General features: G+C 33.2%; 1 protein-coding gene across 1 annotated transcript; it reads right to left on the bottom strand.

Moving 5' to 3' along the window:
• Positions 1 to 37,047: 37,047 nt before the first annotated feature.
• LOC126888696 (nucleoplasmin-like protein ANO39) lies at positions 37,048 to 101,050 on the bottom strand. The gene is made up of 2 exons (XM_050657066.1): positions 100,574 to 101,050; positions 37,048 to 37,266 (listed from the first exon to the last, which is right to left on the bottom strand). The coding sequence occupies exons 1-2, from the start codon at positions 101,048 to 101,050 to the stop codon at positions 37,048 to 37,050; spliced, it is 696 nt and encodes a 231-aa protein (XP_050513023.1).
• Between the last annotated feature and the right edge of the window lie 43,129 nt (positions 101,051 to 144,179).

Raw genomic sequence — 144,179 nt, 5'->3', positions numbered from 1 at the left:
TTGTGGTAGATATATTTTATCATGTTAGTGTAGCGATGGTCTATTGGGCATTCTGTCAATGCTTTAACATTTTCTGCTGGTTTATGGTATCGAACACTTTCTCGTAGTCCACGAATATCAGTGCCAATGGTTTGCTGTATTCCGCCGACTTCTCTATCAAATTTTTTATTACCAGTAAGTTGTCGTTAGTGCTATATCCGGATCTAAACCCAGCTTGTTCTCTAGGCTGATAGAAGTCTAACCTAGCATCCAGTCTTTTTTTGATAATTTTTGTGAAAATTTATATATGTGTGATAGCAGACTGATAGGACGGTAGTTTTTAGATCTGTTATGTCACCTTTCCTGTGCAATAAAACAGTGACTGCATTGCTCCATTGAGAAGTAGTTTTTCCTTGGTAAATGCATTCGGTGAAAAGTTTGGCCAAAACCTGGATAATTTTATTTCCACCTTATTTGATTGACTCGATCACTACTCCGTCATCGCCAGGGGATTTATTATTTTTCATTTCTGAAAGTGTCTTTTTAACTTCGTATGGTGTTATTTCTGGCATTGGTGCTCTCATACATTTCGCGATTTCGACAACCTTAAGGATTTCGGCTCTATCCGTAGCAATGTCGTTGTCTTTGTTTCTTATTCTGTACATATTTTTGTTGCCAATGTTATTCGTATTTCGCCGCAAAGCTTTTAAACTTTTGTTTTCTTGAATTATTTGAGTTATTTTCCTTGTATTGTTTTCTCTTATGTTTTTTCGGATTGATCGGTGGATATCTTTATTTAGTTTCTTCAGTGTTTTGTAGTTGGAGTCGTATTTTTTCGCTAGTTGTCTTCTTTTACTTATTAACTCTTTGGTATTTTGGATATTGCACCCTTTGTATTTGGACCCTCGATATTGCAGTAATATTTATCAAAAAATGCATAAACATATCAAAATCAGTATATTAAGGGACAGTTTTTGTTATTAAGGGGGTTTTTGGGATCACTGATCACAAATACGTAATCAGAACCGACCCCTGAACACTTGAGCCCAGGGTTACTGCTAAGGGATGTCATATATAATTTCGAGGGTTCTCGGCACTAAATTGATGCAAACAGATTACTCGGGGGGTTTTGGGATCGCTGAACTGTTACGGGTTAAAAGTCGTTAAGCAACTAGCAACACTTTTTAATAATCAGATTGTCATAATTTTTGTTTTATTCTCCCAAGTACTGGCCTAAACAATTATAAAAATCAAGCTTCTATATTGTCTTAAATATTAGCTGCTATCAAGCCATTTTTAAGTCCGAAATCATAATAAAGGCAATTAGGCATGAGGTAGGCTTTAGGTATAAATTGTTACCTGTCTAGTAAGTGTCATCTCTTTGTCTTTACCTGTCTAGTGTCATATTTTGTTCACTTTTGATTTATACTTCATGAGGACAAGAAGTATTGTCTTATGAAACTGTGTAAGGATTTTAAATCAAAAGTCATCCTGAGAATTAACCAAGAAATATTAAACTTTCTGAAGTTTTAGAATATCTTGCTTGTCAAGGATTTATAATTCTTGGATATTTAGGTCCTCACGACCTTTCTCTCTTTTGGCCACACGCTATCCTTCAGGTAAGCTTTGTCTTTTAACACCCGATTCAGTGTCTAAAGGGAAACCTTTAGTAGTTTTGTTTTTAATAAAATCTATACCTTTTGAACTTGCATGCTGATGTGACTATTTATTTCAGGCCAATTTTTCTTTTTCCCCTATTTATTGTATGTTGTGGGATTTTTTTGAGACACCTTGTCGAGGGCCGATATATACGTGGAGAAACTATTATGTGTCCGTGGAACACATCAGTGACCTTTTTGACGATGCTTCTCGAGAAAATGCTCCAAATACTACCTGTGACAACCAATTAGACAGAGGTCCCAGTATACTGAAGTCAGAAGTCATAAAAGCAATACAACATAAATACAATACAAAAAGCCAAAAACAATAAAGCACCTGGACCAGATCAAATCCCTGTTGAGCTACTTAAACTTAGGATGAGGAAAACATTACCTACTTGACTACTTTCTTTAACAAAATTTACAACGAAGGAAAAATACCAGATGATTGGTTGGAGTCACTGTTTATAACATTACCAAAGAAAAGCAGGCCCACCAAATGCAGCGATTTTAGACTAATCAGTTTGATGAGTCACACATTTAAGATACTTTTACGTATTATACAAAACCGAGTATTCCTTCTGTGGGAAACTAGAATGGGTAATAAGCAATTTGGATTTAGAAATGGTCTAGGAACTAGAGAAGCAATATTTTGTATGCGCGTTCTATTACAAAAAAGTTGTGAATTCCGAAAGAACGTTTATGTTTGTTTCATCGACTTCGAGAAGGCATTCGACCGAGTACAACATGATACAATTTTCGATTGCCTGCAGGCAGCAGGACTTGACCACTACGATATAAGACTGCTGAAATACTTATATTACAATCAAGTAGCCTCTATCCAAATTGGAGACAGTCGTACTGAAAAACTGCCGATAAAACGTGGAGTACGACAAGGTTGTGTTTTATCACCCACCCTTTTTAATCTGTACTCTGAAGAAATCTTTAGGGAGGCTTTGGATGACAGACAAGAGGGAATAAGGCTAGGTGGAGAAGTAATAAACAATATTAGATACGCTGACGATACAGCCATTCTTGCTGAAAATTTACAAGATCTTCAGACACTACTAAATCTAGTCAGTGAAGCAAGCTATCGGAGAGGCCTTAAAATCAACATTTCAAAAACAAAGTGGATGGCAGTTGGAAAGATTAATATAGATCAAGGTCAGCTTTCTCTTGATGGAGAGGAGTTAGAACGGGTAAATCATTTCAAGTACCTTGGCAGCTGGTTAAATGAACATTGTGACTCTGATGAAGAGATAATAACTAGGATCGAAATATCACGGAAGGCTTTTATGACCTGGAAACCAGTTTCATGTAATAGAAACCTGTCGATGATTATTCGAAAGAAGGTGCTGAAATGTTATGTGTGGTCTATCCTATTGTATGGTTGTGAGACATGGACGTTAAAAACCACAATGCTAAACAAAATAGAAGCATTCGAATTGTGGTGCTATCGACGAATCCTAAAGATATCGTGGGTTTCGCACACTTCCAATGAAGATGTTCTTCAAATGATGAATTCGGAACGTCTGCTCATAAGCATCATAAAGAGGAGAAAAACAGAATACTTCGGCCATATAATTAGAGGACCTAAATACCATCTGCTTCGCCTTATAATACAAGGAAAAGTGGAGGGAAAGAGATGGATTGGTCGAAAGAAACTTTCATGGCTGCGTAATATTAGACAATGGTGTGGCTGCACAGTAGAAGAATTATTTCGCGCAGCAGCCGATAAAGAGAGATTTCAGGAAATTGTAAACATGATGACGGCCAACGTCTGAATACAGACACGGCACCTAAAGAAGAAGAAGAGGAAACAAATAAAGGAAATTAGAGAGTTGTGTGTTTTTTTTTCGTACGACAAATGAAACATCGACAAAAATATAAGATAGGATCAGATCAATTTTTATCCTAAAAAAAACGTTGTTTTACCAGTCTAAGCCACCACCGCCACATACAGATACAGTAGTTAGATAACTTGTTTTTCTTTTGGTTTTTGTAAATAGTAACATATTATTACATAGTTTTAATACTGGTGTACGCTAAAAAGAATATTCTTCGAGTCAAGCATAAACTTTAAAGCTTTAAAGCTTTTTATCTCTTTCTTTTGTTTTTTTATATTTTTAATTAAGATTGAATAATTACAGATATATATATATATATATATATATACATCCCGCTATCATTATGTCATCTTTTCATGTTGCAGTCATTTGGCATCACCAAGAAATACTATCATTTTCGAATTTTAATTCGTGTATGTTTGTTGAGCGCATTTTTTGACGCCCTGTATCGTTCTCAGTTTTCTAAAATTTTAATTTTAAAAATTTAAATTATATACAAAAATTTTTACACTTCATAACCATTTTGACTTCCACCACATAAAAATGTGTATTTCCCATCATTTTGCCGCTTTTCGACGTTGCCACGAGTTAAAAATACCGATCTTTTGAGGACAGGTAGAAAAGGTCTATTGTAAACTTAGAGGATGGAATATTTTGGTAAAATATTCCATCCTCTCAGATTATAAACTACATAAAAGGTAGGTTCTTTACCTGTTCAGCTGGATTACCAAGCAAGGGTCTAAATATTTTACGAGTTGAATTGTGTTTATTTGATTTCATCTGTTAAATTAAAATTTCTCATACCGACTTAAAATATTTGTTTGAAAAATTCATTTTATATTTTCGTTTAATTTACTTAGGGTTTTTGGTCAGAATTTTGAAGAAACGCTTGGTTTGACATAAAATTTGGGACACGTACCTATAGCTAATATGTTAAAGAAAAAAAGTGATATTGTGCCGATATGTGCTTTTGATCTGGAGGTGAGTTTCGTCGGTTATAGGGTATGAAAACAAATACGTTCAAATAAGTCCGGAATTGGATAAACTGACTAATTCTAAGCAACTTCTATTTTATAGCGTTTTTCACTAAGTCAATACTTTTAGAGATATTTGCGAGTGAATATGTTCATTTTTCAACAAAAAAAAAACGTTTTTATACGGTTTTTCGCAAATAACTCAAAAAGTAGGTACTTTATTGAAAAAAAATTAGCAAATAGTAAATATAACTTATAAAAAAGTGAAAAAATGGTATATGTGTCAGGTCTGTAGACCCAGTAGAAGCAGAGTTATTGCTAAGCTTTGTTTTAAAACCAAGAGGAGTAGGTAAACTAAATGGCAGATTCACACCCAAGAAAGTCACTAGAAATATCATCAGATAAATCTTCTTTTTTGGTTGATCATATCGGCCTTTGACGGTAATCTTGACTAAAAATCTAAAAATAAAAGGAAGAACGCAGAAAATACAAAAATTGCTGATAAAATAAATAAACTAACCTATGAAATGCCAATAGTGTCAAAATTTGATATGAGTAAAATTGCCTGAGGTTGTACCAATTACAAACAAGGTGTACGGCGCGGGAAATTTGAATGACTCCTCTTGTTTAAAAACAGACTATAGTGAAAAATAAGCTCTTATATCTCAAATTCCAAATCGAATATTTTAACGTGAAATAAAAAAAATGAAACACTTTTCTGGGAAAACTTTTTTTTTTTTTTTATTTAATGTTGTAATATTTACAATCTGTCCTCAACTGAGAACAATAGGTAAATTATCTGACAAAAATTGAAAATTTTGACCTGTAGAGGGAGATCCAGTGATCACCCTCTTTACATAAATTAAATTAAAACAAATTAAAATAAGTTTAGTTATCACAGATTATTCGAATCTTCTTGCTAGATCCACTACTTTGAATCTCTTCAGGCCCCTTGGTACGTGCCAAACTATGTGATAGAGCAAGACCTCAATGTGCCATCCATAAAAACAGTAATAACGGAATATTACAAAAAATATTCCAAGAGACTAGAATCTCATCCAAATGAGTTAGCCAGCAACCTTACTGATGACCACAATGATGTACGACGCCTGAAGAGATTCAAAGTAGTGGATCTAGCAAGAAGATTCGAATAATCTGTGATAACTAAACTTATTTTAATTTGTTTTAATTTAATTTATGGGAAAACTTATTACAACTTTCTTAAAGTGTTTAAGAAAACGTTTATTTTTATTTTTTTTTTAAGTTTCCAGCAGCAAGAGTAAGCAGGTTACGCTCAAAATACAGTTGTTCCTTTTTTTTGGTTAAAAATATTCTAAAAACTCCCTCTAATTAACAGCCCAAATGGAATTAATCGTTACCACTTCACAAGTAACTTTATGTATTGTTTGTGTTTGTAAGTTTCATCAGTTCAAAGTGCTTATTTGTGGAAAAATTTGGTTTTAAAGTAAATTTTTTTAAATCTTTAATTTTGAAAAAAAGACTTTTGTCAAAATAACTTAAAAATTATTAGTGATACCAAATATCTTAAAGAGTAAAAAATGTAGGTGTTGCTTTTTTAAATATTTGGAATTTTTTGATTTTCTGGAAGACAAAAATTGGTTAAGATATGGCTGTTCAAAATTTGCATATACATACTCGTGACTAGTGATTCGTTCGAGGCCTTTCAACAAAACCCCTTTCAAAAATAAGCATTTTGAACCAATGCAACTTACAGATCATATACAGGGTTTCCCCGAAAATAGTGCGTTCCTTAAAGGTATAGATAGAAAGCACAATGTAGAGCAAAAAAGTCTTATAACATTTTATTCTAAATTCAGCCGTTTGACCAAAAAACGAAAATACATTTTTATATGCAAATTGATACTCAATTAGTAAATAAACAAGGGGTCCCATTAGATTAAATTTCACAGTCACAGGTTCTTCTACGCCATGTTGCCAGGTCATATAAATTTATGAAAATAAAAATTTACTCTTATGGAGAACAACGTAATTTTTGTTGAAACGGTTAACTTTAGGAAAAAATGTTACAACACCTTTTTGTTCTAAATTGTGTATTATATCCACACCTTAAAGGAACGCACTATTTTCGGAGACACCCTGTATAAACAATACATTTATCTAAAGTAACGTGTGAAGCGGTAACAATTAATTTTCATGACTTTCTTTTGCCAAAAAAAAGGGAACGATTTTATTTTCAGCGTAACTTGCTTACTTTTCACGCTAGAAACTGTTTTAAAAACACCAAAAAAAATTTTTTTTAAACACTTTAAAAGAGTTATGATGAGTGTTTCCCGAAAAGTGCTTTATTTTTTTGGTTATTTTACGTTGAAATATTCGATTTGGTATTTGACGAATAAGAACCTATTTTTCATTAGCTGCAACCCTGCTTCTACTGGGTCTACAGACCTTATACTGACACCTCTTTTTCATAAGCTATATTATTGCTAGGAATATTTTCTTCGATAAAATATGTACATACTTACTTTTTGAGTTATTTGCGAAAATCCGTCCAAAACGTGTTTTTCTATGAAAAATAAACATATTCACTCGCACATACCTCGAAAAGTATTGACCTAAAACTTTTATAGAACAAAATTTGCTTAGAATTAGAATTAGTCAGTTTATCCACTTCCGGACTTATTTTGCACGTATGTTTTTTCACCTCCAAGAAGGGGTGAAAGTCACATCCAGGACAAGAGAACATATCGGCATAATCTCACTTTTTTCTTTGGCATTTTAGCTACGTGTGTGCCAAATTTTATGTCAATCCAAGCGGTTCTTTAAAATCTGGAGGTTTTGCGATATTTTATCGTGAGTGAATGGAATAATAATTATTACAACGGCAATTATTGCCGTTGTCACTTTTAGATAAGAAGTCATTAGCACAATGATATAGTCAGGTTAACTGAATTGTATAATTATTGTTTTTATCATTAAATGTGAAAACCTAGAATTATCCATGTCTGTCCGTCAATAAACACAACTCGTCTATTAGTAGGACAGAAAGAATGACAAATAAGGTGTCAAATGAAAGCCTATAACCAAAATATGATATTACATGTGAGAAGTTTGACCTCGGACTGCCTGTTCCAGAGTTGCAACCGAAAGTACTGTTTTAAATTCGTCGAAATAGTACAAACTATTGGTCAACACGACTAAGAAAGACCAGAACAAATACATACTTCCGGTTTCATGCCTGTCTGTTCGTCCATATCTGTAGGTGAACAAAATTCATCCGTCATATCAGCTGACAAAAAGTTACACGAAGGGTTCAAATATCGACTGCCGGTTCAACTTCCGGTCACTTTTTGTGAAAAATTAGAACTTACGATGTCCAATTGCTTGTTACAATTTTTTTTATAAGTGTTCTACTCTATCTATTCTGACTTTTCATTAACTTACTTGATCACATATAATTTAATACAGTTTTGATGTCAGGGTCTTCAAAATTTATGTGGTGAGTTCCGGTATGTGATGAATGAAAAACGACTCCATAAGCAGAAGAAAAAAGTGTTCTCAAGACCTAAGACAATACATCGACTCACAAGAGCGTTGTGACAGTAGCAAAAATTCGAGTTGGGGTTCTAATTACTTTCTCATGCGGCTTACTCTCCTGACTTGGCCCCCTCCGATTATTAAGTGTTCCCAAATCTGAAGAAATGATGGGCGAGTCACAAAGTTTCACAAAAAAGCGAATATTTCGCGAAATGAACGTCAGATCGAAAAACTAAAAAATGCGTGTTCAATATTTTTCAAAAGTCTATCGAATGATACCAAAAACGAACCCCCACGGAAAGGGGTGAGGAGTAAATTAAAAATTTTAAATACGAACCCTGCGATATTTCGCGAAATGAACATCAGAGTGCCAGTGTGTGCTTTTTTTCTGGGTATGAGTACCACCCCCTTCTCGAGTGTGAAAAAATATAGGTCCAAATAAGTCCGTAAGTGGATAAACTAATTAAATTCCTTGTAACTTTTGTTTTTAGATGGTTTTTCGCAAATAAATCAAAAAGTAAGTATTTGATCGAAAAACTATTCCTAGCAAATATAAAGCTTATAAAACAGTAAAAAAAATGATGTATGTATGAAGTCTGGACACACAATAAAAACAGAGTTGGAGCTAATCAAAAGTTGGTTCTTGTTCGTCAAATTCCAAATCGACTAGTTCAACGTAAAATGTCCAAAAAATAACGCACTTTTCGGGGAAAACCCGCCACAAATTTTTTAAAGTGTTTAAAAAAAGTTTTATTTTTGTTATATAAAAAGTATCTATTCTATCACCATCAGCATCAAAAGTAGACCGGGCAGTATCGTCGCCCCCGCTAGCGAAATTATTCCGATTCGATTTTTTTGCACAAACTTACTCAAAAAGAGGTCCTTATAACATATCCAAAGGGTGCCGGGCGGTGCATTGGTCGAAAAATTGTTTAAAAATTTTTTTGGAAACAAATTCACAAAAACAATTTTTTCATTTCGAACAATTTTTTTTAGATAACTTGTGTCATTCTGGGCAAAAAAGGTGTCTTGCCATTTTTGTTTAAAATTGATTGTTGTCGAGTTATATGCGATTAAAAATTTGAAAAATGCGAAAATGGCCATTTTTAAGTCTTAATAACTCGATTAAAAGTTATTATTATGAAATTAAAAAGTGAGCAGATCAAGTTTCAAACCCTTGCTTCAAGGTCCTTAAGAGATTTTTGTCATTATTTTATTACAAAGCTGTTATTTTTAATTATTAATAATTAGCGCTATAGTCCCGGATTTATCGTCGCCCCTGTTAGTGAAATTATTCCGATTCGATTTTTTTGCACAAACTTACTCAAAAAGAGGTCCTTATAACATTCACAAGGTGCCGTGGTCGAAAAATTGTTTAAACAATTTTTTAAACAAATCCACAAAAATAATTTTTTCACTTTGAACAATTTTTTTTTAGATAATTTTGGACATTCTGAACAAAAAAGGTCTCTTGTCAATTTTCTCTAAAATTGATTGTTGTCGAGTTATACGCGATTTAAAACCTGAAAAATGCGAAAATGGCCATATAACTCGACAAAAATCAATTTTAGAGAAAACTCTCAAGATACCTTTTTTGCTCAGAATAACCCAACTTATCTAAAAAATCGTTCGTAATGAAAAAATTATTTTTGTGAATTTGTTTAAAAAATTGTTTAAGGTGATACAGTAGCGATCAACAGGTAGCCAAAACGCGTTCCAAGATTGCGGCTGTAATTTTGAATATTTTTTCAAGATATTTGCCACACGTATCCGTAATATAATAAAGAATGGCGGTACAGAGCCCAATTTGAAAAATATATTAGGTAATATTTGAAAATTATTCTGTAATTAAATACAATATTAAAAAAACGAGCCTGTACCGCCATTAAGAAGAACAAAAAAATACACTTTCTTCAAATAAACTTTTTTATCCGATGCCTAGATTTTGTGTCATTTTGGAACTACTAAAATGTTTTATTTCATTAGTCCAAAACAAAATTTAAATTTTTTAATTCGACAAAATATTTCCACGCACAGGCTGTGGTCTGTATTAATTCGAGAACCAAGAGAGACAGCTCATTAACCGCCTTTCATTTTTTCTTAGAAAATAAACGATCTCTACACAAAGTACTTATAGGATAATACGCCGCCGTTATGAAATGATTGTAGGATGTTAAAATGACGAAGGATGTTTTACCCGGAAATCCGAATTTTATATACTTTTGTTATATTTAATACCCTAATAGCACACGACGTCCTTTGGACGTCCAAAATAGGTCAATTTTTGGTCCTAACGTCCATGGACCATAAACGGACGTCCTTTGGACGTCCGACGCTGGACGTACTTCGGGTGTACTAAATATGTACGTCCTTTGGACGTCCGGCGTTGGACGTCCGGCGTTGGACGTCCTTCAGGTGGACTAAATATGTACGTCCTTTGGACGTCCGGCGTTGGACGTCCTTCGGGTGGACTAAATATGTACGTCCTTCGGACGTCCGGTGTTGGACGTCCTTCGGGTGGAATAAATATGAACGTCCTTTGGACGTCCGTACTCGGACGAAATACGGACCTTTTCCAATCGTCCATATTGGACATATTCTACCAATAAGGGGATTAAACAGCAAAATTATTTAATAAAATATTAACTTAATTATGTTAATAAAATAGTTTAAATGGAAAAGATTATAAATCATATTTAATTCAAAACTGTATATGTAGTTTAATATCTAATACATGTTTTTGTTTTTATGTAAAGTGTGAAAATCTGATCGGTAAATTATTCGTTATGTCCACTCTACATCAACAATAAATTGAACAAGAAATTGACTAAGTTATTCAAGGCCAAATTTGACGAGTACAAAATGTATGATTTGTAAAAGAAAATGAAGGAATTTGATGAAATAGAACAATTGGATATGTTTTATTTTGTCAAATTTCTTTATTTTCTGTTTATTCACGGCAAAATTGGAAGTAGAATTGTGTTTTGTATAAGCCAAATTTGACCTTGAATAACTTGTCGTCAATTTCTTGTTCAATTATTGTTGATGTAAAGTGGACTTTATAATGTTTTATTATTCCCGTTACCAAGATGATAGAAGTTTGGTGGTTAATTCTAATAAGCAAAAATATAATTTTTATCAATGTATCCTTACTACAGATGAATATTGAGAGCATCTTTTTGAAGTTGAGCGTACGTGTGCCCAAAATAGGTCCAGTTTTAGTCCTAATGCGGATGGACTATAAATGAACGTCCTTCGGACGTCCGACGTTGAACGTACTTACGTGTTGAATAAATATGAACGTCCTTTGGACGTCCATTGGACGTCCGTGCTCGGACGTCCGTTGGACATTGACATCGATCCGTGAGCGTCATCTGCAAAGAAGAAAATCACAAGCCAGGACAACCAATCCAAATAGTGAGTGTTTCAAACTTTTGTGTTGTGTTGTCAAAAGTTTATTTAATTATTTATGTTTTTCCTTACATACTTACATATTTTTTCAAGCTTTTTGGTATATTTTTCATATTTTTTACTATATTTCGATAAAAAAAATTCTTCGCAGTTTTATCCTAATCAACATCATCATCATTCTATCCAAAAAGGCAAATCGCCAAAATCGCAATTTTATCATAATATGATATGTATATTTGCATTTTACCACATTTTTTCGATGTTTTGAAACATTTTTGTATATCTTTTGTGTATCTATCTATATTTTGTATATCACCCCTCCTCGGGGTGAAACTCACCCCCCAAATTCACATACTAATTTGTAAGTACACATACTTTGTAAGTATGGAATAAAGGTTGCTTAATATTAATCAGTTTATCGAAGTCCGGACTTATTTTGAACGTTTTTCACCCCAGGGAAAGAGTAAAACTCACCCCAGGGCAATAGCACACATTGGCACAATATCACTTTTTTTCTTTGGCATGTTAGCTATGCGTATGCCAAATTTCATGTCAATCCTTTAAAATTTACAGCAAAAACCATCAAAGAATGTAGTAATACTTGTTTTCATGAAGTCGGTGATAGAGTTTGACAAATCTTTATGGTTGTTAAATATCTTTTAATTTGTGTATTCGATTTTTAAAGGTAGGTACTATATACGTCCATTTGGCACAATAAAAAATAACCTTCGACCGGTACATATTGCTTGTATCGATGCTCGGTGCATTGTTCAGTCATAAATTTTACCTGTCCCTATAGCGTCGGCCGTCGGTCGGGTCCTATTGTAAATTATTATAATAATAGTCCGTCTCGGTATTTTATTATTTCTGTCATAAGTATCTCTGTGGAAATGCAAATGCTGCTTGTAACATCCCAAAAACCAGCTCTACTATTAATTGTACTCGTATAAATAAGTGTATAATATGTACCTACCTACTTATTTATTGTATTCATTTATAGACCTGGATCCCGCGTAATAAAAAAAGTTGATTAACAGCAAGCTGAAAATTTGTTAATAGCTTCACGGTGTCTAGTCGGACAAACTTTGATGTACGGGAATACTGGAACCGGGGAAGTTTTAATTGTGGAACAGGTTAAAAACTTGGAACATCAGACTACCGAAAACGTTCCATGTATTTTGTCGGACAGAACTTCCAATTGATTTGTTACCATTTCATTAAACTCTTATGCAAAAATCAGACTGCGTACCAGTCTACTTTTATTCTCTTAATATTTTTACTTAAAAAAAGTGTACTACAATCATCTCGCTAAACTTAATATAACTGTTTTCGAGATAAACCCATTTTAAATCTGCGATATAACATAATTTTTTGCATAATATTGTAGTTAAATCCGAAAAATCAACTTAAAACCATAATAATAATTGTGCCAATTCTCATTTATGTCATTTATATTTTTGGAGATTTTTATGGTTTATAAGTTATTTTTCGAGTTTAGCGAGACGAATGTAGTATATATTTTTTAAGTAATAATATTAAGAGAATAAAAGTTTTGATTCGAAAAGTATATGTAATGTAGAGTTCCCTCAGCGATGTGATATAATATTATTACAGTATAGCTCCCCGTGCATGACAAGCTTATGGAGGTAGCCCATATAGCCTAGGCTATAATATTATTAAAAAAATCACTTAGATGGGACAATGGCTTTAGGAAATTCGAGACATCAAAAATGGCCCATTTTTAAGGTGGTGCGTTAATTTCTTGGAGAAATGTAATTATAATTTAATGTAAATAATCTAATATCCAATAATTGTAAATTAATATAAGATGTAATATAAGTTCCTTAAAAAATATATTTTTTATTTCCCACAATACATTCTCCACAGGTATAAATATCGTCTCTAGACGTCCACCGAACGTCCTCCCAGGACGTTAGATGGATGATCGGCAGCAATACATTGGACCAAACTGGGACGTCCTATGAAGGCCCAATTGACGTCCACCGAACGTCCCTTCGGACGTTAGGTGGACCTCCATTGGGCGTTTGGCAACGTGGAATTTGGACCAAAATTGGACGTCCTGTTAAGGTCCAATTCACGTCCCCTAAGACGTCCGATTAAGATCCAATTTACTCCGATTAAGGTCCAATTTACGTCCAATTAAGGTCCCATTTACGTCCGATTAAGGTCCAATTTACGTCCGATTAAAGTCCAATTTACGTCCGATTAAGGTTCAATTTACGTCCGATTAAGATCCAATTTACTCCGATTAAGGTCCAATTTACGTCCAATTAAAGTCCAATTTACGTCCGATTAAGGTTCAATTTACGTCCGATTAAGGTCCAATTTACGTCCGATTAAGGTTCAATTTACGTCCAATTAAGGTCCAATTTACGTCCGATTAAGGTCCAATTTACGTCCGATTAAAGTCCAATTTACGTCCGATTAAGGTTCAATTTACGTCCGATTAAGGTCCAATTTACGTCCGATTAAGGTTCAATTTACGTCCGATTAAGGTCCAATTTACGTCCGATTAAGGTCCAATTTACGTCCGATTAAGATCCAATATATGTCCCCTCGGACATTAGATGGACGTCCAATGGACGTTCGGTAGCGCGACATTTGGACCAAAATAGGACGTATAAAGGACGTTCCTCGGACGAAAACGGACGTCCAATGGACGTCCCTAAAGTCCGTGAAGGACGTCCATTGGACGTCCTTGTGCTATTAGGGTAGGTTCCTACCTATAATTCTGGTGATTTTTTAAATCCTCTATTGTTAAGAGAATTTACACCTTTAGCCAAAGTTTTACGATTTTCTAACGGAAATTAACAAGTTATTTTAAATACGCACCAATTATCGATGTTGAAAGGAGTTTTTCAAGTTATAAAAATATTTTGTCTGATCAAAGAATATGTTTCCTCGTAAAGAATTTGGAAAAACACATTGTAGTGAATTATAATCGAAGATATATTTATAGTGATATTGTTGTTTTATTTTAAATAGGTAACTATTGGTAGCAGTTTTTGTAAAAACTGTGAATAAATTGCATATATAAAAAATGATTTTATTTGAAAAATAATAAATAAGATTACTAAATAAGACAGAAAATTTGTGGTTTCCCGAAATGCGCATTTTTTGAATTTTTGTGCATATCTTGCGCATATTTCGTAATTTTTTACCGCATATATATGCGAATATTTCATCAACATTGATCGCATATAAATCCGCTCCCTAGTCATTGTATTCTGTTGGCTGATTCCAATGATTTTGAGCCGCCGTACGACACGTTGGGACCAATGGGAGTGAAGATACGTAACTAATACCTATCAAGAGGTTTACTCAAACTTCTTTTCTGTACTTATACCTACCACTCGGTATAAGTACAAAAAAGAAGTTTGTGTAAACCTTTGCACAACTGTGTAAATACTAAAGAAAAATCTAAAATATTAAAAAAAATAGTGGAATCCGTTAATCTGTTCTCGAAAAAATTAGCTATGAAAATGAGCATAATTTTCTATATCCCTAACTTTTGACGAGCAGTTTAGCTTAAATGGGGAAAAGCGGTAAGCTTAGACCAAACACCAGTAGGAGGCATTCAATTAATTGAGGAAAGAAATTAAATGGATAACAATATTCATTTCAGTTATAGAAAAGGCATTGCCCGCTAGAATGGTTGAAATCACAAGTAACAATTAATAGTCCTACAAAAAAGACAGGCGCTTGAAAGTGATAAGACTATTGAACAATAAGCCTGCGAACTGCCTTTTAAACACATTCTTAAAAATAATCCATAACACAATTAAAAAAAGGTTTGTTAAGAAATTCTTTTATAGACTTTAGAAATTCAACAACTTTTCCTGATTATGTTTAAAAAACGTACGGAATGCACTAAATGAAAAAAAGAAGAAAAAGATTTATCATACCGTTATACTCTAATATATTCTTACGTTGAATATTTGATGCTTCCCTGTAGAGTATAAAACGGACAGTTGTGTTTTTCCCGTGAGCTGCCTTGTTTAGTCTTCTTTGTCGTTCTATTCGTTAAATCCTATCCTCTCAAGTCACAGCGTCAGAAAGCAGTGGGTATATGCAGTGAACGGGAGGCCTATGTCGAGCAGTGAACGTTGGGGCCCTTTCGCGTTTATCATATGTAGAGAAGTCGCTTGTCAAAACCTGGACGTATGTAATCGTATTCTATTTGTTAAATACTCTCACCTAATATGTCATACCATGTGTGTTAATCCATTTTATTTCTACAATTTTAAAGTGTTATTACATGCCGTCATTTTCATTTGTCTACACCATCTTATTCTGCCAGTTAAATCCCATCATTTCAGACGCTGTACGTCACGATTGAACCAATAGAACCGTAGATACAAGACTAAGGCCCTTTTGACATGATGCTGTAATTGATTTTCATACGTCATTGTATTATATTAGTCAAATCCAGTTATTTTAGGTGCTGTACGCCACGATTGGACCAATAGGAGCGAAGATACGTAAATAAGGCCCTTTTGACATATTGCTGTATTTGATTTTTCTGTGTCATTGTATTCTGTTCATTAAACCCTACCATTTGAGCTGCTGTACGTCACAATTGGACCAATAGGACTAGATATACAGAACTAGGGCCCTTTTGACTTGTTGCTGTATTTGATTTTTCTGTGTCATTGTATTTTATTTGTCAAGTCCTATTATTTGAGATGCCGTACGTCACGATTGGTCTTATAGGACCGAAGATACGCGACTAAGGCCCTTTTGACATGAGGTTGTATTTGATTTTTCTCTCATTGTATTCTGTTTGTCAAATCCTATCATTTGAGGTGCTATACATCACGATTGGACCAACAGGACCGAAGATACATAACTAAGGCCCTTTTGACATATTGCTTGTTTGATTTTTCTGTGTCATTGTCTTCTATGATGTCTAAGGCATATCTCTGATATGCCCTATTTTTAAATTGGACTTCGTAAGTCCTAGGTTTTCACCCACAAGCTTTTATTTGACACCTCATTTGTCATTCTACCCGGTATAATGGCGGAGGAGTTATATTGGCGGTCGTACGGACCGACAGAAAGAGTACCCAGCTCAAATATCTCACCTTTAGTACCATCCTTGGATTATAAGCTTTCATTTGACACCTCATTTATTATTATAGCTGGTATAATGATAGAGGAGTTACATTCGCGGTCGGACGGACCCACCGACAGACCGCCTAGGTCAAATATCTCACCTTTAGTACCATCCTTGTATTACCAGCTTACATTTGACACCTTATTTGTCATTCTACCTGGTATAATGACGGAGAAGTTATATTCGCGGTCGTACGGACCGACAGAAAGATTGTCTAGACCAAATATCTCACTTTTAGTACCATCCTTGGATTATAAGCTTTCATTTGACACCTTATTTATCATTCTACTTGGTATAAAGACGCAGAAGTTATAGTCGCGGTCGTACGGACCGGCGGAAAGACAGCTTAGGTCAAATCGCTCACCTGTAGTACCATCATTGGATTATCAGCTTTCATTTGACACCTCATTTGTCATTCTACTTGGTATAAAGACGCAGAAGTTATAGTCGCGGTCGTACGGACCGGCGGAAAGACAGCCTAGGTCAAATCGCTCACCTGTAGTACTATCATTGGATTATCAGCTTTCATTTGACACCTCATTTGTCATTCTACCTGGTATAACGACGGAGGGGTTATATGCGCGGTCGTACGGACCGACGGAAAGACAGCCTGGGTCAAATATCTCACCTTTAGTACCATCCTTGGAATATAAGCTTGCATTTGACACCTCATTTGTCATTCTACCTGGTATAATGACGGAGAAGTTATATTCGCGGTCGTACGGACCGACAGAAAGATTGCCTAGGCCAAATATCTCACCTTTAGTACCATCCTTGGATTATAAGCTTTCATTTGACACCTCATTTATCATTCTACCTGGTATAATGATTGAGGAGTTATACTCGCGGTCGGACGGACCGACGGACAGACCATGTAGGTCAAATATCTCACCTTTAGTACCATCCTTGGAATATCAGCCTTCATTTGACACCTCATTTCTCATTCTACATGGTATAATGACGGAGGAGTTATATTCCCGGTCGTACGGACCGTCGTAAAGACAGCCTAGGTCAAATATCTCACCTTTAGTACCATCCTTGGAATATAAGCTTTCATTTGACACCTCATTTGTCATTCTACCTGGTATAATGATGGAGGAGTTATATTGGCGGTCGGAGGGACCGGCGCACAGATCGCCTAAGTTAAATATATCACCTTTAGTACCATCCTTGTATTATAAGCTTTCTTTTGACACCTCATTTGTCATTCTACCTGGTATAATGACGGAGGAGTTATATTCGCGGTCGGAGGGACCGACGGAAAGACAGCCTAGGTCAAATATCTTACCTTTAGTACCATCCTAGGATTATCAGCTTTCATTTGACACCTCATTTGTCATTCTACCTGGTATAATGACGGATAAGTTATATTCGCGGTCGGAGGGACCGAGTCACAGACCGCCTAAGTCAAATATCTCACCTTTAGTACCATCCTTGTATTATAAGCTTTCTTTTGACACCTCATTTGTCATTCTACCTGGTATAATGACGGAGGAGTTATATTTGCGGTCGGAGGGACCGACGGAAAGACAGCCTAGGTCAAATATCTCACCGTTAGTACCATCCTTGGATTATATGCTTTCATTTGACACCTCATTTGTCATTCTACCTGGTATAATGATGGAGGAGTTATATTCGCGGTCGTAAAGACCGACGGACAGACCGCCAAGGTCAAATATCTCACCTTTAGTACCATCCTTGGATTATCAGCTTTCATTTGATACCTCATTTGTCATTCTAGCTGGTATATTGACGGAAGAGTTGTGGTTACAGACAGACGGACAGACGGACGTGGATAATACAAAGTTTTCACATTTTTTCAAAATTGGGTGAAAACAATAAAACATGATGCCAGACTGATTTCTTTATGAAAATAATATATACATTCTCAAATTGTCTATTTTTCGTTGTGAATAATATTGTATTCAACAGTGATGCCAAATTTCTGATGCCAAAATGATTGATAATGAAAGTGGGATATACGTTTTCATGTATATAACGGCAGCGACAAAACGGTAAAACACTGAACTAAATGTATATAATATTTTCACTGTACGATCATTTTGGACTCAAACATTTTATGGAATAAACTTATATAACTTAGTAAGAGGTAAACAAGGAAAGCTGATATATTAAAGTAACATCAAGGAATCAAATCTCTAACTACCGAGCTGATTAGACTTCTGGTAGCAAGTACAGGAATAAAGTTATTAAGGTAGTGTAAAGTGGCATCGATATACAGATGCCACTTTGCAAGACGATGCCAAATCGATGGTAAATGCATAATGTATCGATGCCAAATTGATAGTAGGATGTATATATATATATATATATATATATATATTTACTCCCAGCGTATGAAGTGAGCCACATATCAAAAGAAACTGCGGTTGAAGTGAGGTCCTGTACAAAGTGAGGTCCAGTATACGGACCTCACTTAGTCAATCAATGTAAGACTTTTTCGTAGACATGTACTGATAGCAAACACTGTTTTTTTACAAAAAAAAGTGGGACCTCACTTTGTATGGTCCACATCAATTTTTAGTTCAGAGATTTTCCGCATAGAGGCGCTGACTTTGGCGTATATTTTCTAACCATGTATATTCTATGCCCTGTTGAATAACTTACGATACACATAGTGAGGACCATACAACTGGCAACATCTGTTCAACCAATCTTTAAAACAGTGGATCGTCAATCGTCGCATAAATTCAAACAGTACAAAAATCTTTAATACTTTAATCCTTTTTGAGAGCCTAGGCGCAAAATTTCGGTCGAGTTCTTTTTAAACGCATTTATTTTTTTCGAATCCTGAGATAACTAATAGGTATTTTAAAAAAATTTAAACGCAAAATAGAAGACTACATTATTCCCGAGGGCAGAAAGTCCCTTATAATGAACAAAAAGTTTCTTTTGAATGATATATTTAAAATTAAAAATCAGACTATTTTTTTTCACCCCTGTGACTTATTGAAATAAATATTTATAGAAGTTCTCAAGGACTTTCGACCATGGATAATACAGTAATATTTCTTTCTGCGTTTAAATTTTTTAAAAATACTTAAGGTTTTCTCAGTATTCGAAAAAAATGAACGCATTTAAAAATAATTCGAGCGAAATTTTTGCGCATATGCTCTCAGAAAGGCTTAAAATACTATAAATTTTTGTAATCAGTATTTCAATAGTTATTTATGATATAACTGTTAAAAGTACACGTTTAAGGCACGCATGTGAAAGTTTGCAGAATGAGCGACAGCGAGTTCTGCAATTCACATGAGTGCCTTAAAAATGCACTTTTTAACAGGCATATCATGCAATATTTTTTCTACAAACGTAATTACAGGAGAATATCTACAAAAACTTTTACTTGAACTTGACTGACATTCCATTTTTATATTTTTTTGACATTATATCAAGATTGCCTATACGATCAATACGAATTGCAGTGCCATAAAAATTTTAAAGCACTAGTGCCTTAAAGCAGCGCCGGATAAAGGGGCGGGCGAGCCGGGCGACCGCCCGGGGCGCCAGAATTTGGGGGCGCCAAATTTTGAGAGACGCTGATATATAAATATAATATTTACCCCCCTCCGTGGCTCAGTGGTAAGAGCGCCTGCCTGTGGATCGAAAAAATCCGAAAGGTTGTGGGTTCGAATCTCACCAGGGTCGGAAATTTTTCATTTATTATAAATTAATAAATGAATATAGTTTCTGTCCTCGTGGGATCGGTTCTCACCGGAGGGACCGCAGACGTTCGGATACAATTAGCGTCTCTTTGCAAAGACAATGACGGCGACATTGCAAAGTAACAAGGCGCTTACTCAACACACACTACTTACACATGACACTAGGTACCCAACTGTTCAAAATTACCGTACCGACCATGCCAATGGCCATTAGTTTTCGAGGCATTAGCTAAACAAAAAAAAATATAACATTTTTTACATTCATTATTTTTTTGGACTTTATAGATTATCTTTATGCTAAGATTACTCCTAAGACAATTAATATTAAATAATTGTAACAATAAGAAAACTATTTCTAGCTCACAAAAATTCTCTAATAAAAATAATGCAACCTAAAAATTGTTATGGCTTTTAAAGGTCATTTGTCAGGTAATACCTATCACTTTTATGGTATTACAATGTTATACATACATACTTAAAATACACGAAGATCAGATTTACGAAGTATCAACAAATTTATGAATAGTCAGTGATATTATTATACTGCTGCTTGTCATTATAGCCTCAATGGTTAAATAGTTTTGTCTTCCTGTTCTGTAAACTTTGCTTTATCAACATTGTCGTGTGTTCGTGGGTGTGTAATTTGAAATAAAAAAAAAACAAACCAGGTATATCTATATGAATTAGAATTGACAAGTTCTTTTTCATAATATGAATATATAGAAATTTATTTCGAATACTTTGTACGCGTTAAGATGTTTCACTTTTTGCATAAAAACGGCACGAACGACGTATGAAAAAAAGGAATAATAGATTTTTGTATATATCATAAATTGAACGAGTAATTCCAAAATGATTTGTTATTTGAAATATCTCAGTGGCGTACTATGTTTTTCTTTAAAAAAATTCACACCATTTCAACAGTAGATATAAAATTATTAATTTTATTTCAAAAAATGCGCAATAATTACCTCTTAAAACACATCAAATTTCATTTGCATATCTGAACCGGTTTTAGAACAATAAAGAAATCGTCAGTTTGTAAGAAAAATGTCAACACCCCATATCTCGGAAACGAAGTATTTGCTGACATACGCTTATAGAGCAAACTGTCATTATTTTTTCATATAGAATTACCCTTTAAAGTTTGTCGCATTTATTTAGAAACATCCTGTTTTTTCTTGACCACCCTTAATTTCCATAGTTTTTCCTGTATTATTTCACTTGACCGTTATTTTCAGTTCTTTCTGTTTTTCCAGTCCTGCAGGTTTCTTTTCTAATATTGCTTCGTCCATTTTCCTGCATCCTGCAGGATCTCTAAAAGATTTTCGGGGTCTGTCTCTCTTCCTTCTTATATACTCGATAGGTTATAATGTTAATATAATGTTATATGTTACATACATTTATATTGCAATTCAGTTTGCTCAATTTTCCTCCCGAAAAATTCCCCAACCAATTCAACCTATAAAAATTTTCCCATGTGCTTTCAAATTACCCTAAAAATGAGCGAAAGTACCCCAATCTGGCATCTCTGATTCGTCGCTCGTTGTAGACGGCGTCGGTGTATATTGCGTTGTCAATTGGGATATTCCCCAAACTCCCAAAAGTGATGATCCTACCGATCTACCGACATGTCCCTAGGATCTATCGAGTTTAAAAAAATATCCAAATTACATATTTTACTTAAGAGGAAACAGTAGCGATCAACAGGTAGCGAAAACGCGTTCCAAGATTGCGGCTGTAATTTTGAATATTTTTTCGAGATATGTGGCACACGTATTCGTAATATAATAAAGAATGGCGGTACAGAGCCCAATTTAAAAAATATATTAATAATGGAAATTACTCTGTAATTAAATACAATAGATATTAAAAAACGAGCCTGTACCGCCACTAAGAAGAACAAAAAAATACACTTTCTTCAAATAAACTTTTTTATCCGATGCCTAGATTTTGTGTCATTTTGGAACTACTAAAATTTTTTATTTCATTAGTAGTTCCAAAATGACACAAAATCTAGGCATCTGATAAAAAAGTTTATTTGAAGAAAGTGTATTTTTTTGTTCTTCTTAATGGCGGTACAGACTCGTTTTTTTAATATTGTATTTATTTACAGAGTAATTTCCACATATTAATATATTTTTCAAATTGGGCTCTGTACCGCCATTCTTTATTATATTATAAATACGTGTGCCAAATATCTCGAAAAAATATTCAAAATTACAGCCTCAATCTTGGAACGCGTTTTGGCTACCTGTTGATCGCTGCTGTATCACCTTAAAAATAAATTCGATAAACCAATTCATCATTTATTGCCATCAAAAAATTTCAGTAGGTAGTATTTTTTAACACGTTTGTATGATACCTTTCATTTCCTAAGAATTATGTAACGTATTATTTAAAAATTACATAATGGAGATTCCTAATCGTATTTCGGTATTCACATTTCATACAAGAGTCTCAAAGTACTCAAGTATAAACAATTTTTAGATGATTTTGGGAATATCGATTTCAAGCAGATCACATACCTTTTTATGTAAATATTCATGTGTTTCATAAAAGCTGATGTGACACTTTCGTCCAGTTCTTTATTAGTAAATAAAAGTTGAATTATGGTTGTTTGGGTTAATAATTACTTCGCATATTATTTATAATACATATAGTAGGGGAGCAAAGTATGCTAAATGTGCAGTCACTCGAGCGCTTTGGGGACCTATTGGGTTGTGATTATTAGGTTCTAAAACCAAAAAAGTTAAGTAAAATTTTCCATTTTAGTGGGGACTTTCCATATTTTAATTTAATTTTCCATTTCCAACACCCGTTTTCTCCGATTATAGCGCCACCTATCCGTAATTAGAAAAAACGTTTCGAATAAAAGTTGCTTATTTTTACGCAAAGAATCCAAATCTGAAATAAAAAAAGGAGTTCCTATTTAAGATTTTAAAGTAACCCCCCCCCACCTCCGTGGGGGTCGTGTTTGGTACCATTCGATAGATTTCAGAAAAAATATTCAGAAATTGTGGTGTATTACCTATAAGCAGTTACCGTTAAGCCGGGTCCAGACTATGTAACAAAACATGTTCAATAACAAAGTTTTGTAACTTGTTACAGAATTTTAAATAAACAAGTTTTAAAACACAGTGTTGTATAACATTTTTCTGGTTATATAGCATGTTTTATGTTATCCAACAGATGTCGGTAAACATCAAAGAAAGTTATAAAACCGCACCGCGACTGATCTACACCTAAAAACATGTTATTGAAACATTTCTCTGGCATAGTACCTATGCGAGCAGCAACCGTTGGAGTCATATCGCCTTGTTCATTCTGGAGTGATTGTGCTAGATTTTTCTTTGCTCTGTTCACGTAGGGTTATTTACGCGATGAAATTGTCGAAAGAACTGAGGAACTGACTACTCATTTAATTGAGCTATTTCGTAAGTAACGAGTATTATGGGATTGCTATGGGATGAGCTACATTTATTGATTTAAAAAACAAATAAAAAACACGATGAATAGACTGAAATAGAAGTGAAAATAGATACAGAAACTGTAGTTAAAACTAATGCACGTACGCCTATAACTCAAGCCAACAAAAGAAAAGCAGTACGCGGAACCTTAACAGCAAATCGGTGCAAATCAACTCTAAATTTGACATAAATACTATTCTCTACAGAGCAGAGTGTTCAGACATAAAGCCTGTAACATTCACTTCATTCGCTACACAGATGCAGACTGCTTCATCAGCTACTCAAACAGGCACTCAATCATACAATATATCTGAACCTTTCTATTCCGTCCACTACACCTACATCCGCTACTTCTCCAGCTACACCAATTCAAACAGACAGTGACACTCAATCATGAACAGGTGAAGACGATAATACTGAGGAATTAAATTTTACACAAATGTTATACTTCCTCTCTGAAACAATGAGTAAAAAGTTTAAAAAATATACTTTGCTAATAATATAACTGTTAATCTTTCTCTTATTGGAATTGCATCTCGAAATGTCTTTCCTGCCTACTTTATGGCCGATGTCATTTATAAGAAATTCAAAATCAGAACTTTCTATTCTTAAGAAGTTTTTAAAACTGCCATCACATTTAATGTCTCCTGTCGATGGGTCTATGTTATCTCTTTCCAGATCAGCTAAAAGAGCTGTACCACTACCTATATTTTGCTCGAGCTGCTAATGAAGGACACATCCAAAATATTAATTTAACACGCCGGTGTCGCCTCCACAATATTACACAAGCTGCTGTTGCTATGAAGAGATCCTCCATACTTATATGACGCAATTCTATATACTACCTAACCTACCAGCTATCCATCTAAAATGCTGCAAAATTTATGCGCATGTTGTTGTTTTGTTTTTTGTTATATAGTCTGGATACTCATGCTATATTATACCAAGTTACATAACAAAGTTGTACAACAAATTTGTTGTACAACTTTGTTATTAGCATGTTTTGTTACATAGTCTAGACCCGGCTTTAGAAGTTCCCCGTTTCAGGAAAAAATATTGTCTTAAGAGCGATAGCCTAGTGACCTAGTGGGTAGACCTCGGATCTCGGATTCGTAAAGCAGAGGTTTCGATTTCAAATCCGGGGTGTGGATCTCCGATTTTTTTATTTATTGTTACTGCATTCATGTCTGTAGACAATGTTTCAATCTATTATGAGCACAATAAAAAAATACAGTAATAAAATAATAAATAAATATTTCAAAAAAAAAACAAGAAAAAAAATACAATCACTGGAAGCGAAACTGAACAATACGGAAGAAATATAACCACTGGATTCGGAACTGGATATGGAACTGGATAATATTAGAAAACTGATATTATAATATGTAAGCAGTACGAGCCTAGTAGGCCCATGGCTTGATGTACTATTCTTTTCCACTCCCTTTTGTCAGTCGCTTTTGTTTCCCAGTTCCTTAAGTTAATTCTTCTCATATCTTCTCTAACTCCATTACTCCATCGTGACCTCGGTCCTCCTCTTCGTCTTTTCCCTGCCAATGCACTAGATAGTACCATTCTGGGAATTCTGGGAAACCATAAGCTTAATGTCACATACCTTGAAAATTCTATTGAAAATTATCCACGCCAGAATACACTCTAAACTGGAGCTGGATATTAGTGACACTCAATATGGGTTCCGCAATGGTATGGGTACCAGAGAGGCATTATTCTCCTTCAACGTGCTGACACAGAGATGTTTGGATGTTAACCATCCTCTTTACGTCTGTTTTATAGACTACAATAAGGCGTTTGATAAAGTAAAACATGATCGACTCATGGAAATCTTAAAAAATAAAAACCTAGATGAAAGAGATTTAAGACTAATAACACACCTCTATTACAATCAGCGAGCAATAGTAAGAATTGAAAAAGAAACATCTGAAGAAATGGAAATAAAGAGAGGAGTCAGGCAAGGCTGCATACTATCACCTCTATTATTTAACGCTTATTCTGAAGAGGTAATGCGAGAAACTCTGGAAGATGAAACAGTCGGCATAAGAGTAAATGGAGTCTTAGTTAACAACATCAGATATGCAGATGATACAGTAATAATAGCCGATAGTTTACAAGACCTGCAAAGACTCATGAGTAAAATAGTAAAGTGTAGTAGGGAGTACGGACTCTCTCTCAATATCAAAAAGACGAAGTTTATGAAAATTAGTAAAAACAACCATAATACTAACGAAATCTTGATAGTAGAGGGCCAGCAGATCGAAAGAGTAAAAAAGTACACTTACCTAGGAACACTTATAACAGAAAATAATGACTACACTGCAGAAATAAAAGTCAGAATCGAAAAAGCACGTTCTAATTTTATAAAAATGAAAAAGGTCCTATGTAGCAAAGATTTAACATTAGCTCTTAAAGTACGCCTAACAAAATGTTACGTCTACAGTGTTCTATACTATGGAGTGGAATCATGGACGTTAAATGTAGAGACAATGAGACGACTTAACGCCTTTGAAATGTGGACCTATAGAAAAATTATGAGGGTTTCCTGGGTAGATAGAGTTACAAACAATGAAGTACTGAGAAGAATAGGTAAAGAAAAGGAAGTTGAACTTACAATTAAAGAAAAGAAGCTACAGTATCTCGGACATGTGATGCGGGGCGAGAAGTATGGCATCCTACGACTCATAATGCAGGGAAAGATAGATGGCAGAAGAAGCATCGGAAGAAGACGAATTTCATGGTTGAAGAACCTGAGAGAGTGGTTTGGATGCAGCTCGAAACAACTATTTAGAGCTACTGCCTCAAAAATTAAAATAGCTATGATGATTGCCAACCTCCGTAGCGGAGATGGCACCTGAAGAAGAAGGGAATTCTAGATGGAATCATCCTCTGCACATATCTAAGTCTTTGCGCCTTAATTACTGCTAGTATGTTAGAATCTTGATAGAGCTCAGTTAGTTCCTTATTTGTTCTTCTTACCCATTGTCCATTTAAGTTTTTCCCACCGAAGATTTTGCGCAGTATTTTCCTCTCCCAAACTAATAACAACTCTTGATGTTTTTTTGTTGTGACCCATGTTTCAGAAGCATACGTTACTATCGGCCTTATTACGGTCTTGTAAGTTCTTAGTTTTGCTCTTCGTGATATATGTTTACTTCTTAACAACCCATTAAAAGCAAATATAGCGCGGTTGACCGACATAATTCTCTTTTGTATTTCTTCTTCACAGTTAGGATCTCTTGTGAAGACAGTTCCTAAGTACTCAAATCTCTAAACTTCTTCGAATTTATACTGTGTTCCCTTCGCTGTTGTCATTGTTATGTATTGCCCCCGAACGAATTGCTTATTTGTTCATTCCATATACTTTGTTTTTGCTTCATTTATATACAATCCTTTGGTTGCTGCCCTCTCCTCGAGTCTCATGACTGTTTCTATAAGTTCTATTTTGCTCCTAGCCAAGATTACCAAATAGTCTGCGAATGCCAAGCACTGATGTTTTTTGTGGTAGATCAGACCTGTTCTATTAATGTTTGCTTCCTGTATAACCTTTTCTAGTAATATGCTAAACATTATAGACCAGTGGTTCCCAACCTTTTGTGTCTGGCGACCCACCTTCTGATGTTTTTTCATATTCGCGACCCGTCCCTCATCCATGATTATATATATGTACGTTATTCAGCTACTGTAAGATCTACGCCACGACCCACCTGAAATCCGCCCGCGACCCACCGGTTGGGAAACGCTGTTATAGACGATAATGGATCACCCTGCCGCAGTCATTGTTTGACCTCAAAGCTTTCTGTTATAGTATTGTCACAGTATAAAGAGGGACAGTAGAACCACTCTCCGAAAAATTGGAAGTAAAATCTGTAGTCGCGCATGGCGACCGCGCAATGTTCTTAGTCGCTTTTGCCCCACTCTCGCATTGCTAGTCGCATTGAAACGTACGGATTTTAACAGGGAAAACCCGCATCCACCACTGGTGAATTACCAATTGCGTACTGCCGGTATTACTTCTTGAGATCAAAGCGCCGACAGAGGAGTGGTTTTACTGTGGAACCTCTATATACTGTGGTATTGTTTATCTTGACTTTATCATACTGATATATCATACTGATATTGTTTAAAAACACTAATAATATTGATATAAAATATTAATCAATTTTATTTATTGTTATAAGAATCAAAGGTAAATATGATTAGGCGAATGAAGCCTTAGGTTTCGCAGTCAATATCCCAACCACACACACATGTTGCAATCTATTTCAATACGGTTTATAGTACACTTAGTATTAAAATAGTGGGATATATTTTTTTAGTTGAGGACACTTGGTCACATTGCATTGTTTCAGGATAAGGTGAAATATCTTCAATAAATGGAAAAAAAGCATGTATGTTATATATTATAATACTTTCTATACTCTTAATATGTAGTCTCGTATAAATTTGTAGTGACATGATTTTAAGTATAAGAACAAGAAGCTTGCAACAATTTTCAGAGAAAATAGAAAACTAAAACTATTTTAAAATGATTATTCGAAATAAAACATATGATCATATTCACTGTATTTGCCATCTAGTGGAATAACTCTAAAATTAAGTCAGTAAAAAAGGTACATTAAGTTTAATTAAATTAAGTAAATCATCTTGTATACTAAAATTAAGGTTGGAAAATTGTCGTTTCAAAATGAAAATCGACAGGGGCAACAGTACCTATACTAAAATACACTCTGTATAGATAATTATGTCAATGTTAATAATACTGGATAGAGAATTGAATATCCTTTCAAATGAGCTAGCACACTAGCTCAGAACTACAAGTGACTGAAACAACGAAACAATAATAATTCTTACTGTGTTATACAGAAAAAGGCAGTAGAAACGATTAATCTCATATTTATCGACAACACTGTATGGTCCTCACTTGATGAGCTGTAAGGAAATATACACGTAAAGTTGTCCTCACTTTGTGCGCATAACGAAAAAGTATATACAGTCTCACTTTAATAGCTGCGTATAATGGCCTCACTTGGGTGGCAATATACTTGAACAATACGGGGCACATATACGTAATCTTTTTTGTGTATACTCGTCATTTTTTAATTGCTATTTACTTGTCAAGGTCACTATGAAGAGTTGAAACGATTATGTCTACGTTTTCTACCGGTCCTCACTAAGTGCGCGTAATGTCAGGACCTCACTTTGATATCTGTGCATAAATATATATATATATATATATATATATATATATATATATATATATATATATATATATATATATATATATATATATATATATATATATATGCGTACATTCTGGGTTCGGCAGAGAGCGCTGCCTAACGCTAAGATGTAAATACCAAATAAATAAAAATTTAAATAAATGGTAAAAAACAGCACACATCGTTTCTATCCTGGTTACGAGGTGGTGTTCAATAGGATGATACAGCGCTGTTTCGGACTCTCGTCACTCATCAGCCATCCGAGGAGAACACGAACTCGTAACCAGAATAGACTCGACGTGTCAGGGTAAATTCACAATTTCAGTGAGGCAGTACAAGAGCGCCATCTACTCTGATGGCAGTGCCGCAGGTCATCTCAAAAAGAGAAGATTCCTGCTATCTCTTGTACCGTATAGAACGATGCGTACATTCTGGGTTCGGCAGAGAGCGCTGCCTAACGCTAAGATGTAAATACCAAATAAATAAAAATTTAAATAAATGGTAAAAAACAGCACACATCGTTTCTATCCTGGTTACGAGGTGGTGTTCAATAGGATGATACAGCGCTGTTTCGGACTCTCGTCACTCATCAGCCATCCGAGGAGAACACGAACTCGTAACCAGAATAGACTCGACGTGTCAGGGTAAATTCACAATTTCAGTGAGGCAGTACAAGAGCGCCATCTACTCTGATGGCAGTGCCGCAGGTCATCTCAAAAAGAGAAGATTCCTGCTATCTCTTGTACCGTATAGAACGATGCGTACATTCTGGGTTCGGCAGAGAGCGCTGCCTAACGCTAAGATGTAAATACCAAATAAATAAAAATTTAAATAAATGGTAAAAAACAGCACACATCGTTTCTATCCTGGTTACGAGGTGGTGTTCAATAGGATGATACAGCGCTGTTTCGGACTCTCGTCACTCATCAGCCATCCGAGGAGAACACGAACTCGTAACCAGAATAGACTCGACGTGTCAGGGTAAATTCACAATTTCAGTGAGGCAGTACAAGAGCGCCATCTACTTTTTGAGATGACCTGCGGCACTGCCATCAGAGTAGATGGCGCTCTTGTACTGCCTCACTGAAATTGTGAATTTACCCTGACACGTCGAGTCTATTCTGGTTACGAGTTCGTGTTCTCCTCGGATGGCTGATGAGTGACGAGAGTCCGAAACAGCGCTGTATCATCCTATTGAACACCACCTCGTAACCAGGATAGAAACGATGTGTGCTGTTTTTTACCATTTATTTAAATTTTTATTTATTTGGTATTTACATCTTAGCGTTAGGCAGCGCTCTCTGCCGAACCCAGAATGTACGCATCGTTCTATACGGTACAAGAGATAGCAGGAATCTTCTCTTTTTGAGATGACCTGCGGCACTGCCATCAGAGTAGATGGCGCTCTTGTACTGCCTCACTGAAATTGTGAATTTACCCTGACACGTCGAGTCTATTCTGGTTACGAGTTCGTGTTCTCCTCGGATGGCTGATGAGTGACGAGAGTCCGAAACAGCGCTGTATCATCCTATTGAACACCACCTCGTAACCAGGATAGAAACGATGTGTGCTGTTTTTTACCATTTATTTAAATTTTTATTTATTTGGTATTTACATCTTAGCGTTAGGCAGCGCTCTCTGCCGAACCCAGAATGTACGCATCGTTCTATACGGTACAAGAGATAGCAGGAATCTTCTCTTTTTGAGATGACCTGCGGCACTGCCATCAGAGTAGATGGCGCTCTTGTACTGCCTCACTGAAATTGTGAATTTACCCTGACACGTCGAGTCTATTCTGGTTACGAGTTCGTGTTCTCCTCGGATGGCTGATGAGTGACGAGAGTCCGAAACAGCGCTGTATCATCCTATTGAACACCACCTCGTAACCAGGATAGAAACGATGTGTGCTGTTTTTTACCATTTATTTAAATTTTTATTTATTTGGTATTTACATCTTAGCGTTAGGCAGCGCTCTCTGCCGAACCCAGAATGTACGCATCGTTCTATACGGTACAAGAGATAGCAGGAATCTTCTCTTTTTGAGATGACCTGCGGCACTGCCATCAGAGTAGATGGCGCTCTTGTACTGCCTCACTGAAATTGTGAATTTACCCTGACACGTCGAGTCTATTCTGGTTACGAGTTCGTGTTCTCCTCGGATGGCTGATGAGTGACGAGAGTCCGAAACAGCGCTGTATCATCCTATTGAACACCACCTCGTAACCAGGATAGAAACGATGTGTGCTGTTTTTTAACATTTATTTAAATTTTTATTTATTTGGTATTTACATCTTAGCGTTAGGCAGCGCTCTCTGCCGAACCCAGAATGTACGCATCGTTCTATACGGTACAAGAGATAGCAGGAATCTTCTCTTTTTGAGATGACCTGCGGCACTGCCATCAGAGTAGATGGCGCTCTTGTACTGCCTCACTGAAATTGTGAATTTACCCTGACACGTCGAGTCTATTCTGGTTACGAGTTCGTGTTCTCCTCGGATGGCTGATGAGTGACGAGAGTCCGAAACAGCGCTGTATCATCCTATTGAACACCACCTCGTAACCAGGATAGAAACGATGTGTGCTGTTTTTTAACATTTATTTAAATTTTTATTTATTTGGTATTTACATCTTAGCGTTAGGCAGCGCTCTCTGCCGAACCCAGAATGTACGCATCGTTCTATACGGTACAAGAGATAGCAGGAATCTTCTCTTTTTGAGATGACCTGCGGCACTGCCATCAGAGTAGATGGCGCTCTTGTACTGCCTCACTGAAATTGTGAATTTACCCTGACACGTCGAGTCTATTCTGGTTACGAGTTCGTGTTCTCCTCGGATGGCTGATGAGTGACGAGAGTCCGAAACAGCGCTGTATCATCCTATTGAACACCACCTCGTAACCAGGATAGAAACGATGTGTGCTGTTTTTTACCATTTATTTAAATTTTTATTTATTTGGTATTTACATATATATATATATATATATATATATATATATATATATATATATATATATATATATATATATATATATATATATTTGAAAAACAAAAAAACAAAAGATGTAAATCTTTGAAACACACTCAGTGATCAAAAGATCTAAGTTATTGGTTTACCGACCAATCCTAACTAAATCAAACAAATGAAATAGAGAATGTGGAAAAATCCTCTTACGAACAATTCACACATCCACCATTTCAGGGTGGGAAAAATTTTTTGAATAGAATCAAAGATCCAAACACCTGTTCTTAGAAATGTGTTTCGCCCTCTTCAACCTCCTTGGGCTCATCAGTAAAGATGAGAGGTTGAATATCTTCAGACACATTCCATCAAAAAACAACATTCGAGACCCAGACATAGCAGGAGCGTATATCTACGCCGCATAATCTGACCATGACAGTCTCACGTTTTAATTCCCTAATTACTATAAGTAAAATATATGTTTGAAAAACAAAAAAACAAAAGATGTAAATCTTTGAAACACACTCAGTGATCAAAAGATCTAAGTTATTGGTTTACCGACCAATCGTAACTAAATCAAACAAATGAAATAGAGAATGTGGAAAAATCCCCTTACGAATAATTCACACATCCAACATTTCAGGGTGGGAAAAATTTTTTGAATAGAATCAAAGATCCAAACACCTGTTATTAGAAATGTGTTTCGCCCTCTTCAACCTCCTTGGGCTCATCAGTAAAGATGAGAGGTTGAATATCTTTAGACACATTCCATCAAAAAACAACATTCGAGACCCAGACATAGCAGGAGCGTATATCTACGCCGCATAATCTGACCATGACAGTCTCACGTTTTAATTCCCTAATTACTATAAGTAAAATATATGTTTGAAAAACAAAAAAACAAAAGATGTAAATCTTTGAAACACACTCAGTGATCAAAAGATTTAAGTTATTGGTTTACCGACCAATCGTAACTAAATCAAAAAAATGAAATAGAGAATGTGGAAAAATCCCCTTACGAACAATTCACACATCCACCATTTCAGGGTGGGAAAATTTTTTTGAATAGAATCAAAGATCCAAACACCTGTATTTAGAAATGTGTTTCGCCCTCTTCAACCTCCTTGGGCTCATCAGTAAAGATGAGAGGTTGAATATCTTTAGACACATTCCATCAAAAAACAACATTCGAGACCCAGACATAGCAGGAGCGTATATCTACGCCGCATAATCTGACCATGACAGTCTCACGTTTTAATTCCCTAATTACTATAAGTAAAATATATGTTTGAAAAACAAAAGTTTTTTTTTTGTTTTTCAAACATATATTTTACTTATAGTAATTAGGGAATTAAAACGTGAGACTGTCATGGTCAGATTATGCGGCGTAGATATACGCTCCTGCTATGTCTGGGTCTCGAATGTTTTTTTTGATGGAATGTGTCTAAAGATATTCAACCTCTCATCTTTACTGATGAACCCAAGGAGGTTGAAGAGGACGAAACACATTTCTAAGAACAGGTGTTTGGATCTTTGATTCTATTCAAAAAATTTTTCCCACCCTGAAATGGTGGATGTGTGAATTGTTCGTAAGGGGATTTTTTCACATTCTCTATTTCATTTGTTTGATTTAGTTACGATCGGTCGGTAAACCAATAACTTAGATCTTTTGATCACTGAGTGTGTTTCAAAGATTTACATCTTTTGTTTTTTTGTTTTTCAAACATATATTTTACTTATAGTAATTAGGGAATTAAAACGTGAGACTGTCATGGTCAGATTATGCGGCGTAGATATACGCTCCTGCTATGTCTGGGTCTCGAATGTTGTTTTTTGATGGAATGTGTCTAAAGATATTCAACCTCTCATCTTTACTGATGAGCCCAAGGAGGTTGAAGAGGGCGAAACACATTTCTAAGAACAGGTGTTTGGATCTTTGATTCTATTCAAAAAAAATTTCCCACCCTGAAATGGTGGATGTGTGAATTGTTCGTAAGGGGATTTTTCCACATTCTCTATTTCATTTGTTTGTTATATATATATATATATATATATATATATATATATATATATATATATATATATTGATTTTATAGTTTTGTAAATAAAATTAAATATTTTGTTTTCTTCGATTTTGCTTTCTTATTATATCTTTTTCTTTAAGTTAGGAAATTAAAGTATTTATTTAACTTCGCAAAAAAGTAATATAGAGTATAAAATCTGGTAACATCGGCGAAGAGTAACAGAACACGAATACGTCATCAGAATCGACCCCCGGAGCACATAGTGCCCTGGATGACTAATATGTTGGTCATCTTCTGGAATTTCGAGTCTTTCCGAAAATAAATTGATCCAAATAGATTACTCGGGAGTTTTTGAGGTTGCATAATTACGTATACGCCATCAGAAATGACCCCCGAAAACCGAAAACCCTCAAAATTCCAGAAGATGAGGTGCATATTAGTGACGCTGGACACTAGGTGCTCTGAGGGTCAGTTCTGATATCATATTCGTGTTAGGCAACCCCAAAAACCACCGAGTAAACTGTTTGCATCAATTTAGTGCCGAACACCCTCGAAATTCTAGATGACGATGATGTGACCAAGCAGTAACCCTGGGCTCCAGGTGATTCGGGCCTCACCTATGATCACCTATTCGTGTTCAGTGACTTCCAAAACCCCCTGAATAACAAAATCTGGACCTTAATATGCTGATTTTGACATGTTTATGCATTTTGGATGCATATCATGCACTTTAAAACACAACTACGCATTTCCACCAATTTTTGTATTGTAAACTTTTTTTAGACCGAATTATGGACCAAATCACATCTTAAAGCTTAGAAAAAGAGCCGTCAATACATATATCAACCATATATTTTATTCCAAGGGTGTGGGTTTTACGGCCCATCTCATTTGGGGTTTGTTTTTCGTTCTCGTCCCAAAAACTCCCAAATATTTCGAATATTTAAATCCGATCTCTGTGGCTTCTGATAGTATTGACCATTACCTTTCCAACAAATGTCTAATATTGAAAATCCGGATATACCTTTCAAAAGTTACTGAGCTCAGAAATTTTGCTAAATTTCTATTTAAAAAGAGGAAAATGTTTGTGGGTGTGTATGTGTGTATATGTGTGGAAAAATTACACCGATCTGAATTTTTTTCCGTTTCAAGAGGGAGTCAGGACCAATTTAGAACCGGTGTCATTTGTGACGTTTGACCACCCATAAGACAGCTATAGCATTGGGTAGGTACAACAGGGCATATTATTTGGGTAAGTGTATCTCAGGTTCAAAGAGAGATAGGAAAACCGTAAATACACAAAATCGCTAGCGATGGAGTCTAGCTTTCAAATGGTGCCTAATGGTCAGGATAGTACATATACATGGCTCAGTATCGTCGAAAAACTGAAAAATTGAACTTTGAAAATTTTAGTTCTTCGACGATTACTCAAAATTTCCATCTACGAGTTGCACTAGTAACTGAGAGTTTATAGGAGAACTCGTCCAATGATGTATTCCTCATATCTGTAAAAATACGAATTTTTAAGTTAAATATGCCTCATAAGTATGATCAAATCCATTTCCGATGGTAGAAACGGCTTTTTAAGCTCACTAAATCCTATAACACCTTCAGATATCATATTTAACCTTAGGTGCATCAAACACTACTTCTAAATACCTGTCAAACTCATGTTTAGTGATCAAAATCGGTTAAACCGTTTAGAAGTTATCGAGCTCCAAAATATAATCCCTTTAACCATTATCACCGAAATGGTCTATAAGGTTATAGTGGTTATGACACTGAACTTGATCGGGCAATCGAGTTCATTTTCCAGCCATACCAATATTTTTTTTCAATCTATCCTTAGGGGAGAGTGTTCTACCTTTGGGCAAATTTCATGTCGTTTGGCTCAAAATGTTTAAAAATTGATTTATAGCGACCATTGAGGCATACGGAAGTAGATACAACCTTTATCTATAAATCACAAAGTATACGTCCTCGGATTCGTTTCAGTTACCTTTAAAAAAAAATTTAAATTTTTTTGACGGGGCGTCCAAAGGTACTACACTGTCTTGTACCTTTGTCCACATTATCTCGCACCTGTGGTCAGAGAACAAATTACATTCGATTAAGAAGAAACAACACAAACGAACGGAATCTTATTTATTACATGAATTATAAGATGACAAACATGATTACTTTACATTGTATATATCAAATTTAACATTAAAGGACATCATATTTTGTTGGCGTTGTGATGTTCCAACCAAATCTGGTGAAGGCAGTTTTTTTAGTATGTCGTCTTCGGAGACACAAGAGACTTCCTCCTCTGAATAGACAAATTTATTGTTTCCAATAACTGTTTTAAAATATTTGACCATGTATTCGTCATCTAAAACCTCAACTGTCTTGGCAACATAGTGTGAAATATTCTTTTTACTCCAAGGCTCCATAGCTGTGGGTGCCTCTCACCAACTACGACGGCGAAATAGCTGCTATACACGAAGCTGCAAAAAATCTTAAAAATTTCCAACACCCCCAAAAAGTTGCCTTCTTCATCGACTGCCAAGCCGAAATCCTCGCTCTGTCGACAAATCGATATACCGACTGTGTCAAAACAATATCTTGCCGCGTTCAACTATCGAACTTGCTGGAAAAAGGGTGGCTGATTACTCTACAATGGATCCCTAGTCATGTCGGTGTTGAAGGGAATGAAGCGGCGGATGAACTTGCAAAAGAAGGCACTATTCTCCCACAGCCCCCTAGCTTCCAATCGTACACATCAGCAAAATCCACCATTAGAAGAGGAATCAAATCGAAGATAAAAGAGCAGCAAATACAAGCCGGTGCTGGAAAATCTTGGGTCCACCTAATAGAGTCACCAATCCCTCGCAACTTGCCGAGAACCATTAGTGTAGCCGTGTCCAGAACAACTACGGGACATGACTACCTGGCTTCCCATCTACATCGCATCGGAGTACGCGAAAATGACAACTGTCCACTATGTAATCAGCCCCAGATGGATGCTGCTCACCTCCCAGTGTGCCCAGCCCTGATAACAGACCCACCCGAGGAGGATGAAGATCGCCTACGAGAAACGGCTCGTCTATACTGGTCAGCGTGCCACCAAATGGCTAACATGCCAAGGGTGGGCGTTGGCTAGTAAGTAAGTAATTAAGTCTTTTTACTGGCCAATTTTACGAGAACAAAATCACCTTCTTTTAACTTAGAAGAGCTCAGTATTTCTTCACTTTCCTGTTGCCCTAATGAATCATCTTCATTTTCGTTTGCCAAAAAAGTTTCTAAATCTTCATCACTTGAATCCTTTGTTATATTTTCAATCTCTTCATCAGATTCATCTGAACTATCGCAGAGAACCTTCCTTTTGACTGACTTTGGTTTTTTTACTTTACTTTGCAATAATTAATCTTTCTCTGGGGTGCCTGTCAAAATTCTTGTTTTACCACGCTTTCGTCACTTTTGAAGCTTTCGTCTTTCGAGCTGCGGCTTTGGGAAATGGGCGCACTACAAACGGGCTTTTGAAGTCAGTGTTAGAAAAAATCTAGAGTATATTCGATGGACACAAAGAATAATTACATTGAAAAAATAAATATTTGATTGGCTGAGATATGAACTTGAATTGTCCTATCACAAGTTTAGTGTGGTAACCATCCGCCTATTTGGGCGATAATGCGGCAAAGGCATTTATAACTCTCAACGTGTAATCGAGATTTAATTTAGACATTTAATTTATAACAACCTTTGAAAACTCTTGATATAAGGATAAAATAAAAATCGCTAAACGCGCCGTAAAAATGAGTGGCACACACAATATTCCAGCTACAAAAGAGCTGATAAAAATATTAAGTGGCTCCAAAATGTATTTTCATGTTGATAGAAAATAAAATTCTAGTTTTATTTTGTAAGAGTACCTTTGATAAAGTTTGCAGTTTAAGGCTCTTTTGTGGCGCGTTTTACTTCAAATATAACAAATACTATGGAAAAATCTTTCAAAATAAAACTATAATTTTATTTTCCATGAAAATGAAAATATATTTTTGTGCCACATAATATTCATATTAACTCTTTTGTAGCTGGAATATTTTGTGCGCAACTTATTTTTACGGCGCGCCGTTTAGCGGTTTTCATTTTTGTAATAATTTATAAGGCAATATTTATCTGTCACTATATAGCACTAAATTAATGTTATTAGCAAGTAAAGCATACTTCCTTTATTGAATATGCAACTAAGAGATGAAGCGACACACTGTATGTTAATAAACAGGGAATACGGTTTCAATATTGGATTACTGACCGGATATCACATTTGACGTCCCCAAATAATAATAATTTATAATTGCTGTCAACGTATGGATTTATGTGTGCACTATTTAGTCAAGCTTATTATTCATAATGCACTTAAATTAGAGGATAAATGCACTTGAATATTAAAAATGGTTCTATTTACCTTTAAATTAAATTTAGAAAATAATACCGGAACTTGAACCTATTATAATAGTTTTTTAAGTCAAAACTTTCAGATATTTGGCATTTTTATTACAGTTATTGCCATCAACATATTTTTTTTATTAAATATTGATGCAAAATCTGGATTCAGATGTACACTTTTCTATTAATCTCATTTTTTATTTTGTTGTAGATCAATATGCATATCTTGGAACAATGATTAACTCAACAAATAATTAGATACTTCTAGGAGATTAAAATTAGGATAGAAAAGGCTAGAGCGAATTTTAACAAAATGGGAAAAGTGATCTGTATAAGAGATCTTAAGTTAGAGCTAAGAGTAAAGTTGACTAGGTGCTACGTTTTGTCGACTTTGTTTTACGGAATGGAAGCTTGGACTTTGAATGCTGCATCAATGAAAAAACTGGAATCATTCGAGTTGTGGGTGTATAGAAGAATTCTGAAAATATCATGGACAGAAGATGTCACAAACAAAGAGGTTCTGAGAAAGATGAATAAAGAAATGGAAGTCTTAAATATGTACATAATGTACAAGTAAAACCGGAAAATTGGAATATCTCGGACATATTATGCAGGACAACTCATTATGCAGGGAAAGATTCAAGGAAGAAGAAGAATTCATAGGTAGACGTAGAATATCGTTGCTGAGAGAATGGTACGGATGTACATCAAATGAACTGTTCAGAGCAGCCGTCTCCAAAGTCCGAATAGCTATGATGATTGCCGACCTCCGTCGCGGAGATGGCACTTAATGAAGAAGCTTTTGTTATAGATTTGTAAAATAGATTATAGAAAATGTTATAAAAAATGTATAATAGCTGTGTTTATTTGAAAGAAACTATGGATTGGAGTAATTTTCCAAAAAAAGGTATACATGAAAGACAAATAATGGAAATTTTGATTATAGTTGGTTGGGGAGACTAATTCCGCAGTCAACAAAAAGTGTACGTATTTATTTGATAGCAAATAATCTAGAAAATGTTATTAAAATTGGTTGGGCTTCACAGGTATAATAATTGGCATAAACAGAGACTCTACTCTGGTTTTTCTTGATCATGTCTATTCTTATAAAAGGTTAAAGATACAGTAAACGTATGATACTGTTAATCTGTAAAATTTGGTTTTTTGATAAAAATGATTAAATATCAAACCAAATTCATTGATTAGAAGGTTGGTTACGATTATTTATTTAAAATATTAATTAAATTATTAATTATTAATAATTAATAATTTATTTAAATTATTAGAATATTATAAATTTCATTTAAAATTTCTAATTTGAATACCTATGTTATTTCATTATTAATTTCTTTTGAACTCAATTTTTAATTTCTTTTGAAAATGACTCAATTTTAAACAATAGTTGGGATTGAATAACTGTAGATTGTCTGAAATACGCAGGCTATCCAAAAACTACGTTAAGTTTGAGAATAGAAACAAGTATAGGAGCAAAGAATGCTAAATTTGCAGTCACTCGAGCGTTATGGGGACCTATTGGGTTGTGATTATTAGGTCCTAAAACCAAAAAAAAGTTAAGTAAAATTTTCCATTTTAGTGGGGACTTTCCACTTTTTAATTAAATTTTCTATTTACAACAATCGTTTTTTCTGATTATATAGCGCCATTTACTACATAATTCGAAAAAATGTCTCGAATAAAAGTTGCTTATTTTTACGTAAAGAATCCAAATCTGCAATAAAAATTTGGGGGTCCTATTTAAGATTTTAAAGTAACCCCCCACTCCACCTCCGTGGTGGGTCGTATTTGGTACCATTCGATAGATTTTTCAAAAATATTTTGAAAGTGTATTTTGCAGTTTTTCGATCTGATGTTCATTTTGCGAAATATCGCGGGGTTTGCATTTAAAATTTTAAATTTACTCCCCACCCCTCTTCGTGGGGGTCATGTTTAGTACTATTCGATAGATTTTTGAAAAATATTAAAGGCGTATTTTTTAGTTTTTTGATTTGACGTTCACTTCGCGACATATTCTCTTTTTTCTTGTGAAACTTTGGGGGTCACCCGTTTCCTTACGCCCCGCTCAAATCATCAGATTTTTGAAATATACACTCTTTTGCATGTACTTAACTTACCTTATCCTAATCTGAGAATTTCGAGTATTTTTAAGGATACATTATTTTTTCGGGCCCCCCTTAATAAACTTCCCTGTGTTAAGAGCCAATATATGGTAGAAGTACATTTGCAAGGTACCAGGTTTCTCCCCATATAATAATCTGACGCACTCGAGTAACTGCAAAAATCCCCGCTTGGGCTCCTCTACCACAAGTACAAGAAAACGATTTTATTATATACATTTGAAGGAGACGCTCAGATACTATTTTTCTACATAATCTCCCAACAAATTCAGGCACTTGTCATAGCGGTGAACTAGTTTTGAAATACCATTGTCATAAAATCCTGCCGCCTGAGACTTCAACCAGGTGTTAAACGCCGTCCCGTAGCTCCGCATCGTCATCAAAGAGCTGCGTTGCCAACCAGGTTTCATTGCTCATAACAGGTGGTAGTCGCTAGGTGCAAGTTCCGGACTATACTGCGGATGAGGAAATACCTCCCACTTGAATAGGGATGTTCACTAATTTTTAAATATAATTAAATTCAATAGATTACAAGGTATATAAAAACGTAACAATAATAAAACTGTTTAAAAATGTATATTTTTTAAGATAAATGAGTTCATAATGTTGATTTTCTTGGAGGCTAGAAAAACGGTACCCTGCAGCGAGGCTACGGTCTGTGACGTCAGCAGTCGTAACGTCTTTGATCGAGGACTAGTTTTGTATACTTATTTACTCAGTGTATTTGAATGTGCGCAGTTTTTTAAGTATTTAATTATTAAAAATAAAGCCAAATAAGTGGTGTTTTGTTCCTGGGTGTGTAAATACATCAAAAAACAGTTCTGACAAGATTTTTATTACCGTTCCAGCCAATTTAAAACAGAAAAAGAAATAATTGATGGATTCGAAACGTTTTTCAGTGTTTTATTGTGAGAAAAAGAAATGATTTGTTGCAGCTAGAACTTAAAATAACTAACTTAAAGAACTAACTTAATAAAATCAACAATATAGAAGTTTTCCAGAGACTTTCGGCCCTTGGTAATAATGTAATTGTTCTTTCTGCATTTACATTTTTCAAAAATACTTATCAGTTTTCTCAGTATTCGAAAAAAATTCCAGAAGTTTCGAGAAGTTTTCCAGAGACTTTCGGCCCTTGGTAATAATGTAATTGTTCTTTCTGCATTTACATTTTTCAAAAATACTTATCAGTTTTCTCAGTATTCGAAAAAAATGAATGAATTTAAATAGCATTGGACCAAGATTTTGCACCTACCCCCTTAAAGAGTAAATGAAAAAGTTTCGGGACCTCAAATTTGTATTCCTTAAATTGGGATATTCCTAAAAACGGGATTCTAATAATACATACGGTAAAAGTAAACCTTGAAATAACTACATGTGGATGTAGGTATGACTTTATATTATATTAAAATCATTAATAATTTAGTGAAAAGATTGGTTGAAATGAAAATGTATAATACCCAAGTTCAAAAATTTTTTTACCTTGGAACAGTTGTCAACTCGAAATACGAAACAACCGAAATAAGATCTAGAGTTGAAAAGGACATAGCAACATTTAACAACATGCATGAGAAATATTTTCACCCATTGCGACATAATATCTCTCCCACTAAAAATGCGGCTGCTAAAATGTTATTATTTCCGGTCTTGCTATATGGCGCAGAGGCCTGGACAATAATGGAAACATTAATGAAAAAGCTAGAGGCATTCGAGATGTGGGTGTACCCACGTATCCTCAAAATATCCTGGGCGACCCACACCAACGTACAGGTATTGCGTCGAATGGGAAAACAAAAAGAAATCTCTTTTACAATTAAGAAACGAAATCTTAAATAATTCGGTCATATCATGAGGCATGATAAATATCGTATACTCCAACTGATAACGCAAGGTAAAATAGAGAGCAAACGCGAACCCGGAAGAAAAGACACTCATGACTTAAAAACTTACGCCAATGATTTGGACAAAAATCGATTGAGTTATTCAGAAACGCCTCAAATGAAATTAAAATTGCCACGATGATAGCCAACGTCCCCAACGGACAAGGCACATGAAGAAGAATAAAAATATTTTTAATACACCTAACCAAGGTAAAGTAATAACCAGCCAATGTATGTATACAATATGCATGCGTACAATGCATGCATACAACTTTCTCTCTTTTTTTTTGTGGAGTATTAAGCATTTATTTTTTTAGCTTAAAGAAGACATGGAAAATTATATGGAATATACACTCAGTAAAGCTGTGGTAGATTTATTTTTTTACAAGATGACAATAAATCATACACCATTGTTACATCTACACTACAGTCGGTAGTTTATACGAATCGGCTTTCTGAAAACCTTCTTCCATTTTATTTGTTTATTTTTGTAAAACCCAAAATATGTCCTCACAAACAGTCTATCCACTTTAAACTAAACAAACTCACTATAAAACTCCACTTTAACCCTGATAAAACAAGAAGAGAACAAAATAAAATGACTTGAAACGTCAAACAGGTAAACAGTAACACTATGAGAATGGCGCGCGCTTGGGGTATGCAACTAGTGACGTCAGGCCAATAGAGAAGCGTTCTTGAAATTTAAAATAATGCTACATTTCTAATAAAGATTTTTTATAGAAAGGCTTTTTCAAATTTGCTGAAATTTTGGACAATTATTCCTAGGGTGTTTCTTAATCGTTTTACATGTTTGAAATGACTTTTTAATTTTTTGTGAACATCCCTATTGAAGAGACAAGTTCATCAGCCACGAAGCTTTGCCGTCCACTTCGTTCTTCATCATGCACATTGGTTTGGCTATTTTTGAATTTAATACAACATTGACGCACTCCACCTTCAGTGATCATATTGTTCCCATAGACAGCACAAACTAAGCGATAAATTTCAATTGGTTTATTGATTTTAGCCAACAAGAACCATATTTTCACACCTAACAATTGGGGAAGTTTTCGATCGCGGTACACATTTCAAACAGCTGTTGTACGAGAGAAGAGACAGTGGCTTCGCACTAGCACGACTGGACAGCTACTTAACGGAGGAACGCTACGATGCTAAGGTAGCCGCGCTAGCCCCGCCCCTAGCGGCTACAGATCAAAACGTAACGAAATTTCTGAATAGCTCTCGTATTTGCAATACTGATAAGTTATTTTGTACCATGAATATTTTAAAGACGTTAACTGTTTAATCGAAGGTTGGTATTTGTATTTAGGATTTAAACAATTCTTTAATTAATTAGATCAGAGGTATGGTAAATTTTGTTGTTTTTATTCAAAATATATTTTCACCTGCTAAGGTTTCAAGTGGGGGCATTATTTATTCAAGTATAGTTCGTTTGGAGTAAGATTCTTATGTATTTTTTTAGTTAGGTTCGACATGTTTCTGTGTTATTTGGTAATTTACATTTTTATGAAGAGGGTTTGAATTAAGTAGGCTAGAAGATTCAAAGTGTTCTGTTATATTTGTTAGGGATAACAAGATTAGCCAGCTGGGTAAATTTATTTTGGATTTTTGTAAGTAAGAGGTAGACGGTAGTGAGAAATTTAATCTATTTATAGAGGTGTTTGCATTTTTCGGGGTTAATATTAATATGTTGTTACTGAAAATAGTGTGTGGGTTTTATTTTATTTACGAAAAAATATTTGAAATAGGTATAATGTAGTTATTATACAGGGTGTTTCATTAACAATTGTCCATATCGTAACTGGAGAAACCTTAGCACAAAATACGAAGACTTAATCCAAAACACTTAAATAAAATATTCCTCATTACCGAGATACAGAGTGTTTTATTACAAATATTCTAAAATGATTTTAGCCCATTGTTCAAGCACCTTTTAATATTTTTTGTTCAAACTTGACACACAGTTTGCACATGTTAGGATACTTTAACTAGTCTTAAAATATAGTTTTCCGCTGTTACCAGAGGCGTGCTGTAGGGATATATACTTCATTTTCGCCCCTTTTTTCCACCTCACAATCTACTCCGCTGTTTTTGTGTCATCCTTTTGTCTCATCGCGATAAAAGTAGTTGTCAAGTTATTTACGTTTAAAGATAATGGATTCCATAAGACTATGTACTTTAAACTACATTCAATAAGATTATGTGTTTAAAATACATAATCTTGTTGAATCCATTACATTAAAACGCAAAACCCTGTATACAGTTTGTACCGGGTGTCCCATAAGCAAAGGCGGCTTTATCTATTGTGCTGCACACGGGCGCCGGGATATTGGGGACGTCGAGCGCCATAGAGCGGGTCCTTTAGTTTGTTTCAACATAAAATATGCTTTAAAACGGTTGATAAAAAATTACATTCGCACTTAAGCTCATTTTATAGATTTCCGCCCGCCCGGCTGTCCGTCCAACAGACGGGCGGCAATCTTTTGATTCGTTTAAAGACATACTGACAATGATTCCGAAATCGTTGTGGAACCTATATAGGTCAAATTGCTTGGGACTTGTCGGGCATTTTCAAAGGCGTTTGTACACGTGTCGCGGGGTAATTTTGCGAAATAAGCTTTGACGGAATGGATTAAGTATTATATAAGTTAACATGTACTACTATTTACTCGTGTACTCAAACCTGTCAAATTTCCTCAACCAATTTTCAACCTTAACCTTACCTCATCGATAAAAAAGTTCATTTTTAATTAAATAATATTAACAGATTTGGGTAGGTTGTTCTGACGCCGTGAATACCTATTGGCTCCCGACAGCATTTAATTTTGCATTATTTGCATCTGGATTTTTGTTTACATTATAAGCGTATTATAATACCCTATGTACTATGATTTGTTTTTAAACCAGGAGGATTAAACTAAAAAGACAGATTCACACCCAAGAAAGTCACTAAAAAAATCACCAAATACCTACATCTTCTTTTTTTGTTGATCATATCGGCCTTCGACGGTAATTCATACATATTATAACGTGTGATCCAAAATTATTTTCACCATAGGTGGCTCTGAACGACAGAGATAGCTACACAGTGCATGTCTATTATTAATTCAGATATACTTTCCAGTTTACGTCAACTTTGACAGATACTTGTCAGTGTACGTACGTCAACTTAAAAACACTATAATTGAACATAAACAGTAGCAGAGGAAGCAAAATTTTAACGTTATATGAATTAAACTGTCTTGAGATTGGGTATCTTTTCAACGTGTTTTCAATCTTTATTCTTTGTTTGGAAAAGTGATCATAACAACACTGAATAAAGCCGCAGTTTTCCGTGACGTCACACTACGGCGGTCTTTCAGAATAAAATAAGACATACGTATTTTTTTGCATGGATAGCTTTGATCCTAATAATTATGGATCGCTCGTTATTTTACTAATACGTCGCTAAAGAGTTCTAAAAACAATTGTTTTTTATATAAAAGTAGACTAAAAATCTAAAAATAAGGAATAACGCAGAAAACACAAAAAATCGGAGATATAACTTAATTAACCTATGAAATGCCAGTAGTGTAAAAATTTCATAAATGTCATTAGTGTCAAAATTTCAAACAGTGGAGTAAACTTGCCTGAGATTGGATTAATTACAAACAAAAATTACGGCACGGTAAATTTGAATTCCTGATATGACGTGTGTTTTGGATCGTTATCCTGATACAACCGGTAATTGTTATTGATACCTAATTTTTGAGCACTAGCGGCGAGATGCTGCCTTAGTACTTATATCCAAATACATGTATTGGTTCATATTCCCTTCAATAAAATGCATGTTACCTACTCCTGCAGACGACATACACCCCCACATCATTACTCCACATCCATCGTGCTTTACCGTAGCTTTCATATTTTTTAATTTTAGTTCTTCATTCGGCCTTCTCCACACTGATATTTTTCCATCGGATCCAAACAAGTTTATTTTGGTTTTATCGGCAAATATTACTGAATTTCAAAAGTTCTAATTTTTATTAACATGCTCCCTGGCGAACACCAATCTAATACGCCTATTTCTTTGACTAATAAAAGGTTTATTTCTAGCAGTTTGGCCGTGCAGATTATTTTTTTGTAATATTCGTCTAATTGTTTCGGGGTTACATCTTTTTCCAAACTGCCTTTCCACCTCATCTCGCAATTATTTGCTATTTCTCTGAGAATCCATCTTTCCTCGCGGCCGGTAAAAATTTTATTAGGCGCCAGCCTTGATTTTTTTTAACTCTATTTTCATTTCGATAACGTTCAATAATGTGTTTAACTGTGATGAACATTTATTTACCATTTTGGATATGTTTCTTTGGCTATATCCATTTCTATGGTGAGTAATAATTAAATTTTTTTCATTAATCGTATAGGGGAGTGCATTTAGATTTTCACTTCGGAAAAAATCAAACAAGATAAAACTTTTTGTAATTTCATTAAGAAATGTTTAATAAACAACATATCAAAAAGTTCTACTCGAGAAGTGGGTGCTTCATTTTTTATTAAACAAATGAACAGCGAAGTTAGATGTTTTTTGAAATAACTCCGAAAATATAATTTTTGGAAAAAAACTGACTTGACCATTGAAAAATTCAGAAAATATTACAAAAAAAACCTTATATAAAGATTTTTCTAAAATTAAATCTCTAGCTTCTGTAATTTTTTATTTATAACGCTAAAGTTACCCTTCTCACACACATTGGCGCAATGTAAACTAGCGTTGGAAGAAGTGCACGGTTGAGTTTTTTAAATGTAATTCTTTAACTAATGGATCAAAAGAAATTTTACAAATTGGACATGAAAGAAGATAAAATAAGCTATCTTATGGTTGTAATAAAAAGAAATAAAATGTATGGACATAAGTACGGTGTGGGCGGAAAGTGAGACTTACATGAATTTTGTTTAAAAATGATTAAAAAATGTGTAACTAATACAATTTTACTTACAAAGCTCTCAAATTTGCACAACTTACCTCTCAATTATCTTACTAAACGATGTTTCATTCAAAAAAAAATCTCAAAAATTTAATTCAATTCAAAAACTTCGTAGTTCTACAAAATTCCCACCATTTTAAGACGGTATTACTCAAGTTTGAATAAATCTAATACAACTTTTTTAATATTTTTTTAAATCCTAGGATGTAATCTTTAAAAAACACTGAATTATTTTAGATTAAAAATGAAATAAACAATTTCTTTTTGAGAAAACTAAGAAAGATAACAAAAATGTAATACAAAAACCGAAAATTACCAGCTGAAAAAGTGTATATACAGAGTGATCAAAACTTTTTTCTGTAAAACTTACCTAAAATTAATTTAATAATAAGCTTCAAAAATAATAAATGTTCAACAAAAAATTTTTTTTTAGCTCATACAGTATGTCTGCGTAACTTGGAACTTATTGATAACTTTTTTAATATCAGTTTTACGAAAAAAAGTTATTCTTTATAAAATACTCTGCATCATATATAACAAAAGATGCAACCATCAAATATCCAATTTTGTTAATTTTGTACGAGGTATGTCAAAAAATATGAATTTCACTCAAGAGTAAAGTACCTTTATATTTCACAATATCGAAAATTTTTATAAAGAAAAGTTGTTTGGAATTAAAAACTATGTTCCAATATGTAATTATATCCTTCTAATCGAAAATTTGTTTTTTTTTTAATATTGTTTCAAATTAATTATACCAAACATCTTTAAATTTTCACTTATTATTTATATAACTGATTTATTATTAATTTTATGAAGAAAGTTATTCGTCATAAATAACTGTGCATGGTCTAACACTTAATATGCAAATATAAAATATGATATTTTATCAATATTATACTAGCTGTTATGTAAAAAAATTGCATAAAAGTGTAATTGCATATTGACACATCGTTTTTAATTCTGAACAACTTTCCATAATAACAATTTTCAGTATTATGAAAAATATAGGTATTTTACTCCTAACTGAAATTTTTATTTATTGACATATCTTGTACAAAATTGATAAAAATTGATATTTTATGATTGCATTTAAAGTTTTAGAATATGCAGAGCTTTTTACTAAGAATAACTTTTTATTTATGATTCCAGTGCAACAATTTTTTGAATATTGAAGAGATAGATTTTGAATAATTGGTTCTTTCTTTCTAATACATTATAATTTTTAATATTTTTGTGAAAATTATTTGTTATCTTTTTTTTTAAGAATGAAATTCCCTATTTGTTTGATTGGATTCTACTTGTTTTTCATTTAAATATCCGCCATTTTGGATCCGCCATTTTGAAATTTAAATTTTTAATCTTTAATTCAGATTCAACAACCTGTTAAAAATAAAGACAATAAATGTTTTAGAAAAATGTTCTTTTTTATGTTCTTTTTAGAAAATCCGCATTTTGGATCCGCCATTTTATAGTTTATAATGTTAACATTTAAGTTAGGTTTATCAAAGCTCTCAAAAATAAATATATGTAGAAATAAATACATTTTGTAAAGAAATTATGATTTTACAACTATTTTTTAAGTTATCCGCCATTTTGGATCTGCCATTTTATAATTTATATTATCAAAATTTGATTCAGGTTCAGCAACCTCTCAAAAATATCCACATATATGTAAACAAACACGTTTTATAAAAAAAAATCGGATTTTACAACTGCTTTTTAAGGAATTTTAGGAAAAAATCCGTCATTTTGAATCCGCCATTTTGAATTTGCAAATTGTAATGTCAGATTCGGGTTCAGCATAATCAAAACTAAAATAAAAATATTGTTTATCAAAATAAAATGTTGAATTCACCCATATTCTTAACATTATTTATACAAAACAATTGTTATTGTTTAAACAATTAATAAACAATTAGCGGCGAAATTTGTGAGTAGAACTTTTTACTTTAACATATTTATAAACTAACAGATAAAAGTTTTAGAAAAATATAACCTTGTTTGATTTTTTCCGAAACATTGTATCTTCTCGTTCTAATTGCACTCCCCTAGTAGTTCGGCGGCCCATTTTTAAATAATTTTGTTATTTGACAATTAAATACTTTGAAATGTCAAATGTCAAATTAAACAGAAATACCTGCTCTATGAATTTAATCTAACGCCTACTTCGCAAATTTCAAATTGATTAGTTGTGTAATGTGTAATGCTTTATCGTATGGCTGCATCATTTTAGCTGTGACATTAAAATCTTACATAAAATAATGAAATATTTTTTGTTATTTACGTATGGTATATTTGAAACCCAAAATATAACCTATGCTATTTTATAAGACTAATAGTTATTTAATTTTAGTATATAATTTTTTTCTAATAAATATTGAGCTACTGACACAAGCTAGTTTTATTGAATAGGAACTGCATCATTTAAGCTGTGAGTCACTGTATTTAGACTACCTTATAGTAAATATCCTATCAAACCTTGGGCGGTTACATAGAATGTGTTAAGCCATCTTGTCATCATCTTGACAGTATCTGGAATTAGCATTTTAAGTCTTCATCACAGGAGACTCACGATGATTCTTAGATCATTTCTATTTATATCTAGTTATTCCCTGGACCTCTTCCTTAAGGTTTCATGTATAAAAACCTTCGAATGTTTGAGAGCTATCTGTTCGTAGGTACCAATAGTTACGTTTTATCCGCTTGACCCAGTCCGATATTGCTGTTTGATATTTGCTGTGCTTTTTCTTATGATAATGACAGGTTCTGGACCTATGAATGTTTTTTGCCACCCGTGGCAAGTAGGTCACCCTTTTCCTTTTTTTTATATCAGTATGTCCATGCACTGAGAGTAAATTTATTTTGTTATCAGATTCTGAAGCCAATTCCAAACCAACTTAGAGTCTATTCCGTTGTCTTCAATGCAGCCTGGCTATCAGACCTAATTTTTATACAGCTGTCCCTGCAGTTCTTCTTTATTAGTTCCTGCAGCTTCTCTGTTGAAGATTTATCTAATTTTAGTAAATTGTATTTGTTATTGTTATTTTTTGACTGTATGTAAGCTTTGTCCATAAGGTTGTAAAATTTTCAGTGACAATAAAACATATTTTTATTCTATTCTATTCTATTCTATTCTGTTCTACTCTATTCTATTCTATTCTATTCTGTTCTATTCTATTCTATTCTATTCTATTCTATTCTATTCTTTTCTATTCTATTCTATTCTATTCTATTCTATTCTATTCTATTCTATTCTATTCTATTCTATTCTATTCTATTCTATTCTATTCTATTCTATTCTATTCTATTCTATTCTATTCTATTCTATTCTATTCTATTCTATTCTATTCTATTCTATTCTATTCTATTCTATTCTATTCTATTCTATTCTATTCTATTCTATTCTATTCTATTCTATTCTATTCTATTCTATTCTATTCTATTCTATTCTATTCTATTCTATTCTATTCTATTCTATTCTATTCTATTCTATTCTATTCTATTCTATTCTATTCTATTCTATTCTATTGTATTCTATTCTGTTCTATTCTATTCTATTCTATTCTATTCTATTCTATTCTATTCTATTCTATTCTATTCTATTCTATTCTATTCTATTCTATTCTATTCTATTCTATTCTATTCTATTCTATTCTATTCTATTCTATTCTATTCTATTCTATTCTATTCTATTCTATTCTATTCTATTCTATTCTATTCTATTCTATTCTATTCTATTTTATTCTGTAGCCAACATAACTTTAAAACGTACATTGTTTTAAAAGAAGACAACTTAGAGTGTAAGTAGGTATTTAAAGTTACAACTCCATTTGGAAGTGTTATGTAGATCAATTACATCCATTTGGTATTCGATTTTATTTTACTATGAGATATTTCCTGTTCTGAAGAAAATTTGTAGGCACTTATAACTTAAATCACTATTAAGGACACATTTTAAGATAAAACCAGTGAAATCTAACAAAATAGAGAAATCGTAACTAATTTCTCATATTCCGTAAAATAGATATGTTTGATTGCCTATCTTAGCTTTCGATATTGCAGTCGATTTCTCCTTAGGATTGACGGATCCCATCTAATTTTAAATTATAACCCTTGGCTGCAGCACATTTTGCCTATTAGTATGTATTTTCACAACTGGGTCAAAGTAGCCAGTATAAGATAGTTCGTTAAAATTCTTCTAGAACCGGACATACTTATATATAGGAATAGCAGAAGTCAGTTAACCAATTTGCATATAAAACAAAAAGAAAAATAAAGAATTTGTGTGTATTTTGTAGGCACGTATTTACAACATCCATAATCGTAAGGTTAGGAAGATGTTGTTTCGCGGGGTAGTCATTCAGACACCCATCTCGCACAAATGCTAGCTATAATGTACTCTTAATAATGATATATTAATGCCTCTCTTTTAGCCCTCTTAGGGTTTTTATATCAATCTTTATTTTGGACTGTGAAAGTAAGCGTCACGTGAGTATCGTTAATTACTTGCGAGGTTTACCTAAACAAACTCCATCAATCAACCTTCGCTTTGTTTGTGATTATAGCAACAACATCTTCTGTATTGACCTAATTACGCTAAAATTATATACATATTTTGGATACATATTATATTATAGAGTAATGCACAAGACCTATTCTTCTTCTTCTTCTTTACGTGCCATCTCCGCGACGAAGGTTGGCAATCATCATTGCTATTCTAACTTTTGACACTACAGCCCGAAAGAGTTCAGTTGAGTTGCATCCAAACCATTCTCTGAGATTTCTCAGCCAGGACATTTTTCTTCTACCTATGCTGCGCCTTCCTTGAATCTTTCCATGCATAATTAATTTTAGGAGTTCATATCTGTCACCACGTGCTATATGACCCAAGTATTGAAGTTTTCTTATTTTGATGGAATACAGTATCTCCCAGCTGTTCTGTATTCTTCTTAGTACTTCCTCATTGGTTATTCTGTCTGTCCAGGAGATTCTCAGCATTTTTCGATATGTCCACATTTCAAATGCTTCCAATCTATTGAGACATTGTTTATTCAGAGTCCATGTCTCCACACCATACAAAAGAATAGAAAATACATAACATTTTAGTACTCGCTTTCTAAGATTTAGGCTAAGGTCTCTACTACATAATATTTGTTTAATGTTAGTGAATGCACTTCTAGCCCCTTTCTATTCTAATTCTGATTTTTTTGGTATATTCGTTTGTTTCACTAATGTATATATATTTTCAAAAAACCTTTTAACCACATATTGGTGTAAGGCAAAAAATAAGGCCACTAATGTTGGTCCCTAAAAAGTTATAATTCTGAACTCGTTCTATCGTCTTATTATTTACGTGTAGATTGATGTTTCTAATATTTTTCTTTTACAAAAAGACAAGACCTACAATTGAATCCCTGAATCTTTACCCGTGCGTCATCATTTAAAGAATACGAAATAAGATGATAAGTTGGAAATTAAAATTTACCAAACTCAACAGTAAGTCACTTACTGTCACTTGCTGTTGCGTTTAGTAAACTTCTATTCCCGACGTATACTGTCGGAAAGTCACTTACTGTCACTTGCTGTTGCGTTTAGTAAATTTCAATTTCCGACTTATAATCGACTTATTTCGTATGCTTTAAATGATGACGCACGGGTAAAGATTCAGGGACTCAACTATATGTATGAGTTAAAAGAAATGACCAGAGACAGAGATCTTTGGAGACGGACAATACACAACATCACGTCGACCACTACACTCCTTTCGGGGGCCAGGATTGAAAAGAGAGAGAGACAGAGAGAGAGTCTTGCTGAGACGTTCTAGTATTGTGGACCTTCGAATCTTCTCCACTCAAGAAACTTTTAAAATTCTTCTATATATAGCAACTCATTTCGAAAGCATCAAGACGATTTAGATCAATTCTATTCACAGTCCATGACTCGACACCATAAAGTAAGACCGAAAACACGTAGCAGCGAAGTAAGATTTGCATCCTCAATGCAAATTTTAGGTCTCTGTTAAACAATAGCTTGGACATCCTTCTAAATTTTGTACAAGAATGATCCATTTTTCATCATTAAACAATGATCCCGTTACATAAAACATGTTTTCTTGATCTTTTGTTTTCTTCTAAACTTTGATATACGATTTGTTCCGGCCATTACCGAATTCCGTTTTGATTTACGTGTATTCTAATTTTATTTAATCAGATTAGATCCTGTTACACCGAAGATTCTGAACGAAAAAACGAGGTAATTCACCCACCGTGGCATCTCTTCTCGATTATCACCCACTTGTGAATAAAACCATACAGTAATAAAAATTCCGTCCGTCAACATCTCATCTTTGGAAATTAAATTGGATGAAGCTGCGCATCGAAAGTTATGAGTCCTAAATTGGATGATATGCCTTCCAGGAACGAATTCGATCAATCTTCGGCAAATAATGTTGATATAGGACAAATGAAAAATTATCCGGGGTGGGATCGGATTTCGGTTGGATGTCTTAATTCTATTAGGATTCGCCCTCTAGCGATTACGTTATTTATCTCCGGTACATTTGCGAATATAAGTGCTTTAATAATAAAGTAATTTCGACTTACGTTCGACTGAATTAATTATTAAATTCCATTAAAACAAAATATATTCAATGTAATCCAATCCAATTATACTAAGATTGTCAAGATTATCAATATTGTTTTTCAAAATCCTAAATCTGCCAAAAAACAAAACAAAGGAAGTTAAAAACAAAGGCCGATAAAAGCTATTAATAATCTGTATATTGCGTGTGCTTGGAAATAATGATCTGTTAATATGTTCTTGATAAATCCTTTATCGTTCCTAAATAAGAAATTTTGCAGAATAAACAAAATAAAATAAATCATAAATATCAAGAAGATCTAAAACTTAGAAAGATATATAAAAGTAGACTTACAATCAGCTTATTATTACCTAGGATGATCGGTTTCGTATGCTACAATTTGATATGCATTTTCAAGTCTCCAGTACTTTAAAACTATTTGGCGTATCCTTATCATTCTTAGCAGAAAGTGTAGGTACGGTACACCCTACTAATTAAGATAAATAAACGTTTCTTCTACTACCAGAGGCGTACGACAAGGGATAGTGGCTGGTTGACCCTTCCCAAATTTTACGCCACTGTCGAAATTGCTATTTTAGTGTACTTTTTTGGTTTCCCAATACTTTTTATGTAAATAATATACTCTTCATTCGTAACGATACAATGATTAATTTTTGGAGATGTTTGAAATTAAAAATGAAGCGACACAATACATTAATCAAAATAACCGTGTCGTTTCATTTTTATCTTCAAAGATCTCGAAAACTAATGACTTTATCGTTACGAATGAAGATTATATTATTTTTATAGAAAACATTTAGGAATCCAAAAATTAAACTAAATAGCAATTCCGCCAGTGGCGTAGAATTTGGAAAGGGTCAACCATTCATTTTTCCCCGTCGTACGCCTCTGGTAACAGCCAGAAACGTTTGTTAAACATAATTTAGTAGTTTGTCCAGTACCTATACTTCCTGCCAAGTATGAAAAGGATACGTCGAATAGTTTTTAAATGCTGACAAAAAATAGTTTTTAAATTTTTAGATAAAACTAAAAAGAGTAACTCAGTAAGGAACCACATTTTATTTAAGTGTTTTAGGTTAAATCTTCGTATTTTGTGCTAAGGTTTCTCTAGTTACTATATGGACAATTATTAATGAAACACCCAGTATACAGGGTGTCCCGAAAAGATTGGTCATAAATTATCCCACACATTTTGGGGTCAAAAATAGTTCGATTGAACCTAACTTGCCTTAGTACAAATGTGATCATAAAAAAAGTTACAGTTCTTTGAAGTTATAAAATGAAAATCGATTTTTTTCAATATAGCGAAATCTATTATAGAGTATAATAGTCCAATCAACAGCCATTTTCTCGTGGAATTTTGAAAACCAAGGTCGATTTCTTTGAAAATTTTGATTTAGGTAGTAATTATAAACTTTGTCAAATCTACCCTATGCCGAACTGCGCTTTCGCCCTGGGGGTGAAAACAACCCCATCTAGGATATGACATTTTTTAAATCAAAATAACTATGGAAATCGAGAGAGTGTTTAATCATTCTGAGTAACTTTTGTTCTATAATTTTTTTTTAAAATGTTGACACCTTCCAAGTTATTTGCTAATGAAACTATGCATTTTTCATTGAAAAAAACTAACGTTTTATAACCGTTTTTCATGAATAACTTAAAAAAATTCTTCTTCTTCTTCTTCCTTCTTGTATGTAGGCTTTAAAGCCTGTTTCTTCTTCAATATTATCCTCCTAAATTGTTTAGGTTATCGCACCACCTTTTTCTTGGTCTGCCAATACTTCTTCATCCATTAAAAAAATTAATTTTATTAAAAAATCATTGAGACCAAAATTGTGTGTAATAAAAAACAGAGATATTCACGTCTGAAAGATCTATGTAAACCTAATAACGACTGAGTTATTTGCTCTGACAAAATAACTGACTGACTTATGACAAAAATAAAGTCCCTCTCTGCTTGTCTCTTTTTGAAATGTAAAAATTAAACCCTCATCGTTACAATCATAATAGTAATTAATAGCTTCCCACTTAAATTTTTTTTAGGTATAGTTGATACGATCCATGTGATTTGACAGGTTTGGAATGCTTAGTTTAGAAAAAATAGTTGATTAAATCGAAAATGATATTTTTACAATTTAAAAAAGTGCATTTTTCTTAAATGTATGTAAAAGTATAAAAATGTTTCAAAAATTAATTGTAGAATTTCTTTTATTGAAAATTTTGATTTTTTTCTGTTTTTGTATCATGAATACTTTTAGGTTTATTTAAGAAAAATGCACTTTCCTTTTAAATTATAATAATGTCATTTTCGATTTATTCAACTCTTTTTTATAAACTCAGCATTCCAAACTGGTCGAATTACATGGATCGTATCAATTATAACTAAATCAAGATAATTTCTAATGGGAGCGACTTTATTTTCGTCATAAGTCAGTCAGTTCTTGTGAAAAAGACTTTTGTCAGAGCTTATTTGAAAATTTTTTTAATGAGCTTTAAAATATGTCTTTTAAGTTTTCCCAAAAGATTGCACCACATTCGAGTTATTTGAAATTTAAGGTTCTCTTCTCCATTTCTAGATTCTTCGAAAATAACCATACTTTAAAGAGCAATAAGTCAGTCGTTATTGACTTTACCTAGGTCTTTCCCAGGCGAATCTCTTTGTTTTTTTATTAGCCACAATTTTATATCTAATAATTTTTTATATAAAATTAAATTTTTTTAAGTTATTCATGAAAAACTGTTATAAAACGTGGGTTTTTCAATGAAAAATGCATAGTTTCAATCGCAAATAACTTGGAAAGTGTCAATTTTGCAAAAAAAATTATGGAACAAAATTTACTCAGAATTGGTAACTCTATCGATTTCCATAGTTATATTGATTAAAAAGTTTCCATCCCCTAGATGGGGTTGTTTTCATCCCGCAGTTCAGCATAGGGTAGATTTTGAAGAAAAGTACATACCTCGGGCGGCTATATTTTGTCTAAGTAAGTACCACATTTTTGTTTTAAGACATCTAAGTACATAGCATTTGTCAACGGTGTATTAAATTAATGGGGGCCTATTAGTTGTGAGCCTATTACTCGTGAATCGTACCTATGTAGATTTTCGTCTGTCCAAATGTGTGAATTACGCAAGTTATATATTTCATCCCTGTAAACTGTGTATCAGTGTAAAAACAGTGTATATAATTTTTCAAACGTGAAAGTGATGATTCCATCTTAATAAATTTATATTACCCAACAATAAATAATGAAATTTTTTTCGGACGTTTGAAATTGAAAAATTTGACAACGATTTGACATTAAAAACTCCCATTATAGCAAGCCAATAAAAAGACAACTAAGAAGAACCCCCATGAAACTAGTTCAGCCGAAGTCCATGAGAGGTCGTCATTGTGACTTAACATCGCGAATTCTACTACTGAAAATTAATGTGGCATTTTGCAATAATTAATATACCTAATTTATAAATAATTTACACTACCTCTAAAACACATGAAAAACCATCAAAATACTATAAAAAAACACAAATAAATAATAACGATAGCCAACGAAAAATCAAATTATGTATCCAAACAATGAAAATATTAAATAATAATAAATAATGAGGATGCAGTCATGGCAAATTATGGCAACATTATTTCTTGTTTAATTCAAATATACATACATAATGCAGGCTATTTTAAATGTTAATTTTATTTTTCATTTACTCAAAAATAAAGCTAATTGATACTGTACGATTTTCTTTCGAGAACAGTAAAATAGAATACTGGAATTTCAGTAAAACAACAGTAAGTTTTAGTATTATTCAAAACAACTTGTAACTTCTGAAATTCTCGAATTTGCTAAAAGGGTTGTAAAATCAGAAAAGAAAATGCTAGAGCAAGTTTTAACAAAATGAGAAAAGTGCTGTGCACAAAAGATTTAAGGTTGGAGCTAAGTGTTAGGTTGGGTAGGTGTTATTCCAGACCAGAAGGCCGCCAATATTGCAGATGTGCTAATCAAAGACTGTATCAGCCGATTTGCAGCGCCTCTGGAGATCTATAGTGATCAAGGAAGGAACTTTGAGAGCGATCTATTTCAGGGAATTTGTGATAGACTAGGCATGAAGAAGACAAGAACCACGGTCTATCACCCGCAATCGGATGGAATGGTGGAGCGTATGAATAAGACAGTCGGCAAGTATTTGACAAAGATGGTGTCCAATAATCAGCGAGACTGGGACCAGTAGTTACCTTCCGTTCTTCGCAATGGCTTATAGATCTCCTGTTAATGAATCAATGGGCCAAACACCAGCAAAAAAAAGTCCTATTTGGACGCGAGATGCATCTACCCTGTGATTTAGGGTTTGGATGTCGACCTGGAGAATGGCTGGTGAGGATTATGTGAATGAATTGCGAAGAAGAATGGATGATATACACGAGTTGGTCCGTTCCCATCTTCAGAACGCTAGCGACCAAATGAAAAAACGATACGATACCCAAGCCGAGAAGGGATGTTTCAAGGAGAACGACAAAGTCTGGCTTTATAATCCAAAGAAGCGAACAGGTTGTTCTCCCAAGTTGCAGTAGTTCTGGGAAGGCCCGTACCTCATTGTCAAGAAAATTAATGACGTTATCTACAGAATAAGCAATATTCCTAGGAGAAAGCCGATGATAGTCCACCATAACCGGTTGGCGCCATACGAGGGAGACCACGACGTAGATGAAGAAGTGGAAGTAAACCAAGTACGAAAAGTACCTGACCTCACATTTGAGGAGTTCGTGGGGGCCTATGGAGGTACCGGTAAAGCGAGACATGGTGTTACCACTGAAGAAAGTGGGCCAGTTCTCCCCGGCCAGTATCAGAGATGCACAAGAATTGGCATCCGTCTTTAGAAGGAAGTTTGGTCGAGTTGCAGAACTTCAATGCTAACTGCCAGCTCGTGGCAAAGTATTTAGCTATGCCAAAGTTAGAATGCCGCCAATTAGACTGGAGAGGGTTCCGAAATATGGTAGAAGAAATTTTCGAAGGCACCGAGATGCAGGTCTTAGTCTGTTGCAATCCGCATAGTTACTGGTGCGGAGCGAAGACCGTCCCCTGCCCCTTTTATACAACTGGGAGTTGTAAAAGAGGGTCCAGTTGCAGATACCAGCATCCAGTTCGAGTCCCGACAAGGTCCCAGGAGGAACCACCTTTTAAGGAGGAGACAGTGTGACATAATTAGCCCACCGACGGTTTTCAGCTCCTGGCCTAACAAACCCGAATTTGTAAACCAAGTAACCTTTTTTTTATGATTTATGATGTTCTATTGCTTCTCGACTTTTGGAGTCTCTTTAAAATTCTTTAAACTTGTAATTATTATTCGAGATGTTGTTATTTATTTCTAGAACATTATAATAATGTATAAATAGGGATTTTTGGAATTAGCAGTTCATTTGTGAATTTGAAAACGTCGGTGTAGTTGTGTCATAAGTTCGCTTGCGGTATTTTAAATTGTGTACGGATGTCGGGATAAGTTAAATTGTAAATAAATAATTACTTTGTAGTGTTTGTTTTAAATAATAAATTATATTATTTTAAGTGTTTTAAAGTGTAAATAAAATATTACAAATTAAGTCTCTCTTTATTTAAAAATAATAATAAAGTCAAGTCTTGTAACAGTCTTTGTGTCTAGCAGTGTGGCCTGCGAAGTTAGGCTATACAATAGAATTGCTAAACTAAATTAGTTACTTATATTAAGCTATTTTATTGTAGCATAGCTCTGAAGATCATTGGGTAAGCCGAAAGCGCTCAGCTTGAAATAAATAGTTTTACAAACTTTTACACGTTCTAAATTTACTTTCTTTTTCCCATTCATTCATTAATTGTTTTTAAGATTTGTTTTTCCTTCTTTGAAAATTGACAGCTTGAAAGGAGTTCTGTCTAATAAATTGTAACAGTAATAACCCCATCATGTGTCCATAACTATTCCATACTTTATTGTATAAGCGAATTGCCGTAAGCAGTGAAAACTTTTTACACACTGAAATCAACGCTTCTAAAGTCTTCTATAAGTTTCCGCAAATTTTCCTCTCATGTAATATAATATATTTGACCCAGTTCCACGAAACATACACCGATAGGTAAACCCAGCCACAGGCGGTGAAAAGATGATAGGAAACCAGAGATACGGAAAGATATGTCGAACTTACAAGGAGAAAGAAAATTCTGCGGGAAGAAAACTTGTTTCAGAAAGCAAATATAAAAATCAGCAGTGGGCGATTTGGGAAGAAAACGGCTTTTTATCTTGTATGTTTGGGTAAACTTCGTAAGAAACTCAAATATTTTATATATTAAATGCAAAATCGTTTCGACAATTTAGGGAAAATCTTGACGACAGTGACTTACTTTTAGGAGGGATAAGACAAAAAATGGGAAGAAAAAAGTAAAAAAGTAATAATTAAAATGACAAATACAAAACTAAAAGATGAGTAGTTAGAGTTGTGATCAAATATTCTGGATATTACGACTTTTTAGTTCATGATTGGCCATTTCTAAATATATCAATAATAACTAACGTTACTCCACTAATCACCCTGCCGTGGTTGATGTGGATTGTATGTTTCTCAATAAGAAAAGTTTTAAAGTTTTTAAATAATAAAAGTGATATAAGAATGTGGTTATGTTTATGAGGAACAGTAAAGGTATTTAGAGATTAAAGACAATAAGATGAATAAAGGCATCTCTGGAGAATTGGATAGTAATATCCACTCTGAGGAAAGCAGCCATCAAAGCAAGAGCAAATGGATTCTCTCTACAAGGAGGAGTTCTGTCAGCTCTACTTTGGCAACCTTGGTAGATGACCTTTTTAAAATTTTACTGTCCACAATACCTTTACTGTTTAGGATACGCTGACGATATTGTCATGGGACAAATTGGCCTAGGTTGTATCTGGGAGTCAATGGTCGAAAAACACAAATAATCAACTTCTCAAGAAAGACAGCATAACAAGGCCTATAACCGCCAGTGCTGAGAGGAACGGAAAAAATAAAATAACTATCGTTATATTTTGATCATTCCTCAGGTCTTTTCCTCAGGCCTTGGCTCCATATTTTGTCTTTTAGACCTGAGGAAAAGAACAGTTATCACTGATGTCGTTAAAAACATAGCCAATCTGAAATGGAATTAGACAGGCCACGTAGCGAGACTAAATAACTCAAGATGGACCAGAAAACTAATTAAATTAAGATGAACTGGCCAAACAAGGCTCATCAATGCTATTGATCACAGTTAAAAGAAATAAATATCTGTGACTAACGCACCTGCTTCCAAGCCAGATTTCTTTCTCACACATATACAATGCCATTCTTTGGACCGGAGCCCTTCTCTGGCATTGCAAAGGCAGTAAAAAGAATGGCTACAAGGAAGTGGGTAGTTTACAAATCTCTGAAATGGCGGAGGAATTCACCAGGATAAAGACAGGTAAAATAGTCTATTACAAAACATTCGCCAAAAGTACCCCGCACAAAACTTATGGAAATTAGGTCCCAGTGGATTTAGTTCATACTTTTGAAAAATATCCTTTGAAGCATTGTGATGAAAAGTTCTCAGGGGCACAACTTGATCGTATGGAGGATTTTTAAGATATAAAGGCACAAACACGGAAAATTATAAGATTTACTGGGTATTGAAATTCCCTGAGTTACTGGTTATCTGGCAACATGTAGAAGTGTGGATCGAAGAAAAGTACTAGTAGTCTAGAATTTTTTCCTGGCTATCCAATGGCGACCTTTACTTTGACCTTGACCTTCGACGGACGTAATCTTCTAGAGTTTCCCATTAAATTGATATAAACAGATTATCCATGGGTTTTTGGAATCGCTAAACACGAATATGCCATCAGAATTGGCCTCCGGAGCACCTGGTGGCAAGGGCCGATGGTTTTCTGCATTTAATTGATGCAAATGAATTACTGGGGGGTTTTTTGAGGTCGCTAAACACGAATATGCCACCAGAACTGACTCCGGAGCACCTGGTTTTCAAGGTCAATGAAAAGGGCTCCTGGAGTTTCGAGGGTCTTCGGTACTATATTAATGCAAACGGATTAGTTATAGGTTTTTGGGGTTCCTGAACACGAATACGTGATCAGCACAGACACAGGAGCACCTGGTGCCTGACAGGTTATCTTCTGGAGTTTCGGAGGAATTAAATGGATTACTCTTAGGTTTTTGGGGTCGCTAAACATGTACACATTATCAGATCCGACCCACGAATCACATTGTGTCTACGGCACGTCATCTTATGGAGTTTCGAGGGTTTTCGGCATTAAATTGATAAAAACGGATTATGCATGACCTTTTGGGGTCGCTGAACGCCAATACGACATGAGATCCCACCCACGGAGCACCTGGTGCCTAATGTTATTCATCTTCTCGAGTTTAGGGAGTTTTTGGCATTAAATTAATTCGATTGGATTGCTCATGGCTTTTTGGAGTTGGTGAACACGAATACGCCATCAGAACAGACACCAGAGCACTTATCGTCTAAAGCACGTCATCTTCTGGAATTTCGAGAGTTTTCGGTACTAAACATTTCGTACTCCGATATATCTACTGATCGGACAAAGGCAACTCCAAAAACCTATGAGTAATCCGTTTGCATCAATGTAGTACCGAAAACCCTCGAAACTCCAGGAGCCCCTTTTATTGACCTTGGAGACCAGGTGCTCCGGGAGTCGGTTCTGGTGGCATATTCGTGTTTAGGGACCTCAAAATTCCTCCAGTAATTCATTTGCATCAATTAAATGCCGAAGACCATCGAAACTCTAGAAGATGATGTCCCTTGCAGTGCCCCTTGCAGTGGCCACCACGTCCTTCGGAGGTCAATTCTGATGACATATTCATGTTTAGCGATCCGAAAAACTCATGAGTAATCTGTTTATATCAATTTAATGCTGAAAACCCTCGAAACTCTAGAAGATGACGTTCGTTGGACGTCAAAGTAAAGGTCGCCATTGGATAGCCAGGAAAAATCCTAGACTACTAGTACTTTTGTTTAATCCAAACTTCTAAATGTTGCCAGAAAACCAGTAACTTAGGGAATTGGACTACCCTAAAAGGGTATACACTGAACCAGTGAAAATCCTCCATACGATCGAGATGTGTCCATAAGAACTTTTTATCAGGATGCTTCAAAGAGTATTTTCCCAAAGTATGAACTAAATCCACTGGATCCTAATTTCCATAAGGTTTGTGCATAATAAGCAAAGACAAGAAAAAACAGTCAAAGCCATAGTAGGTCTACTAACAGGGCACTGTAAGCTGAATAGGCAGTTGAAGCTGATGGAATTTCCAGATGATGACCTATGAAGATTCTGTCACATAGAAGAAGATACAACAGAGCAGATTTTGTTAGTATGACAGCCTGGAGAATGTGCGGTTCTTTGCATTAAATGAAGAGAAACCACCGGTAAAGAAATACATGGAAGGTCAGTCTAGATATTGTAATCGAGTACTAGAAGACCACAGTAGATCTGCAAAGGTCGCAGTAGATAACCAAAAGTGACCCTATTGAATCTATCTATGTAGTTAGAGATTAAATTTTTTGTTGTTAAGAAATTGATCTACCTTTTTTTGTTTTGGCTCGTACTTCAACAGTATCGGAGAATAAAAAATATTATTAAATTTTTTTATCATCCAATGTCATCACTCTCTCGATGAGAAACAATAAGAAATATAAGTTAACCAGGGAGAAGCTGTCCATTGATTAGATTAGATTCAGGAAATATAAAGTAATAAAACTAACATCTATAACAACTAGTTTTACCAGAATAGACAAAAATTTATCACAGAAAAATAATGGTAGGGGTGCTAAATCTGCAGTCACTCGAACGTTATGGGGACCCATTGTGTTGTGAAGAGTAGGTCCTAAAACCAAAAAAAGTAGTAAAGTTTTCCATTTTAGTGGGGAATTTCTGTTTTTAATTTAATTTTCCATTTCCAACAATCGTTTTATTTTAGATTATAGCGCCATCTATTCATAATTCGAAAAAGTGTCTCGAATAAAAGTTACTTATTTTTACGTAAGGAATTCAAATCTGCAATAAAAATGAGGGCTCCCATTTAAGATTTTAAAGTAACCCCCCACTCCACCTCTGTAGGGGGTCCTGTTTGGTGCCATTCGATAGATTTTTCAAAAATATTGAATATGTGTATTTTTCAGTTTTTCGATCTGATGTTCATTTCGGGAAATATCGCGGGATTCGTATTTAAAATTTTAAATTTAGCCCCACCCCTCTCCGTGAAAAGTCGTGTTTGGTATCATTCGATAGATTTTTGAAAAATATTGAGCACGTATTTTTTGGTTTTTCGATCTGTCATTCATTTCGCGAAATATTTGCTTTTTTTCTTGTGAAACGTTGGGACTGACCCATTTCCTTACGGCCCGCTCAAATCGTCAGATTTTTTAAATATACACTCTTTTGCATGTACTTAACTTACCTTATCTTATTCTGACGATTTCGAGCTTTTCTAAGGATAGATTTTTTTTTCGGCCCCCTTAACGAACTCCCCTGCATTAAGAGCCAATATATGGTAGAGGTACATTTTCAGATGATGATTATGATAGAGTTCAACATGATAGGTTGTTTGAATATCTAGAAATGATTGGAATAGATGATAAAGATCTGAGACTTTTACAACATCTATATTGGAATCAAGAAGCTTCTATTCTGGTAGACGGCAAAGAAACAGACAAAATTTGCATTCAAAGAGGTGTCAGACAGGGTTGTGTGTTATCCCCAACTTTGTTTAACGTATACTCAGAAATAATTTTTATTGAAGCCTTGGAAGGACAATGTGGAGTTCGAATCGGGGGAGAAACTATTAACAACATCAGATATGCAGATGACATCGCGATCATGGCTGAAAATATCGAAGATCTTCAATTCCTTATTGATCGAGTCACTAGAGAATGCTGCAATAACGGACTTAACATAAATGCAACAAAGACAAAGTTACTTGTGGTTAGTAAACAAGACGTCGGTCCTATGCAACTAATTGTCAGTGATGAATCAATAACAAAAGTTAACCATTTTAAATACCTAGGATGTTGGATAAACGAGACACTAAATCCGGATGAAGAAATTAAAACTCGTATAGAAATTGCAAGAGGAGCATTTATGAAACTTAGGTCTATTCTGAGCAACTCTCAGCTGAATTTACAACTAAGAATCAAGTTCCTAAAATATTATGTGTATCCTGTATTACTATATGGATGTGAAACCTGGATCATGAAGGTTAACATGATGAACAAATTAGAAGCCTTTGAGATGTGGTCGTATCGTAGAATGCTCAGAATATCTTGGGTTCAACGCATTTCAAACAGAGAAGTCTTAAACAGAGTAGGTCAAGGCGAAGGTGACTTAATGAAGATGATCAAAAAGAGAAAACTTGAATATCTGGGGCATATAATGAGAGGTAGCAGATACAGGATGCTGCAGTTAATACTCAATGGAAAGATCGACGGAAAAAGAGGAATTGGTCGAAAGAAATATTCATAGCTCCGAAACCTTCGTCAATGGACTGGCTTATCAGCAGATTAATTGTTACATGCCGCACAAGATCGAGAACGATATCGGCAAATTGTTATGGAAGCTACCCACGCCTAAAAATTTGGGCACGGTACTTAAAGAAGAAGATATGGTAGAGGTACATTTTCAGGGTACAAGGTTTCTCCCCATGTAATAATCTGACGCGCTCGAGTAAATGCAAAATTCCCTGCTTGGGCTCCCCTACCATAAATACCAACAATAAAACAAATAAATGGAATAATACCCGTTATAAGACTCAAAGCTTTTCGTCAAATCCTTAATCCATCAATCTCCTCAACAGTAGTAAAAACAAAGTCATTAATTAATTCTGAAAACCATAGTTAACACTGAATAAACAGAACGATCAAGATGATGGAATCCCGAGATAGATTTCTATTCAGTTTTCTATTCATAGTTCACACACATTTCGACACTTTTAATTAACGAATTTAATTAATATAATGAAGTACATTGATGTAATATTTTTTACAAACAACAAAAGACAACTAGAGCAAAAAATATAGCTATCAGAGCAGAAGATTAAACGTATAAAATCGGACAAATATAATTTTATGACTCATCGCTCGATTGGATGGACTTTAACGGGTGATTAACTTAATGGCCTTCTGGACTTTAATGGTCATTTCTCAATACCCGCTCGAAACAGAAAAAAACTAAGATTAGTTTTCTGAGTTTTTGAGTCAAACACAGATTTATTTTGGAACTAATATATAGACGTTGCAGCACAGAATATATTATTACCAGAGAACGGCAGTTCTCGTCAGTGGCGCACAACAAATACCCCTACATGCGACACTATATACAGCGTGTCTACTTAAGTTGGAAACATATGGGAAACTTTTTTATTATTAATTTTACGAAAAAAAGTTATTCCTTATAAAAAGTTCTGCATGCCCCAAAACCTAAGATTCAACCATCAGATATTAAATTTTCTCAATATTATACGAGGTATGTAAAAAAATATTAATTTCGGTCAAGGGTAAAGTACCTTTATTCCTCTCAATATCGAAAATTCTTATGATAAAAAGTTGTTTGGAATTAAAACCTAAGATCAAATATGCAATTACATGCTTCTAATTGAAAAAAAAAAAAATTTCTCAAATTTATGGATACCCAACATCGTTTTTAATTATGACAAATATGATAACTCGTTTATTATTCATTTTACGAAAAAAGTTATTCTTCATAAAACCTTTGCATGGTCTAAAAGCTAAGACACAACCATGATATATCAACTATTATTAATTTTATACGAGGTGTGTCAAAAAATATGAAATTCGCTCAAGATTATAGTACCTTTATATTTCACAATATTTCAATTAGAAGGATGTAATTGCATATTAAAACATAGTTTTTAATTCTAAACAACTTTTTTAATAACCGTTTTCAATATTGTGAAAAATAAAGGTACTTTACTCTTGAGTGAAATTCATATTTTTTGACATACCTCGTATAAAATTAATTAAATGTGATATCTGATGGTTGCATCTTCGGTCTTAGGACATACAGAGCTTTTTATAAGGAATACCTTTTTTTCGTAAAAGTAATAATAAAAGAGTTATCGTATGTGTAATAAATAAAAACGAAGTTAGTATCAATAAATTTGAGAAAAATTTGGAAAATATTTTTTTCCAATTAGAAGCATGTAATTGCATATTTGATCTTAGTTTTTATTTCCAATCAACTTTTCGTAATAAGAATTTTCGGTATTGAGAGAAATAAAGGTACTCTACTCTTGAACGAAATTCATATTTTTTGACAGACCTCGTATAATTTTGAAAAAATTTGATATCTGATGATTGAATCTTAGGTTTTAGAGCATGCAGAACTTTTTATAAAGAATAACTTTTTCTCGTAAAATGAATAACAAAAAAGTTTCCCATATGTTTCCAACTTAAGTAGACACGCTGTATATACGAAATTTTCAATTTTATAAATCTGACTGAATTGAAAATCGGACCAAATCCCATCTTAAAGTTTAGGAAAAGAGTCGCCCATCCATATGTCAAATCTCTATTTTGGTCCAAGGGTGTGGATTTTACGGCTCTTCTCATTTAGGGTCTGTTTTTCGTTCTCGTCCCCAAAACTCCCAAAAAATTTCAATAATTTGAGTCCGGCCTTTGCGGTTTCTGATAGCACTGATCATTACCTTTCCAATGCATGTCTAATTTTGAAAATCGGTTATACCATTCAAAAGTTACCGAGCTTAGAAGTATGACTCAATTTTTATTTAAAAAATGGAAAATGTTTGTGGATATGTATGTATGTATGTATGTATGTGGAAAAGTTACACCGATCTGAATTTTTTTTTAGTGTTTCAAGAGGGGGTCAGAGCCGATTCAGAACCGGTGTAGTTTGTGACTTTTGACCACCCATAAGCCAGCTATAAGGCTTGGTAGATACAAAATTGCATATTTTTTGGGCGTATATATCTTAGGTTCAAGGAGAGACAGGAAAACCGCAAATACACCAAATCAATAGCGTTGAGTTAATCTTTCAAATTATGCCTAAGCAGTTAGGATCAGACATACACACGGCTCAGTATACAGTCGAACCCGCTTATTGGAATAGCCTTCGTTCCAATCAAAAGTATTCCTAAAACTGGGATATTCTAATAACCGGTCATTGGTCGCTAGTAGAAACGTTTCGGGACCTCAAATTTCTATTCCTTAAACGGGAATATTCCTTTATTCTAATAAGCGGGTTTGACTGTAGCCGAAAAACTGAAAAAACTAAACTTTGAAAATTTTGGTTTTTTGTCAATTACTCAAAATTTCAACCTGGGAATTACGCCAATAACTGAGCGTTTGTGGGAGGACTCTAGACCCGTCTAACGGTGTATACCAGTATACCTCATACCTATCTGGAAAAATTCGAATTTTTAAGTTATTGGCTTCATAAGTATGATCAAATCTATTTCTTATGGGGAAAACGGTTTTTCAAGTGCAATAATTCCTGTAATACATTCAGTTATCATACTTGACCTTGGATGCATCAAATTCTACTTGTCAATACGTTTCAAACTCATGTTTAGTAATTAAAATCGGTTAAGCCGTTCAGAAGTAATCTAGCTCCAAAATTATAATCCATTTAACCATTATCACTGAAATGGTTTATGTAGTTTTAGTGGTTATCACGCTAAGATTGATCGTGCAATCCGAGTTCATTTAACGGCCATAATTATTAGGATGGCTGGGATATGAACTCGGATTGTCTTATCACAAGTCTGGTATCGCAACTACTAGATCATTTGGGAGAAAATGCGACAAAGGCGACCATTTATAACGCTTAACGTGTAATCGAGAAACATTACATTCAACTTCATACATTTAATTTATAAAAAAACTTTGAGAAACTCCTTATACAAGAATTAAAAACCGCTAAACGCCGTAAAAATGAGTGGCGCATACAATATTCCAGCTACAAAAGAGCTGATATGAGTATTACGTGGTGCAAAAATGTATTTTCATTTTGATCGAAAACAAAATTCTAGTTTTATTTTGAAAGATTTTTTTAAAAAAGAGAGCCTCAAAATGAAAACTGTATCAAAGTTACTCTTTTGAATTTTATTTTCCATCAAAATAAAAATACATATCAGCTCTTTTGTAGCTGGAATATAGTATGCGTCACTCAATTTTACGGCGTTTAGCGGTTTTTTATTCATGTTTGATATAATAATGTAAATTTATATTCTTAATTCTTTTCAGAATTAAAAATAAACTAAGACTAATTTTCTTGGATTTCTTACTTCGTTGATTTTTTTAAGCTACACTCTTTTCTCTATAAATTATTTTTCTTTTTCTGAGGTGATAATAAATCAATTAACCTAATTAGCAATTAACCTAAGTATTAAAATTAGTTTAATATTTAAATTAAATATAAATAAACTGTTTAAAGTATATTGATTTCGTTGAAATCATATAATAGAAGTATAACTTCTTACGTGAGTAAAAAGTACACACATTCTTTTTTTGTGCTGTTACTCTTAGCCCACCTGTATCATAGGAATCGGATTTATTTCCCGAATGCAATGTTTTAAAGTATCATATAAACGCTTTAATCGGATTTAAATCTGATCTGGGCTTTATGCTGGCCAGTATAATTTTTAAATTGAATCTAATCACGGTAAGTCCTCACTATGCAGACTATGCTAGCGACATGAAGGTGTATTAACACCAATATGTCAATATGGCTTCCAAATGACAAAAAATGATCTTCTTAAATGTTTTCAATGTACATATCAGTTGGCATTCGCCTAATCACCCCCAGGTGTTCGGTATGTCCTTTCAAATCAATACCACTCCGTAGCAATATGCCGCCACCACCAAAACTAACGCTCTGTATGAGGTTACAACTGACATACTGTTCGTATAATTCAAATTCTTCTAACATCTTAAAGTTCTATGTTTTGGCTATCTGTGGGCAAATTTTCAGCCAAATCGACTATGACGTATTTTGGGAATGGAGGAAAATGTAAAAAACGGTATTTTAACGTTTTCTACACTATAAAATTTGATCAAGAACTTGTTTTTAATCAAAATAACATGTTATAATGCCATATAATGACATTCTCGAGTTCCTTCCATTAAAATATTATGTTTTCCATTTATACTCGTACTTTACGATAGAAAATGCAAATTTGTTTAAATAAATATCAAATCACTGTAAAATCGCTTAAAATATGTAAGGGTCATTCCATTTCAAATCACTCAATTTTGGAGCAAAAAAAATTTTGGACCTCCGATTTGTCTGAAAATTGGTATATTGGAATATATTGGAATATTGATATATATATTCTTCTTTTTTTCTCAAAATGTTATTTTATGCGATTGTACAGTTATTTGGTGTTTATTTATAAAAATTTGCATTTTCTATCGTAGAGTATCAATGAAAAACATAATATTTTAATATAAAGGACTCAAAAATGTCATTATATGGCATTATAACAAGTTACTTTGATTCAAAACAAGCTTTTGATCAAATTTTATAGTGTAGAAAACGTTAAAATACCATTTTTTACATTTTTCTCCATTCCCAAAATACGTCATAATCGATTTGGCTGAAAATTTGCCCACAGATAGACAAAACATAGGACTTTAAGTGGTGAGAAGGATTTGAATTATATTACAATACCAAAAAAGTTAGGTACATGCAATATTATAGTCAAAAATATAGGCGTCTAAAAATTGTTAAAAAGAAATTGTAATAATTGTAAATATTTGGAACAATTTCAGTTCCTACCATTTTTGTCGAAAAGTTAAAAATGGCGGAGATATTGAGCCAAACAGGTTCCCCTTTAAAATCAAGATGGCGGCTAACGTAACGGAGGAATTCATTCGTGATTTTAAATTTAGGCTACTGTTGACTCCCTTAAAGATCAGAAAAATAAAATTTTGGGCAGCTCGGCATTCAAGGTCAAATGCTATCCCGACTGGACTAATATATACTTTTGAGTCTGATATTACTGCATGTAACTTTTTTGGTATTGTAACATAATTCAAATCCTTCTAACCACTTAAAGTTCTATCTTTTGGACATCTGTGGGCAAATTTTCAGCCAAATCGATGATGATGTATTTTGGGAATGGAGGAAAATGTAAAAAACGGTATTTTAACGTTTTTTACACTATAAAATTTGATCAAAAACTTGTTTTGATTCAAAATAACTTGTTATAATGCCATATAATGACATTTTTGAGTCTTTTCTATTAAAATATTATGCTTTTCATTGATACTTTACGACAGAAAATGCAAATTTGTTTAAATAAACACCAAATCACTGTAAAATCGCATAAAATCACATTTTGAGAAAAAAAGAAGAAGATTTTTTGACCTTAAATATCTTATTTTTACGTTTGCTCAGAAGCTATATACCAATTTTCAGACAAATCGGAGATCCAAAATTTTTTTGCCTGAGTGATTTGACATGGAATGTACCGTAACATTTTGAAAAAAAAAAAAGAAGACAATTCGACCTTAAATGTTTTATTTCTACATCCCGCAGATGCTATATACCAATTTTCAGACAAATCGGAGATTCAAAATTTTTTGATCCAAAATTGAGTGATTTGAAATGGAACCACCCAAAACCTTTCTTTGATAGTTAACTTTCGATTAGAGTTTAAACGTATCCATCTTATTTTGGGATCTTTTTTAAATTAAAGAACATTTAACGTTTCAAATACGTTTAAAATTTTAAATACATTTAACATTTCGCAGACACCAAAAGGTTAATTTTTATTACCGCCACTCAACCGTTCCTGAATTACCAAGTCGGAACTTGGGAGGTAAGTGTAAATTTGGCGCTCTAATGAACGCATTCATTAAGATTTCAGGTCTTCCCTGCTCTTCACACAATGGCAACACTGAAAGGATATAAACGTAAGTCCTCTAACACATTCAAATTGAAATTACATAGTCCTTTACAATTATCTCTAATTAATTTAAGCAAAATCAACGCATTAGGAAGAGAATTAGGTGGCTTTTATTTGTAACTATGTGAGCCTACGGTGTGAGCCAATACAAAGGATATATTATACAGGGCAGCGAGAAAGTATGGAAACACGATAAGTTCTCAGAAACCGCTGAAACGATTTTTATATATTTTGCTGGGTAGGGGTTTTCTAATATAGTTGATATTATAATGGTGATTACATTGTTGTCAAACCTTCCGTTTTTTGGAAATCTAATGAACTTTCTTATTTTAAATGGAATACCCTATATATTGTTTGCCTTTTGGACATTCTTAAGAAATACGGATTATTTTTTGTATTATATTCCCTATACCTAAATGCCATAATTTCGGAGTTATTGCTACAATTATTAAAAAAAAACATTATCTACTCTATGTCATATTATTTTGTATAAGTTTGCAGTTTGTGAAAACTGTCATTATAGTCCAAGTAATAAAGCTTCAAATAGGACAAAACCTCGCAATTTTTACAGAATAGATCGATTTGCTTGAAAATTTGAGAATAAGTAGTAGACAGTCGAAGGATCAAAATCTATATGATGCCGAAAGGCGCTTTTACCATGGGGGTGGTTGCCACCCCACTTCAGGGGTTGGAATTTTTTTATTATATTTTGACAACAAAAGTTGGTAAAAACATTCATTCTAAGCAAAAAACGTTCTATACATTTTCTTGATAAAATTAATAATTTCCGACTTATTCTCTATCAAAAGTGTTAGTTTTAAATCGAAAAAATCAATGTTTTTAATCAGTTTTCTGCTAATAACTCAAAAGTTTTCGTTTTATCAAAACAACTTTGCTTAACAAAAATGTACCTTTTCAAAAAATAAACAAAACCGTTTTTTTTTCTTTTCTTTAAGACCAATAGTAATCGAGCTATACTTTATTTTATGTTAGCTCTTCTTCGTTAAATGCTAAAAATTGTAGTTTCAAAGTCAAAAGACGGGAAAACTATGCATTGTTCGAGAACTCGTTCAAACTAATTTAAATTATTTACAAATATCTATCACGAGAAATACAAAAAAGTCTCTAGCTCAAAAATTAAGTGACTTATAATGAAAAGAATGTCAGTCTCTAATTTTTTTCAGTGAAAAAGTGATCGGAAGCAACCCCCTAATTACCACCCTAATTAATATTAGTCATTGACCTTATTTGGTCTTCTTTATTTATGTATTATTAATAGGTTCTAGAAGTTTGACCGGCTTACAATGATTAGTTTAAAAAAAAATGGAGTTAAAAGTGAATCACGAGTTTTTGGAGTTTGGTAAAAAATGCCCTTTTCTTCAGAACAGAAAGATTAGCATCAGAGATACAAAAAAATGTTTAAATATGAAATAGTAGTTTATTTAATTCCTAAGAACTTGGTTTGCAAACATTTTTTCTACGGTAAAAATTGAATGAGCTATTGATAATTAAAACTTGTAAAAACTTGCAAAAACCACCTTTACCAACCCTTTCAAAGTGACTAATTTTTGCGACTGAGGATTTTAAAAGGATTTAATATCAACAGACTTATAGAGCTTGTAAACACCTACAGAATTCTTTTTTACTAAACTTTCTAAGATAAAAAATAAAAAAGTTACGAATAAAAAATCAATAAATTTTTTTGAAAAAAAAAGGATAAATCAAATTGGAAGCATAATAATGTAAGTTAGCGGTGTTTTTAGTCATTGCCCTTATTCAGTCTTCTTTATTTATGTATTAGTAATAGATTCTAGAAGTTTGACTGGCTTAGAATGATCAGTTTTAAAAAAACGAGTTAAAAGCGAATAACGAATTTTTGTAGTTTGGTAAAAGATGCTATTTTCTTCAGAATAGAAAGATTAGCATCATATATACTAAAAAATATTTTAATAAGAATTTTTAGGGTATTTAATTCCCAATAACTTGGTGTTAAAAAATTTTTTCTGTGGTAAAAATTGAGTGAATAGTAAATGAGTATAATCGAAAAACATTGATTTTTCTATATAAAACTAACACTTTCGATAGAGAATAAATCGAAAACTATTAATTTTATCAAAAAAATGTATAGAATATTTTTTGCTTAGAATGAATGTTTTACCAACTTTTGTTGTCAAAATATAATAAAAAATTTCAACCCCCGAAGTAGGGCGGCAACCACCCTCATGGTAAAAGCGCCTTTCGGCATTATATAGATTTTGATCCTTGGACTATCTACTACTTATTCTCAAATTTTCAAGCAAATCGATCGATTCTGTAAAAATTGCGAGGTGAATAGCTTCGGTTCCTGGACTATTATAGATAGCAGTGCGTGAAGTGTTTAAAGCAGGAGTGTCAAACTCAATTTTGCAGAGGGCCATATATTAAATTCAGAATGTGTCGGCGGGCCAGATTCAAATAAAAAAAAATGTACTGAATTATTATAACATTTTATTTAATAGTATACTTATAATATACGGTTGTTAAAAATCATATCAAAGTTATAAAAGAGGGTAATTATTTTGAGCTCGAGGATCCAGATACCTGACTTCTCTTGTTTTTGACAAGCTCATTGATGTCAGGTATCATATTCGTTGTATTTATTTTAAGAATTGATTGGAGATGTTCATTTGTAAGTCTTGTGCGATGTTTGTTCTTATTTATTTTCATGACGGAAAACATCTGCTCACATAAATAGGTGCTACCAAACATGCACAGAATGCGTGCTGCATGCTTTTTTAATTCCGGGTAGTTATCCAAACTCTTGAAATATTGTGTATAAAATGTAAGTGCGTTAACCTCTTTAAATTTTTCTTTCAAAATACTGTCCGATTGAAGATCTATCAACTCCATTTGCAAATGAACTGGTGCCTGTGAAGCTTCAAAATTGAATGGATTGTTGAAAATTGGGAATTCCATTTCATTCATTTTGTGGAAGTCTTCAAAACGATTGTTGAATTCCGTGATAAGATTTTGCAGAAGTTGAGAATATTGATCCAATTTTTTTTGATCCACTGTGCCAAATGATTTTAAATGAGGGAAATGATCCAAAGTTTGATTTTTTACCTGATTTTCCCACAGCCTCAACTTTGTGTCAAAGGCTTGAATACATGAGTACATTTGAGTGACAATCAGATTTTTACCCTGTAACTTTACATTCAGATCAGTCAAGTGTTTATTCATATCTACCAAAAAGGCACAATCAACCCACCAGTCATTGTCATAATCAATTGGGTTGCCTTTTTCTAACATGAAAGCTTGAATAGGGTCACGTAATGCAAAAAATCTTTCTAAAACTACTCCTCGACTGAGCCAACGAACTTCGGTGAAATAAGGGACATCAGAAAACTTTCCGTCCAAATCTTGTAAAAACTGCCTGAACTGTCGGTGATTTAGTCCTCTGCTCCTTATAAAATTTACTATTTTAATTATAGGTTGCATGACATGGTCCATTTTTAAATGTTTGGATGCCAATGATTCCTGGTGAATTATACAGTGAAATCCCACAAAATTTCCTGATGTTTTCTGTTTTAATTTAGTTACAACGCCCGAATGTTGGCCAACCATGGCAGGAGCGCCATCCGTAGTTGTGCTGCTAAGTATATTCCAATCGAGTCCATATTCTGCCATCAAATGCTCCAATGCAGAATAAATATCATTTGCTGTTGTAGTACCTGTCAATGGAACGCACTTTAATAGTTCTTCAGTTATTTCAAAGTTACTGTTAAGACCTCGTATAAAAACAGCAAGTTGAGCTGTATCAACAGTATCAGTGCTCTCATCAACAGCCAGTGAAAAGTTTGTAAATTCCTTAATTTTCTCCTTCAGTTGAAGAACCAAATTTTGAGATAAATCATTTATTCTTGAAGCAACAGTGTTTCTTGACAGCGAAATATTTTGAATTATTGACTTTTGAAATGGAAATGAAACATCGGCAACTTTCAACATACAGTCTTTAATAAAATCACCATCAGTGAAAGGTTTTGATCTCTTCGCGATTTCTAATGCAATAATAAAACTTGATTTCAGGGCATCTTCGCTCTCAGTATTAGCTTTAGTAAACATCGATTGTTGACCTTGAAGTTTAGATTTTAAAGATGACAATCTGTCCATTCTTATTTTTTGAGTGTAACAATCGAATTTTGATTTATGATTCGTATCATAGTGTCTCTTCAAGTTAAACTCCTTACAAACAGCAACTGTTTGATTGCAAATCAAACACAGTGGTTTACCTTTCCATTCTATGAAAAAATATGCATTTTCCCATTTAGACTGAAAAACTCTACGTTCACTATCAACTTTACATTTTTGTGACATTATGCCGAAATCGTAACAAATATGGAACTCGACACAATTATGGATATCGCACACGCACGACACAAACAAATGTACAATACCTTCTCAACCACTACTTCGCAACTGACTCACGTGACACGTCGACGCACTTCTTTTATATCGATAAGGAAGGTTCTAGTCTAGACTCGAAGCGCATGGAAGATTCTATTGTTCTCAACAAAAATAATAGGGTGTTTCCGCTAAGAGATGGTGTTACTGTCTATCTCTCTCGCTTGTCTAGGCACGCGCTGCCTTTGAAATGACTTATAAATGTAGTGTAGTGTACGCATTTTAAAACTTCCGTAGAGCAATCGAGTGAAGTCTAAAAGCTCTAAAAAACATGATTCTTCTTTCTGTGACACATTGCGATCTCGGGCCGTATTGGTATGGCCCGGGGGCCGGATGCGGCCCGCGGGCCGTATCTTTGACATGACTGGTTTAAAGTGTGCGTGAAGTAGCAATGTATTTTAAATGGGACTTATTTCTTGCACTATTTTTGGTACAATTTCATATATACCCTATTCCACGAACATACGCCTGTTTTGGATTACTTCGACAACGAATATTTTACTGTGCAATATAAGAAGAACGAAAGTAAATTGCAAATTACATTGTTGTTTATTGGAATAATTATTAGCGCCATTTACTTTCGTACTTCTTATGTTGCACAGTAAAATATTCGTTGTCGAAGTAATCCAAAACAGGCGTATGTTCGTGGAATGGCCCATAATCAAATATCCTTAACTTTCGCGTTGTCATGGTGATGACATAATGAGCAATAAACTAAGACAAAAGTTTTGACAGTTTTGTGGTTTGAAAGAAGTTAGAATTTTTAATTGTCAAAGTTCTAAAAATTATAAAATAGAAATAACTTCCAGTGACGAAGAGTTACAGTTTTTTTATTTGTTCATCATAGATAAAATATTGTATGAAACTGTGCGTGAAGTACTTTTTGCGAACTTACGCGATGTATAGCACTCGCTCCGTTGTCGCTCGTGCTCTAAACATCGCGTGCGTTCGCAAACAGCATATTTCACGAACTGTTTCATAAAAAACAGTTTTTAAACAAATTTTAAAAATCAAATTTTTCGGCCCGGATAGACATTATAGATTCTTTAAGTCATCGGAAACAAATTTTTTTTTAATTTTTAATCGTTTAAAAGTTAATCGTTTCCTTGTTACAAACAATTTAAAACTGAAAAAAATCGAAAAATGACGATTTTCTAGACTCAAAACTACAAGGAAAAAATATTATTTTTGAAACAACGAAGGGCCTAAATTCAAGTTCAAACCTTAATTTATTATCATACGAGGAAGACGAAAATGAAAACAAAAACTGCCTTTATCTTATTTTATCAGTTACCGATAAGTAATTTGGGCTTATTGCATTTTAAAACACTCTTTTCTAGTTGTTAAAGCAGTCGATTCGCCCGTCCTCTCATATGCGCTTCATTAACAATTAAAAAAAAATGTTTTAGAATAAAACGTGCCAAAAATTTTTAGAATATATTATATGCTTAGCAATAATAGCTTATTTTATCAGCAGGGAGCTGATAAAATAAGGTTTGAGCTTGAATTAAGGTACTTTTCAAAAATTATTTTTTACGTGTGTTTTTGAATCTTGAAAATCGTTATTTTTCGATTATTTTCAGTGTTTCATTGTTTATAACTCGGAAACGATTAACTTTAAAGAAACAATTATAAAAGATCCTTTTTGTTCCCAATTTTTGATCCAAAGAATCTAAAATGATGTCTATCCGGGCCGAAAAATTTGATTTTTATAATTTGTTTAAATTTTTTTAAATAAAAATGTAGCAATAACTCAGCAATTATGGCATTTAGATATAGGAAATATAACACGAAAAATAATAAGTATTTCTTAAGGACGTCAAAACGCAAAAAATATACAGGGTGTTCTATTTGAAATAAGAAAGTTCATTAGATTTCCAGAAAAACGGAATATTTGAAAACAATGTAATTACCACTATAATATCGGCCGTTCTAGGAATAGTCCTGTCGCCAGGGGGTACAACGGCCTTCTTAATTCAGATGGACTTACCCAAGTTTTTTTATGTATTTTGGCCCGTAGAACACGAATTTTTTGGGTAACAGTTGATCCGGATGTCGATAAGATTGTTATAAACAAAGAAGTTGAGGAATTACATAACAGCGATTTCTCGCAAAACAAAACAATTTTTTCTATTTTTTGGGTCGTTCTAACCAAAAAATGTTCCTACAAGTTTTTTCGTAGGATGCATAGTTTTCGAGATAAACGCGGTTGAACTTTCAAAAAATCGAAAAATTGCAATTTTTGAACCCGAATAACCTTTGAATAAAAATAAAATAGCAATTCTGCTTACCGTCTTTAAAAGTTTGAGTCATATTTTATCTGTTTTGAATATTTGCATTGCTAAAAATTTATTTTTTGATTGTTAAAAAAAGCTGTAAACACATGGTGTTTCCCGTGCCTAATACATGCGTTTAATGCATGCTACGTAGAAATAGCCCCGCTTGCACTTTTACCTCCTCTACCTACTCATTCGATTTTAAATGAGAAATCATTGAAAACATCACTCAAGCACTAGGTGTTTATAGCTTTGTTTTAACAATAAAATAATAAATTTTTAGCAATACAAATAATTAAAACCGATATAATTTGACTTGAACTTTCAAATGCGGTAAGCAGAATTGCTATTTTATTTTTTAATCAAAAGTTATTCGGGTTCAAAAATTGCAATTTTTCGATTTTTTGAAAGTTCAACCGCGTTTATCTCGAAAACTATGCATCCTACGAAAAAATTTGTAGGAACATTTTTTGGTTAGAATGGCCCAAAAAATCCAAAAAAATGTTTTCTTTTGCAAGAAATCGCTCTTATGTGATTCCTCAACTTCTTGGTTTATAACAATCTTATCGACATCCGGATCAACTGTTACCCAAAAAATTCGTGTTCTACAGGTCAAAATACATAAAAAAAACTTGGGTAAGTCCATCTGAATACAGGAGGCCGTTGTACCCCCCTGGCGACAGGACTAGAAGCCCTTGCCCACCAAAATCTATTAAAATCGTTCCAGCGGTTTCCGAGAAATAACCGTGTCTCCATACTTTCTCACTACCATGTAGAAGGGAACTTTAACAAAAATAAATTTATTGTGTTTCTTACAATTGACCAGTTCATTCCAAATATGCCTCTATACACAAGTTTATAATCAATTTTAATGTTGAAATCAAATGAGCAATTCATTTATATGTATACATTTTTATTTGGAATTAGTTTATTTGTACAGTGTATCCTAATGTATCCAGATATCCAGTATCCTAGTGTATCCAGATTTAGCCTAAGGCTCGTATTCCCTCTATGGGGAAAATTCACTCATCCTAGTGCCTACGGTATCAAAAGGATTGAGCTCTGATGAGACTCTTTTCGTGTTATCGAGCCTTAGGTGAATTGATACACTGCCGTAGTATCTCCCAAAACTTTTCGTACGCATCTAGACGTCGAGAATAGCACAGGTTTCTGCATGGTCTTATAGAAATGTTCATTGAAATCCAGCTTTTCTATGTTTTCTAGGAGGTTTTTCGGACTCCAGTAGTAGAATCAATAATAGATAGCGTCTTGGTACTTTCCATAATTTATTGTCTCCTTATTTTTATTTCGAGATATCTGTATTTGGCTGTATGGTATGGTTATTATTCAGATTTAGCCATAAGGCTTACATTCCCCCTAAAGGAAAAATTGACTCATCCCAGATACCTACGCTATTAAAAGGATTGAGCTCTGGTGGGACTTTTTCCGTGTTATCGAGCCCTAGGTGACTTGGTATGCTAGAGTATCTCCCAAAAATTTTCGTACATATCTGGCCGTCGCCGTCGGTCGGGAGTAGTACAGCTTTCTGCATGGGTTTATAAAGATGTTCATTTAGACCAATAATAGGTATCGTCTTGGTATTTTCCATTCTCCATTGTATACTTAGTTTTATTCCGAGATCTCTGTATTTGGCGGTATGGTATGGTTATTAGGTTATGGTTATTCTATGCTATGGTCTTATGGATAAGAATTTTTGAACACATTTCTGAATACTATATACGGTACAGAAGAAACAATTTACAATGGAAAAGGAATATAATGACAAACGTCCTTTACTGAATGGTGGTTTAAATTGAAGAAGGATACTGGATAAGCAACTGAGGTATATAGGAAACCCGCATACATTAACATATATATTTAAAATACAAATCAAATCACAAATCAATATTAAAAGGAATCATTAAATCTTTATATCATTGAGTCAAAATTACTTGTTTTTTATAAATTCTTGACATAAATTCTTATATTTTAGTTCCATTTTTAATTATATCTATAACTCAACCTATCCAACCACAAGGAGGACATTAAGATATTACATCAGTACGTCAGGGACTAGGGAATATCTGAGTTAGTTCGACGCAATCGCACCCTCAGCTGAATGCACCTCTCCTAAAATCCGCGCAATCGTGCTATACTGGCGCCGGCTCTAATTATGTTAAATGGAACCAATTGCGTCGCAAGAATGCAGTAGGATCTGGTCACCCATATTAAAAGGGGAATTCAATATAAAGGAAATACCGTAAAATGGGGTTACTTTGACCGCTGGGGCGAATTTGACCGAAAACATAGAAAAATATCTATTGTGATATACTTCAGCCACCCTGTATAATTTGTAAAATTATTTTTAACGATTCAAATTTATAAATATCTAAGAATTAATTTTTAAATAAAAAAAAGTATTAATATTCCAAAGGTTGTTAAATCCACCGATATAACGAATTAAGAAAAAATGGTTTAAAAAACTGTCAAATTAACCCCACCTAAAAGAAAAATAAGTTTAACAGGCAAAAAGCATATACGGTCAACTTCCCCCCAGATGGGGTGAACCCCCATGTGCCAAAGGCATTTTTTATTTTTTTTCTAAATCATGATTATTTTCTTGTAATTATAATATATGCTACTGAAAGTAGACGCCTACACTCATAACATATTTGCATATACAAAAATGTACCAAAATTTAAAATATGATTTTTACAGGATTAAAGTACAAAATCGGTCAAAGTCGCCCCATTTTACGGTACCAGTATTATTAAGTAAGTAAGTAACTTAATAATTTATGTTTTAAAATAACACACGTATAAAATCAGAGTTAATATTGAGAGTAACCTAAATGTAAGACCAAATATTTACTATATCAGGATAGTATTATGGGGTTTTTCCTTATAATTTACTATGATATCACTAACATCATTGCATTTGGTTGTCTTTTTAAAGACAATGCTTACACATTCGGACCGATATTCTTAAGTTAAAATGGATTTCATATAATCGAATGAACTATCTACCAATAAAGTCGTCCTAGGAACGCAACTCATAAATATTGGCAATATCATTTTAAAGTCTTCTACCTTAAAATGTATAATATATGTCTGAATTATCAATATGCATGAGTCAGATAAAATTAAATTATTAGAAGGAACTATTTTTCTAAAAATATACAGCCTTGATGCTTGAAGACGTTAGTGAAAAATATATTGATTTTTATGCAAAGTATTTTAAATACAAACAGATTACTTTTCAGTGATAGGATATATTTTTAGTTGTCTTTCCCAAAATGTAAGTAGTGAAAACTACAAAACAAAGATCCCTAAATATTGTAAAACTTTTATTCATACATTCTTAGCCATAAGTTATGCAAACCTTACCTACCTTAAATGATTAAACCGTATGACATTAAATGATTGATTGGTTTATGCTTCCAAAAACTTCGTATAATTTTTACCAACAATAGAAATATACTAATAATAATTTATTACAGAAAAGTCGTTTATAGTAAAAACGTTTATAAAATGCTTTTGCTGGGGTACATAATTTTATAATATTACAAAAGTTTATCAACAATACGTCCATTTTGAACGTAAGCCTTAATTTCAAATGCATTAGAGACAACTAACCATAAATTGTAATAACAAAGCCTTCGTTTGTATTTATAGTTATTGTGCCTTGAACGCTTGGTGAATCTTACTACATTTTCGGGGTAATATTTTAGAGAATCCTTGCTATCTGTTCCTTAAACAGGTTAAATCCAAATTTATACCCTGAGTTCTGGCAATATTTTAGAGTAGAGTGTACTAATATTTGTTCCAGAACTCATTTTTAATATTTTCTATTTCTGAGTTTTGCTCTTTTTTACTTTTTTTTTAATATAATTCATCAACTAAAATAGTAGATTAGTATATAAGTAAATAGGTAGAGGCATTTGAGACGTGGATTTATCGACGAATCCTTAAAGTTCCCTGGACCGCACGAATAACAAATAAAGAAATCTTGAGAAGAATTGGTACAGAACGACAACTGCTATGCACAATTAAACAGAGAAAAACGGCATACCTAGGGCACCTAATTAGAAACGAAAGATACTAGTTTCTGCAAACCTTAATTCAAGGAAAAATCGAAGGAAGAAGGGAGTGGGCAGGAAGAAAATGTCATGGCTCCGTAATGTCAAACAATAGACAGGACTAAGAAACATAGGAGACCTAATACATACTGCAAGGGATAGAGAAAAATGGCCAAACGTGATCGTGAACATCCATTAGTGGATTGCATAAGAAGAAGAAGAAGAAATAGGTTATGAGTAGTTCAAACAAAAATCTCCGATTTGGTGGATGCGAAAATAAGTATTAACAACTACACCTCCACCAAAATTTAAAGTCAATTTTATTTAGATAGCTCAAGAAGAAAATAGTAAAGAGTTGGGGTCGTAGGGTGAATTGTGAAAAAGACCTTAAGCTTATAGTGTCTAAACATTTTAACATACTATTGGCGATGTTAAGTCACAATGACGACCTCTCGTGGATTTCGGCGGAACTAAAATTTAGGCCTTTTTTCTTTTTATTGCCCTGCTATAATGGGGGTTTTTAATGTCAAATCGTTTCAGTATTTTCGAAAATCAATATAGTTAAAAATTTTTAAAACAAAAGATTTAATTAAAATCTTACAAACCTTTTATTAAAAGTGTTATTTGTATGTTAGTGTGTGTTGCAGAATATTTGACGAACACGTTCTTTTTGATTCTACTGATGCTGGTAGACTAATCGATGGGACTACTAAATTTTTCACTTTATTGATTTTCGAAAATACTGATAACGATTTTAACAACGATTTGACATTAAAAAACCCCTAAAAAAAGAAAAATGGCCTCAATTTTAGTTCCGCCGAAATCCACGAGATGTCGTCATTGTGACTTAACCTCTCCAATCATTCGCTAATTCCTGTCATCTGACAGGAATAGCAATACCAGAGAAAAATCAAACATGACAGCATTCCAAAGGGGAATTAGATACGTATTTTAGCTCATATTTGTTTGATATTAACGGCGAGGTGACAGGTGATTTAGAACCCTAGAACGAATAGAATTGAATGCTATAGAAAAATCATACATCATGCCATAAGGGTTTCTTCTTCTATTTCTTCTGGTTCCTATCCGTTACGAATGTTGGCAATCATTCTGGCAATGATAATCTTATTAGCTGCTGCCTTGAAAAGCCCTGTAGAGGATGTCGAAAACCAGGTCCTCAAGTTCCTAAGCCAAGATATTCTTCTTCTTCCGACGCCTCTTTTACCATAAAGGTAAAATTGTCATAAATGCATTAGTGGATATCTTCACTCCTATTGGTCATCGCCAAAAAGACACTATATTACTCTTGCTTCCATCTGTCAGTTCCTGTGACATACAGGACACAGGGTGTAGACAAAAAGTAAAAAGGTCCTTAAACTAATAGTACATAGACTAAGCTTTCACTCTAATGGCATATAAAACAACATTATGTTTTGGATTCATTCTACATTCTACATTCTACACCCCACCAGAATGAAGACAATGGGAACCTTCTCTGGTTACACCTCCGAGGCTTCTAAAATTTGCAAGCCATACGGATGCTGAGACTAAGGAAGATGAGGAAATTCTACAATTTACAATTCACGGCCCATCTGCTCAGCGCGGTAAAGTTCCAACCAGAATGGTTCCGTTCGTACTCTAATCAGAGTAAATGTAAATCAAAAATGAATAACCATTTTCAATTTCATTGCAGCATCGTTGCAACTTCGTGTAGAATAGCATCATGTTGTTTTATATGCCATTAGAGTGAAAACTTAGTCATTTTCCTAGCAGTTGACTCTAGGGCATCTATGCCATTTCGTTCGTTGCGATCCGGAACTGCACGCTGGGGTTTGTTTTGGTTGGATCGGGGAGAGCAGCATATGTGCCTCCTGATAAGAGACTAATAAGTTTCGAAACCGGTAGAGATGCTTGCTGCACTCTCTTATTGGACTAGAATATGGTTCGGCTGTATGTTCGGTTTGCAACGAAATTGAAAATGGTTATTCATTTTTAATAGTACATAAACGACTTAAGGTACAGAAACAAATAAAGTACTTACCGTGAAATGCACCGAATGCATCGAAATGTAAAAAGTCAAACATGACGCCACATCATAAAAACCTTAGCTCACATTCTCACATTATGACCAAACCATCGAACGAACCTAGGTAGGTATATACAATACACATTTTTCTAGCTTACACACACAGAATATCCATGTAACATAGGGACTTTTTTTTGCCAAATAGGCCTTTACGCATACACACACATTAGGAAGGACACAAGTGTTTGACCAAATATGGACGTGGAAAAAAGCGTTTAACTTAGTGTTGGTAATTATTGTTCCTAGATATTAAAACGTCGCAACTTCCTCAAATCCATATTATTATCTGTTTTATTTATTTGTACTTTTAAAAATATTTCCCTTAACGGTTGACATGGACAAAAATAAGTAACGTTTGGAGACAAATTTATCGATGAATTGAAAATGTAGGTCTGCATTTTTTAAACGATTGCCAAAGCGTGTTACGCAATACATATCATCAAAAACTTGGGCAGAATAGGAATGAACATTTTAATTAAGGTGAAAAAATTGACACCCCTTGTACATTCCAACAAGAATAAAAAACCGCTGAAGGCCGTAAAAATTAGTGGCGCATACAATATTCCAGCTACAAAAGAGCTGATATGAATATTACGTGGCACGAAAATATATTTTTCTACGAGCGTGCAAAAATGTCTACTTTCGTGCACGCATTTTAGTTTAGAAAATTTCACTTTTCCGCACAAATTAACGCGACAATTCGATGAAATAAAATTATTTTGACATAATATTCGAAAGTCAAATCGGTAGACAATAACAGTCGTTTTGAATCATCGTCATGGAAACCAAGATCGTCATCATGCTAACTAATTATATTGAAAGTTTGGTTTTGACAACCTTGTCAAAGAATTAATTTTGTATTTTCAGTAGTAATTGCACAAGAGCTCTGAAATTATTGAATTTCTCCCGAGTGACACTTTGACAGTTTTAATTTCACGAGCCGAAGGCGAGTGAAATTATGTCAAAGTGTCACGAGAGCAAAAATTCTATATTAATTTCAGAGGTCGAGTGCAATTTGTTGCGATTATTTCATGAATAAAACTGTTCAAAACCAAAATTTTATTGTAATTTATTTATGTAAGTACCATTAAACACACAGTTTCTATAAATATTTGACGATTGAAAGTCATCACTTTTATAGTTTTTAAAACATTAATTGTCATTAATGTCACTGAATGTATTTTTTCGTAGCAACGAAGGGCATCTGACGTAATATACTTAACGACGGGAGACTATCAAAAATTATCGATTTAATTCAGATTTCTGTAGCTTTCTATTGGTCAGAATCTCCTATGAATGAAATAATCAGTAGTAATTGCACAAGAGCTCTAAAATTATTGAATTTTTCCCGAGTGACACTTTGACAGTTTTAATTTCACGAGCCGAAGGCGAGTGAAATTATGTCAGTGTCACGAGGGCAAAAATTATATATTAATTTTAGAGATCGAGTGCAATTTAGTACAAATTAGTACAATTTAACACACAGTTGTTATAAATATTTTACGGTTGAAAGTCATCACTTTTATAATTTTTAAAACATTAATTGTCATTAATGTCACTGAATGTATTTTTTCATAGCAACGAAGGGCATCTGACGTAATATACTTGACGACGGAAATTATCAAAAATTATCAATTTAATTCAGATTTCTGTAGTTTTCTATTGGTCAGAATCTCCTATGAATGAAATAATCATATTAATTAAACTAATTGAATAAGATTTGGTAATTTTTTAAAGCCTCTTAGAAAAAATATTGTTCCTAACTCTTGCAGAAAGTCTCTTTTCCGCACTCGACTGCTTGCCGAACTCCCGCTTCGCGTCGTTCGGCAAACTGCAGTCGCGTGCGGAAAATAATGACTTTCTGCACTTGTTAGGAAAATAACTATTTCATTTTAATGGAAAATAAAGTTTTAGTTTTATTTTAAAAGATTTTTCCATTCTTGCTAAATTTCAAGTAAAACGCGCCACAAAACAGCTTAAAAATGCAAATTGTATCAAAGTTACTCTTTTGTGGCGCGTTTTACTTCAAATTTAGCAAATATTATGGAAAAAATCTTTGAAAGTAAAACAAGAACTTTATTTTATATCAAAATGAAAATACATTTTCGCGCCACGTAATATTCATATCAGCTCTTTTGTAGCTGGAATATTGTATGCGCCACTCATTTTTACGGCCTTTAGCGGATTTTTATTCTTTTATCAGGAATTTTTCAAAGTTATTTATAAATCAAATGTATTAAGTTGAATGGAGTGTTTCTCGATTACACGTTAAGCATTATAAATGGTCGCCACCCAAATGATCTAGTGTCCGTCGAATGCCCACTAGATTTTTTTTCTATTCGAAATATATTGAAAAAAATATTGGGATGGCCGGTAAATGAACTCGGATTGCCCGATCAAATTTAGCGTCGTAACCACTACAACTACATAAACCATTTCGGCGATAATGGTTAAATGGAATATACTTTTAGAGTTCGATAATTTAACGAAACGGCTTAACCGATTTTGATCACTAAACATGAGTTTGAAACGTATTGACAAGTAGTATCTAATGAATACAAGGTCAAGAATGATAACTGAAGGTATTACAGGAATTATTGAGCTTAAAATCCGTTTTTCTCATAGGAAATAGATTTGATCACATTTATGAAGCCTATAACTTAAAAATTCTAATTTTACCACATATAAGGTATATACCGTTATACGCGTCTAGAGTCTTCCTACAAACTCTTAGTTATTGGCGCAATTGGTAGGTTAAAATTTTGAGTAATTTTCGAAAAACTGAAAAATTTTCAAAGTTTAGTTTTTCAGTTTTTCAGCTATACTGAACCGTGTGTATGTCTGATTCTAATCGCTTAGGCATCATTTAAAAGATTAACTCAACGCTATTGATTTGTTGTATTTGCGGTTTATTTGCCTCTACTTGAACCTAGGATATATACTCCCAAAAAATATGCCGTTTTGTACCTACCCAGTCCTGAAGCTGGCTTATGGGTGGTCGAAAGTCACAAACTACATCAGTTCTAAATCGGCACTGATCCCCTCTTGAAACACAGAAAAAAAAATCAGATCGGTGTCCACACACACTTTTCCACACACATACACACATACATACATACACATATGGTATGTACTCGGTAACTTTTTAATGGTATGACCCATTTTCAAAATTAAACATGTGCTGGAAAGTTAATGATTAGTAATATCAGAAGCCACAAAGATCGGACTTAAATTTTAGAAATTTTCGGGAGTTTTGGAGACGGGAACGAAAGACAGACCCTAAATGGAAAGGGCCGTAAAATTCACACCCTTGGACCAAAATGGATGGTTGACATATGAATGGGCGAGTCTTTTCCTCAACTTTAAGATGGGATTTGGCCCAATTTTTAATTCAGTCAGATTTAGAATACCGAAAATTTCGTGTATATATAGTGTCGCATGTACGGCGGTTGTGCGCCACTGCCTAGAACTGCCGTTTTCTGGGATAAAATACTCATTTAAATAGAATATAATTCATTTGGGATAAAACGTTTACTAAATAAATAAGGCCATTACCAAAACTCTTCAAATTTGCAATTTAAATTTTAATTGAAAATTAGTTCTAAACACTTTGTGCTTATTAACGCATTTCTGATTTTATAGCCAAACTGACTTACGAAAGCTTTTTATTGCTTTTACAAAGTTGTAAAAACGAAGGTGGCAATTCTACATAAACCTCTTACCGAATTTAAAAAAAGCTCTCGCAAAAATATATTCTGCGTCCCTTCCTTACAAAGTTAAACTCTTTCCTACCCAACGTCCGTGAAGAAAATTACCATAATGTTTTTGTTACAGCAGAATCGACACTTTTTTCTACGTAAAAAGCTATGGAGAGTAATTTCCTGGGCAATTTGCATTCGACAGTTTATATTTTCCTCTAAACATAATGTTAATATAAACAGAAACCTACAAATTTAATCAGTAAACACATATGGAGGAACGTTTAAAAATTATAAAATGGAAAATGACCTAGTTATATGGAAAAAACGGAATTAACTACAAAATTTACAACGGCAATTGCTCTTTAATGACTGGTGAGGTCGTTAAGACCATGCAGCCTCCCGCATTTCGACCTACAGAGATATTTTGTACATATTTTACTCTAGTTAAACTCTAGGAAGCCAATACTTTTGATTAGGCTGATTAGCTTCCTAAGCGACTTGTTTCCTCTCAGAAGGAAACTCTCTCACTAAATATATCACCAAGTACAAGGTAACTCATCAAATCAGCTAAAAAAGTCTACTATCAAAATCGTCTGAGAAGACCTAAAAGTGTTGCAAAAGAAACTTGGTCCATAATAAACCATCTTCGAAATAAAACTCACGCAGCTCAAACATTTTCCCTTCCAAACCCTGAAAATCTAAACGAATACTTCGCTAATGTGAGTAAAAATATAACTTCTACTATTTTGCCGCAAAAAGATCCCATTTCAAGATCAATAGTATCAAATATCAAAAGCAAATAATGCTGTAGTACTGATGGGCTATCCATAAAAATCTTCTTTAATCTCACAGAAAATGTGTTTGAACTCCTCGTCTCACTAATTAATGATTCCTTTGAAAGAGGTAAATTCCCAGAGTGCCTAAAGATAGCCATTATTATTCCTCTTCATAAGGGTGGTAAAAAATCTAATGTTTGCAACTATAGACCTATTGCCTTGCTACCGATACTCTCCAAAATTATTGAGAGACTCATAAAAACCCGACTTATGTCCTTTCTCATTGATAACAACATCTTATCCCAAAATCAGTTCGGCTTTTTAACTAATAAATGTACCAATGATGCCATATTTTCTGTGCTTCATGAGGTTTACCAAGCACTAAACAATAATCTTTATACTGCCACTGTTTTTGTGTGACTATACCAAAGCTTTTGATTGTGTAAATCACGACATTTTGATTAAAAAACTAAATTTCTATGGAATTCAAGGTATTTCTTTGAATTGGATCCAATCTTAATTGAATAATAGGAAACAACTAGTTAGAGCAAATGATACTGACTCTAGTCTCAAAAACATTGTATGTGGAGTACCACGAGGTTCAGTATTGGGTCCTCTACTGTTCCTTATCTTTATAAATGACATCACTAATCTAAAAATCGATGGGAAACTTTTTTTTTGCTGATGATACCAGTATCACTTGGAGCAACTCAACTATTGCATCTCTTCATGCAACTATAAGCTTCTGATTTGCTTACGATAAAAACCTGGTCTGACTCTAATTTACTCTCTTTTAACGTAGATAAGACAGTAGCGTTATACTATAAAAGTGCTCTTTATCTCCTGCTTGTTAATAACAGCCAGATCTCTACCGTTGATTCTGTAACAGAAACCTCAAATCGCCCCTTCATATCGATTTGTTAAGTAATAAATGGTATGCTATAAGATCTGTTTCGATAGAACTCAATTTAGCATCTTCTAAACTAAAATATTTTTCCTTATTCGAGTCTCATCTTCGATATAGTCGTCCTTTTTGGGGTTCTAGTACAGCTGCCCAATTAGATGTTATTATATATTACAAAAAAGAGCAATAAGGTATCTGTTTGGCTTCAGAGAAACAACACATTGCAGAAGTTACTTCAAAGATCACGGAATTTTAACCCTTCCATCTTTATATATTTTAGAAACTGTTTGCTTAATTCGTAAACACATGCATATCTTTCCAGCAAGGCCTCATCATGACTACTCTACCAGAAATTCAACTTTTGATGTCTATTTACCGATACTGTCCTCTGAGTTAGTGAAGAAATCTATATTATATTCCGCAAAAAAACTATACAACCATCTCCCTTTACAGCTGAAATCTGAAACATCTTTCCCCAAGTTCCGTAAAATGACAAAAGCTCATCTATCTAAAAGACTATATTATTCAGTAGAAGAGTTTCTCAATGACTAACTAAGAAATTACAGAAATGTACAAGTAACCAAACTTATCTTTATTTGGGTGTCACATACAGCAGCTTAAACTTATTAGTTCCTATGTCTGTATTTTACTTTGTTGTATGTTCACTTTGCAATTTCTATTAATTTTTGCAATATATCGGTTTTGTTTTATTTTCTTTACTTTATTAACTTGTATTTTATTATATAGACGATTTATCAAATTTCATAAAATTGTATTTGTTATTGTTATTGTTATTATTTATTTTTTTTCTGACTTTATGTTAAGCTTTGTCCATAAAATTTGTATAATTTTCAACAATAAAGCATATTTCTATTCTATTCTATTCTAAGGAGCTAGACTGATCTCTTCTAGGAATTCTAGTCGTTTGCAGAACAGTCCTAATATGATATCTCAGGGGGCAGTTACCAGTGAGAATGCCAGTGACCATATCTTTTTTTTTGCTTGCCTTTGTCTTGGTATGTTAAATCAATGTAATCGTAGTTGATTGAGTTTCCAGGTCCGGAGTTCTTCCCTGATGTGACTTTTCGATAGTCTTCAGAAGGATTCTGGATCTTGAAATGGGGTAGTAGCTCATTTTTTTTGAGAGGCTGTCAGCTTTCTCATTTCATGAAATTTCCTTGTGACATGGTACCCACATCAAAGTTATTCTTTTCGTCAAGATATAAGAAATTTGACCTGACGCTGGTGGGATGTCCCTACCGATTTAGTATCATAATAAATAGTTGACGTTACTAATCCCTCAATTGTCTTTGCGACGGGTGGCAATAGTTTTGGAACAGCTACTAGGGCCGTACTTTATATTATTTACAGAACTGACTCGTTACCTATCAATGCAAATAAATTATTAAAATTAAAATTTCTAGACAATGTATTAAAAATTTTGTTTACTGTAGACGAATTCGTTTAGTCATCTGAAATTAACTTGCTTGGAATCAATTACAAACGATCACAAACAATTTTTATGTCCAATGCGCTCATTACGTGAATTTTATGGAGTTAGATTATAATGTGTTTTATATCGTTTTCACTTTAAACAAAATGGACTTCCGATAATGCAGCTTTCTATCCTTAAATAAAAAAATTAAAGAATCATTAGAAAGAGCATTAGTTAAAGATAAGATATACCTCTAATTATTATTCTATAGCTTTACACATAATTCTCGTGCTTATAGGTATTTAGGTAAAATTAAGTATCATTTATTTATCCAGAAAACATACATCATGGAACATTATGAAAGGGGGGCAAACATATTTAAGTTTGACATTTGCACATTCAGGCAGTTATTTTCTTGCATTTAGATAGAAGGTTAGATCGTGAGTATTCAAGTAAAATGTCTGAAGTCGGTGAAGCTAGTGCTAAGTGTAAAACACGTGTACATTTATCTGATGATGCCAAAGAAATTATTAGGAATGTTTATCAAACTGTGAAAGAAGATAATCCAAATCCAGAAGACGGTAAATTCCTCATCAAGACATCTCGACTGACAAGGATGCCATATACAACAGTGTGGAAAATTGTTACGAATAAAATTTAACCTCGTAAAAAGCGGAGTGACTTTTCTACACATAAAGCAGTAAATGAAAAAGACGCTGAGGTAATTAGAAGAGCAATTTACAATTTCTAGTCAAGGAACCTAGTTCTAACGCTTCGTATGATCTACGATCAACTTGTTAAAGACTATTCCATTACGTATTCGCCTTCAACTTTATCAAGATTTTTGAATCACATTGGTTTTCGATACAAGAAAATTAATAAGCGATCATCAATAATGGATTCTCGTCGTCTAATTAAATGGAGAAATGAATACTTGGATGCTATATCTAAATTTAGAGATGAAGGAAGACCGATATTTTATCTAGATGAAACATGGTTCGATACCCACGATACTGCTCAAAAAGGTTGGACAGACGATTCTATTAAATGTGCACCCAATTATCCAATTAATAGAGGTCAGCGAATAATTATTCTGAACATTGGATCCAAAAATGGCTGGCTTGGAGGGGAAAGTTTTTTACTATCGACAAAAAGCATTAAAGATTCAAAGCTGGACTACCATGAAAATATGACGAGTAGCTTGTTTAAGGAATGGTTTGAAAAGAAGGTGTTGCCAAATTTGCCTCCAAAAAGTGTAATTGTAATGAATAACGCAACGTATCACAGCGAACAAATTAGAAAAATCCCCGGTGTAGGTTCGACAAAAAAACAGATATCTGATTTTTTGTTTGACAATGATTTGTACTTTGAAGAAACATATACAAAAAAAGAAATGTTGGAAGTTCTTCACACAAAAGTGTTTGAGAAACAATTTGTTATAGACGAATTAGCCAAACGTGATGGTCATAATGTATTGCGATTACCTCCTTACTACTGTGTCTTCAACCCCATTGAATTAATCTGGAGCCAACTTAAGGAAAGTTTACGGCGAAACAACTGCTGTCCCAAATTTAGTAGCGAATCGGTGTCACATGTTGTAGAAGAAATAAAAAAGATTTCCCCAACACTGTGGCAAAATTGTGTTTCACATGTTATAAAAACGGAAGATCATTACAGAACATTAACCTCACATATTAAACCAATAATTATAACATTAGATAACGATTCTAGTGAAGATGACAGCGATAGTGACATAGAGTTGTAATTTGTATTTATTTTTTTCCGTCTAAACTTCAAATTTTATTTTTCTATATTATTTTCTATGTTATTTTTTATTATGTTATCTTTTTAATTCTGATTTTTGCTACCACTCTGTTAATATTTTATTGTTATTATCATTAATTTCCTTAATTTCTTTAATTTGTTCATTTCTCTTATTTCATTGTACATAATAATATAACTATAACTACATAGATATAAATACGTAATAAATATAATGATATGATATTTAAATTTATATTTATTATTCCAACCCCATTAAAATATTATATCTACTTGAAGACTTGAATTTTTTTTGTTAAGGGGATGGGTACGAACTTTCGGCTTTAAGCCGTTACGTTATTACCGAGGGCCGAAAGTCCCTGAAAACTTCTAAAATGTATATTTTAATTAGTTACAGGGATGAAAAACTAAGAGAAAATTTAGTGTGATTTTTAATTTCAAATATCTCATTCAAAAGAAACTTTTAATTCATTCCAAGGGACTTTCGGCCCTCGGTAATAAAGTAATTTTTCATTCTGCGTTTAAATTTTTCAAAAATACTTACATATTAGTTTTCTCAGGATTCGAAAAAAATGATTACATTTAAAACACATTGAAAATTTTGACAGGCGTCAAAATTTTGCATTTGTTCCTTTCCCCTTAATTTTAGCGAATCCGCTCCTGGAGGGTTTGTTGTTTGTTATTATGATACTAAATCGGTAGGGACATCCCACCAGCGCCAGGCCAGATTTCTTATATCTTGACGCAAAGAATACTTTGTTGCATTCGGCTAGCTTCTTGAGAGATTGTTTACAGTCCCAAAACAAGGTTCTAAAGTCGTAAACGACTTTAGAGCCTTGAAGATGGCTTGATAAAATAAAGACTTTTATCCTACGAGTGTCTAGTTGACATTTTTGTGTTTGCTTAGAGCATTTCCGCCTGAAAGATAGTTGGGGCGTTTCCAATAGCCTGAAATTTGACCCAGTAACTCTTCGCCCTACCCTTTCATCTATCTTAGATCCATCCATATACCATACGACTGAACCTTCAAGTTTCGGTTCAACTCCTTTATCTATTTGGTGGTTTTTATGACCACTTCAAAGGGTGTTTCAAAATCAAATTTGACTGGCATGGCATCTGTCGGCTTGTCCTTAGAATCCAATGGAATTTATTCCAAGATTTGTAGGTAGCCCCCTAGATCGCCATGTGATGGATAATGATGGAAAATATGAGAAGAGGAGATAAATATCTAAAACTCCAGTTTTTTTTGAAAGAAAAGCCAGGGGAAAGGATCTATAGGAAGGCGACGTAACTCATGGCTGAAGACCCTTAGGGAATAGTTTGGATGTAATAATAACGAATTATTTAGAGCCCCGGTCCTAAAAGTATAAATCGCTCTGATGATTGCCAACCTTCGAAAAGGAGACAACAACTAGAGAAGAAGACTACATCCCCAGGTTTCATTATTTGTGTATTGCATTTTTAAGTCGGTGGTTCTTGCTTCCTTTCTTATGCAGAAATGCAAGGAAGGAAGGTTCAGCTTCGCCTCTAGAATTGCAGCGGGGCATGTTGAGATTGCCCCTGTGATTCCCAGACAAGCTAGCCGCTACACTTTTTACAGCTTGTCGTTAGCTATTGTTTATATTCTGTGTACCTTCCTTACAAAGTTAAACTGTTTCTTACCTAACGCCCGTGAAGAAAATTACCATAATGTTTTTGTTACGGCAGAATCGACAGTTTTTTGTACGTAATAAACTATGGGGAGTAATTTCCCGAGAAATTTGCATTCGACAGTTTATACTTTTCTCTAAACATTATTAATAAAAACAGAACCATACTTTACCCAGTAAACACATATGAAGGAACGTTTAAAAATTCTAAAATGGAAAATAACCTTGTTATGTGAGGAAAATAAATATTTATTACAACTTTTGTGGGTGGATATGTATTCAATAATATTTTATACAAGGATAGTAATAGTATTGCATCATTTAATGATGATCATTATGATGCGAATATGAGGGAAACGACACAAGCGCGAGTGTCGTATAGAATACGAGCCTCATAATGCCAATTAAATGCAAGTTGTGTACATGATTTCTTTCTATGACCAGTCACACAAAAAACTATATTCAAATTAACATCTCCCGATTCTATTGGTTAAAATTCTGTATCAAAATGAAAATCTGTTTCACAATGAAGGCCATTATGATACAGATATTGAAATTGTAATTGATTATTTCTATTATTTATTAATTGATTATAATTAATTACTATTAAAGTATGAGAGTGGGAAAGTATTATTTTCACCCATTTTGAAAAAAATGGAAAAACCTTGAAATATCCATGTATATCTGTCCGTCTGTAAATACAACTCGTACGTTATTAGACCAGATATAATGACAATTGAGGTGTCGAATGAAAGCTTCCAAGCATAGTATGATCAAATAATATGGACTGTCCATAGTATTTGGTATGATGCTAAATAATCAGTAAGGTAACTCCGCGAAAATCCTTTGTTCTTTAGGTTCCATTTTGGTGACGGCACATCAAAAATTTTAGTCCTTCGCGCAAATGAATGAGCTACGTTTGCTATGATTGGTCATTATCGTCATCTGATTGAATTGTGTTAGGTTATGTTTGAGGAAGTTCTTGATGATTTTATTTGAACTAAATAAGATTGTATATATATGGAACGCCGTTTTACTTTTTATTCTTACATTTTTATTTGGTTATTTTTAAACGTACAACATCTTTATTCAACTGAATTAAATTGTTTGTTTAGAAAACTTCTACTATTTAAAATGTTGCATGAATAAAAATGTTCCTTGATAAAAATGTGTCGGTCAAATATATTTAAGAGTCATATTAAATGCTTTCCATTTTTATGATACAATGAAAATTTCCAACAAACATTTTAATTCATGTAACATTTTAATTCAAACAACAAATAAATAGGAAACATTTTAAATAATTTATTTTTAATGTTGGTCGAATAAAAATGACACTTTTTTTTTTTTTTTATTTACACACATAAACCCGCATCAACCACTAAGGGTTATTAGCGGGGGACATACACAAACAGTAAGATACATATTATTATATAAACATGCTTTACAATCTGGTGTATTGTTTAGTCATTTTGAGATAATTTAATAAGGAGTTTAGGTTTGAAGTCAGTACACTTTTAATATTGTCACTAAGAGCACACGCGATCCTTTCTTTCTGGTACACTGGACACTCGATAATTATATGTTTCACTGTCAGTTGCGTGTTGCAATTGGTACACATCGGAGCGGCCTCCTTGTTGAAGATATGCTTGTGTGTTAGTAACGTATGTCCTATTCGGAGTCGGTTGATGATGACTTGGTCTTTTCTATTTCTTGGTAACATGAGTTTAGTTCCTACTTGACTTAGGCATTCTTTTAGTTTGTTGTTAGTCTGATCCCAAGTAGTTTGCCACGTTCTGTGGACATGACCTTTGATATTTACTTTGTGATCAGTCCAAGGTATTTGATCTGTGATAGAAATACTTTGGTCGGTAGTTGTATTGCTTGCTAGAGAGTCCACTTCCTCGTTGCCAATTATTCCCATATGGGAAGGTACCCAGATGAAGAGAATATCTTTCTGTTGATTCCGTAGATAAGATAATTCTTCTTTGATTTTGAGAAGAATAGCGTGAGTTGTATATAGCTGTTTTATCCCAAGTAATGCGCTCATTGAATCGGTGATAATCACAAATTTGCTTTCATGGATAGAACCACATTTTTTCATTGCCTGGTGAATTGCTGTAAGTTCTCCGGTATATATACAACAATTTGTTGGGATTCGTACGGTAGACTTGATGTTTCCGCAGATATAAGCTGCAGCATGTCCTTCATCACATTTGGAAGCATCAGTGAAGATTCGATGAGTTGTTGGGTATTTGGAAATTAAATTTTTAAAAGCTTGCTGGATAAGGAAAGGATGTGTGGAATGTTTAGGGAGATCTTTTAGAGACATATCTATTTTTGGAGGATTGATCATCCAGGGAGGAAAATTTACATGAATGGGTATAGTGAGACTGAACTGTTCTAAATTAAAACCAATACGTTTTGTTCGCTCAGGAAATGGTAGCATATTTCTTGCAATGTTTTCGTAATGATCAGAAGATATATTTGTTCTGTAGAATATTGTTGAGTAGGTTACGTTGCTTTTGTTTGCTGAAATTCTGGCAACGTAATTCAGTGATAGAAGTTGCCTTCGTTGGCTTAAAGGGAGTTCATTAGCCAGAACTTGTAAACTACTTACTGGACTAGTTCGTGTGGCACCTAAAACCAATCTCAAGCACGTATTTTGAATGTAGTCAAGTTTTTTTAAAGAAGTTTTGTTAGCAGTATCGTAGCATAAACAGCCGTAATCTAATTTACTTCTTATTAATGATCTATATAGATTAAGTAAAGTTGTTGTATCAGCCCCCCAAGAGGTATTTGACAGCATTTTTAGTAGGTTAATTCTGGATTGGCAAGAACGTTGCAGATTCGTTACGTGGTTTTTCCATTTTAAGTCACGTTCAAAAGAAAGTCCTAAGAAATTTATTTCTTCTGACTGCTTCAGCATAACTCCGTTAAGTGTTAATTGAATATTAGGATAGTCTTTCCTTTTGCTAAAAATTAAATAACGTGTCTTTTCGCCAGAAAATATAAAACCCGTGTTTTGCGACCAGTTTTCAATTGTATGTAAGGCCGTTTGCAATATATGTGATCCCAGAGTTACATTATTTGTTTTTAGATAAATGACTAAGTCGTCTGCATATAGGCTAGTAAATACAGGCAGCTTTATTTGATGTATAATACTATTTATTGCAATCAGAAAGAGTGTAGGACTTAGAGTAGATCCTTGTGGAGTGCCATTTTGCAGTACTCGTCTGGAAGATGTGAATCCATTGGCTCTAACTCGAAAAGTTCGTGTTTCTAGAAAATTTTTAATAAACGACAACATATGCCCTTGGACATTCCATTCTTGAAGTGTTTTTAGTATAAGATGTCTCCATGTTGTGTCAAAAGCTTTTCTTATGTCAAAAAATACGGCAATAAGTTTTTGATTGTGCAGAAAAGATTCATGTACAGCTGATTCAAGGGTTATTAGATTGTCTGTTGTGGATCTACCCGTACGAAATCCACTTTGTCTGATACTTATTAGGTTATTGTTTTCGAGATACCATTTAAGACGATAATTAAGGATTTTTTCTAAAAGTTTGCAGGTACAGCAAGTAAGTGAGATTGGACGATAGGAATTTGGATCGTCTTTTGGTTTATTATATTTAAGGATTGGAATTATAGTTGCTTGCGACCATAGATCAGGAAAGTCGTGCTGAATGAAAATATTATTAAAAATATCAACTAATATTAGTTTTGCATTTAGAGGAAGATTTCGTAAGAAAAGAGGGTGGATATCATCAGGTCCTGGCGTCGAATTTTTTGCGCTTAAACAAAATTCTAATTCTTGAAGACTTATGGGTTTGTTTATTGGATTGTCGCTCTCGGTGATTTGTATATTTGACGATTCCATTAGATTTTTATATTCTAAAAAAGATATGCTATAGTTGGAATCACTAGAATTAAGTTCATATATATCTGCTAGTATTTCTGGAATAGCTACCTTGTTTGAATGCATTTGGTTATTGTATGATAGCGTATCTATGCCTCGGAAGTATTTTGTTCCTTTTATTCTGCGTACTTTGTTCCATATGTCGCCTATGGGAGTGGAAGGATTTATTGAAGCCACATACTTTTTCCAACTGTCTCGTTTTCCTTTCTTGATCAATTGTCTGCTTTTTGCTCTGAGATTTTTAAAAATTATAAGGTTATCGATAGTTTTATGTTTCTTATAAACGTTGAAAGCGTGTTTAGACAAAGTAAGTGCTTGCGCAATTTCGTTATTCCACCAAGGAACTGGCTGCCTTTTACTTGATTTTGTTTTCCCCACTGCGATTGTTGCTGCAGAAATAATAATATTATTAAATAGTTCCAGATTTTCGTTTGCGGTATTGGTTAAATTAAAGTTGTTTGTTTGTCCTTCTATAAGTGTTCGATACAAATCCCAGTCAGCTGACTTTATTTTCCATGTTTGGTGAATTGGAAAAGTCAATATATCATTAGTATCTATGTTTATTGTGATAGGGAAATGATCACTATCATATAAATACCCCAATGTGTCCCAGTATAATAAAGTAGCTAGCGACGGACTGCATAAAGAGAGATCTATAGCTGAAAATGTACCATTGTATGAATTGAACCTAGTAGATTTGCCAGTGTTCAGTAACACTAAATTTAAATTGTCGATGAGATTGTTTAAGAGATTACCACATTTGTCGGTTTTGTTACTTCCCCAGGTACTGTTGTGACAGTTAAAATCGCCTAATATTATTTTTGGGTGTGGAATTTGGTTTAAAACATTGCTTAGTTCAGTTATATCTAAATCAGTAGGATGAGGTAAGTATACGTTGCAAATATTGATTTTCATTTTGTGGGTGACTGACACTGCAACTATTTCCAGGTTTGTTTGCAGTTGTATTTCGGTTGACTCTATGTCATCCCTTACGAAAATTGCTGTTCCGCCGCTTGAATGATCTGTAACTCGGTTTCTTAGAAAAGGAACATAATTTTTTAATGTTACATTTTGATGTTTGAAATGGGTTTCTTCTATGCATATGACTAAAGGAAGATAATCGTTTATAAGAAGCTTGATGGATTCTATATGGGTAAAATAACCATTGAGGTTCCACTGTAATATGAATGTATTATTGGCCATTTTAACTATTTACTTGAGAACTTGATTCGTAGTCAGTTTCGTCAGTAGAAGAAAGACTGCTTAGAAGTAGTTTCTTCTTCAATCTGGTAATATTGTTTTTTAAACTTTTATTTTGTGTTTGAGAATATATAAAGTTTAGAAGTTCTTTGATTTCATCGCTTTCATTTGAATAATTTTTAGCAATAAGTTCAGGATGTTTTGAGTGAAGGGAATTTGACAGAAAATCACATATTTCATGAAAAGAAAGTGTGAAGGAAGGGATTCTATTTTCAATTTTTTCTTTAATTTCATTGAGAATATCTGGAATAGAATCTTGAGTTTTAGGCTTTTTATTTTTTTGTTTTTCAGTAGTGGGAGGAGGTAGGTCATTTTCAAGGATTTCGGGAGAAGTGGAAATTTGTCTTTTAGTAACATGAATAGCTTCAGAGATTTTTCTATCGCTTTCAATTACTGAATCTTGGGATATTTGTGGTTGTGACGAAATCTGTAGTTCTTTGTTTGTTTGTATGGAAGTGGTTTGGTCGTTTGTGGCTGATGTTAATTCGTGATTTTTTGTAATGTTAAGTTTCGGTTCCTTTAATGTCTGGGTACCTTCTTCGTGTTCTTTCCGTGGTTGTTCTTCTGGCTGGCTATATTCTTTATTGGCAGAGTTGAGTACGTTCACTTGATGGTCAGTTTCCGTTTGATTAATTGGACTACTTAATGATGATAAAGAAGGACAGTCAGAATCTTGATGTCCGACCGTCTTGCATCTGGAGCAGTTTAAACCGTCTATGGAAATGTATATTCTATATGATGTATTGTCGAATGAAATTAGGAATGAGTCAGGAATCGATGCATTTTCTAAAGGACTTATGAAGATTTGCCTTCTAAAGCTAAGCACGTGGCTATATTCCGGGTCTTGCATGCCTACTCGTAGAAACGTCATGTTGGAGACGGATTTTATACCCATAGTTTTTAGATGGTCTTCAATTATGCTATTAGGTATAGTAGGACATACACTTGATATGATTAATCTCTGGGCAGGAGTTATTAATCTTCGTACTTCAATTTGGTTGCCGTCAATAATTACATGTTTGTGGGAGCTAAGAAATTGGTCAACTATATATTTAGACGAGAGGTAGATGCAGATGCGGTTGTTTGCGATTCTGGATGCCCAAATAACGTTTTTGGGCTGTACTATTGATCCAACAGCTTTTACATATTCGAAAACTTGTATTCCTTGTATGGTTGAAAGTATGATACCTTGGTCTTTTGAAGGATGTTTAAAACTGTTTAATGCATGAGAGTAAGAGATATGTGACGTAGTCGGTGTATTTCGTGAAGTAGTAGCTAATTCCGGTTCAGCCATCGTCCCGTTGAAAATTTACATGCATTGGAACAGCGGATCTGAAGCCGGACCTAGCCTCTTAACAAAATTAGACGGCAGCCTAATTACTTGAATCAGCAAAAAGTTGTTGTCGATAATCGATAATTTGGATTGAAATCGATAAAATATTGCCTTTTAACTTCTGATTTTATGGTTAGATATAAATAATGCAATTTTGTACTCACAGAATCGTTGGTTTTTTAACACACTGTCACATTTAAACTTTATCTTGCAAACAATGTAAAAATTAAATTATATTTCAACTTTTAACTACTTGAATTTATAAATTTGTCAGGAGTGATATAAAGCTGTAAGATTTGCTTGCTATCAGGACCGGACTCCAAAATGACACTTTATTTAAAATGTTTGTTGAATTAAAATGTTTGTTGAATTAAAATGTTACATGATAATTTTTGTACGAATTAAAATGTTTGTTGATAATTTTAATTGGTCGCTGCAGTCAGCGGGTGCTGCGAGAACTATCAAAGTATGTCATTTGGCAACGTTAAATGCTTGTCTGTCAATAGTCAAACAGCGTAAAAAAAGTCAAATAAACGTAATTTTTAAACTTCATTTCTCACGGTTATTAGACTTTATTACGGTTGTCTTGTCCGACGGTGGTGGGGAGACTTATATTTTTGACTTTACGTCACAAGAGTTTACATTCCCATATTTTTAAATTATTTTCGATCATTGAATGTGTGTTATTGTGTATATATGTGTATTATTTGTGTTATTATGAAATAATAAGACAAATAGTACACATTTTATCTTATACCGGGTGGTGAATCGTAAAAAGGGCCATAGGAAACTCAATGTAAAATTCTGAATTGTTGAATTCCTGCTTCCCTAATTATTCTACATCAAAAGTCATGAGAGAATACTTGTAGAGAATTAAAATCTGTATTAAAATCAAAAGTTAAAATTGTTCTACGATTTAAATGCATTCCAAAAATTTGAGAAATATGATACATTTGCCACAATAGGTATGCGTGTAAAAGTAAGGCCACACGTTACTATTTAACTGACAGTGCTCACACCATTGACTGAATAAAAAAAAATCTTTATTATTAATCCTTTCTCCGCAACTGAGGGTATCTTATCAACTGTATTGTTTTTAAACAATAGATGATAAAATAAAAATATTGACAGTTCAAAAATGTGAACATTATTGCATTGTGTGTGGCCTAAGTTTGGGCTGAAAACTAAAATGTATTACATTTTTACAACATTTTGGAATATATTTAATTATGTAGACCAATTTTAACAGTTATTTCCAATACAGATTTCAATCCTCTTCAAATAGTTTCTAATGTCTTTTGATGTAAAATAATTATTAGGGAAGCTGGAATTCAACAGTTCAGAATTTTACATTGAGTTAATGCAAAACTTTGACGCATGTCAAAATTCTCAATGTGTTTTAATTGTATTCATTTTTTTCGAATCCTGAGAAAACTAATAAATATTTTTGAAAAATTTAAACTCAGAATGAAAGACTACATTATTTCCGAGGGCTGAAAGTCCCTGAAAACTTCTATAATGTTTATTTTAATAAGTTACAGGGCTGAAAATAAAAGAGAAGTGTGATATTTAATTTCAAATATTTCATTCAATAGAATCTGCTTGTTTATTCTAAGGGGCTTTCCGCCCTCGGTAATAATGTAATCTTGCATCCTGCGTTTAATTTTTTCTAAAATACTTGGTTTTCTCAGGATTCAAAAAAAATCATATTACGATTCAAATGACAGTAAACTCTCGTGACGTAATCTCACCCTTAATGTTCATTGGTTAGTCGATTTAGGCAACCGTAGTAATGTCTAAGAACCCTGTTCATTTCTAACTAAACTAAAATTATTATTTGCATTTGCCGTTTAGTTAGGTTATGTTATGATATTAAATATTAATGATTATTATGTTATTAAAACGTTTTTAACTATTTTTAATGGAAAATAAGCCACAACTTTACTAAAAACTGATTTTATTAATATTATTATGAGTCATTAAAATCATTTTGTTTTGTAAAATTGTGGCTTATTTCCCATTAAAAATAGTTAATTATTATAAAAATGCCACAAGGAAATAGCTTCAGAACAATTATTGTTATTTTTTATTTTGTGAAACCAAGTTGTTTGTGTGTTATACCTGTATTTAATTTTTAGTTTAATTAGTTGTTTAGTACCTACTTCTATATTATATCATAAAGTGAGTTCTTGTTTTTGTTCTAAGTAGCTTTCACTATTTCCTACTAACACTACATCATCAGGATACAGTAAGTACCAGGGAATGTTACCCTGCTAGGCCTGGATCCCGCGTACCAAAAAAAAGTTGAATAGCAAGCTGAAAATTTGTTAATAGCTTAACAGTGTCTAGTCAGACAAATTTTGAAGTACGCGAACACTGGAAGTTTTAATTGTAGAACAGTTTAAAAATTTGGAACGTAGATTACTAAAACTCCTGTGTATTTTGTCAGACAGAACATCCAATTGATTTGTTACCCTTTCATTAAACTCTCATGCAAAAATCAGACTGATATTAATAACCAACATGATTCCTGTCATTTGGCATGTTCTTGTTCCACACATTAAAATGCCCAGTTGGTGTTAAACAGCAGTCTGATTTTTGCATGAGAGTTTAATGAAATGGTAACAAATCAATTGGAAGTTCTGTCAGACAAAATACATGGAACGTTTTCAAAAACGTTCCAAATTTTTAACCTGTTCCACAATTAATACTTCCCTGTTCCAGTGTTCCCATACATCAAAGTTTGTCTGACTAGACGCTGTTAAGCTATTAACAAATTTTCAGCTTGCTATTAATAAACTTTTTTGGTACGCAGGATCCAGGTCTATGCAGTTTCCTTGTTTACTGATCCAAAACTAACGAGTATAAATAAGAACTGAGTACTTACTGTGCCTCTCCCATATTTTCATGATGTGTCTAAGTAGTTTTATGACCCTGTAGTTTTTTCATTATTGTATTTTTTTTGTTTTTTATAAACAGGTACAAATATACTGCTTCTCCATTCGTTTAGCATTTGTCCAACTTCCATAATTCTATTAAATAAACGTGTTAGCCAACTTATTCCTCTCTCCCCTAATGGCTTCCACACTTCCCCAGGAATATCCTCTGATTCCTTTTTTTTATTTTAAGTGCTTGAACCACTTCCTCATGGTTAATGCGACTTAACAGTAAAATCAAGGTAGGAAGTATATATCAGCATGTCTCCCAACAAGGATGGAAAAAATACAGTATGTTTAAGATATGCAACGACAGACACGTGTCTGACTCATCAGTACAGTATAGACAAGTTAGAATAGGTCTGCGTTAACCTTTCCTTGTTTGAAAAACTCTAAACATTGATTGTTTGCAACATTCGGCATTCCTTTCCTCAGGTAGCTGTAGCTTCCTCCTTGGATGTATTAGTTGTTGCTCTGGAATCGTCAAGGTCTTCTAACATTATTGTTACAAATTGGTTGCATTGCTCCTGTAGTGATCTTTTCCCAAGCTAACATACACCTATTCTAACTTGGCTATACAGTACTGATGACGAATAATGAGTCAGAAACATGTGTCTATGGTTGCATTCCATCTTATACATACTTTGTCTTTTTTTCATCGTCATTGCGAGCCATGCCGATATATACTTCCTACCTTGATTTTTACTATTAACTCACATCACTAACCTTCTCTTATATATTTGATGATGTTTACTAATTAGTAAACGTCATCAGTTCTTGTACGAATGAGTTTGATAAGAAACAAACATCCATAGAGATATAAATATGCAACAGTTGTTGCCTTAAAAAGATTTTAACTAACAAGATTTAAGTAATGTAGCTAGTCAAATGAACCATTGAAAATGTAAATATAAACATAAAACATTAAGTTTGTCAAAAACCTATTGATTGAAAAACCCACCACTTTCAAGTGATCCTTATTTGATATAGACGGTGGAGAATAAAGGCAAAGAATCTGGCTACTTCATCATTTACTGAAGACATTTTCGTTTACAAATCTGTAAAAATTCTAGTAGGTATAGCATACAGAAATGTAGATAAACTGATGTTTATAGATTTGTAAACAAAACATCTTCACTAAATGGTTGAAGTAGCTGAATTCTTAGTCTGTTATCTGTATTTTGAGGTTGCAGTCATTAAGTTAAAGGGCAGGATAAAAAAACTCTGTTAACACATTCACGGACACGCTTCACATGTAGGCACATCTTCTTATGGAGTAAGTTACTTCATATGCAGTTGTGTCGGTGAATGTGTTAATATCAAGCTTTCGCAAAATTTATTTGTTTCATCAAGTCTAAAATAAATTTATAATTATTTTCTCAATAAATACAATGAAATTAAGATGAAAAAGCATTGTATAAAAGAAGCATAGAAACTTACAACATGAGGTTAAATAGTCCATTAAATTTTAAACATTATAACTAAACATAAAAAATATAAGATTGTTAATCTATTAGTAATTACAATGTTTTATTTATTTTTATCTCACAGTAATAGTTTTTGGCACTGAAATATCTCATAAAAACCTGGTCGTCTGTTTCAAACGGATTACTGGTTGTCTTGTAATCCATCTCGTAACTGAAGTCATTCTAGATTTAAATTATGTCTTTCTGCCACAGAATTTAAGTTCATAAATAACAGATTTACAAAATTCATCTTTTCAAAATATAAACATTAAATTACTGGTTGTCTTGTAATCCATCTCGTAACTGAAGTCACTCTAGATTTAAATTATGTCTTTCTGCCACAGCATTTAAGTTCATAAATAACAGATTTACAAAATTCATCTTTTCAAAATATAAACATAACCCATTAAACTTAAAAACAAAGCAAAAAGTTCTTCTTCTTCTTCTTCCTTTATTGGGTTATATCCCTCGGGATAATTCGCCCAGCTTACACCAGGGAAATACTCTTGTCTTGCTCTGGGCAGTCGAATATTTCCAAATATATATGTTAAAGCCTCAATTTTTTTAAATATATATTAGCAGGAACATCTTCGTATAGGGCCAGACAGTCCCTACAGGAAAGGCAATATTATACCATAAGGGTTAAGGCTTTTATCATTTGGAGGTCCAATATCTTTTTATATCTTTATCTTCTTAATTTTTTTAATTCAAATTTGGGAATTGATTAATTTATAAATTAAGTTTGGCTAAGTTAAGGAATTTAAGGATCAGGTTAATCCTACGTGGATTAAGGTTGGACATAAGTAGGCAAATTTCAATGGGAGTAGGGATATTTGTCTTGGCTAATTCTTTATATAGGTCAAAATTGGGTGACATATTTATAGGGCACTCAAAAATCAGATGATTTAAAGACCCAACTCGGCCACAGTCACAATATGGGTCATCTTTTACTCCTATCCTGAATAGGTGAACTGGAGTAGCACAATGACCTGTCCTCATTCTAATAATGGTGGTTATATGTCTTCTGTCTTGGTATGCAAAATTGTGGTACCAGGGGAGTTTATCTATCTGACCTACAATTTTGGAGTAAAATGAATTATTTCGATTTTTCCCCTGCCATTCTTGCTTCCACCGATTCCAGATGGAATGCTTGATGTCTGGTAGAAAGTTGGAATAGTGAAGAGTGATACCAGCAGCTACATTTAAGGTTCTACCTATATTAGCTAGTTTATCAGCCACCATGTTCCCTTTAATATTCGAGTGTCCTGGAATCCATGCCAGACTAATATTAACGTTATTTTCTTTCGCTTCAATGATGCCTCTCTTGGTCATGAACGATGAATGTTCTGTTTCCATAGAATAGGTTGATCTGCCTATTTTCTGTAAGGCACTTTTAGAGTCCGAGCAGATGATTGCTTGTTTAATCCCATTTTTCAAAATAATTTGGAGGGCATGATTAATTGCGACAATCTCAGCCGTACATATTTGGGTATACTTAGGTAGTTTACTGGTATAAGAATAGTTGATCTCTCGGCTAAAGACACCAAAGCCTGCTGATCCTTCATCATCAACCGAGCCGTCCGTGAAGAATTTGGTGTGACTAGGTTTATTTAGAATAATTTTTTGGAGTTGAACTGAGGCAAGTTCATCTGAACGATTAGATTGGATATTTATGATTGGAATTGTTGATAATTGATGGTCTAGTTCAAAGTTATGGCATGGGTATAAGTCACTTAAATATAAGTTGGGATAAGTACTTTTAAATTTGTTTTTTAAAAGCACTAGAAATGGAATACTTCTGTTTTTCCAATGATTTTGGTTCCTTTGAATTGCCAAGTCTAACAGGTCGAGAGCGGAAATAATTGGGTTGCCAATTAACATTAAATTTTTTAATATAAATTTAGAGCTAAGCCATTCCCATCTAGATTTAAGCGAGATCTGACCACTTTCACTTAAGAGAGCATGAATTGGGGTAGATTTCATGCATCCAGTTATAATTCGGATACTTTTGTATTTTAGTTTCTCCAATCTTTTAATTAAGGAAGTTGGACAATCGAAAATTACCTGGCAGCCATAGTCCAGATGGCTCTGAATCAGACCATTGTGTACAATTTGTAAGGTTTTTGGATCACTTCCCCAATAAGTCCCACAAAGAGCTCTCATCACATTCAGGCCACGATTTACTTTTAGTTCTATTGAGTTTACATATGAATTCCACTTTAAGTTTTTTTGAATATTTACCCCCAGGTATTTGACTGAATCCACCCAACCAATATTCTGGTTACAAAATATTACGTTAGGGGGAGAGATTTTCGTGTTTCCTTTTGTAAATAATATTGCAGAAGATTTGTTCTTAGACAGATTTAAATTGTGGTCTAGCAACCATGATTCCATCTGAATCAATAATTTATTTACATTAATTACCAATTCATTAATATCACTCCCTCTAATCAGAAGAACCAAATCGTCTGCATACTGAATTAGTTTGCATGAAGAGGGGATTAAATTATACAGGGAAAGACAATATAGGTTGAAGAGGATAGGGCTTAATGGGGAACCTTGGGGTAGTCCCAGACTTGATTTTCTTGGGCCATGGGTTTGTCCCAGTTTGTCTTTGACAAATAGCTCTCTATCATTTAGAAGGCAGAAAACCAAATTAGCCAGTTGGGTTGGAATGTTATACTTTAATAATTTGGAATACAAGAGTGATATATTGACATTATCATAAGCAGACGAGATATCTAGAAATATGCCAACAGTGTATTGATTTTGAGCGAAGCCTATTTGAATTGTTGAGGTGAGGTATGTAAGACATTCCGTACAACCTCTACCCCTTCTAAATCCTAGTTGTAGTGGATTAAAAATCTTATTATGTTCCACAATCCACTCTATTCTATTCTTTATAAGAGTTTCGAGCATTTTGCCTACACATGAAGAAAGAGCTATTGGTCTAAAGTTTAACGGATTATTACAATCTTTATCTTTTTTGATTATAGGTAAAATTACTGATTGTTTCCACTGAACAGGAACTATACCCGTTCTAAGACTTTCATTGAAAAGTTGAATTAATAACAAAGATCCAACAACGGGAAGATTTTTTAACATTGAGTAGGAAATCTGATCCAAACCAGGAGCCGAGTCAGATTTAATTGAGAGGGAGTTCTGATACTCGTCGAGAGCAAATGGCGGTTCTAGGGCTTGAGGAGATCTAACCAATACTTTATTGACAGCGGAAAGGGGGGTTAAGCAACATAGAATTTCGTGGGATATAGGAGTAGAGGGCAATTGTGTATATATTGAAGGTTTCGAAGCCGATACCTTATTAATTTTCTCCCACACAACTTTTAGAGGAGTGTTTCTATTTAATTTACTGCAAAATAGTCTGAAACTATTTTTACGTTTTGATTTTAGGAATTTTCTTGATTTGGATATATTCTTTTTAGCCTCGATATAGTTTTCCATTGAGGGGATATTTTTAAATTTTTTTAAGGCAGACACTCTCGCAGAGACGACTTCAGCACATGAGTCATCCCACCATGGAATGTGGTATTTGGAATTATTAGGAGGGTGAAGCCAAGGTATTGTTTCATCAGCTACCGATGATATGGAGTTAGTAAAAAATTCGTAATCTTCCCTGGAAGAAGCTAAGAAAATGCTGTTTAAATTGTTATGATAAGTAGACCAATCAGCTTTCTTTAGATTTCTTCTTTTACATGAATGCGGGGGAGATTGAGGACATACACCTATCTGACATATTATGGGGAAGTGGTCACTAGTTCCAGTATCTGAAATAGTGGACCACTTGCCCACACTGGCTGCCACATCGACTGATGCCATTGTTAGATCTACTACCGACTTACTGCCTCCTGGGGCCACCAGTCTAGTTGGGGACCCATCATTGAGAAATACTAGCTCAAGTTCCTCCAAAGAATCAAAAATAATCCTACCATTGTGACTGTCTCTAGAACTACCCCATGCCTTATGATTACAATTTAGATCACCCATGATTAAAAATGTCTTATTAAGTAATTTAACAAGGGAAAACCAGTTGGATTTGGAGATAGAGTTGTCTTGTGGACAGTATATATTAAGAATATTCAAATTAAAGTTAGGGAGAAATGTGAGTTGGAATTGGACATCATGATTGAAGCCTGGATTGGCAATTTGAATTTCCCTATAATCAATATTATTTTTGATAAGAGTAATTAATCCGCCATAGCCATCCTCTCGATCTTTTCTGATTATTTGATACCCTCTACATCTTATAACATGTTGGTTTGAGAGCCAAGATTCGCTAATAAAGATTATATCTGGGTTAAGGTTTTTTATAAGGATTTTTAGATTGTCAGAATTAGTATACGAACGTATATTCCACTGAATAATAGTTATCGGAGTGTTAGGATTCATTATAAAGAGTATGTTTGCTAGACCAAGGAGTCAAAAGATCTCGAATCCTCAGGCTCGAGATCCTCTATTCCCCTCCGACCCTGGTTTACATTTGTATTGAAAGGTGATACACTTTTGTTTATGCTAGTCTTTAGATCTGCCATATTGTAAGGAATGGAGTATGATTTTGAGTTTATTAAGTCCCCAATGAAGGTCATGACGAGCTCCCTGTGAGATTGGTTCAGCATAGACATGGCCTGATTGAAATCCAAATGAAGTTGGGATAAAGATTGTGAGTTAGTGATTTGAGAATCAGAGTGAGCAGGATTTAATTTTGAAGTCGAAGGCTCATTTATTCTTCTACCTGATGGATTAATAAGTAGTCTTTGGTGGGAGATTTTATCATAACCTGTATTTTCTTGTATTGAAGGTCTTCTTCTTTTTTGTGGAGATTGAGTGACTTGACTAAAAGGTTTTGAATATTGAGCTGAGGCTGCAGACCTCCTCTCCTGTGGTAAGATGCCATTAGAATTATTATAATCGCTATGTAAGGGGGGGAAATCGTTTATGTTTAAAGATGAAATATTATGGATCCTAGGAACCTGCTGACTTGCCTCATAGAAAGATAGATTAGAAAAGGACATTAGATCCTTAATATCTTTTTGTCTGACTCTCTCTCTACAATTACGACTATTTGATTCATGGTCAGAAGATTTGCAGAAAATGCAATATTTTGTACACGTATTAGATGAAGAATCCTCATGAGAAGTTCCGCATCTAGCACATTTCTTTTTTCCTCTACATTGGTTCGTAGAATGGCCATAAAGTAAGCAATTTCCACATTGAAGAACAGGGCTGATGAATGGTGTGACCCTCATTGGTAGTTGATATATGGAAATTTCTTTAGGAATAGTTTTTCCTGAAAAAGTTATGCTAATAGTTCCCGTGGAGACAAATTCAACCTTTGAATCCACTTGTACTCTCCGGTTCATTCGCTTTACACTTAATATCTTACATAAAGCCAAGTTGGTTTCTGATGCCTCCTTTATTTCTTCCTCTGTGAATCTTTTATTAACTCCCCTTACTATACCCCTACAAGAAATCTGATGAAATGGAATGAACACGTCATACCCTAGGGCTTCCCAATCTTTCCTCACAACGAAATCGTTGGCTGCTTTTCTAGTGGCAAATAATACCCCTATCCTGTTTTTACCTTTTCTACTGATTTTCGTGATGTCTTTAATTTTTAAAACAGAAATAGATTTAGCTATACTTAACACGTGGTAATCTCCAATATTTTTATCCTGACCCTGGACAAATACTTCATAAGGACCTATGTCGGTCTCCGAAAATAGTATTTGTTTTTTTCCTTTGAGACTTTTCTGAATAATTGGAGGTTGAGATTGACATTCATGTTGGTTGATTTTATTAGGAGGGTCAGGTGGTGGAGGAGGATCGGGAGGAACTTCTTCCTCCATCTTATGCGGCAGATTGACGAATTTAAAATCTATGCCAGTCGATGCAAATTAGAAATTAACAGGGAAATATAAATAGTTTTGGCCCTTACCCTTTGGATGAGTCGTCCGTTCACCTCGAACGATAATCACAGATTTGTCTATTTTAAGTTTTCTTCCAAAAAATCAAATGTCAAACACAACAAAATTCACAACAGATATTCACTGCGAAAAGAAGCCGAGGCTGTTCATCCCAGCGGACCTCGACTTCTTATCAACGATAAATAAAAAATTAACAAGAATTAACAACTGTTTTCACACTAAATTAGGTTTGATGAGGTTTTTTTAGCAAAAATTAAAAACTGTCAACTGTGACGTTTTCAACCAACTCAAAAAAACAAATTTTCAAAACAAAAAGTTGGGTTAACATGAATTAACTGACAGTCAGGACATGACAGAACCCTAAATAACATAATACGTAATTTTTTTGATACATCATACCACTTTACACACTTCTGTTTTGACGACTGTAATCTGGATCTCTGGGCCTGGATTCCGTGCACTGTAGATATCTACATGTCGCTTTCTATCGATGTCAATTTTCGTAAAAATATTTGAATTTTAGCTTTAATTGAATTATTTTCTAGTTTTGCTAGGTTATACTCTAATTGATGCTGAAGTGAGACTTAGTAAAACAAGAAAATATTTGAATTAAAACTAAAAATTAAAATATATTGACACTGCGCGTATCGCTTTCTATTAATGTCAATATATTTGAATTTTTAGTTTTAATTCAAATATTTTCTTGTTTTACTAAGTCTCACTTCAGCATCAATTAGAGTATAACCTAGCAAAACTAGAAAATAATTCAATTAAAGCTAAAATTCAAATATTTTTACGAAAATTGACACCAATAGAAAGCGACATGTAGATATCTACAGTGCACGGAATCCAGGGCCTGGATGTAATAATATCACCCAGGTTCTTATTCAACGTTGCCAAATGACATACCTTGATAGTTCTCGCAGCACCCGCTGACTGCAGCGACCAATTAAAATTATCAACAAACATTTTAATTCGTACAAAAATTATCATGTAACATTTTAATTCAACAAACATTTTAATTCAACAAACATTTTAAATAAAGTGTCATTTTTATTCGACCAACATTAAAAATAAATTATTTAAAATGTTTGTTATTTATTTGTTGGTTGAATTAAAATGTTACATGAATTAAAATGTTTGTTGAAAATTTTCATTGTATCATAAAAATGGAAAGCATTTAATATGACTCTCAAATATATTTGACCGACACATTTTTATCAAGGAACATTTTTATTCATGTAACATTTTAAATAGTCAAAAAATTTTAAACAAACAATTTAATTCAGTTGAATAAAAATGTTGGTCGTTTGAAAATGACCAAATAAAAATGTAAGAACAAAAAGTAAAAAGGCGATCCTTACATTTTTAAACATGCAACATTTTTATTCAACTGAATTAAATTGTTTGCTTAAAAAACTTTGACTATTTAAAATGTTGCATGAATAAAATTGTACCTTCATATTTTTATTTTTATGATACAATAAAAATTGTCAACAGTCATTTTAATTCATGTAACATTTTAATTGAACAAAAAAATAAATAACAAACATTCTAAATAAGGAATTAAAATGATTGTGGATATTTACTTTCGAAACATATAGCTCCATAAGAAAAAGCATTGTAATACAAAAAAAACTAACAATCATTTTAATTCTTTATTTAAAATATTTGTTATTTATTTTTTGGTTGAATTAAAATGTTACATGAATTAAAATGACTGTTGACAATTTTAATTGTATCATAAAAATAAAAATAGCAAGATACAATTTTATTCATGCAACATTTTAAATAGTAGAAGTTTTCTAAACAAACAATTTAATTCAGTTGAATAAAGATGTTGTACGTTTAAAAATAACCAAATAAAAATGTAAGAATAAAAAGTAAAACGGCGTTCCATATATATAGTTTATTTCACTAATTTATTCTCTTATTATTAGTATTAGGTACGTGCTGTGAATGTGATATTATTTTCTTAACTCGGTAAAATGGAATATGTTCAGTCTTGCAACAGTGCGCATTTTTCTCCTAGTCCTTTGCATATTCAAAATTTTGTCTTTGGAATGGATTGCAAAATTGGATCCACCGTAAAAATTTTAGAGTGAATTAACTGATTCTTTAGCATTAAACTGTGACAGTCGAGGAAATGAAGCATTTTGGCTCGCAATTTTTTCGTCCAGCACGGATTTACTTGAAATTACAGAAGGTAGGGGAGAGATGTACGCTAAAGCTTTGGGGGTCGTTGCCACCCCATCTCGGGGTGGGAATTTTTTATTACATTTTAACCATGTAAATCGATGTAGAAAGTAATTCTAGGAAAAAAATGTTATTTACATTTTCTTCGTAAAACTAATATTTTTCGAGTTACTCGCGCTTGAAAGTAACAGTTTTTCCACGAAAAAATCGACTTTATTAGAGGGTTTTTTGAGAATACATAAAAAAATATGCATTTAATCAAAAAACTGCAAATATCAAAATTGTACATTTTAGTAACAGAAACCATATTCTTTTTTTTGTAATATTTTTAAGATCCATACAAACCGAGATGCGGCATGTTAAAAGTTAGCTTTTTCGTCAAATGCATAATTTGAAATATTCAAAGCCAAATAATGGAAAAACTTTGCATTTTTCGATGAAAACTTTAATAATCTTTTATGTATGCAGTTAGACCTTTCAAAAAATAATAATAAAAAGTTTTTAGCATGAAAGCGACTTGTGATCAAAAAAAGGTCCGTACCTGCTTTTCTCTATAAAAAAGTCTGTGAAAACAACCCTCTAACTACCGTCCTAATTAAAAATTGGTCTTCACCTTTCTGTAATTCTGTAATTCTGTAATAAAATGTAATTCCTTTTATATTTATATTATCAATACACTTAAGAAATTTTACCCATTTAAAAGGCCTTATTTTAGAAAAATTGGAGTTTAAAGAAACATTTAATTTTTTGCCATTTCCTATTTTTCACCTTTTACTTCAAAATATCTCCGAAAATGCTGGAGATACGAAAAAAATAGTAGACTAGTAAATTGTATATTTTTTAACAACTCAAATTCCTTTTTGCATAGATTTACATTATAGCGAATATTTAGCGAGATATAGCTGTTTAAATCTCTATTTACGAGCAAGCGCCCCCTTATTCGAGCACTTTAAACCCACCCCAATTAAAAAGTAAAAGATCTTGCGGAATTTAGTTTACTCAGTCTTATAGATAATCAAAAATCCTACAAAATGTTTTGTGAAACAACAAATGTTTTTATATAATTTTTGACAATAAGGGGTAGTTTACACCCCTAAAAATAATCAAACCCCTTAGGCATGATATAGAATATGCAGTACAGGGTGAGATGATCCTAATCCCAAATTTTTATGTAAATAGATGCAAGCCGAAATTATTCTTTTAGGATAAGTAAATGTTTTTATATAGCTCCAAGAAAGGTGGTTTTAAGGGTTGAAATATTATGATAGTATATCTTAAAGCATAAAACAATCATCATGTAACTAATAAGAACCAAATGTTGATAATATTAAAGTTTAAAATGTTATTTTATAATTTTTACAGTTAGGGGTAGTTTTCCCCCTTAAAAAACAAAAAGCGTACAACGGCTCAATATAGAAAATGAACTAGAGGGTGTAATGAGCCTAATCCCAAATTTTTGTACAAATCGATGCTGGACGAAAAAATTGCGAGGTTTTGCCATTTTTTTAGTTTTATTTCCTAGACTATGAGCCAAGGATGGTATTAAAGGTTAGAAATTTGACCACAGAGACAGAGTATTTGTTCAATTTGTACGTAGAACAAAAGACTGGTAAATATTAAGGAATATTTTGGCTAACAGTTAAATAATGGAATTATTGTTTGGCTGATAATGAATATTTCTTTTGGATTAAATAAAAAATAGCTTACAGTCTCTGAACTTGTATCCATAAACTACACAGTTACTCACCTATTTATCGCATTCAAAGATTAAACGGAAATTAGAATCCAAGGATCCCTTCCTTACTGTAGTTAACTTCTAAGAAGTTACATTATGCCGCAAATGTTGATTAGGCCTCTTCAACAGGTCAGTCCAAAGGACCCGATGTAAACTCGAAATAAGGTTTCCTGAATCCGTTCTTGGAAGCATGTGCCTTATTAGTGCTAATTTGAATTTAATGATACAGCGGCTTTATTTTAAACTTAGTCGACTGTGGTCAGATACTGTCTTAGAGACAAGCTGGAAGTCTTGTGAAAATAGTTTTCACGAAATTATTCCTCGAAACCGTTAAAACTAATCAAGAATATAATATGATGACGATTTCAGTTTCACATTGGAATAAAAGTTTCAAATTTCAAATTGGAATTTTTATTCTAGATAAGCCAGAATTTTATTTTAAAATAAGTCTATTTTGGCGTTTCGATTTTTACTTTGGAAATCGTTCAAAAAACATTAACCAATTAAACAAATTGTACTTGGTAAAAAATATCTTCTAATAATGTAATTTTATCAGTCTCATTCATATTGATAATTCGGACATATATTATACATTTTAAAGTAGTTGACAAGATTGTAGTAAATGGAAGGCTGTAGTGGATGCGACGAAGGCTCATCCCGAGTTGTAAATCCAGTGAAGAAGAAGAAGACTTAAAAATGATATTTTCAATATTTTTGAGTTACGTTTCTGGGACGACTTTATTGGAAAATAGTTCATTCGATTACAGGAAATCAACTGTAACTTACAAATATTCGTCAGAAAAATCCTAGCATGTGATTTGTCTTCGAAAATACAAACTAGGCTCATCTAATGATGACAGTAAATTTTTTGTTTATCTATATGTTATTTCAATAAATAAATGGTATGTCCTCGATATGTAACTTACTGATTAATTATTTATATGGGAAATAAGCCACAATTAAAATGAAAAAAAAATAATTTTATTAACGTTTCGACGCCCAAATCGGGTGCCGTTGTCAAAATACAAAATATTACTAAAATAAACAAAAGTGTTGTTGCTAAGCAAAAAAATTCTTCTAATAATTTATTTAATCTTAAAAAACAAAAAATTGCATTTATAAAATACCTTGTGAATGCGAACAATTTTATTTAGGTGAGACATCAAGACCATTAGACGTTAGAATAAGTGAACATCAATCTTATATTAAAAATAGAGAATTTGAGAGATCTCAAATATGTCAACACGCATGGGATAATGAACATAGAGTTCAGTGGAGAGATTCAAGTATAGTCCTGAAAGAATCAGATAGTAAAAAGAGAAAAATCAAAGAAGCGGCTCTAATTATGCTAAATGAAACCAATTGTGTCGCAAATTCCTCGGTAGAATGCAGTAGGATGTGGTTACCCATACTGAAAGAGGAAGTCAATAGAAAGAAAATACCAAGATTAGTAAGTCAATAATATCGAGCTAGTACATATTTTATATTTTAGTATTACTTATATATCTAGTATTATTAATATTATTTATAATTTAAACATCTTAAAAGTCAGAATTTGGTATTATTTTTTGAGAGTAAATTAATGTAAGACCAAATACTTACGATGTCGGGATAGTATCACAGGGTTTTTCCTGGTTTTCCCTTGTGATTTACTATGAAGTCTCTAACGCGAGAATTTTACTGTCGTTGCATTTGGTCGTCTTTTTAAAGACAGATCACATGCTATAAGTTTTTATGACGGATATTCTTGAGTTGGGGTTGATTTCATGTAATCGAATGAACTATCTTTCAGTAAGTCGTCCCAGGATCGCAACTCATAAATATTGGCAATATCATTTTAAAGTCTTCTACTTTAAAATGTATAATATATGTCTGAATTACCAATATAAATGAGTGAGATTAAATAAATTATTAGAAGAATTTTTTTGCTTAGCAACAACACTTTTGTTTATTTTAGTAATATTTTGTATTTTGACAACGGCACCCGATTTGGGCGTCGAAACGTTAATAAAATTATTTTTTTCATTTTAATTGTGGCTTATTTCCCATATAAATAATTAATCATAAAAATGCCACAAGGAAATAGCTTCAGAACAACATGTAACTTACTAATTGTATTTACTTTCTATTTTACCCTTTTAATATGAGTAACCAGATCTACTGAATTCTGCCGATGAATTTACAACTAAATTGATTTTATTTAACAAAATTAGAGTTCCCTTCTTTGATTTTTCTCTTTTTAGCCTCTGTTTCTTTCAGGACTATACTTGAATCTTTTCATTGAACTCATTTTTCCATTCATCACTCATGTTCATTTTCCCATTTATGTTTACATATTTGAGATCTATCAAATGCTCTATTTTTGATAGGTATAAGCTCGAAGAAATTTACACAGACGCCAACATCATAAAAGAAATAAAGTTCCGAAGACTCCAATGGGCAGGTCACCTCAGAAGACATTCTGACCAAAGAACGGTAAGACTGGGTGGGAGGAAGTCCCAACTGGAAGAAGACCACGCGGACGCCCTCGACTCCGGTGGCGAGATAATATCTCTAGTGTTGGAGAAAAGGGCATAAGTCAAATTTTTACTATATTGACTTAAGTACACTGGCGATATGGAATTTAATCAATTTAGTTGTGATCCAAAGGACGTAAGTCTATTGTATTTCTAACAGCTTTAATCTCTATTGATCTAATAGACGCAAGTCGTGCAAAACCGGTTCTGTTTGGACAAGCGGACTTATGTTGACTAAAGTCTTTTTTACCGCGGCAACCTTACAACCGTATATTTACACTTGCCAAGGACAGGCTGACTTAATTCCGCATGACCCGTTAGGCAGGCCGCACATCAAAGAAACATGAAATGTAAATTACGTTTCATGGAAATAAAACACTGCTAAACAAATATACGTCCGGCCATTTATGAAACTCTCCGAAAATAAAAATGTGTCATGAGCATGAATCACACTCGTTTCATTGGTAGGCGGACTTTGAGATTTGTTTAGCAGTGTTTTATTTTCATGAAACATGTTTTACGTTTCATGTTTCATGTTTTTCGTTTCATGTTTCTTTGGTGTGCGGCTTGCCTTACAATAACAAACACTTAATGTTTTTCAGTGATAAAAATTTGTATTTACTTGTGTTTTTGCGAACGTAAAAATGTCAGAAAGATGTAAACGAATTATGAAGATGATTAAGGACAAGGAGCAAAATAATGGTTATTCATGTTATTTATGACACGAGTCGATGGCAATGAGGGGAGCAAACGAAATTGCTTCGTGTCTTTTTAAGGAGCTTATGATTTTCCACCCAAGTGAAAAAAGTGATTTTGTAATCGGATACTTGCGGTAGACAAAATAAGAATTTCTACGTAGCAAGTATGTTCTTAACTGTTCTTCAAATGAAAAATTCGTTAGAGGAAATCGATCACAAATTTTTTGTGTCAGGTCACTTATACATGGAATGTGATGCGGATCATTCCGTAATCGAAAAACAAAAAAAAAACAAGTGGTATGCAACTATCACATCCACATGATTGGGCGACATTAATACGATGCGCAAATAAAAAGAAACTTTTCAAGTGCTTGAAATGTCACAAGATGATTTTTATGACTTTGCAGCCTTGTTAAAAAGTATCTTTGTAAAAAGAAAACAAGATAGTGAAAAATGAAAATTTCTATGGCACGACTGCAAATGGCTCAGATACACAAAGGAACAGGGACTGATTTATTATAAAAAATCACTTCAAGAAACAGAAGACTTCTCCATTCTGAATTTAAATCGCCGTGGCCGTCCGGTTGCAGTCTGTTTATCAAAAAAATATACAGAGCCACTTGCAATCTCCAAGGCCAAGAAAGATGATCTCTTGGAATTACTACCCCTTATTCCAGATGTGTACAAAAGCTTTTATGAGCAACTTGTACATTCAAATGCAACAGCTGACGTTGACCCAGATTTAGAAGACCTAGATGCAGACGCCGAAAATTCAGACTTAGAAGAGGTACATACGTAATAAACATTGCAGTGATATATTTTACTTGTATTGTTTTTTTTTCAGCGAATAAAACTTCATCCATTATTTTATGTTTCTGTATTTACCTGTGTTTCTATTAGATGTTATTATACTATACTACATTTAATGGCTAGCATGTTAGTTCATATAGACTTAAGTCAGCAATCGCAATCAAAGTCAGATCCAGAAGACATAAGTCAATCAAAAATCATCAATTTGAAAAGATATAACCTACTTTATTTATACGCTGTGAGCTTGTAGATAGAGGGGATATTTACAAATTCGGGAGCGCCAGTAGTGGCAAGTCTGTAAACGTTTACCGGAAATTTGACATAAATGTCAAAGTGATTAATTTAAAATTAAAATTAAAAACATTAATTATAAAAAAATTTTAGTTGGTCAAAGCTGTGGTATATATTTTTACCTTAAATATACTTACGTTTTAAATACTGAATTTAAGTTTTTTTAATGTTCCGTAATATGTAATTATAATTTAATCTAAAAATCTTAGCGCCATCTACACGATAATTGTGAAAGTATCCGAAGTAAGAAATTCATATTTTATCAATAGAACGTCAAAATGATTAGCAAAATCTTAAAAAATCGATTACAATTTAATTACTTTTTTGCGTTGTAAATGTTAAGCGATAACAATTAAATAATAAATTTAAAAATTACCGGTGAAAGTTGAATTAGTAATCCGCTAGGAGCGCCACCAGCGAAGCTCAGAGCGTATAGGTTTGGTTAATATATCGTGTTATAATATTAGTATAAAAGCAAGTTTAATTTAAAAATAGATTTATACGACAAGAATGAAACCTTTAATAAATCCTCCTGAAAAACAACAGATTTCGACTTATGCCCTTTTTCCCTAACACTAGAGATATAGCAGGAGACCTGAACACTATGGGCGTGGAGAATTGGATGGATGTTGCTCAAGACAGAGAACCGTGAAGGCATGTTGTCGAGTCGGCTAAAACCCACTAAGTGAGGCTAAAACCGCTAAGTAAGTAAGTAAGTATAAGATGTAAGTTCACTTATTCCTACATCTAATGGTATTGATGTTTACCTAAATAAAAATGTTCGCATTAACAAGGTATTTTATAAATACAGTTCTATGTTCTTTCTTGGTCATTGCTAGGTTTAGTTTTAGATAAAATATACCTCAATATGTTTGCTGTTTGGAATGTTGTTGATTATTTCATTCATAGGAGATTCTGAACAATAGAAAGCTACAGAAATCTAAATTAAATCGATTATTTTTTAATGATTTTAACTTCCAATCGTATAGTTAGATATTTGATCAAGTGTTTAATTCTGTCCAATCAGATTAAAATTATACTGATTATTTCATTCATAGGAGATTCTGACCAATAGAAAACTACAGAAATCTAAATTAAATTGATAATTTTTGATAATTTCCCGTCGTCAAGTATATTAACGCCAGATGCCCTTCGTTGCTACGAAAAAATACATTCAGTGACATTAATGACAATTAATGTTTTAAAAATTATAAAAGTGATGACTTTCAACCGTCAATATTTATAATAACTGTGTGTTTAATTAAACTAATGTGTACTTACATAAATAAATTACAATAAAATTTTGGATTTGAACAGTTTTATTTATGAAATAATCGCAACAAATTGCACTCGATCTCTAAAATTAATATATAATTTTAGAGCTCTTGTGCAATTACTACTGAGAATTATCTACTGTAGAAAATTACCGATAGAATTTTTTAAGTAGATTGTTTAATGGAAACCAGTTTCCTAGTTTTGACAACTGTTACATTTAAGAAAATATCCATAATATACCTATTAAAACATAATCTTACGAATATCACACGACAGTAAGAATAAATAAGAAAATAATGCTTCATTTTTACTCAAATTTGTTGTCATTGGGAATAGCCACTCGAGCCCTGCGGGCTCTCGTGTCTATTGCCAGACAACAAATTTTCGAGAAACTGTCGCATTATTTTCAATTTATTCTCACTCTCTTGTGATAATATACCCGATAATTTTTGATAATTTCCCGTCGTCAAGTATATTACGTCAGATGCCCTTCATTGCTACGAAAAAATACATGCATTGACATTAATGACAAATTAATTTTTTAAAAATTATAAAAGTGATGACTTTCAACTGTGAATTATTTATAACTGTGTGTTTAATTGTACTAATTTGTACTTACATAAATAAATTACAATAAAATTGTGGTTTTGAACAGTTTTATTCATGAAATAATCGCAACAAATTTTTGCCCTCGTGACACTTTGAAATAATTTCACTCGCCTTCGGCTCGTGAAATTTAAACTGTCAAAGTGACACTCGGGAAAAATTCAATAATTTTAGAGCTCTTGTGCAATTACTACTGATTATTTCATTCGTAGGAGATTCTGACCAATAGAAAGCTACATAAATCTAAATGAAATCGATAATTTTTGATAATTTTCCGTCGTCAATTATATTACGTCAGATGCCCTTCGTTGCTACGCAAAAATACATTCAGTGACATTAATGACAATGTTTTAAAAATTATAAAAGTGATGACTTTCAACCGTCAAATTAATATTTATAACAACTGTGTGTTTAATTGTACTAATTTGTACTTACATAAATAAATTACAGCAAAATTTTGGTGTTGAACAGTTTTATTCATGAAATAATCACAACAAAGTGCACTCGATCTCTAAAATTAATATATAATTTTTGCCCTAGTGACACTTTGACATAATTTCACTCGCCTTCGGCTCGTGTAATTAAAACTGTCAAAAGTGTCACTCGGGAAAAATTCAATAATTAGAGCTCTTGTGCAATTACTATTGAAAATTCATTTCCTATCGTTTTAAGTTTTTTCGTTAATCCTTTTATGCATGATAAAGTTATTTTCGTCGTGTTATTTCTGGTGAATGTTATAGGCTCCCGTTTTAAGCTATTCTGTTCAATAAGTCCATTCTTGAAAATTTCTTATATACAGGGTCTCCCAGACTAATTTATCCAGGCTATATCTCTTAAGCTAATAGAAATTTTCGAATGGGACAAAAACTAATCTATTCTATTTGTAATACGCTTTAATATGGCGTAGAGAAAATCATCCCCTAAATATTCATCTTTTAGTTACAACCCCTAACTTTAGTTTTTTAATAGCACCCTGTAAATTTGTTTATAGTTTTGGATATGGTCTTCTATCATCTATTTAACAGATTTTTTAAAAATAAAATCGGTTCGTAAGTAATCAAAAAAATATCAGTATATTTTTGTTAATTATGTGTCCTACACTAATTTATCCAGGCTATATTTCTAAACGAATAGAGATTTTCGAATGGGACAAAAACTGATCTATTCAATTTGTAATACACTTTAATATGGCGTAGAAAAAAACCATCTCCTAAATATTCACCCCTTAGTTACAACCCCTAACTTTAATTTTTTTAATAGCATCCTCTAAGGGATGAATATTTAGGGGATGAATTTTTTCTATGCCATATTAAAGTGTATTACAAATGGAATAGATCAATTTTTGTCCCATTCGAAAATCTCTATTCGTTTAAGAAATATAGCCTGGATAAATTAGTCTGGGACATATAATTGACAAAATAAACTGATAGTTTCTTGATTACTTACGAACCGATTTTATTTTTAAAAAATCTGTTGAATAGACGATAGAAGACCACATCCAAAACTATAAAAAAATGTACAGGGTGCTATTAAAAAAATTAAAGTTAGGGGTTGTAACTAAGGGATGATTTTCTCTACGCCGCGCCATATTAAAATATATTATAAATGGAATAGATCAGTTTTTGTCCTATTCGATCATCTCTATTCGTTTAAGAGATATAGCCTGGATAAATTAGTCTGGGACACCCTGTATAAACGACAAAGGATAAACACTTTTAATAAAAGAGATTATGTTAACAAAAATGCTTCTCTTCTAAGAACGAATTTTTGTTAGAACAGGTAATTTCAGCTTTGCCATTCAAATTGAAGGATTTTATAAATATTATTAATAAATATTTGGAAAAAGGATAAAACTATTTTCTCTAAATTGAAATAATTAAACAAACTGCATTTAAAATGTAATTATTTTTTAATTTGTATCTTTCGTCGTATTTGTATTGTTTTAATTGCAAATTTGTTTCCTGAGAAAATAAAATATTTTGCTCGCGCTGTCCCGGATTACAATTTCCGGATCTGTCCCAGCTCCCAGCACATTTACTATTATTTGCTGCTTGTATCGATTTCTGATTTAAAGTCATTTGCAACTTTAGCTTGTCTTCTGTCAAGGAACCTATTTGCGGGAAATAGACCCCTTGACATATTAAATTTGTAAAAAATATATTATAAATACAATATACCTACATATATATTAACTGCATTTATTTTAAGGGAGAAGTAACGGGAGCTTTATATCGGATCTACTTAAATCATTACCTAGCTTCATTACGAGAGTTAATTCTTTTGTAGATAGCTTAAATGTCTTGCAAACTAAGGCCATTCGCATGATACAATTGATTCTGCAATCAGATTATAGTGTAATGTATAGTGTCTGGAATAAATGTCTTGTTACTTAGTAAAATCGAATTCATTGTCATTACACTTAGTTACTTACTTAATCAGTAGACCCATTGATACCTTTCGGTGTTGGGCCATTCATGCAATCTTAATAAGGTGTCGGGAGTTGAGTCTAGCTGTTAATAAACTTCCTCCATTCTATCCTATTGGTTGCCATCTGCTTCTTGCCAAGTTTTCCTCTTACTTTTTGGTATCCGGGAGATGTCACTATTCCATTCCTTAATGGCCGTCCTCTTCTGTTCTTTCCTATTGGTTTGGCTTCCCACACTCTTTTCACCTGTCTTTTATAGTCCATCCGGGTTAGATGTCCGAAACATGCCAATTTTTTCTCCTTAATTTTGTCGAGTATCGGTTTGTTTTTGAGTCTTTCTCGTATCTCTTCATTTCTTACTCTATCTGTTTTTCTTACTCCGATAGTTCTTCTAAGGTATTTCATCTCCGCTGTCTGAATTCTGCTCTGATGTCTTTTGTTTAAGATCCAGTTTTCTGCTCCGTATGTTACCGTAGTTCTATATATTGTTTCGTATATTGTCATCTTGGTCTTTGTTGATATTTCTTTTTTATTAAGAAATCCTCTATTTAGTGCTTGGAATAGTTCTCCTATGTTTTCCATTCTGTTGTTAAAATCGTCCTCGATGTCTCCTTTGTTGTTGATTACTGTTCCATTGATTGTAATGGTTATTAAAAAGACCCGCTAATTGTATCCGAGCATCTGCAGTCCATCCGGTGAGTACCGATCCCACCAAGATAAAAAAGAGAGTTATTTATTGTGATCAAATAGAGAAGACATAATGGCATTTGGTCCCAATGAAACAGCTCATTTTCCAGGAGTAGGAGTCTACGAAACCATCTAGATGTAATAATAAAAATAGCTCCCGTTTTATACCGCGAACGCGGCTTTGGAATTGTGGAAGGTTAATCTTCTATATCTAGGGCCTACGGTAGGTATACAAGGAAGGTAACAGGGCCAGTTCTACTCTTCAACCGCCTATTATTACCCCTGGATTTACCCAAAGTACTCAGTAGTAGCTAATTACCTACCTAGAACTACAGAAATATATCCAAACCTTAAACGAAGGATTACGATATCACAACCCCATACTTCATATATATGAGAAGAACACCATACAACAACAAAGAAAAGAAAGAAAACAACGTGGGAAAATTTCAAAAGACTAGTAGGCAAGCATAGAAATTGGGAACATCCCAACCTTGGGTAACTTAAAAATTATTTAATTAAAAACTACACTTTCTAATCATCATCTGTCATCTGACCGGAAGATCTGCTTTGGCTGCATTGATCATTTCTTGGCCACCGTTCTAGAATCTCCCTTGTCTATATCCCATTTAGTAATATTGCTACACGTTTCGCTAATCTGCATTTAAGCCTTATAATGTATCCGAGAACATAATCAACCTTTGGCTGTTTACGTATCTCCTCCTTTATTATTCTGCCTTTCAGTGTTAGACCAAAAATTAAGCGTTCCATTTGAACTAACTGTAGGGTATTTTTAATTGTATGACTTTTTTGACGAGGGTAAGAGTTTCGGCTGCCCATACTAAATTTACAATCAAGATGCAGCAGAAATAAACAAACCAAAACACGTTAAATTCTACCAGGAGCACTCTCGGATCATAATTTACAATGTACATAAATTGTAAATTCCAAAAAGGATTGCCAAATTTTAAACATTGTAAATTATGATTCGGGAGTGCTATTAGTAGCATTTAACGTGTCTTGGTTTGTTTATTTCTACTGCATCTTGATTGTAAATTTAGTATAGGTAGAGATGATAAATAAGATCCTAAAACTGATAAACGAACGAAGAAAAGCAAATATGACCCAGACAGACATAACTTGATAAATATAAACAATATAAGCAATAAGAAGGACAACCAGGAAAGTGAAAGAAAACGAAATAAATGGATATATGCAAAGAAAGTGAAACTACATTTAAAATACGATAGTCAAAAAGTACATGGGAACGTCAAAGAACTCACATGTGGACTAAGATGGAGACAGAAAAGAAATCTAACTGATTCGGGCGAAAAAAAAAATCATTTTGAAACAACGAAGTAAAATAAGAAGGTGACAAGAATACCTAAAGAAACTATTTTACTACCAACGAGATAACACGTTTGAGGCTAAGTTGTTTGCACTTCTTAAAAAAGCCAGAAGCCAAGAAATGCGAAGAAGACGTAACGATACGCGTCATAAAAGTAATCTTTTATTAACTGTTCCTAAAATAATTCATAAGAGAATTTACAAGCTATATAAAAGTCAAGGTTCGTCTCAAATCTCTAGTGTAAATTAAGAAGGTGGAAAGAATATCTAGAGAAACTGTTTGGATATCAAAGAGATAACATTTTTAAGCTAAGCTAAAAGAGGGGGTAAATGATGGGCCAATGATATTGCAGCAGAAAGTTTATACTGCAATGACAAAGCGAAAGTATGGTAAAGTAACAGGTCCCAATAACATACAAACAGAACTATTTAAACTAATGAACAACAAACCAATAGGGGAAATTAAAAATATACTGCAAAAACAATAACACTCTTTTTATTGCACTTCCGACAAAAACCAGAAGCCAATAAATGCGAAGAAGGCGTAGTTTTGCGCGTTATGAGTCATCTCTTAAAACTGTTATAACCATGACATAACTAAAACTGTGATAATCCATAAGACAATTTACAAGCTACGTAAAAGTCAAGTTTGCTCTCAAGTCTCAAGCAGGATTTGACCAGTAGTACTGTAAGTCTTCAAATTTAGGAGCAAAACTGTTATATATTTCCAAGACTAATATTTTAAAATATTTTTAAATTTGATTTTCTAAAGTGTTATTAGCGTGGTTTACTTTATTCATTTAAACAATTTAAGTTTTAGTGTGAAAAGGAATCATGCAAAGTTAGACATGTTTATGTTGAAGCACATTATGATTATTTTCAAAAGCAATATGATTGATAGTTGTATTTATAGTCGAAAAATAAATAAATAAATATTAATTTTATTTATTCTCACAACAGGCCTTCAAGACCTAGGAAATTTTTATAAAATATAACCTAATCATAAGATTAACTAATTACAATTATTTTAAACAAAACTCAAACTTTAGCCCAGTAAATGAACGGGAAATTCGGCGATACCGTGTAATTTTCAGGGGCAACTCCGAATTGCATGAAAATTTGGATTTAGGTTCTACTTACCCTCCACTTCAAAGTTGAAATTGTGCCGTTGGTTGCTTTTACTTGGGGGGTGACAGTCACCCCTTCTCGGGGGTGAAAAAACATACGTTCAAGATAAGAACGGAAATGGATAAATTGACTGATTTTAAGCAACTTTTGTTCTATAGAGTTTTTTACGTAAGTCAATACTTTTCGAGTTATTTGCCATTGAAAATGTTGATTTTTCGACAAAAAAACTACGTTTTCAGACGGTTTTTCGCAAATAACTCAAAAAGTAAATATTTTATCGAAAGAAATATCTTTAGCAAAAGTGTAGCTTATAAAAAACCCAAAAAAATGGTGTATCAGTAAAGTTTATCAATCAAATAAAAACAAAGTTGTAGCTCATGAAAAATACGTTCTTATTCGTCAATTCTAAATCGAATATTTCAAAATAAAATCACCGAAAAATTAAGCACTTTTCGGGAAAAACCCATTTAAACTTTTTTAATGTGTTTATAAAAAGCTTTGTTTTAATTGTTAACAAAAGTTTTAGCATTAAAAATAAAAGTTGCGCTCAAAATAAAGTTGGCCCTTTTTTTTTGTAAAAAATCATGAAAATCTCGCCGTGTGGCGAACCCCAAATGAAATTAATCGCTACCGCTTTACAAAAAATTTACTTACCTATCTATTTTTTATATTATCTGTTAGTCTCACCGGTTTAAAGTGTTTATTTTTGAAAGGGTTATAATTGTAAAAGCTTGAATGGGTCACTAATCACGAGTGTATGCAAATTTTGAACAGCCATATCTTAACCAATTTTTGTCTTACGGAGAAACAAAATGAAACTACCATATTTATAATAGCAAAACCTACTTTTTTACTCTTTAATATACTTATATATACATATACTTATACATATATAAATACTTTTTAAGTTATTTTGAAAAAATTAAATCTTTCAAAAATTTTTAGAATTTTTTTTTTACTATAAAACCAAATGTTTTCAAAAATAAGCACTTCAAACCAATTAAACTTACAGATCATATAAACAATACACATACAGTTAAAATAGATGGTAAAGCCAAACGATTAATTTCATTTAGGGTGCTAGATAGAGGGAGGTTTTCACGATTTTTTTTACCAAAAAAAAGGGGCCAACATTTTTTTCAGTGTAACTCGTTTATTTTTGATGCTGTAAACTTTTGTAAAAAACAAATATTAAGCTTTTATTTCGATACTTTAAAAATGTTAATAAAGTTTTCCCGAAAAACGCTTCTTTCTTCGGCGATTTCGCGTTGAATTATTCGATTTGGAATTAGACGAATAAGAACGTATTTTTCATGAGCTACAAATTTGCTTCTACTCAATTTGTAGACTTTACTGGTACACCATTTTTTCGTTTTTATATAGGCTACACTTTTGCTAAAAATATCTTTTTCGATAAAATATTTACTTTTTGAGTTATTTGGGAAAAACGGTCTGAAAACGTAGTTTTTTTGTCGAAAAATCTATATTTTAAATCGCGAATAACTCGAAAAGTATTGACTTACGTAAAAAACTTTATAGAACAAAAGGTGCTTAAAATAAGTCAATTTATACATTTCCGGCCTTATTTTAAACACGCGTTTTTCACCCCCCGAGAAGGGGTAAATGTCACCCCCCAAGTAAAAGCAACCAACGGCACAAATTCAACTTTGAAGTGGAGGGTAAGCAGAACCTAAATCCAAATTTTCATGTAATTCGGAGTTGCCCCTGGAAATTACACTCCAAAACGGTCATTTATTGGGCTATTAAGGTACTAGTACACTTTAGAAGACCAAAAATAAACATTTTTTCAAGATTTTTGAAGTTATACTTCATTAGGCGCGATTGAGATTGAGGGTGAATTTATATTGATCTGCGCGCATGCGCACACCGACAGTATGGTATTAGTCGTTATACGGGCTCTGATTGGGTGTTGAAATGATCTGTCAATAATAAATATTTGTTCAATATGAAGGTAAACAAATGTATAATATATTAGTTTTATTGTTGTGAGGACAGAAAAAAAAGTTTATAATTGTAGTGACATTTAAATAGTTTTTAAAAGCAACAGGTACGTAATAATTGTAAATGTATCATAGGTACCTACCTATTTGAACCTACCAAAATACATAGTATGTAATACTTTTATTTACATAATTTGATTACCATCAAAATTTCTATCAATGTTCACCTAATATATTGTTTTTTTACTCTATGTTTAGTTGTATTTTTTCAATTCTAAATCATTTCAATTCAAAATCAAAATAATTTAATTTAATTCAAAAATATCAAAAGCTTAATCCGTTTAGCTAGTCGATCTTCGCACATAATGACACATTGCCTCCGTGGCGAAGCGTTTAAGGCGAATGAACCCCAATATACCAACCGCGCTGATAGGTGGTTCGAATCCCAATAAAAACTTTTATTTTTTTTATACATTTTATGATTGTAAGTATATTTATTATATAATTTTATTTTCAGAAAATACGTATTTAGTTAAAAAAATTTCCGACAATTAATGTTCAGAAATCATTTGTGGCATTTTTAATGTGTTTGTGTGTGTTTTATTCTTTTATTATTTTAATTTTTGGCACTGTTTTAATAAAAATGTTTGAGAAGTAGTAAGTATAAATTAGTTTAATATTTAAATAAAATATAAATAAAAAGTATATTAATTTCGTTTAAATCATATAATAGAAGTATAACTTCTTACGTGCGTACAAAGTACACACACATTCTTTTTTTTTTCTCAGAACCTTTATTCAAAATGAACATAAAATTTTTTCTTATTAATATCTAACTCTTATTGCATACAAAAAATATATCTTTTTCCATTTATGCACGTACACTAATATTGTAGAGGGCGCCAAATTCGACGCCTTGAAAAAAAGTAGTTCCGGTTAATCTCAGGATTGGGATCTCTGAAACAAAAAAATCGTACGGCATTTGAAAAATGAAGGTTTCTTATGTGACAATTTACCACCGTTAGTGAAAAATTTTGCAAAAAAAGATTTTACGGAAATTAGAGAAATTTTTGTGAAAAAATTGCCCGTTTTTCTTAAGTTTTTCATGGTTAAAAATATGTATTTTTTATTTTTTGGTCAAATTGTGGTAAATTGTCAAGTAAGAAACCGCTCTTTTTCAAATGCAGTACGATTTTTTTGTTTCAGATATTCCAATCCTAAGATTAACTGTCCGCCATCCTTTTTAGAGGTCTCGACTTTTGCGCCCACCACAATATTCGTGTACGTGTATAAATGAAAGAAGATATATTTTTTTTACTCTCTAAGAGTTAGATATTAATATGTAAAAAGTTTTATGTTCATTTTTAATAGAGGTTCTAAGAAGAAAATTCTTGAAAAAAATGATTATTTTTGGTCTTATAAAGTGTATGTTTGTTTACTAATAGTAGGTATTGAACGAAACAAGTAATAAAATCAAAACAAGCAATAAAAATACTAATTAAAACCCCTGCTAATACCTTCGAATAGCTAATAAATATGGTAAGAAAGTGAACTTCCTGAATAGGCGCAGTAAATACACATATTCAAATTAATCTGATTGGTAAATACTTCAAAATACGAAACAAAGGAGATATGTAGGTAACAACAACAATACAAGGTAAAAATACAAGGTACTTACAATCGGGACATCATCGACGAAGGCGACACTATTTCGCGTTTGCACACTTGGGTGGTCGGGATGCATCTCATTCTGTTTTTCTTATGCCATAGGGGAAGAAACTCGGGTTCAAGTGTGGTACCCGCTCCACCGATCTCACATTTCTTTCCGCGATATCGATAAGAGGAACACAGGGGTAGCGGAAAAAGGGATATGATTTCGAACTATTTAAACAACCAAATCAATTTTATGGAATTTCCAACAGTGTACTAGTACCGTATATACAAAATTCTTAACTACTCTGAAGGATTTGATGAACAATATTTCTCCATTCACTTCTATTTGGTGCTTTTCTGTTCCAGCCCCTCACCTTGACGTGTTTAAGGTCTTCCTCCACTCTATTATTCCACCTCGCTCTGGGTCTACCTCTTCGTTTTGGACCGATTAGATTTCTGGTCATAACTAGTTTAGGCAGTCTGTTCACTGCTATTCGTTCTACATGTCCCAACCATCTGATTCTTTGCAACTTGATGAACTTGGTGAGATGGTTGATTCTTTATACAATGCAATTAATTCGTTGTTGGTTCTTCTCTCCCACCCGTCTTCTTTCTTCCGTCCTCCGAATACGCGGCGTAATATTTTCCTTTCCCATCTTTCCAGGGTATCCTCTACCTTCCTTCTTATTTAATGTCCGTGCATCGGAGGCATATTGTAACGGTCTGATACGTTACGAAATCATTTTTTGAACTCTTTAAATATTTTTATAATTATTTTTTTATGATCGCTTAATTAAATTCTCTAATTTGCTCTTAATTCCCATTTATTACTCTTATTTTCTTTTACCTCTTAAAAATATTAATTTTATAACGCCATACCTCAACACACTAAAACCTACCTGTTATTTTCGTGGGTTGATAGCGGTGAATATCACTTCGTGTTCTGAGGTCATCCTTGTGACAGACGAAAAGAACCAGAGCTTTCACTTTTGGTTTGGAGATTGACAAAGAGTGGTGTGTGGCAAATTTAGGTCAAGTTTGGAGGTTAGACCTGGTTTTTATTTTAAAATATGTGAATTTCGAAGTATGGATCATCAAATAGAATCTGGAATATTTGGGAAGAAATAAGTAATCCATCCAATGGGTTTTCTGCATAAAATCATCACCACATGCCACTCACGTGAAAACTTAAAACACCGAGAGGCCAATCTCCAGCCAAAAGTCACTGGGAATATGTCATTGGGAACAAGTTTTTGGGGGCATTCCAGCTCCTTTTCGTCTTCGCACCTGGGTCTACAGGAGGCATGGTTTGCACCATCCTGGTGCTCATTTCCGGGGATGCAGCAGCAGCCTCTTTAGGAGTCGTTTGGGTTTGGTTTGGGAACATTAATATTGTGCCTTAAGTAACCCATATCACAGACGTTTGGTTAATGCATTATGTTTATTAATTATTTTTCTTAAGATTTAGCTTGCATTAATTTGGTTTTTAATATAGGTACATATAAGTTTAGTAAGTTTCCAAACATGTTTAATTTTGCGGTAAAAAGCTTTTGCCCAAAAGGTATTACTTTTTATATTATATTGTTTATTTAGGTCGATTTCATGTCATTACATAAATTTAAGTTATATTAGTTGCTTGTTTCCCAAATATTTTGTGTTCATTAGCTTCTCTTCATTTGTTCGGTCAATTCAAGTCGTTTGTATAGGTATTTAGCTTAACTTTATTTTTTTAACTTTCATTCATTAATTTTGCTTAATTCATTATTGTATTTCCCTTAGTCAGACTTGTGCCTGCTTATTTATAGTTTCTCATATTCGTCGGTTTTTAATTTAGTTGTACGTAGCAAGCGTACTATAACCATTTGGTAATAGTCTCATGTGAGTTGTTCCCTATATGTAAGTAAGAGGTACTTATATAATTTTGTAACAGGTAACATGCTTGTTGTTATCTTGAATATAACATGTTAAAGTATAACTTTGTCATTTTAGAGTCACATAATATGCATTTGGTTTAACTCAGAGATTGTTAAAAATCTAGTAGTTATTTTTAATAAATGTTTATTCATTTTGTATATTATTTATTCTTAATTCTTTATATTTAAATTACTATATACATATTATTATACTTTATATTTAATATATTTAATATTTGACAGCAGTGTAAGATACCTGGGAGAGGGATCGAAGATAATTTTCTTGGCGCCCATGATTTGTTTGGTGTTTTTCAATTGTTCTTCTTTAGCAATTATTCACCTTTATTCATTTTCAGAACATTATTCTTATCTTAGTATTTGCCTTTCTTAGTCATCATCCCTATCTACTTAGAGCTACCGTCTTCGACAGGCATGCAAAATTGGCCGTATCCATCCTTGAGTGTCAAGTTGTCGTTCTCTTGCGTCTCTTGCTAGCCCACTCCATTCAGTTTGCCTCTGTCGATTCATATATCTACATCTTTGCATTTCCCCCGACATAATACTACTGCAAAAGTAGTATTTTCTTTCTATCCTCATATTTTCTTACTTCGATTTCTCAACGTAGAAGCCACACATTTTTGTCCCATTCGCTACATCTAGTTACTTTCTTTTTTTTTTCTTACTTCTGTTGGAGTTTATCACCCTCTTTACTTTCACTCCAACAGAAGTTTCTTTTTTTGTTACAATATGTTACTGTACGTTAAATTACCTTTCTATTTATTCGGAGTTTGCTTTGTCTAGAAACGTATTTTGAGTTCATTACGGCTCTTAAACCACCAAATTTTTTATTCCCTTTTGCTATTTTGGTATCGGGCGCCCATTTCTCTTTTCCAATTTCATCGAATACTACGCCCAGGTAATCAAAATTATCCACACTTTTAAAACTATAGCTTTTATCACTTATATACCTCACATTTAAGTATTTTTCGTTTTTTTTCGTTTTTTCTTCTGTCCATGCATCGCATGATTATACATTTGGTTTTGTCTTCATTTAGCTCCAATCCGAATTTTTCTGCTTCTTCAATAATTTTCTTCATAACTCTTTTAATTCTTTTGCGGTTCTTGCTAGGATCGTTAGATCATCCGAAAATGCCAATCACTTTTGCTCATTTTTCATAATTGTTTCTTCCACTGATTACAGTTTCTAACACTAAGTTGAATAATGAGGTGGATAAAGGATCTCCCTGTTTCAAGCCTTTTGCAAGAGTAAATTGTAATTGCAATTGTAAAAAATATGGTAATAGGGATATAAAACTATTTCTAGCGCACTGTATAAATGTATATACATAATATACAAACTACAAAATCATAATGTCTCGTATTTTTTTAAGCCACATTTCTCGTCTTCCCTTATATTTTCATAACGAGTATTCACGATCCAACGTAAAATAAATAACTCCACAAACCGGAGACTGAATGACCCCCTCAAGTTTAACACGAGACCGTCATTAGTTGTAATGATGTGTATAATGCGGATAATGGGTATATACGATATTCCTGTGCATGAAGCTTAAAGAACCCAAAGAAGATGTATAGGGTTGCGACGCAACACGTATGAAGATAAAATTGTAAAATTAATAAATGTATCGGCAGAGATTGCTCAATACATCAATTTCTTTCTGTTAAGGGCGTAGGCGCAAAATTTCGCGCCAATGTGTTTTAAATGCATTCATTTTTTTTCAAATTTTAAGAAAACTCATAACTATTTTTGAAAAATTTAAACGTAAAATTAGAGATTACATTTTTACCTAGGGCCGAAAGTCCCTTAGAATAACCAAAAAGTTTCTTTTAAATGAGATTTTTGAATTTAAAAATCAAACTAAATATTCTCTTTTTTTCATCCCTGTAACTTTTTAAAATAAATATTATCGAAGTTTTCAGGGACTTTCAGCCCTCGGTAATAATGTAATCTTTAATTTTGCGTTTAAATTTTTCAAAAATACTTATTAGTTTTCTCAGGATCCGAAAAAAGGATGTATTTATAACACACTGGTGCTTACACGCTTAAAATTTTGCGCCTACGTCATTAAAATCTGTAATACATCCTATTCGAGAAAGAATGGAAGAAGGCGAAATACCAAACAAAATATTCAAACATATGCCAGTAGTAAAAAGAACAAGAGGAAGACCGAAGCTGAGATATTTAGAACAAATAGAAAATGATATAATAACCTTAAAAATAAAAAACTGGAGAAAAAAAGCACGAAACAGATCAGAGTGGAGAAGAACCCTGGAACAGGCCTAGACCCAGAAAGGGCTGTCGAGCCAGTGATGATGATGATGCCATCCTATTGATTTGAAACATTTTTATCTACACATGAAGGTATGCTATGATAATTATTCTATTAATTGCACACTTTTATTAAGGTCAAAGTGACATTAAATTCGTACGAATAATTGCTATTTCTCAAACTTATTCCAAGCATTGATCTCTCCATTTTACATTGTGTCCTTCTAAATTGATTTTCGCTGATGTTTTTGTAAGAGCCCAAACTAAACTTCCTCTTCTGAGTAGCTCACATGTTTGGATGTCTCGCGTTAATCTTATTTCGTGAGCCAAATACAAATATCTTACCACAATTTCTACGGATGATTTCTCGATTTCTATAAGCTCATTGGGGATGATGTTCGTCATCATTTTTGTTTTCCTATAGTTTATCTTTAAACCTACTCCCTCTTGTTAGTTACTGTAGTTGTTGTAGCATAACTTTGGCTTCTCCTAAGTCGTATGTTATGAGAACAATGCCATTAAAAATCGGAATATCGGAGATTATTTAGTTTCTGCCCATCGATGTTGATACCCTTTAAGACCCACTCTAATCGTTTAAAGCATATACCATGACTGTCTTAAATAGTTTTGGCGACAAAGTATCTCCCTGCAGCACATTTCTACCAATTTTTATCTTCTTCCTGCATTTAAGGTTTCACAAATATTATATTATTTCTAATAATATTCGAATACTAGTGGTCTATTCTGCATTTTGATAGTGATTTTAAGATAGCGATTGTTATCACTGAATCAAGTGCTTTGTGAAAGTCAACAAAAATAAAAACCAGGGGTCTATTATATTCTGTAACCTTTCTAACTAGCGTTTTAAGACACTGCAGGTAGTCATTTTTTCCGTGGCCTGATCGAAACCATCCTTGTTCTTGCGTATAAATCAAGTGTCAGATTAATTGTATCGCTAATATTTTATATGTTTCGTGGACCATAAGAAAGCATTTGACAGGGTCAAATTAAAGGACGTATCCATTTATTGTATGCAACAGAGGTACATACCTCTAGGATTAATTAAAACGATTAAAAATATCCACCAGAAAAACACGATAAAAGTAAAAGTAAAAGATGAACTAACTGACCCAATTTGAGCTGGCAATAGGATAAGACAGGATGATTCCCTGAACCATGAATCCCTGATCATGATTGAAATAATAAAAAAGGAAGAAATACAGAAGGATATCAAATGGGAGAAAAACAACTTAAAGTAATCTGCTATGCAGACGATGCAATACCAATCTCTCAAAGTGAAAGTGATTTATAACGTATGCTAAACCAAGTAATGTAACGGCCAGAAAAGTTAACATGTTAATATCCCCACAAAAGACAAATTTAGTGGTTATATTCAGCAATTCTACTAAGATGTAAATTAGAGCTGGAGGGCCAGGAAATAGAACAAGTGATTTAAATATCAAGGTATCACACTATCTATAGCTACGGAAAGCTCGAAACAAAAGTGGAAGATCAAGTGACTAGAGCAAACAGTGTCGCATGTTGCCTTATGTGACAATATGAAGAAGTAAAGATATCGGAAAAGAAATGAAAGTCAGAATTTACAAAACAGTCATCAGATCAATAAGGTCATATATGCCGCAGAAACACGACCTGACACAGAGAGGACAAAAATAATGTTAGAAACAGCAGGGATAAAAACCCTTCCAAAATCAATGGTAAGACACTATGGGACAGCTAGAAGTACATATATGTTACAGTTCAAGTTGATTCTCAGATACAACTCCAACTGAAACGAGCAGTAAAAGTTGATTTTAAAAATTTAAATCAACTTTTACTAGTTGGAGTTGACTCTTCCTGGATCGATTCAGTAAATGTTGATTATACGAGAATCTCAAGTGCATTTTTGATAAGTGTGCGTTTCTTTGTTTTGACCGTTTCAACTTATTAGTATAGCCTGTAACATCTCTCCCGTTAGGTAAATTATTCTGATTCGATATTTTGCACAAACTTACTCAAAGAAATACATCCGTATAACAATCCTTATAACAAATACACAGGGTGTCACGCGGTACCGCGGTCGAAAAATTGTTTAACCAATTTTTGTTAACCAAATTCACAAAAATAATTTTTATCTACTCTATCTCATATTATGTAAAGCAGCGGTTCTCAATCTGTGGTACATGTACCAGTGGTGGTACATATCATTATTTGCGGTCCTGCCAAAGACAAACCATTTTCATTTCCAATAATGACACGAGCCGTCTCACCGTGCCTCGGAGAGCACGTTAAGCCGTCGGTCCCCCTGGGCTAGTGTACATCGACACTAGTTACTTGAAACAGGGTTAAAGATGTAATTGGCGCCGGAACTGTCCGAAAGGCAAAAATGCCATACGATATTATATGTATATTATGAAAGTCAGAAACTAAAAAAAATCAAAAATTAAAGCTACCCCTATAAGATCCTAAAGAAATTTTTGTCATTATTTCCTTAATAAGATATTATTTTTAATTATCAACAATAAGCGCTAAGCGTGTATTGAGGCGGCCGTCAATGTGAGTGCGAGTGAGATTCACCATTGGACGGCCGGAATGGTGCATCTCTTTAGCACTCACCATTGACGGCCGCCTAATACGCACTTAGCGCTCATTGTTAATAATTAAACATAAAGCTTAGTAATAAAATACAGTTCTCTCTCTCTCTATAACGATATGCAAGGGACCGGGAATTTTCATCGTTATAAGGAGAGATGGTTATACAGAGAGAGGGATAAAAATCGGTATTGTAATAATAATCATACTGTACTAAACTTGTGTTAATTTTCTCTATTGCCCGAGTTATCGATAACTTTTCTTTAACCGAGAGTACTCTACGCTTTTTCGAAAACATCTTGACTGTTCACAGACCGAGATACAACCGAAATTGAAACTCGTCAATAGTCAATAGAGGACAACATCTGTGTGAAAATAGTTAAGGCACACCGCCCGAACGATAAAAGCGTGTACTCAACTTTCTGCATATCGGATTGAAATTTGAACCACCAAATTTTTGCTATATTAGAGCCACAAAATGAATCACTCACTAATCACTTTTTATCAAGTTACATCTACGCAAGAGCTTTTTCAGTTATTCCCTGTGTTTCAATTAAGTGTTATCTTTAATTGGTAAAATTCTCACGGTTTGTGACTGCATAAACTTCACTGATGATGCATAAGGATGCTGAAATAGCTATATGGAGATGGTGGTCCAACTCTGAATCAAATATAAACAAAACCTGACTTGACCTTTTTTATCTTTCTCACGGTTTAGTTATCTTAGTTATTGCCAAACGCAAATGGTTATCAGTTGTTTCTTGAAAAGTGAGGTCATCGAATATTGAAAAGTTATCGTTATAAAGAGAGAACGATATCGGTATAAAGAAAGAATTAATACATTGTCCTTATGACGAACCAAACAATGTTTAGTATTTTGATCGTTATAGAGGAATTATCGTTATATAGGGAATCGTTATAAACAGAGACTACTGTAGTGACAAAAATTTCTGCTGGATCTTGTAGAGGGGGCTATAAACTTTGATTTGGTCACTCTCTAACTTTCATAATAATGGATTTTAACAGAGTTATTAAGCCTTGAACATGGCTATTTTCGCATTCTTCAAATTTTAAATTGCATGTAACTCGACAACAATCAATTTTAGAGAAAAATCACAAAATACCTTTTTTTGCTCAGACTAACCCAAATGATCTAAAAAAATTGTTCGAAGTGAAAAAATTATTTTTGTGAATTTGTCTAAAAAAATTGTTTAAACAATTTTTTCTACGAGCGTGCAAAAATGTCTACTTTCGCGCACGTATTTTAGTTTAGAAAGTTTCACTTTTCCGCACGCGTGTTACTTTTTCGCACGCGTGTTACTTTTCCGCACGCGGTTTTTACTTTTCCGCACGCGTGTTAATTTAGATATGTTAATATGGCCTTAAAGTAATTATAGTACATGCAGTAAACTAATATTTAGATATTATTTACTAATTTATTTCAAATATATCTTATTGTGTTCCTGTTTTAATGAAATTAACGCGACAATTCGATTAAATAAAATTATTTTGACATAATATTGGAAAGTCAAATGTTAACAATAACAGTCGCTTTGAATCATCTTCATGGAAACCAAGATCGTCGTCATGCTAAGTAATTATATTGAAAATTTGGTTTTGACAAACTTGTCAAAGAATTAATTTGTGTATGTATTTTCATATTAATTAAATTAATTGATTAAGATTTGGTAATTTTTTAAAGATTCTTAGAAAAAATATTTTTCCTAACTCTTGCAGAAAGTCTCTTTTCCGCACTCGACTGCTTGCCGAACTCCCGCTTCGCGTCGTTCGGCAAACTGCAGTCGCGTGCGGAAAAGAATGACTTTCTGCACTTGTTAGGAAAATAACTATATCGATCAAGGTACTGCCTGGCACCCAGTAGATTTGTTATAAGGACCTCTTTTTGAGTAAGTTTGTGCAAAAAATTCGAATCGGAGTAATTTACCTAACGGGGGCGACGATACAGCCTAGACTAATTTGAACATATTCAGTAACATTTAATTTCTAGAATCGGTTGTTTGTGTGAATCAGAATCAACTTTTACTAAATGGCATTGGGAAGAGTATACTTTTCCTAGTTGGAGTCTACTTTTACTAGTAAATGTTGAATATAAATCTTCATTTTATATTTATAATCAACTTTTACTGAAACCAGCCGTTAGAGTCGACTCCAACTAGTTGGAGTCAACTCCAACTGGATAATCAACTTGAACTGTAACATATATACTGTACTGTGCTGTATATGTACTGTAAGATGGAGATGCAAAGTGGATGATACTAGGTTGTTCAATAAGTCTTGCGGTTGGATAAGAGACGGAGTTGCTACTAGCCTAATTTTTCTTGTTATGTTTGTACACTCTTCGTATAAACTAAGTGAAGTTTTATTTTAGTCTGTCAATTCATTATTTTTTTAAAAGCCATTTAGTATGGATGTATCACAGTATTTTTTACAATGGAAATAATCAAGTATCGTGCAGTGATTGAATTTTTATTTTTGGAAGGTTTAAAGGCAAAGTAAATTTATGAACGAATGTTAAGAGTGTATAAGGACTCTTCGCCTTCAATTATTACTGTAGAAAGTAAGTTGATCAATTTAAACGTGGCCGTCCAAGCCCTGAAGACGATCCACGTCAAAGTCGCCCAAAAACAGCAAGACCACCAGAAATTGTAGAAAAAACACAGGATATGGTATTGGAAACTATATATATACCTACATAGATTTAACTTAAAAGACAATGAATATTGTGAATGTGGAGAAATAGGCACACCAAAACACATAGTATATAATTGCGAAAGACAAACAAATACACAAGAACTACAAAAAATGAGAAGAGACCTTGTTGGCATAAATATAGAAAATATAATACAAAATCAAGAATTATTTAATACATTAAACAATTTAGCGGACATAATATCAAAGAAACAATTAGAATTATATAATATTAGACGAAGAAGAAATCAAGTAAATAATATCCAACCTCTTTGAATTTAAATAAGAAATTATACAAAAAAAAAATTAAAATTACTTATAAAAATATAAAATAAAATATTGGAATAATTAAATAAATATTTATATAATAAAAAATTAAAAATTAATATCAAATATAAAATAAAATAAATCAAAAATCAAAAAATTATTAATCAAACAAAAAAAAAATAAACTAAAAACCTGAAATTTTAAAACTCAATGGTCTGAGGCTCACCGAAATACCATTAAGAATATCATAAAGTCGATTAGACCTGCACTTAAAATTATTCGTGACTATTTTTAGATGAAGAATGCTGGCATTTCTCATCTAAGAATGAGAAATGGGAGCACTTTTATAAAAATTATATGTTCAAAAAAAAATTAATAATTTATCTTTTGTTTATTAGTTTTTGTTTATTTGTTATTATTTGTTCATTAGAATTATTTATTAGAATTGTTTACAATTTGTAGTTTTCATAATTAGTAGTAGATTAGGTCTATTGTTAATTAGTCAAATATAGAAAATTCTAAAAATAATAATAATGTAAAGATAAACTACTGTAATCCCATCAGGAAACGACCTGGATTAGTCACAAGAGGTCAGGTCATTTGTATAGTACTATAAATAAATAAATAAATAAATAAATAAATAAATAAATATTGGAAACTCGTCAAGTAACTGAAAATGATTTATAGTATGATACAATTGATCCAAAGATGGCATAACCCAGACATCCAAAATGAAAGTTATCCTCCAACACCAAATTGTTCTATATGTTCAGAAAAAAATCACACCATTTTGAGCGTCGGGTTTGGGGGGGGGGGAGAAATAGGTAAATTAGTAGTTTTTTTAAGTTTTTCGTCAATATTTCAAAAACTATGCGGTTTAGCATGAAGAACCTTCTATACAAAAATGTTTTACATTAAATTTTAAATAAAAAAGGCCCGATGCATAATCCTTCTAAAATGAATGGATCCAAAGTTACGGAGGTAGTATAGTATAATTGTTCCAAAAAAAGGCATAACCCAAACATCCAAAGTAAAAATTTTCCTCCAACGCCAAATTGTTCTATATGGTCCACATATCGTTCAGTAAAAAGTTACACCATTTTTAGCGTCTGGTTTGGGGGGAGATGGGGGAGAAGTCGGTAAATCAGCAGTTTTTTTACATTTTTCGTCAATATTTCTAAAACTATACTTTAGCGTATACAATGTTCTATAAAAAAGGTTCTGCATAAAATTTAAAACAAAGAATATGCTATACATAATTGTTATAAAATCAACGGTTCCAGAGTTACGGAGGGTGAAAAGTGAAAGTTTTCGATACTTTTTAAATTTTTTGGGCATTTGTTAAAGATTTTGGATGATGAGGTTGACGTTTCTTCAAGAGCTTATCACTAACATACCATCGGCCACTGAAATAGCAAATTTTATTTACAGAGAATTTCTTTCATGAGTAAATAATATTATAAATTGCCCAAAAAATAAAAAAAAAAGTATCGAAAACCTCCACATTTTACCCTCTGTAACACTGGAACCGTTGATTTTATAACAATTATGTATCAGACTTTTTTGTTTCAAATTTTATGTAGAACATTTTTGTATATAACATTGTTTACGCCAAAGCATTGTTTTAGAAATATTGACGAAAAACGTAAAAAAACTACTAATTTACTAACTTCTCCCCCCATCTCCCCCCCAAACTGGACGCTACAAAAGCTAACTTTTTACTGAACAATATGTGGACCATACAGAACAGTTTGGTGTTGGAGGAAAACTTTTACTTTGGATGTTTGGGTTAGGCTTTTTTTTGGACCAATTATACTATACTACCTCCGTAACTTTGGATCCGTTCATTTTAGAAGGATTATTAATAGGACCTTTTTATTTAAAATTCAATGTAGAACATTTTTGTATACAAGGTTGTTCATGTCAAACCTTATAGTTTTAGAAATATTGACGAAAAATTTAAAAAACTACGAATTTACTGATTTCTCCCCCCTCTCCCCCCAAACCCGACGCTTAAGATGGTGTGACTTTTTTCTGAACATTATGTGGACCATATAGAACAATTTGGTGTTGAAGGATAACTTTCACTTTGGATGTCTGGGTTTGGGTCTAATTATACCATACTATTAGTAGAATCCCTAGGCATCTCATGGATAAAGTATTGAGTTTCAAAAAGCTGTGGTCACAATAAGTGCCGCATTTGCTGACAACGGACCACAAACACATTCGAATGCGACTTTGTCAGCAATATTTAGGGCGTTTTCAAAATGATAAAGTGGATTTTGTGCATCCATTCATCACAATGGATGCGACTTGGTCTATCACTATGATTCTGAATCAAAACAAAATGTTAAAAAGTGGTAGAATATGGTTTTTGGCTCCAAAACGAGTTTGTGACCAGAAACCGACCAAGAAGATTTTAGCATCAGTTTTTGGGATATGAGAGGAATTTTTTTTGTGGATTCCTTAAAAACTGATAAAACAATAAATTTTGGATATTACTGTAACTATTTAGACCAGCTGAAGGAAAAAAATCGTGAAAAAAGACCCAGTTTGCAAAAGAAAAAAATCCTTTTTCATTACGACAATGTACCGTGTTATATGAGAATTTTTAGTCCAGGGCGCATCTGTTTTGAGATGGACGTTGAGAGGTGACTCAAATTTTTTTGCAGAAATGGCTTGAAAATAAATCAAATACTAATATTTGAGTTATCCTCCCTCTCAAAAAGGTCCGGAACATTGTTTAAATAATCAAAATGTCAAAAATTGAAGGAACAATTCGATTTTTTTCTTAGTTTTTTGATTATAACTTTAAAAGTATTCATTTTCGAGAAAAGTTGTACTGATATAAAAGTTGCGTAATTAAATTTCCTACAATATAGAATTAGTTAAAAATTTTAAAAATAGTCACGCTAGTTGCAAAATAGCAATAATTGCGAAAAAACCATACAAAAACAAGTATTCGCATTTTACGTTTTTAAACCATTTATGCTAGACTTAGGACCTTCATGTTTCAACCAGAAAAACTTTATGATACAGTAAAACAATACTGTGAATTTCATTAAGATAGGTTCAATAGATTTTGCAAAATAAGTTTTGCAATCCAGCTTTCGCAAAAAAAATTCATTTTTTCAAAATGTTACAGGACTGAAAATAAAGCAGATAGCCAGTTGAAATTTTTTTTTTGCTTATAGAAGTGTACTTTACCTTTCATTTGAAATTTT

Source organism: Diabrotica virgifera, chromosome 7, assembly GCF_917563875.1.
Source record: "Diabrotica virgifera virgifera chromosome 7, PGI_DIABVI_V3a".
Lineage (NCBI taxonomy): Eukaryota > Metazoa > Arthropoda > Insecta > Coleoptera > Chrysomelidae > Diabrotica > Diabrotica virgifera.
Note: the sequence above shows the minus strand (reverse complement) of the source record. Positions and strands in the feature narration are given on the sequence as shown.

Bases quoted from the DNA above. Each gene is read 5' to 3' on its own strand.
- LOC126888696 (XM_050657066.1), bottom strand. From the start codon at position 101,050: ATGACGTTTCTACGAGTAGGCATGCAAGACCCGGAATATAGCCACGTG. The intron at 37,267-100,573 runs GTAATTGAAAGC...AAAAAACCAAAG, and splicing joins CACAAATATCCCAAGATTCA to TCAGTCAAAAGGAAGGTTCT.